At 35.3% G+C, this 120,476-nt stretch overlaps 1 protein-coding gene across 2 annotated transcripts; it reads right to left on the bottom strand.

The window, feature by feature from the left end:
- Window positions 1–11,115: 11,115 nt before the first annotated feature.
- On the bottom strand, window positions 11,116–101,210 carry LOC136039178 (terminal uridylyltransferase 7-like). 2 transcript variants are annotated; one of them, XM_065722699.1, is made up of 14 exons: window positions 101,173–101,210; window positions 81,516–82,352; window positions 71,798–71,917; window positions 64,900–65,080; window positions 58,907–59,247; window positions 54,558–54,687; window positions 48,430–48,597; window positions 41,032–41,711; window positions 32,094–32,241; window positions 29,158–29,345; window positions 26,485–26,703; window positions 23,702–23,932; window positions 21,703–22,020; window positions 11,116–12,036 (listed from the first exon to the last, which is right to left on the bottom strand). In XM_065722699.1, exons 2-14 carry the CDS (start codon window positions 82,338–82,340, stop codon window positions 11,242–11,244), a joined length of 4,344 nt encoding a protein of 1,447 aa, XP_065578771.1. In that variant the 5' UTR covers window positions 82,341–82,352; window positions 101,173–101,210; the 3' UTR covers window positions 11,116–11,241. The 2 variants fall into 2 exon arrangements, with proteins under 2 accessions (XP_065578771.1, XP_065578770.1); XM_065722698.1 differs by lacking the exon at window positions 101,173–101,210 and adding an exon at window positions 101,062–101,169.
- Window positions 101,211–120,476: the final 19,266 nt, after the last annotated feature.

Below are 120,476 nucleotides of genomic sequence, written 5' to 3'. Positions count from 1 at the left end.
TCATCGGAAAATAGATATATAAAAATACAAATGAAAGTAGACCAAGGGGAAATTTCCCGGCGGAGTTTTCCACAGGAAATTTTCCAGGAAAATTTTCAGTGAGGATGAAATTGTCCTGGGGAAGGATTTTACGGCTATGTGTTCTGAAAGACGCAGCTTGGACCCTTGTCTCTGGAATGAGATGGCTATGTATTCTGAAAGACGCAGCTTTGACCCTTGTCCCTGGAATGAGCTAGCTATGTATTCTGAAAGACGAAGCTTGATCCCTTATCCCTGGAATGAGCTGGCTATGTATTCTGAAAGACGCAGCTTGGACCCTTGTCCCTGGAATGAGCTGGCTATGTATTCTGAAAGACGCAGCTTGGACCCTTGTCCCTGGAATGAGCTGGCTATGTATTCTGAAAGACGCAGCTTGAACCCTTGTCCCTGGAATGAGCTGGCTATGTGTTCTGAAAGACGCAGCTTGGACCCTTGTCCCTGGAATGAGATGGCTATGTATTCTGAAAATAATTACAAAACTGTTGTAAGTAGCGTAAGACGGGGAAAACGAGACACAAAATAAGAGAAGATTTATGTAAAGAATTGACCATTATCATCAAAGAAACAATTTCCGTTGTTTAAATGAAGGAATCTACAGAATGCCCTTGCTAGCTAGAACTATTAACAGCAGGCTGATGTAGGACCATAATTATAGATTTACAAATGGTAACTAAAACCACAATTGTTTGTGTTGGTGAAAACTAACACAGCCATATATATCTTTAAAATTAAAAAAAAATCGAGAATTCAAATTTTAATAGAACAGACCCCCTCCCATGTAGTTTTGCAGTTTCTGGTAATAGACGGTGCCAAACTAAAAAAAAAACCTTTTAAAAAAAAATTCTGCAAAAATAAGCTAAAAAATATGACATCCAAAAGCTTAAGAAAGTCTAAATTTCTTTTGAAGGTATAGTTGTCTAGGGGTATCAATATGTTGTTAATGTTTGAATTTTTACGAACGAAAAGCGTTGTAAATTTCGGTTGATTTATTTTACTTCTTTATTTTCATGTTTAACGAGGCAATACTGACGAAAGTATTATTTTGCCCTTAGAACTTCATAGCCTTTAAACAACCAGAAAAATCCTAGGAAACCTCAATTTCTAGGTATGAATAGACCTAAGGTGAGCCGAAGGGACCAAATTCTTATTGTCCTTTCAGTTTGATGCCTTTGATATTTTATATATTGTATAAACGTATTATCGTGATATTTTTACAGGATTTTATGAGCGACACATGAAAACTATAATATAACTCTGCTTCACATTAATTATCTTTATTTAAAAAAGTATTCTAGAACCTCCTTTTTAATAAAAAGCAAAAAACAATATCATTTTAAAGGAACAGAAACAGTCATATAATGAAACAGTCACTTGCTTTCACGAAATTTTACGAAATTTCACAGAATCTTGAATTTCCAATCGTACATATCAAAAAAACTGTGAGACTCTAATACGGGTAACTTACAACGTGTTTGTCTTTCTGCTACATGATTTGTGGTGGTAAAACAGGGGCTGGAGAAGTATCAGGGCCAGTTTTTACCTTTAATCATGCATATTTACAATCACTGTTTAGTGTGGACTTGAATAAGTTGCTACCTAGCTACTACTCTATTATGAATAAGTAAGCGGTGAGGAAAGAAGAAGCATAGTTTGAACTTAACTCGTTTTTGACTGAGTCACGGATCGACCTGTTTCACACCAAGTCAAAACTTAGAGTTAGCTCATTTTTGCTCTGAGACATCCCCAGTTTTAATACCGTGCCACTGAAATTCTGCCACTTGTACTAAGAACGTTTTTATACCAAATCGGTACTTAGCCTATTTTTGGATCGAATGTGGACTTTGCACATTCTCTAACTGAGCAAGGACATAATTATTTTTTCATCAAGTCAATCAACAAATTTGACTTAAATCATTTTGAGAATGAAACTAAAATTCTGTGCTTATTTCTCGGTTACACAATATGCTTATCTTTCTGCTAAAGGATTAGCAGTTCACGAGGAAGGAATGAAATGCACTGGGTCGTCATCTTTCTCTACATATGAAGAATGAGTCATTTCCATGATATAAGACCTTTATCCCTGGAATGGGCTGGCTATGTACTCTGAAAGATGCAGCTTGGACCCTTGTCCCTGGGGTGAGCTGGCTGTGTATTCTGAAAGACGCAGCTTGGACCCTTGTCCAAGGAATGAGCTGGCTATGTATTCTGAAAGACGCAGCTTGGACCCTTGTCTCTGAAATGAGCTAGCTATGTATTCTGAAAGACGCAGCTTGATCCCTTATCCCTGGAATGAGCTGGCTATGTATTCTGAAAGACGCAGCTTGGACCCTTGTCCCTGGAATGAGCTGGCTATGTATTCTGAAAGACGCAGCTTGGACCCTTGTCCAAGGAATGAGCTGGCTATGTATTCTGAAAGACGCAGCTTGGACCCTTGTCCCTGGAATGAGCTGGCTATGTATTCTGAAAGACGCAGCTTGGACCCTTGTCCCTGGAATGAGCTGGCTATGTATTCTGAAAGACGCAGCTTGGACCTTTGTCCCTGGAATGAGCTGGCTATGTATTCTGAAAGACGCAGCTTGGACCCTTGTCCCTGGAATAAGCTGGCTATGTATTCTGAAAGACGCAGCTTGGACCCTTGTCCAAGGAATGAGCTGGCTATGTATTCTGAAAGACGCAGCTTGGACCCTTGTCCCTGGAATGAGTTGGCTATATATTCTGAAAGACGCAGCTTGGACCCTTGTCCCTGGAATGAGCTTGGAACCTTTAATCATTATAAGCAAGATTGCTGTCAAAAGAATTTGTTTTTGCGCCGTTGGGGCTGCAAAAATTCCAGGGGTGGAAAAGCACATCTCGAGAATGTGGAGAAAGGTTAGTTGACCTTTTGTCACTTTTGATAATTAAGAGAGCAATAGAACTTTCAATTTTCAATCGAATAAGCCCCCACCCAGATTTCTATCAATATGCAGCTTATACAAAGTGGCTAGGAACAAAAAAAATACTTGAGAGACATCCCTCTTTACTAAGTCAATGCCACTGCCTAAATTGTGAAAATACCATAATGAGGCCACAAAACAGTTCATATAGCCCATTGATAATACAGTAAAAACTCATCAAACATTCGTGTGAACTTGAAAGTAATGAGCTTAAGCAAAGTGGCAGGTTTCTGGGACTAACTATCCAGGAGAAGTTGCACAAGGGGAGGGGTGGGGAATTTTCCAGAACCCGTATTGCAAAATTATTTTTATTTGCCTAATTTTCTTTTTGGCAACTCAATTTTACATGTGGAGATGATCCGGGAGAAATTTTCTGCGGGGTACAAATTGTCTGAGGGATTCTTACTTGGGTGGGGGGATTTTCCACAGTATAAATTCTCCATGGGAGAATGTTCTGCAGGAAAAATTTCCATCGAAGGGCAGGAGGTCAGAGATAAATTTTCCACAGAGAGTGGATTTCCCTCATGATTTGAAGAAAATATCGGAAATTAGATATATAAAAATACAAATGAAAGTAGACCAAGTGGAAATTTCCAGGCGGAGTTTTCCACAGGAAATTTTCCCGGAAAATTTTCAGTGAGGATGGAATTGTCCTGGGGAAGGATTTTACGAGAGAGGAATAATCTATTGAAGATTTTGAATGGGCAGGAAAGGCAGATTTCCAGGCATTATTTAGAAAAGCGTCAGAAATTAAATAAAAAACGAGTTTCTTTTCTATTGAAAACAAGGAGCAACATTAAAACTTAAAATAACAGAAGTCATTCCATATATGAAGGGCTGCCTCTCCTCAATACCTCACTCTTTACGCTAAACTTTTACCTTATTTTAAAATTGCTAAGAAAAACTTCAACATCAAGAGCAAGGGATCGAGAAAGGGACTGTCCCCTCATACATGAAATAATTTTTTCCATTTTAAAATTTAGTGTAAATCCTCACTTTCAGTTCAAAAGACCTGTTTGTTTTATTCAATATTCTATCAGAACCAGATATCTAGTCGATAAAAACCATGGTTTAATACTCATTCTAGAGGAATAACCAGGGTAGAGAAAAAAAAATCATATGTCCAGTGGTGCCCATCCACGAAAAAGCTAGGGGTGGGGGATTTTTTTTCAATTTTAAAAATAAAGACACACAAAAAAATTATTTTTCTAAGGATAGAGGGGGGGAGGATCGATTTTGTTGAAACAAAAAGGTAAAAAAACATATTTTTTTAAATCCAAATGGACAAATGCACCCTCATCCCTCTCCCCTCATTACTGCCTCTGTATTAGCAAATAATTCAACCCCGTATTTTTCTTCGTCACAAAATTTTTTACTTTGCCTTGTAAAAGTCATTTGAAGTCAATAAAGAGCGAGAAAAACCAAATAGAATTCATCCAAGTGCTAAAAGATGAAGATAATCCAGACTAAGATATACAAAGAAATGTTTGACGACATGCTTCAATGGGCTTCGTAAAAAAAATTGATCGACCATGGTTAGGAAGGCATCACTATTGTCGAGAAGTCCTTCCATTGTCAAATTGTTAAAAAGACAAAGTCTAATTTTTTCGTTCCAATTCATGAAATCTTTTGAAGAGCAATATGCAAAGATTGGGTCTTGTGGTAAAGTTTTCGCTCAATTTTTAACCTTTGATGACGACAGTAAAGCTCCTAATTTCCCATCACATTGATTGAGCGAAATATCCCTCCCACAAACTTACAATTTCTGGAGAGCCTTAACGTGACGATATCGTGAAGCCCAAGTGCTATCCAAGCATAACTAGCCATATAGTTCGCATTCCTCAAATGAGATTGTGACTTAATGGACATACACTCATAAAAACATATAATTCGCCTCCCAAACATTGTGAAAGTCCACAAAAGCGTTCTATAAACACCGGTACGTTGTTTAGCGATCGCTGGTGCAAATACTCTGTCAAGAATAAAGCTCACCTAACCTGACTGAAAAGCCTAAACGGATCGAAGTTCTGGCTCAGTCCTATGACATATCATAAAGTGTTTCAATATTTCAGATGATTTGCAAATCCATAAAGAGCCCAATTCATGATGCTGTTAAGCGAAGTTATGCTTCTGTTAAGCGAATTATGCAAAATTATGAATTACAAAATTATGCGAAATTACGCGAAATTATGCATAATCTCAAGCAAAGTCTACGAAATTATGTATAACTGGCAAAGGACTAGAGACAAATCATGTACTTGGTATATTTTGAAGGACGTTTTATGTCGCACAAACAAATATCTATTTTTCTAATAAAGTAAAAAAGAACGATTATATATATATCTCTCTCCCGTCATAAAAGACTCCTTAAGAAAAATCTCAATTTCCTTATTCAAATATATTTAAAGTCATCAAATAGTTCGTGGTAACCAACTGTAGTAAAGAGCGACCCGATTACATGAGAGGATCTTTCCATGGAGGATTTATCATGGGGGAAGAGAATTTCAATGAAGGGGCGCGGGATTTCTCAGCACTATTTAAAAAAACAACGAGAAAAAAAGAAGTTTTTTCAACTGAAAGCAAGGAGCAACATTAAATCATAAAACGAAAAGCAATTATTACGTATATGAGGAGGTTTGTCCCTCCCTCAATACCTTGCTCTTTACGCTAATATATTTTTAGCAATTTAAAAAGAGCTATTCGTTCTAATTTTGTTCTATTTGTTCTAATAACAGGGGTCAGTCACAAAGAATCGGAAGAAAATTCGAACTTTAGTGTAAACAGCGAGGTATTGACGAGGGGGCAAACCCCCTCATACACATAATAAAAATACTTGAACATAAAAGCTTGTTACATAAGTTAATTTGTAAGTTACGTATATTTATTACTAATTAAAACGTTTGTAAATATAATTAAAAGTTCTAGTGGCCTTTATAAGTAACAAAAAAAACGAGGGCAACTAGACCCCCTCCCCCACCCCCTTTTCTCAAAATCATCCGATCAAAACTTTGAGAAAGCCATTTACCCAAAAAAAAAGTATAATTAATATACAAATTTGGTTTTTAATTATTCATGTACGGTGAGCCAAAATCGAAAACTGCGTTAATTCAAATACGTTCAGAAATTAAATTAAAAAAACAAGTTTATTCAAGTGAAAGTAAAAAGCAATATTAAAATTAAAAACAAACAGAAATTGTTACGTATATGAGGGGGTTCGTCCCCTCCGTAATACCTTGCTCTTTAAGATAAAATATTTTTAGTTATTTCAAAAGAGCTATTTATTCTAATTAAACTGCATATGTGATTCAGAGGTGATTCTTAGGGAATTGGAACAAAATTATAACTTAAGTGTAAACAGCGAGGTTTTGACGAGGGAGCGAACCCCCTCATATACATAACAAAAATATACGAATATAGAAGTTCGTTATGTAAGTTAATTTGTAAGTTACGTATATTTATTACTAATAAAACGCTCGTAAATAAAATAAAAAGTTCTAGTGGCCTTTTTAATTCACAAAAAATGGAGGGCAACTGGGCGTCACCTCCGCCCCTTTTTTCTCAAAATCATCCAACAAAACATTGAGAAAGATATTTACCCAAAAAAGTATAATTAATATGCAAATTTCGTTTTAATTATTCATGCATGGTGAGCCAAAATCAAAACCTTGATTAATGCAAAAACGTTCAGAAATTAAATAAAAAAAAAAAAAACAAGTTTGTTTAACTGAAAGTAAGGTGCGACATTATAACTTAAAACGAACAGAAATTATTCCGTATATGAACGGGGCTGTTCCCTCCTCAACACCCTGCTTTTTAATTCACAAAAAATGGAGGCCAACTGGGCGTCACCTCCGCCCCTTTTTTCTCAAAATCTTCCAACAAAACATTGAGAAAGATATTTACCCAAAAAAGTATAATTAATATGCAAATTTCGTTTTAATTATTCATGCATGGTGAGCCAAAATCAAAACCTTGATTAATGCAAAAACGTTCAGAAATTAAATAAAAAAACAAGTTTGTTTAACTGAAAGTAAGGTGCGACATTATAACTTAAAACGAACAGAAATTATTCCGTATATGAAAGGGGCTGTTCCCTCCTCAACACCCTGCTCTTTACGCTAAAGTTTTTTTTTAATTAGAGTTGTGAGAGATAATCAAACTTTAGCGTAAAGAGCGGGGCGTTGAGGAGGGGACAGCCCTTATCATATACGGAATAATTTCTGTTCGTTTTAAGTTTTAATGTCGCTCCTTACTTCCAGTTAAAAAAAGACTTGTTTTTTATTTAATTAATAAATAAATAGAAAGTGGCAATACTTAATAGCGTATCTTTGTTGAACAATTGGAAAATACCGTGTAATTACTTGACAATAGTCTGAAACCAGCCGTTCGCTAAATATATACAATAAACCCAGTAGTCTGTTAAAATACAAAAGACAATTCGGTTCTATTAATATCCAAAAGACATGATTTATAAGATTTTCTTTTGGCTCTTTCAAATTGTTAGGTTTTTAGGGTAGCAACACATTATCGTCAGTGTTGCCGTGTTCAGCCATGAAAATAAATAAGACAAACTAGATAGAATTTAACAAATCTTCTTCTTCGTAAAAATTCAAACATTAAAAATCTGCTGATTCTCAAAGACAACTAGTTTCAAGGGAAACCTACACCTTATTGTGCTGTTTGGTGTTATAAGTTTTCAGCTTATTTTGGATGATTTTTCACCCCTGTCTCATTCTGTTTTGTAGCACCCAATACTACCAAAAACTGCATAAATGCATAAGTAAATCTAATCTAATAAGAAATGAATCCTAATTTTCCCTTAATTTTAGTATCTATATATGTGTCAGTAGTGACCGCTCTTTGGATCAAACCAGACCCAACCCCTTCGAATCCTTGTCCAGTAAGAAACTTGTCCCCATATTATACTGCATTGAAGCTTATTTCAACACCAAGGGTTAGTTCCACCTGATATTGGGTTTAAAGTGTGATTATTGCGTGCCGTCAGAAGCTCACCCTAGCGTTACTCAATTAGATAGAGGAGCCACCCCTTTGTCTGCTAGATTAAATTCTATATTAGAACTTAACTTCGACAAGCAGATCTCAAAAAGATATTTTTTCCGATCAAATCGATGATATATTTTTCTAAAATAAATCTTTTATTTACGAGAAGGGGTGGCCTATTTTTATATTCAAAATATGATTATCTATTTTAACAGATCAACATCTATTCGGTAAGGGGAGCATGGATCAAATGTTAGTTAATTGTCAAAAAGGGTAACTTTTAACACCTGCATTGTATAGTAATTGGTCTAGCTAAACAAATTGAGTCGTTGCAAGAAATAGTTATGCAAAAGTGGCTTATATTTACGCATTAAATGAGCGGCCCAGATATTATTGTTTCCATATAGTGAATTAAAATAGACAAACAAGCTTCTATGTGAATATAATAAGGAATTATTGTCTAAGGCCCCTTCTCCACACATAGGGACTATGCACTCATTTTTGGTTAAGCGCAGCATATAAAATTCCTATTTTCTTTTTTAGAACGTTTCGCTTATCAAACAGTTCGTGGTAACGAACCATAGTAAGGAGCGACCCGGCTCAATAGTAACCGAAACTCTAAAAAACAGAATTTTGATTCCAATAGTTATATGAAAAGAATCACATTTTAGTGCTGATTTTAAATATATAAGTTTCATCAAGTTTAGTTCTACCCATCAAAAGTAACGAGCCTGAGAAAATTTGCCTTATTTTCGAAAATAGGAGGAAACACCCCCTAAAGGCCATAGAATCTTAACGAAAATCACACCATCAGATTCAGCATGTCAGAGAACCTTACTGTTAAAGTTTCAAGCTCCTATCACCAAAAATTGTGGAATTTTTTGCCAGACGCCAGATCACGGATGCGTGTTTATTTGTTTATTTTTTTCCCAAGGGTGATCGCATCGATCCAGTGTTCCTAGAAAGTTGCGAGAGGGCTCATTCTAACGGAAATTAAAAGTTCTAGTGCCCTTTTTAAGTGACCAAAAAACTTGGAGGGCACCTAGGCCCCCTCAAACGCACATTTTTACCCCAAAGTCAACGGATTAAAATTTTGAGATAGCCATTCTGTTTGACTTAGAAAACCTAATAAATGTCTTTGAGGACGACTTAATCCTCCACAGTCCCCGGGGGAGGTGCTGCAAGTTACAAACTTTGACCATTGTATACATATAGTAATGGTCATTACGAAGTGTACAGACGTTTTCAGGGGGACTTTTTCGCGTTGGGGTGGGAGGGGGTTACGTGAGAGGATCCTTCCGTGGAGGAATTAATCATGAGGGAAGAGAATTTCCATGAAGGGAGTACAGGATTTTCTATCACTATTTAAAAAAATGAGAAACTAAATTTTTATTATTTTCTTCTGGAAGTAATGAAAAACATTAATACTTAAAACGAACAAAAAATATTACGGTTATGATGGGGTTCGTGTTTTCCACAATACCTTGCTCTTTACGCTAAGTATTTTTAGTAATTTCAACTGTTTATTCTACGGCCTTTGTTATTCCGGGGTCATTCATTAAGATTTGGGATAAAATTCAAACTTTAGTGCAAAGAGCGAGGTATTGACAAAGGGGGAAACCCCCTCAAATACGTAATAAAAATACACAAATATAGAAATTCGCTACGTAAGTTAATTCGTAAGGTACGTATGTTTATTAATAACCAAAACGTTAGTACAAAAAATAAAAAAATCTTTTGCATTTTCAAGTAGCCAAAAATTGAAGGGCAAATAGGTCCCCTCCCCCACCTTTTTTTTTTATCAAAATCATCCGATCAAAACTATGAGAAAGCTATTTAGCAAAAAAAAATAATATAAAAATTTCGTCTAAATTATTCATGTGCGTTGAGCCAAAATCAAAACGTTCAGAAATTAAAAAAAAAGTTTTTTTTAACTGCAAGTAAGGAGCGACATTAAAACTTAAAAAGAACAGAAATTACTCCATATATGAAAAGATCGTCCCTCCGCAACACCTCGCTCTTTACACTAAAGTTTTTTTTATTGTTTTAAAAAGCACAGTTGTGACAGAGTCAAACTTTAGCGTAAAGAGCGAGGCGTTGCGGAGGGACAACCCCTTTCATATAAGGAATACATTCTGTTCGCTTTATGTCATCTAAGACTTCTACTTATTTTTCCCACCAAGTTTCATCCCGATCCCTCCAATCTAAGCGTTTTGCATGATTTTAGGTTCCCCCCCCCCAATGTCACCCGATCCAGTCGGGATTTAAAATAAGAGCTTTGAGACATGATATGCTTCTAAATATCAAATTTCATTGAGATCCGATCGCCCGTTCATAAGTTAAAAATACTTCATTTTTTCTAATTTTTCAGGATTAACCTCCCCCCCAACTACCCCGAAGAGAGCGGATCCGTTCCGGTTGTGTCAATTATGTATCTAGGATTTGTTCTTATCTTACCCACCAAGTTTCATCCCTATCCTCCACTCTAAGTGTTTTCCAAGATTTTAGGTCTCCCCCTCCCAACTCCCCCCCATTGTCACCAGATCCAGCCGGGGTTTAAAATAATAGCTCTGAGACACGATATCCTTACAAACGTCGAATTTCATTAAGATCTGATCAGCCGTTCGTACGTTAAAAATACTTCATTTTTTTATTTTTTCCGAATTAACTTGGTTGATACCAAGTGCCATAAAAATGGCACTATTCCTTTCAATTTCCAATCAAATGAACGCTTTTTGAAATTCCTTCGATACAAAGATGTGGGCAACTGTGCCAACATCAATATTTACTTAGGTAGCGCTATTGCGCTGCCTGTGATATTGGTGATTTTTGATAATTGGAGACTAAAGATAGGGTGTATGGTGATTTTTGTGATATTGGTGATTTTTGATTAATCGAGACGAAAGGGATAATTATTTTGTATAAAAAGGACGCAGTGAGCCGAGGTCATATCCAGGGATTTGGATCACCCCCCCCCCTCTCGAAATATTTTTCCGACTCGTAAAAACTTAGTAAAAATTGCTAATACCTTTTTGAGTTTTTATTGCAACCACTATCCTCCAAAAAAACTATCTGAAAAATTCAAAATTTAGATAAAAAAAAATAGGAAGCAATGTCTATGAATTTTTAGTCTGAATCGAAATGGATAAAAATTAATTTAATACATCATTATCTTTCGGAACAAAAAAAATCATTTGAATCAAAACAATAAAAACAATCACATTACAACCTTGTTATACAGAAAAAAGAAAATCACTTCCAATTCAAATTAACTTTCACTCGAAGATAGTTCCATCGCATTTTTCTTCCTCCTCCTCCTTCTAGATGGATTACCATTCCTCTGACGGTCATTGGAAACTGAATTGCCTTCACTTAAACTATGTGGCCTCGATTGTGATTTCATCCTTGAGTTTGCTGGCATTTCTGGCTCCCTGTAGTACTTTTTAACAGTTTCAACCGGAAGTTCTGCTGAAGGTTGCGATTTAATTTCCGGGTTTGACGACATGTTTGGCTTCCTATACTGATCTTTGATGGCTTCTCTGTATTTCTGTGAGCGTTCTAGAATTTCAGAATTCTGCTGATTCTCCTCCTGTTTTCTGGCCGCTTCAGCATTTAGAAGAATTCTCTTAGCCACATTTTTTTGGTCACATTTTACGACATTGGCCACATGTGTTTTGTGCAATAATTTCCTTTCCTTAAAATTTTCAGACATGTCTTTTTCTCTTCTGTTCATCTCGCTACTAGTACCTGGACTTGACACATTCCTGGCTGGCGAACTGTGACTGGGTCTTTCGCCAATTTCAGGGTTTCTGGGGGATAAACCATTTCTAACGACCCTGGCTTCACTATTTTGATTCGCACTCACTTTGTCGGCCTCAGAGATCTTCCACAACGATCTGCCTGTCATACTGTATTTTTCTTTTTGTTCCGGTCTTGTTCGTTTCTGGTTTTTCTGAGGACAATCTAGTTTACGGTGATGCAGAGACCCACATATAAAGCAGCTAGGTCGCTCTCTGGGTAGTTGGCATCGCTTCAACATGTAAGAGGCACTCCAGTAGTAATGCTAGAAAAAAATTTCAAGTTAAGATTAATTTATTAATTTATATTAATGTGATATCAACTAATAATTCATAAAATATAAAAAATAAAATACCTAATAGTTTCATAAAATACCATGACTCATTGTCAGTGTGGGGCAAGTTAGCCGGTGGCTAGACGGTAACTGAAGTCGGTAGTAGTACGTCTCTATTTGTGTTTGGAACTCTCAGAGGCACCACCAGAAGATTGTACCGATAACAATTAATCAATTCATTTGTGTTAACAATTAATTAATCTATCACTTCATCGTGGAAGAGACACCCCGGTAGTATTGATAGAACAAAATATTTGTTTTGCGTTGATTTATTCGTTTATACATCAAGTATTTTATGGGAGCCTAACCGCAGACCTTGTTGAAAAAATAACTGAAGAAATGTGGAAATCGGAAGTAATTAAAAACCAGTTAAATTTCGGGTCAATTTGAAAGCGATTTCACACTTATATTATAAAACTGTGAGTGGAGGTTGGGGTATACGAGGATTTATTTCTTCTTTTTTTTTCTAGAGGGTGAAGGGGTCAACATTGCCAGTACACTCTATAATGCTTAAGAATCAAAGAGGGAAGCAGATTTAACAAAGGCTTCTCACAGCAGTTTGTTTGTTAATTTTTTTAGTGTTATTTTATTACCTTACTATATATATATTTTTTTTATTATATTATTTCTTATTTTATCATATACTTAGTATATTATATATGTTTATGTTATTGCAATATTTAGATATCTTACATGCTTCAAGTCTTATATTCTAGAAAAAAAAAATACGTCGCTGGTTTAGACTCCAAAAAATAAGTAGATATATGATTGTACAGTAATTTAAATACGACACAACCAAAGAATTAAAAAAAAATGGAAAAACACATCTTACAAAATACATCGAACCAATTTTTTTTTACGATTTTTACATGTGCAATATGCGCGATGTGCGAAACACGTGTCATATTTACACGTGCGATATATGCGGCGAATATGCGCTATTTTCGCGATATGCGATATTTTTGTGCGATTTTGTGCAAAATGATAAAAGTTGCTCAGGAAAATTCACAAATAGCTGTACGAATCCATCTTCGAATCACCTCCGAATCCGTGTTCAGACACTTGGAGCTCTTGGCAAAAATTTTTGGAGTATCACGTTTTCAGCAATTACATATTATTGTTAAACCTTTGGCCCTATTTATCAGAAAAATGCCCCTTTTTAAATTTAACTCATTTTACCTCCAATGTTTAAACTCTGGACCGATCTGTTACCACACGTCGTCCTGAAAGAATTCCTAATTAATTCAAACAAAATAGTGTAGAAGGCTATGATTCATACATCTCCAAAGGATGGTGTGTAATTTTAATTTCGACCCAGCCATTGAAATGAGGTTCAGAGCAGGGCACACAAAGGCGCGTTCAAAAGTGTCTTCATTAATTGTAAGAGTTTTTGTGGGCAGTTCTTGTGATGAAATTGAAGTGAATACTAAAATTTCTTTATTTTATACCCTTGACATTTTGATTAGCCTAGGTGGGGTTTGAAGCCTAGAAAGAGGCTGAGATTAGAGTAGCTTGGTATGGGAAGAGACTTTCCCGAGGAAAAGAAAGAGCATTGGAAAGTTTAATGCTTATGGCGCCTGGGGCCAAGTAGCGTGGAACTTCATACCACAGGGAAAGTACGCTTGTCAGACGGTTATGGAAACCTTCAAAGACGAGACATGAAGAAATCCAGGGTGCGGGGAGTTACCCCGGCCCATTGAGGTACCACCAGCTTACTATGGCGACAATAGAGTTCCCCCAATGCCGGTGGAGGTGTGGAATGGACCCCCCTCCCCACCTACAACTATAAACAATGATTTTGTGAAATTTCGGTATTAAACAGAAACGAACCACTGATTAACTAAAATTATTGCTAAAATCAAATTTTGAATCAACGTAGGCGAGTCCCTCGCTTTAAAGGACACAGTTGTCATCTGCGAGTAGGATCGCAAGACAATTTTAATCCTATAGGAATCTCGGAAGCTCATTAGTCAAACAGAGGTATGAGCTGTAAGTAAGTAGCGACTCGGCCCAATACTAATCAACACTCTATAAGCTGATTTTAATTATATAAAATTCATTAAATTGAATACTGCCCATCAAAGGCTACGAAACTAAGATACTTTGCCTGATTTTCCCTTAATACCCTGAAAAGTCCATCGATCTTAACAAAAATTTCAACACCTCATTCATCATTCCAAATACCTCTACTGTAGAGGTTTCGAATTTCTATCTACAAAATTGTGGAATTCTGTATTATTTTAAACAACTGTGTTTGGTAAAAAAAAAAAACACAGTTGTAAATTTTAAGTGAAATGAAGAAATATAGCTACAACAAGCACATGAATATCCAGGGTGTTATAATATATGATATTATATTATATTATACTAGCTGTTGGGGTGGCGCTTCGCGCCACCCCAACACCTAGTTGGTGGGGCGCTTCGCGCCCCCCCCCAAGCCCCCCCGCGCGCGTAAGTCGTTACGCGCCATATTAGTTATGCGCCATTGTAGTTGTGTCCCTGTGTCCCACCTGTGAATATAGATAGATTTATATATGTGTTTCAAACTACGTAAAAATTGCGAATAAACAACATTCTTGGCTTTCCCATTGTCTGTGCATATACAAAGCCGTATGTACTAATAATGACGTCATATGCAAACGCTCTTTTTACAAACAAACAAACATGCATCCACACAACTCGTTTTTATATAGATAGATAGATAGATAGATACAATACAAATTAACTGCGTAAAACTTGCGAATATACAACATTCTTCGCTGTCCAATTGTCGCTGCATATAAATACATTGTCAGGTTTACCGACCCTCGAACATGCAACGTACAATTGTCCATGGGAAAAACAATCAGTATTAAGATCTATACCACATTTTTCTAATGATTGACCTTGAGCTTTGTTAATGGTGATTGCAAATACTAATCGAATTGGGAATTGCAATCTTTTAAATTGAAAAAGCAGATCCGTTGGAATCATGGGAATGCGAGGAATAAGAACAGCCTCACCCTCATAAGGCCCTGTCAAGATTGTGGCCTCTATTAGGTTTTCCATTGTTTTTTTTACGGCAAGTCGCGTGCCATTGCAAAGCTTTGGTGGGTTGATATTTCTTAAAAGTATTATTGGTACGCCTATTTTCAGTTGTAGCACGTGTGGTGGAAACCCTGAAGGATCTATGGAATTTAAAAATTCAGATGGATAATTAACCGCTTCATTTGGTTCCAAAACTGTGTCAACTGACTTGTAAAGGACTGCCTGGTCTCAAATCTTGGTCAAAACAATATTGTTGATTTCGTGGACGTCTATATTTTTGGGTGCGAGAATCGCTCTTTCACTTAGCCATTTATTATTTTTATAATTTCTTAGAATATTCGGAAATACTTTTTCAATCAATTCATTTTTGGACGTCACTAAATTACAGAAATCAGCAGGTAGTTGTATACGTCCTGAAATTAAGTCTACCGTTTGACCAGAGTCATCGTTTTGCAATCGGACACGCATATTTGTAGTTAATTTTAATATTTTTACGTGTGCCCATAAATTAGAATTTTTTAGGCAAGCATTCATTTCGTCTGCAGGAGTTAAACTACGTAAAAATTGCGAATATACAACATTCTTGGCTTTCCCATTGTCTCTGCATATACAAAGCCGTATGTACTAATAATGACATCATATGCAAACACTCTTTTTACAAACAAACAAACATGCATACACACAACTCGTTTTTATATAGATAGATAGATAGATAGATACAATACAAATTAACTGCGTAAAACTTGCGAATATACAACATTCTTCGCTGTCCAATTGTCGCTGCATATAAATAGATTGTCAGGTTTACCGACCCTCGAACATGCAACGTACAATTGTCCATGGGAAAAACAATCAGTATTAAGATCTATACCACATTTTTCTAATGATTGACCTTGAGCTTTGTTAATGGTGATTGCAAATGCTAATCAAATTGGGAATTGCAATCTTTTAAATTGAAAAGGCAGATCCGTTGGAATCATGGGAATGCGAGGAATAAGAGCAGCCTCACCCTCAAAAGGCCCTGTCAAGATTGTGGCCTCTATTAGGTTTTCCATTGTTTTTTTTTACGGCAAGTCGAGTGCCATTGCAAAGCTTTGGTGGGTTTATATTTCTTAAAAGTATTATTGGTACGCCTATTTTTAGTTGTAGCACGTGTGGTGGAAACCCTGAAAGATCTATGGAATTTAAAAATTCAGATGGATAATTAACCGCTTCATTTGGTTCCAAAACTGTGTCGACTGACTAGTAAAGGACTGCCTGGTCTCGAATCTTGGTCAAAACAATATTGTTGATTTCATGGACGTCTATATTTTTGGGTGCGAGAATCGCTCTTTCACTTAGCCATTTATTATTTTTATAATTTTTTAGAATATTCGGAAATACTTTTCCAATCAATTCATTTTTGGACGTCACTAAATTACAGAAATTAGCAGGTAGTTGTATACGTCCTGAAATTGAGTCTACTGGGAGCTTTCCGTTTCCAATTGTCAGCAATTGATCTGAAAATGTTTGACCAGAGTCATCGTTTTGCAATCGGACACGCATATTTGTAGTTAATTTTAATATTTTTACGTGTCCCCATAAATTAGAATTTTTCAGGCAAGCATTCATTCGTCTTCAATGGCTCTGGTGGTGCAGCCAATAGAGGAAGTTTAACTTTTCCTGAGGCGCAACACATTCCCATTGTTTCACCATTGAATTTCAAGGCCTTGCAATAGGGACAAATTTTAGACATTGTCCCGATTTGAACACATCTACTCAAGCTATAATCATCGACTGGGTTGTACCTGAATGCCAGGCGATAACTTTCAGGTTGCTCTGATTCCTCGGCACGCTTTCTTTTCTTACTTTCTCTATCAGCAGCAAGCCTGATTTCTTGCTGTTCTTGTGATTCCTCGGCACGCTTTCTTTTCTTACTTTCTCTATCAGCAGCAAGCCTGATTTCTTGCTGTTCTTGTAATTCCTCGGCACGCCTTCTTTTTTCACTTTCTCTTTTAGCAGCAAGTCTGCTTCCGCGTTGCTCTGGTAGTTCCTCGGCACGCTTTCTGTTCTTTTTTTCTCTATCAGCCTCAAGCCTGTTTCCTTGCTGTTCTTTTGATTCCTCGGCACGCTTTCTGTTCTTTCTTTCTCTATCAGCCTCAAGCCTGTTTCCTTGCTGTTCTTTTGATTCCTCGGCACGCTTTCTGTTCTTTCTTTCTCTATCAGCCTCAAGCCTGTTTCCTTGCTGTTCTTTTGATTCCTCGGCACGCTTTCTTTTCTGACTTTCTCTATCAGCAGCAAGTTTTTTGGCATAGACTCTTTGAGCATCTTCATCGGCTTTTGCCATGGTAAGTTCATCAGTCATTGTAAACTTAAACATTAATAGATTTCTACGTGAACATATGTCTTAAATATCTTGAATGACGTCACCGTCAAAGCAAAAATGACGACAACTAATTTCATGACGTCAGTCAACACAGAAACATGACGTCACCTGATCCACAGACAGACAACTTATTTTTATATATATAGATTACTAGCTGTTGGGGTGGCGCTTCGCGCCACCCTAACACCTAGTTGGTGGGGCGCTTCGCGCCCCCCCAAGCCCCCCCGCGCGCGTAAGTCGTTACGCGCCATATTAGTTATGCGCCATTGTAGTTGTGTCCCTGTGTCCCACCTGTGAATATAGATAGATTTATATATGTGTTTCAAACTACGTAAAAATTGCGAATAAACAACATTCTTGGCTTTCCCATTGTCTGTGCATATACAAAGCCGTATGTACTAATAATGACGTCATATGCAAACGCTCTTTTTACAAACAAACAAACATGCATCCACACAACTCGTTTTTATATAGATAGATAGATAGATAGATACAATACAAATTAACTGCGTAAAACTTGCGAATATACAACATTCTTCGCTGTCCAATTGTCGCTGCATATAAATACATTGTCAGGTTTACCGACCCTCGAACATGCAACGTACAATTGTCCATGGGAAAAACAATCAGTATTAAGATCTATACCACATTTTTCTAATGATTGACCTTGAGCTTTGTTAATGGTGATTGCAAATACTAATCGAATTGGGAATTGCAATCTTTTAAATTGAAAAAGCAGATCCGTTGGAATCATGGGAATGCGAGGAATAAGAACAGCCTCACCCTCATAAGGCCCTGTCAAGATTGTGGCCTCTATTAGGTTTTCCATTGTTTTTTTTTACGGCAAGTCGCGTGCCATTGCAAACCTTTGGTGGGTTGATATTTCTTAAAAGTATTATTGGTACGCCTATTTTTAGTTGTAGCACGTGTGGTGGAAACCCTGAAGGATCTATGGAATTTAAAAATTCAGATGGATAATTAACCGCTTCATTTGGTTCCAAAACTGTGTCGACTGACTTGTAAAGGACTGCCTGGTCTCGAATCTTGGTCAAAACAATATTGTTGATTTCGTGGACGTCTATATTTTTGGGTGCGAGAATCGCTCTTTCACTTAGCCATTTATTATTTTTATAATTTTTTAGAATATTCGGAAATACTTTTTCAATCAATTCATTTTTGGACGTCACTAAATTACAGAAATCAGCAGGTAGTTGTATACGTCCTGAAATTGAGTCTACTGTTTGACCAGAGTCATCGTTTTGCAATCGGACACGCATATTTGTAGTTAATTTTAATATTTTTACGTGTGCCCATAAATTAGAATTTTTTAGGCAAGCATTCATTTCGTCTGCAGGAGTTAAACTACGTAAAAATTGCGAATATACAACATTCTTGGCTTTCCCATTGTCTCTGCATATACAAAGCCGTATGTACTAATAATGACATCATATGCAAACGCTCTTTTTACAAACAAACAAACATGCATACACACAACTCGTTTTTATATAGATAGATAGATAGATAGATACAATACAAATTAACTGCGTAAAACTTGCGAATATACAACATTCTTCGCTGTCCAATTGTCGCTGCATATAAATAGATTGTCAGGTTTACCGACCCTCGAACATGCAACGTACAATTGTCCATGGGAAAAACAATCAGTATTAAGATCTATACCACATTTTTCTAATGATTGACCTTGAGCTTTGTTAATGGTGATTGCAAATGCTAATCGAATTGGGAATTGCAATCTTTTAAATTGAAAAGGCAGATCCGTTGGAATCATGGGAATGCGAGGAATAAGAACAGCCTCACCCTCAAAAGGCTCTGTCAAGATTGTGGCCTCTATTAGGTTTTCCTTTGTTTTTTTGAGGAATAAGAACAGCCTCACCCTCAAAAGGCCCTGTCAAGATTGTGGCCTCTATTAGGTTTTCCATTGTTTTTTTACGGCAAGTCGAGTGCCATTGCAAAGCTTTGGTGGGTTTATATTTCTTAAAAGTATTATTGGTACGCCTATTTTTAGTTGTAGCACGTGTGGTGGAAACCCTGAAAGATCTATGGAATTTAAAAATTCAGATGGATAATTAACCGCTTCATTTGGTTCCAAAACTGTGTCGACTGACTTGTAAAGGACTGCCTGGTCTCGAATCTTGGTCAAAACAATATTGTTGATTTCGTGGACGTCTTTATTTTTGGGTGCGAGAATCGCTCTTTCACTTAGCCATTTATTATTTTTATAATTTTTTAGAATATTCGGAAATACTTTTTCAATCAATTCATTTTTGGACGTCACTAAATTACAGAAATCAGCAGGTAGTTGTATACGTCCTGAAATTGAGTCTACTGGGAGCTTTCCGTTTCCAATTGTCAGCAATTGATCTGAAAATGTTTGACCAGAGTCATCGTTTTGCAATCGGACACGCATATTTGTAGTTAATTTTAATATTTTTACGTGTGCCCATAAATTAGAATTTTTCAGGCAAGCATTCATTCGTCTTCAATGGCTCTGTGGTGCAGCCAATAGAGGAAGTTTAACTTTTCCTGAGGCGCAACACATTCCCATTGTTTCACCATTGAATTTCAAGGCCTTGCAATAGGGACAAATTTTAAACATTGTCCCGATTTGAACACATCTACTCAAGCTATAATCATCGACTGGGTTGTACCTGAATGCCAGGCGATAACTTTCAGGTTGCTCTGATTCCTCGGCACGCTTTCTTTTCTTACTTTCTCTATCAGCAGCAAGCCTGATTTCTTGCTGTTCTTGTGATTCCTCGGCACGCTTTCTTTTCTTACTTTCTCTATCAGCAGCAAGCCTGATTTCTTGCTGTTCTTGTAATTCCTCGGCACGCCTTCTTTTTTCACTTTCTCTTTTAGCAACAAGTATGCTTCCGCGTTGCTCTGGTAGTTCCTCGGCATGCTTTCTGTTCTTTTTTTCTCTATCAGCCTCAAGCCTGTTTCCTTGCTGTTCTTTTGATTCCTCAGCACGCTTTCTGTTCTTTCTTTCTCTATCAGCCTCAAGCCTGTTTCCTTGCTGTTCTTTTGATTCCTCGGCACGCTTTCTGTTCTTTCTTTCTCTATCAGCCTCAAGCCTGTTTCCTTGCTGTTCTTTTGATTCCTCGGCACGCTTTCTTTTCTGACTTTCTCTATCAGCAGCAAGTTTTTTGGCATAGACTCTTTGAGCATCTTCATCGGCTTTTGCCATGGTAAGTTCATCAGTCATTGTAAACTTAAACATTAATAGATTTCTACGTGAACATATGTCTTAAATATCTTGAATGACGTCACCGTCAAAGCAAAAATGACGACAACTAATTTCATGACGTCAGTCAACACAGAAACATGACGTCACCTGATCCACAGACAGACACACAGACAGACAACTTATTTTTATATATATATATAGATAGATAGATATATTATATTATAGATATATATATTATATTATATTATATGATCCAGGAAGCTAACTTCTATCTACAGTGTTAACTGATCTTCCAGATAAGACTTATTTGATGGAAGGAAATTGAAGGATTTGAAATCCTAGGAGAGCTTCGTTTTTAGAAAACAAAATGTCAGTTACGATTTCTACCTGCTTAAGTGAAATTAAAATGAAATACAGTTGTGAATGAATAGTAAGAGAAATGAAGAAATCTAGCAAGAACAAGCATTTCTCTAGAATGTTAATTGATCCTCCAGATAAGACTTATTTGATGGAAGGAAATTGAAGGATTTGAAATCCTAGGAGAGCTTCGTTTTTAGAAAACAAAATGTCAGTTACGATTTCTACCTGCTTAAGTGAAATTAAAATAAAATACAGTTGTGAATGAATAGTAAGAGAAACGAAGAAGCAAGAACAAGCATTTCTCCAGGATGTTAATTGATCCTCCAGATAAGACTTATTTGATGGAAGGAAATTGAAGGATTTGAAATCCTAGGAGAGCTTCGTTTTTAGAAAACAAAATGTCAGTTACGATTTCTACCTGCTTAAGTGAAATTAAAATGAAATACAGTTGTGAATGAATAGTAAGAGAAACGAAGAAGCAAGAACAAGCATTTCTCCAGGATGTTAATTGATCCTCCAGCAACAAGTGATCTGATAGAAGTAAGTTATAGGATACAAAGTCCTAGGATAGAGCTTCGTTTTTAGGGAAAAAAAAATCAGTTACGCCCTTTAAGCGTAAGAGCAACAATTTGCTTACCATCCATGATGAACAATTTGCTGGTATAAGTTTCGGTGGCATTCCAAAGTGTTCTCTTGCTTCAATGAAAACCGTTTTGATAAAAGTGGCCATCTTCACTGTCAAGCCACCACTCAAATTATGAGCCAAATTAAAAGGGTCTTCGATACACATCTCTTTGCCTGTCCAGCCTTTATCCATTTTCGCTAGCGGTTCTAGCGACCGAATTGATACGACGAAATTCGACCAATCGAACTTTTCTGCGTAAAAGCTTAAAAAATTAATCCAATGGACTGCTAATGGATCTCTGTTCATTCCCAAGTGACGCCAAACGTTTTGCTAAAAAAATATAACAGTAAAAAGTAAGTTATTTGAAAGCACCAAGGATAACGAAATAGAAACATTTTTGCTCTTTGACTAATGTCAGGTTTATTCTAACCACAAAACAGCAACTTTCTAAAAAAAAATTGATTACTTCGAAATTATTAATTTTTTGGGGAAATACCACATCTTTGTCAACGCTGCCACGTTGAACCATAAAAATAAGCAAACAAAACGAATTAGTTAAATCTGACAACCATTTCCGGTCTCTAAAATTTATACACTAACAATACGATGATTCTCAAATGAGAATCATCGTATTAAAGCTGCACCTTCTTGAGTTGATTGGTACCATATACCTTATTTTTGCCCGTTTTTTACCCAAGTTTCTTTCCTTTTTATTTGGCACCGTTACTACCAAAAACATAAAGCTGCATATAGAGACCTATCCACGTAGTGCACATAGTCCTTTTCCCCGGAAACTTGATCAGGAATTTTTTTTTCTTAAGCACAAGAAACATTCGAACTGGGTCAACTTTTAGTTATGATAAACTTTGTTCATTTTCATCACTGACAATTATGCATTGTATAAGTTCGAATATAGCTCGAATAGCAAATAGAGAAAAAGCAAATACAAGTAGCACAATGACATTAGTCCGTCATAGCAGGTATCCAAGACCAGTTGTAAAAAAAAGAAATGAAATAAAAATATTAAAAAAGATGATACGACAAAAAAGTAAAAAATATAGCAAAACAAAAATGGGGGAAAAAATAAATAGCAGTGGCTTCATTAACATTGGTTCATAAAACCATGCATTCAAGACCAGGTTTAAAAGAGGAAATAAAACATAAAAAGCAAAATTAAGAAGCGTCAAAACGTCAATAAATAAAATAAAAATAAAGAAAAGGTAAATAGTATTGGGCTTCATTTACGTTGATTCATTAAACCCAGCATTCAATACAAAAAGTTAAAAAGATGGTGATAAAAGATATATTAAAAAAATTGGAAAAAAGTAAATAGAAGTGGTTTCATTGACGTTGGATCGTAAAACCAGGCATTCCAGACCAGGTATAAAAGAGAAAATATATATATAAAAAAAATACGAAGCGACAAAAAGCTAAAAAAAAATATGAAAAAAGTAAATAGCAGTAATTTCATTGACGTTAAGACACCACAACCAGAAATATTGAAAATGAATTCAACAATGAATTCATTGACGTACAACCAGAAATAAAAGAGAAACTGAATTTAAAAAAAAAGTTAAACAGAAAAAGTGATAAAGGTGAAAAAATAGAGAAAAAAGTAAATGCAAGTGGCTTCTTTGACACTGATTCATTAAACCAGGTATTCAAGACATGGTGTAGTAAAAGAAATAAAAAATAACTTGAGAAAAAGTAAATACTAGTGGCTTCATTGGTGTCGGTTCATAAAACCAGGAATTGAACCAGGTATTATTAAAGCATAATTAAATACCAAGTATAATTAAACCAGGTATTCAAGACTTGGTATAATAAAAGAAATAAAAAATAAATTGAGAAAAAAGTAAATACTAGTGGCTTCATTGGTATCGGTTAATAAAACCAGGTATTGAACCAGGTATTATTAAAGTATAATTAAATACCAGGTATCATTAAACCAGGCATTCAAGACCTGGTATAATAAAAGAAATAAAAAATAAATTGAGAAAAAAGTAAATACTAGTGGCTTCATTGGTGTCGGTTCATAAAACCAGGTATTCCATCCTTCGGTAATTCTTTGTGGTTGCGCTGTACCCTCATACATCTCTTGAAGGTTTGGTATTAAAGGAGGCGTACATCTCTGAGCATAGTAAAGTACCATCTGAATGAACGCATATGAAGATAAGGAACCCTTCGAAGCATCTCCGATATCACATACCTTTGCCAATGCTTTACTAAGGTAGCCAAGGTACTAAAAAAAATCATATTAAAAATGGTCAGCTACATACCTTTGTCAATAGTAATAGTAAGATAGGCAAGGTACTGAAAAAGACATTTATAAAAAGGATCAGCTATATAACTTGGCCAATGATATATTAGAGTCATCGAGGCACTAAATACAATCATATATCAGAAATTGTCTGCCCGTTCGATCATCTTCTCCCTCCCCTCTATTTATATTTATCTATTTATTTATTCATCCAAAAGCTTGTAAGCTATAACATACAAAATGACAATCAAAAAATGGCTTAAAAATGTGTACTTAGAACAGATATATCTACTTAAAAAATAAAAAGCCATATGTTGACTATATGTACTTATAAAAGAAATAAAAAAAACACTGTAAGAAATATAAATTACAAAGAGAGTAAATAGTTTCAATAAATAGATAGAAAACGTCTTCTACAAGGATCTGCTAAAAATCCGCTGACATTACTCCAGAAAACCCAAAACAGGGCTTTAAGAACTGTAGCCCCTAATTAGACACATTACAATCTCTGAGATGAGAGATTTTGAGGAAACGTCTAAGACTGTTATTAATTTAAATCCACTATCCTACTTCTAAAGAGCTATATCAAGCAATATAGAAAAGGATAAAATAGTTTGAGACAATTCGAATATGAATGGCGATTTATTTTTTAGAACGAATTGATGGCAGTACTGAAAAGAATTAAAATAATAACGCCCCAGGTGCAGACAGCGTCGTAAATGAGTTATTTAAATGCGGTGGTTGTGAGGCAAGGGGTAAGTCACCAAATAAAACCCCCTAGTTAGGGTGCTGATTAATTTTAAATTAACTCCTCTATAAGAAAGATGATAAGAGTGAGTATGGTAATTATAGAGGGCATTAGCTGTTTCTGTAGGAAGCACTTAGTATGATGATACTGTTTAGGCTTGGAGGTGTTGTAGATAAAGTTTAAGAGAAGAACAGGAAGAGTTTTAGGAAGAGTTGAGAACACGTCGAACAAGTTATCGGTCTTAAATCAATAACTGAGAAGTGTCTGAGTCATCAGGCGCCTTTAGTCCTCGATTTTATAGATTATGAGCAAGCGTATGACCAGCTGATTGAAGAGCTTTAGCAAAGGTTCTATCCTTGTGTGGTCTACCAGATTAAATACATTGGAGTGATTAGTGCCAAATAAGAGAATAGTATTGCTGCAGTTAAGGTAGGAAATAAGGTTAGAAGTTGTTTTCAAATTAAATCAGGAGTTAAGCAGGGTTGCGTTCTATCCTCAGTTATATGGGTCATTTTGATGGAATAAACAAAAAAGTAAAGGATGCGGCACTAGACCCTTAAGGTCCAAACCAGCGGTTCTGATCTCCGTCTCAAGGCCCTTCAGCCAGGAAGTACAATGGGGGGATGAGGACCAGCCATCCTGTGCTTTTGCACATTCTGTTCATTTTAATGGGCTAAGTCCAAAAGAGCAAAGGAAAGGCAATGGGAAAACACGGAATCAATTGGGAAAGCAAAATTTTCTAAGACTTAGATTATGCTGATGAGTTGAGCGTCCTAGATGAAAATGCCGGGAAAAATGGATAAACTTCTAGATGTTTAGCTAGTTCAGGAATAGATTTGAAAATTAATGTTAATTAATTTATGTTTTTATTGAGAGTTTTAATAATAAGAGCAAAAATACCCAAAAAAATGAGAAGAAAAATGCATATATATCTGAAATATAAAAGATTTAAACACATGAACTTCACGATCTAAATTAGCATAACTTCACAACTACTGCTACAACCAACGAAACTTAACATAGCACCAAGCCGCCTGAGACCATTAGAGCTGCAAAGGCTTCTCCTCCATCTCAATCAATTCAAAGCCTTACTCTTTACACACTCCCAGGAAGTTACCATTTGCCTTAAATCTTTCCTTAGTATATCCTCCATCCCTAACAGAAGACGACCTACTTTCCTTTTAGCCCTAGAGGGTTGGGTGAAAAAAGTAATGTCATCCTCATCCACAGAACGCTCCCTTTCTCTCATTATAGCCCAAGAAAGCGGGATTAAACCAGACTTTTCGTAGAGAATATTGTTTGAAATACAGTCAGTCAGTCGGGTAACCGAAACAATCCGTAGGTAATTTCCCTGGAAAAAACCTAGCAAATCTTCCTCCGTTTTTTGGAGCGCTCATGTTTCAGAACCATATTTGACCACTGTCATCATTGTAGCTTCCTATCTTACCTGTTCTTCCAAACTTGTCAACCACGAAAAAACACCCTTGGCCTAGTTGGTCTATCCAAAAACATTCTTGGCCTACTTGGTCTATCCAAAAAAACAATCTTGGCCTTCTTAGTCTATCCAAAAACACCCTATCCTATTCTTGACTTACTTGGTCTATCAAAAAAAAAAAAAATCTTGGCCTACATGGTCTATCCAAAAACACCCTATCCTACTTTTAACGTCTTCACTCCATCCACCGTTTTTACTAATAATAATACGAAGGTGCTGCAGTGATGAGCAAAAATCATAAGAAATAAAAAGAAAATGCTTAAAAATCGATAGTAAAACAAACGTAAATACCTGAACCCTCTGATCTATGTAAGCGTAAGTGTACAACAAGCGGGTATTATGAACTGCAAGCACATTATACACCGAAATATCCATTTCTAGATCCCCGGGCACATAATATCCTTTGACAATCGGGACTTTAGCAGTAACAATGGGATGTATGCTACTGAAATTCGGATTTCGCATCAAATGACCAGCAAGTTGGTAGACAATTTTTACAGCATCTATTCCCTACAATAGAAGCAGATTACCAAATGCAAATAGCGGGTAAAAGTTACATATATAGGTCATTAGACAATTTTTATTGCATCTCTACCCTATAATAGAAACAGATTAGGAAATGCAGATAGCTGGTATATGTCGGGTATACAAGTTGGTACAAAATTTTATACCATTTACTCCATAAAATAGAAGCAGATTTTCAAACATGGATATAGCGAGTATATTGATGTATAAGTTGGAAGACTATTTTTACAGCAAGTATTCCCTGCAGCAGAGGGCCATTGCCAAATACATATAACTGTAGACAATTTTCAAAGCATCTACTCCCTATAATAGAAGGCATCTATTCCTTACAATAGAAGCAAGATTATCAATTACAGATAGTGGATATATGGGTACAGAAGTTAGTAGACAATTTCCAGTGTCTATTCCCTACAATAAAAGCAGATTACCAAATATAAAGAGCGGGTACGTGTTAGGTATATAGGTCAGTAGAGAATTTTTACAGCATCTATTCCTTACAATGGAAGTAGATTAGCAAATGTGAATAGAGGGTATATGATGGGTATACAAGTTGGTAGAAAATTTTATGGCATATATTCCTTACAATAGAAGCAGATTATCAATTACAGATAGCGGATATATTGGTATAAAAGTTAATAGACAATTTTATGGCATCTATTCCTTACAATAGAAGCAGATTATCAATTACAGATAGCGGATATATTGGTATAAAAGTTAATAGACAATTTTATGGCATCTATTCCTTACAATAGAAGCAGATTATCAATTACAGATAGCGGATATATTGGTATAAAAGTTACTAGAAAATTTCCACAGTGTCTATTCCCTACAATAAAAGCAGATTACCAAATATAAAGAGCGGGTACGTGTTAGGTATTTAGGTCAGTAGAGAATCTTCACAGAATCTATTCCTTACAATGGAAGTAGATTAGCAAATGTGAATAGAGGGTATATGATGGGTATACAAGTTGGTAGAAAATTTTATGGTATCTATTCCTTACAATAGAAGCAGATTATCAATTACAGATAGCGGGTACATGTTAGGTATATAGGTTAGTAGATAATTTTTACAGCATCTATTACCTATAATAGAAGCGATTAGCAAATGTGGATAGCAGGTATACTTAGTTATTGCCTTCGAAATCAAGGAGTCAACAAAAGACAAATTAAATTACAAAAATTCGACAATTAAAACAAATCGAAGATTTTTCATTAGGCTTAAAACAAAACCAAATAAATTACATAAAAAAATGGCTCAGACAATGTTTACATTATGGAGAAAGGAAAATATCATACATATCGAGATAATATTTTCAGACTTACGATAAAAATTACCTATTTTAATACTACAATAATTCAAACAACTCTATAATCTTATCGTGTCGAAACTAATGCATTGATGCTAAAATAAATTAAAAAACGAAATAAAAATTTGCAATATTTAAAATAGCTAACACGAATTGAAGAAAAATCACAGGATTTTCAAAATTCGAAAAAGAAGAGAATGATAGAGAACATGTTGAAGAGCAACTCCAGTAAAAGAGAACCTTAAATAGCGCGAAAATAGGTACCTTATATCCGTATTATTGAAAAAAAAATACCTTTCAGAATTTTCCTGAGTATATAAAATTAGCAGTGAGTTTGAATCTCGAGCTGAAGCAAAATACAGAAGCATGGGAAAAGCCCACTCGTAGGTTATTTTTTTTTTAGTTTTGTGGGTGAAACGGATAGTTTCTAAAAGAGTGATTTTTAAAATTTCACATTCTGAATAAAAGAAATTTTTTCTTTATCTATGGATAAATTCAATCATGATAAAGTCAAAGGTAAATAGTGTCTGGACTAGCCAAGATACGTCGGTAAAATTATAACAGTTCATATAACTGGCTTTCCTATAAAGTGAATATACCACTCGATGCCTTTTTTTATGTTCTTTACGAATATAACAATCGCTTCTACCTTCAATTGAGATTTAAGCATATTTTGAACTCTTAAAAATGACGAATTTTCAAAAAATTACGACAATACCACTTGATGTCTTTTTTTAGGTTCTTTACGAATATAATAATCACTTCTACCACAAATTCAAATTTAAGCACCTTTTGAGCTCTTGAGAATGACGAATTTTAATTAAAGTATAACTTATCGCTCGTCTTCCGCAAAATAATGCTACGTTTTCTGAGCGCCATATTTTCCATCATTTTTAAAAAAAACAATGCTACATTTTCTTACAATAAGTGCTTAAATTCGAATTTAATGTAGAAGCGATTGTTATATTCGTAAAGAGCATAAAAAAAGGTATCAAGTGATATATTCACTTTACTCGTAAGCCAGTTATATGAACTGCTATAATTTTGCCGATAGGTCGACTTATATTAGGCGTATATTGGGGTTTGTCATCAGCCTCCTGCAGTTTGCCCCAACATAAAACAGATAGCGTACCTCTCCAGCGGGATTGTCCCTTAGCATGAAACAGAGATCAAGATCTGAGTTTGCAAATCCAAAGCCATTGTTGCATGAACCAAAAGGTTGTATAATGGCCTTCGGGAATCGAGCCTGAATATAAATCTCTATTGCTTTAATTGCTTCTCTTCTTTTCATTACGTCCTCTTTAGTGGGCATCAACATTTCTAGAAAAACAGAGATTTTTATATTTCAAAATATAAAAATATATTAAATCAAGTAGTTTGATTTTGAATAAATCAATTTTTGAATTCAAATCAAGTAGTTGTGATCATCAAGCCATAGCTAATTGTAGAAAAAGCCAAGACAGATAGCCCGATTGAATGAGAGGCAAATCTGGCATACGCACTTATTAGGATTGTATAAAAACGATGTCAGTTCATTTGTTGATAGTAAGTCTATCTATCATACGCCCATGCGTCATTCCTAGGGCAGAACTAAGGTAGATAGTCATAGAACTAAGGGATGAAAAAAATTGCATTGATTTTGGGTTGATGCGTAACGGACAATGTCCACTTGACTTGTATGCAAAATCTGGGACTGAATTTGTTTGGACTCACAGGCCGAACAAGTGAAACCTAAGTCTAATAGGCTTGGCCGATTGTAGTCTAAAGGTGGAATACCGTGTCTCACGATTGACACGTGACCAACAAGTCCTCTGGACTCACAGGCTAACGGTAAAACCTATAGTTTTACATAAATTTACAGTTAACATATATTAAAACGGCTAAAATCTTTTATTATGTCGTAAAAAAAAATATATATATGTGATTTTTCTTAAAAAGAGAATAATAAAAGTCTAAATATTTCATTTTCCCATCCACAAGCCTCTATCGATGAAAAAACTAGCTTAAGCGAAATATAACAGAAAGCAGAAATACATAGGAGAATAGAAGGAAGAAAACAAAGACGAAAAATTTAAGAGACACTAATAATAATTAAAATTATTTTTTAATTACGAAACATAACAGAAAGCAGAAATACATAGGAGAAAAGAAGGAAGAAAACAAAGACGAAAAATATAAAAGACACTATATAAAAACCAAAAAGGAAAAACGAAAGGAAAAATCGCATTTGGACAAAATACGATGTGGTGCAGCATCAAAGCACTAATAATAAGCATTGAATAAGCAGGAAATATTTGTACACTATTCTGATGTGGAATTAATTTAACAAAATCCACCGTGTTTAAGCGCCAAATAACAAATAACAATGCAACGAGATAAAATATATGTACATGTATACTATTTTACGTCCTGATTGTCTTCTGATAACACATGTTAAATATAGTTTTTATTTATTTGTCTTACAACTACAATACATGTTTATAAAAAGGGTATAATCAAATTTATGACTATAAACCACAAGTAGTAACATGGAAAACAAAAGACAATAAAAACATAATTTCAATAATCAGTGTAACAAAATACGAAAAAAAAGAGTTGTCAATAGCAAAAATAAAAACAATACCTTTGCAAATCTGGCGTTTTTTGTCTTTTTTTTTAAATCCTTTACGTTTTTAATATATTTTCGTCACCATTGTTACCAGAAAGGCAGTGTGGCCTGAGAGATTGTACGCATAATTACTCACTATAAATCTTAAATTCAAATATGTCTTTCCATATATGAATTGTCATATTGCCGCTGTTACACCAAAAAAGATACAAGACTCCTAGGATATCATGATTGAAGTTCCCGACCAGACGAAGACGTCATGAACTTGCTAATGAAATGGCACCAAAGATGAGCCTCTGTTCTAAATATTTCGTCCTTCTTTTCACCGAGTGAGGCTCAGCCCACTGGTACTATGTTTTAAGTTTACATTACAAAATCACAACATTTTACATATGAATGACGTAATGTAAAAACATTTAACATATGAATGACATCATAACTACTTGGAGTAATTATAATAAATTTTGCCAAAGATGAGCATCTGTTCTAAATATTTCGTCTTTCTTTTCACCGAGTGAAACTCTTCCCCTAGGACTATGTTTTAAGTTTATATTACAAAATCACAAAAGCCGTAACATTTCAAAACAAAAATTAAAATTTCCAACCATAAATCTATTCAAAAGCGAATTTGAAGGAAAAGAGTCAAATGAAAGAACGAGATTCGGTAATAAAGCGTCTTCTTCTTCTTAAGCCTCTTCAAAAACCATTATTAATTGACCGTTACCAATCATTATATCGCTACTAATTGTCAAAACTGTTTCAAATTAAGTGCTTCTGTTATGTCTTATAAATTTAAAATAAGTGCGTTCCGTTAAAAAGAAAAAAAAAAAAAAAAAAAAACTAAGAAAAAAAACGAGGATAATTCCAGCCATTAGAAAAAAAAAATATGCAGATAATTTGGTCGAGAAAACTACTAGACCGTCTATGGTTTATATTTTTTTACTCTTTATCTGCTTCTGCGCCCTGAAGTAGATCGAAGGGACGTCTCAACCGATATTCCTGCAACTTTATCCTATTTTTATGCTGGCTCGAGTTATCCCCACTTTTGCTTTTTCAAAAAAAATTAATTTTATCGTGCATAGCAATTGCAGGCTTAGAAATCATTTAGTACATCGGCTGCCAAAAAAGTCTTCTATTGGCTTCAGATATTCTTTCAAAGGTAAAATAGTTACACTAACATAAAAAAATTACACGCAACGAAGATTTACATCTGATGCTAAATGACGCCCTAAAACTTCCTTATTTCTGATGTTTTGCGAAACAAGACAAGCCGTTTTGGACAGTACAACAACGCCAGAAGACATTCAAATCTACCAAATACCTATAGCTTGAGTCAAACAGAGTTTTTGCAAGCCTTTTTTGCTAATTTATTGAACTCTTTTGGCTATTTGCCAATTACTTTGTTTTTCTCGGGAGAGTGACAACCTTGTTATCGAGGATAAAAGCCGAACTACACTTACGACATTGAGTAAGGAGAACACGCTCCAATATTGATTGGTGTTCAGGCGTTATTTCTGTTAGCGGTAAAACTCGTGGTAAACGAACAACGGGACAGTCGGCAGGACCATGTTTCATGGATTTACAGATGGTGCATATCTTAACAGGATCCTTTAAAAAAGAAAACATAAATTTTGTGGCTGAAAAAATTTTAGGTGTAAGAGGGGTTGACCTCCCCCCCCCCCCGAAAAGTTTGTCCGACTCGTAAAAACGTAATAAAAATACATAAAAAGACACTTTTTATGCGTTTTTTAAAGTTTATTTTATAACTCCTCCCCTCCGAACAAATATCCTGAATACGCCCTATTCTGATGTCCCTAGTACTATGAGGTTTTAAATTTTCGTTCAAATTGCACAACAAATTATTGTTGTCACTCATATTGCTTATTCTTTTGATTCATATCAATATTTTTTTAATGATTGAATCAACATTTTCCTGAAAGCGTTTGGGATATTTAGCTCCAACTCATTTTATCAATGTTGTGAAACTAGGAATTGTTTGGAGATTACGTCCAAGGCTCGGGGTGCTCAACAATTATCGTTGTTTCCACGTTTTGTGGGATCATAAGTTTGGCATCCTCTACCGGACAGTATAAGGCTGGTCTACCGGACAGTATAAGGCTGGTAGAAAGTGTTAACCAGTCCGAGATTAGGTTGAATCTTAGCTTTCTGAGAAGCTAATAATGGTTAAATTAGATTTTTTCGTATTTTCTAGGTTTCAGAGATAAAAACAATCACTAGGAAACAACACGGTTTCCAGTTTAGAAGTTCTAAATATTGTCATCAATAATAAATTTGTCTTTTAGTTTAAATTTTTGTTAAAAGCTATACCTTATTGATTTTCTGATTTTGCAAATATCTTTTACGCCTACCTCCCTGGAAACGTAACAGTGATTAGTAGCCATTATAACATCCCCAACGCGTGCACCGTTGCATAAAAAAGATTCGAGTAGTTCAGTAGTTCAGCCGAAAATGAATTGTGCGAATTGTGAAAATGAAATAAATTGGTTCTTTACGATATTAGTCTCTATTTCCTGTTTTGATATTTTCTTTTAATTGTTTTAACTTTATATATATATATATATATATATATATATATATATATATATATATACATATATATATATATATATATATATATATATATATATATATATATATATATATATATATATATATATATATATATATATATATTTATATATATATATATAAATATATATATATATATATATATATATATATATATATATATATATATATATATATATATATATATATAAATAAGTTGTTTGTCTGTGGGTCTGTCGAGTGACGTCATGTCATCATGAAGTTAGTTGTCGTCATGTTTGTTATGACGATGACGTCATTAAAAGTATTTAAGAAAATCGTTCAAAGACAAATTTTTAATTGTAAGAAGATCGTGGACGGAAAAATGTTTAATTGTAAAATGACTGAAGAACCTACAATGGCAACAGCCGAGGAAGCTGCTCAAAGAGTCTATGCCAAAAAACTTGCGGCTGATAGAGAAAGTAAGAAAAGAAAGCGTGCCGAGGAATCACAAGAACAGCAAGAAAACAGGCTTGCGGTTAAAGAACGCAAAACCGCGCAGTTAGATGAAAATCCACCTGGACAGCGAGAGTCAAAACATATCAAAACTGAAAATGATAGCGATGATGATTGGGTTTGGGATTTTGACTTGGATAAGGTCATCAATGCCTACCAGATTTTAGTTAAAAAAACAAAGGTTCGGCGATATGTATTTCATAGCGACACTGAAAAATAAAGAAGAAAAAGAAAACTGAAAAGAGAAAAAAGGTAAAAAACTAAAAAGAAAAAACACTCAAAGAGAAATTACAGACCAGGACACAAATGATGACCGGGACAGAGGGAATATAAATGACGACCGGGACACTCAAAGAGAAATTACAGACTGGGATACCGGGACACAAATGATGACCGGGACACAGGGAATATAAATGACGACCAGGACAAAGGTATTTAAGAATATCGTTCAAAGACAAATTTTTAATTGTAAGAAGATCGTTAAAAGAGAAATTTCTAATTGTAAAATGACTGAAGGACCTACAATGACAACACCCGAGGAAGCTGCTCAAAACGAATGTATTCAAGCCGAAGTAGCTGAGTTGGTAAAGCGTTATGTTTCAGGTTCTGCGTCCGAGAGGCTCCAGATTTGAACCTTGGCTTTAGCATTAATACAAAAGAAGAAAAAAATAAAAAAGGTAAAAACTACAAAAAAAAACTAAAAAGAAAATACTAAAAAAACTAAAAAAGCTAAAAAATTAAAAAAAAGGTAAAAAACTAAAAGCTAAAAAAGAAAAAAAACTAAAAAAAAGGTAAAAACTACAAAAAAAACTAAAAAGAAAAAAAAACTAAAAACTAATAAAAAACTAAAAACTGAAAAATAAAAAAAAAATAAAAAAGGAAAAAAACTGAAAAATGAAGGAGAAAAAGAAAACTAAAAGCCGGGACACAGGGAATATAAATGACGACCGGGACACTCAAAGAGAAATTACAGACTGGGACACTGGGACACAAATAACGACCGGGAGATAAAAATGACGACTGGGACACTCAAAGATAAATTACAGACCGGGACACCGGGACACAGGGAATATAAATGACGAACGAGACGCTCAAAGAGAAATTACAGACTGGGACACTGGGACACAATTGACGACCGGGATACTGGGAATATGAATGACGACCGGGACACAGGGAATGTTCGATTAGCAATCACCATCAACAAAGCTCAAGGGCAATCATTAGAATAATGAGGTATAGATCTGAATACGGATTGTTTTTCCCATGGACAATTTTATGTTGCATGTTCAAGAGTCGGTAAACCTGACAATCTATTTATATGCACAGACAATGGGACATCGAAGAATTTTGTATATTCGCAAGTTTTACGTAGTTAAAAACATATATATATCTATAACGAAAAGAGAAATCTTTTCTCTTTTATCTATATTCACAGGTGGGACACAGGGACACAACTACAATGGCGCGTAACTAATATGGCGCGTAACGACTTACGTGCGCGGGGGGGGGCTTGGGGGGGTGGCGCGAAGCGCCACCCCAACAGCTAGTATATATATATATATATATATATATATATATATATATATATATATATATATATATATATATATATATATATATATATATATATTTCCCCATTAGTGATATATGTCTTTTAGCGAGAAATAAAATTCATTCATTTATTCTTATCTTTCTTTCAATTAATATTACTTTACTATTTCGTTTATATTACCTTTCTTTATTATTTTGTTTTTATTATTCTACTATTCTTTATTGATTTATTAGGATTTTTTTCCGTTTATTTATTTTAAAAAATAAAATTTATTAATATATTATAATATATTAATATATTTATAATATATTAATTTTTCTGTATCTAATTTCAAATATGATCTTGAAGCAATATCTCACAATATCATTAATTAACATGGTTGACAGACAAATTGTTTTGGTATAAAAATGTTGATAAACAAAAATGTATTTTTCGAATATGTACGAACAACTATAGGTGTCAGAGAAAACGAATTACAAATTAAAAGTCGTAGCTTAAATATTTTGTTGACCAACCTATGACATTGAGTTCAAAATTTAAATTGTGCCGTTTTAAGACACCTAGTGAATTAATATGAATCAAGAAAAAACAATCTTACTTTTTTTTCAAACAGTTCGTGGCAACGAATTATAAGTAAAGAGCGACGGGGCTCAATAGTAACCAAAACGCTAAAGAAAAATTGATATCAACACATGTATCAAAATAATCGGATTATTCATTAAGGATACGATTATTCATTAAGATTCATTAAGTTTAAAGATTCATAGTTCAAAGATTCATTAAGTTTAGTGGTACCCATTAAAAGCTACGAACCCGAAAGAATTTTCCTGATTTTGAATAAAACGAGAAAACCTCTCCTAAAAGTCAAGGAATCTTGATAAATATCACACCATCAGATTCAGCATATCCGAGAACCCTATCGCAAAAGTTTAATACTTTTATAAAATCCACATTTTTGCTGCCAACTGCAAAGATGTGGAATTTTGTATTTTTTGCCAGAACAAATATCACGAATGCGCATTTATTTGTTTTTTCACAGGGGTGATTGTATTTAACCAATAGAACTAGAATATCAAGAGAGGGCTCATTCGAACTGAAATTAAAAGTCCCAGCGTCCTTTTTAAGAGATCAAAAAGATTGTAGGGCAACTAGCCCCCCTCAGAAATAAAATTCATCTCAAATGAAAGTGAGCTAAGAAAAAAATTTCGGCCGGAATCGTCCAGATGAAATATTCTGGGGGAAATTTTCCTGGTGGAGAGGGGGTATTTTACATGGGAAAAAAATTTTCATGGAGTGATTTCCCGTAGGGTGGAGGAATTTTGGGGAGCCGGGTGTCCCGATATTATTAAAAAGAGATCGGAAATAAAATAAAATTAAAGTTTTTTGTTATAACTGAAAGAAAGGAGCATCATCAAAACTTACGAACAAATAGTGTTGCGTGTGTGAGTAGGAACGCCCCCTCCTCAATGCCTCGCTATTTATACTAAAGTTTTCTTTGGAACTTAAAAAAAACTTTTAGAACTATCTAATTAAACGGCCCTTGTGTTTCAGGAGTCCTTCTAAAAGAATGGGGACAAAAAGTTGACTTTTAACGTTAAGAGCGAGGTCGTTTTAAGTTTTGATGTTTCTTCTTGCTTTCAGCTGAAAAAACTTGTTTATTTTTTTATTTATTTAATTCCGACGAAGGAAGGGAAAGATGAGCAATTTCTTGCTCATCGACTGATGGACCAATCAGTCGAAGGGTACAAGTTATGCCCATGGCCCACCAAAATATTCCCATGCCCCACCGGTGGGAACTGTACCCACTTTAGGAATCACGGATCTAAAGCCACCAGAGGCTGCTGACGATTAGATCTAGAACGAGTAGGATAATGGTGCGTGGAAAATGGACCATTATCCATGGACCAAATGGAAAATAGACAAAATAGACCTTGGGCATGGTCTATGAGAAACAAGTCAAGTACATCAATGAAAGGAGACTACTTTGACATAAAATCCCAATAAAATAATTAAAAGAATAAAGCAATTGAATAAAAGAACAAAGATTAAGAATGTTCATTCAGAAAACAAACCTGACAACATCTGAAAATTGAATGATTAGCACGTGGTTAAAAATTGAATTAGTTTTCTTTTTAACCTCTGAAAATTGAATTGAATTTGATTTGAATATTTTGCCAAAAATCTTAATTTACATTCAATCACAATTTTGTAAAGCACATTTGCCAACCATTACAAAAAAAAAAAAAAAAATAAATAAAATAAAATTAGTGAAGATCGTGAATGGTTTTTTTTTACACCAACAAAAATACTGGAAAACGGATATTTCGGGAGAAATACAGTCTCCGTTCTTCAGCAGATTAAGAGAAAGTTAGAAGATCTCCTTTTCTAAACGAAAATGTGAATGAAATGGATTTTATTTGTTGATTATTTTTGTTAGTTTATTGCGTTGTTTCGTTTTTATTCTTCAATTTTGATTTTCGTTTGTTTTTTTCTGTTGATTTTCAGCGTTGTTTGTTATTTATTAGTTCGTTTTAATAAAAGTTGTTACGTTACATTTTTAACAGGACACATGTTTCGTTCAAATGTTACAACATAAAATTTTATGTTAACAACATAACATTGTTAACAACATATTGTCACTTTAACAACTTTATGTTAACAACATATGTTAACAACATTAACATATGTTAACAACATTTTATGTTAACAACATAAAATTTGGAGTCTAATTCGGTTTGAATTTATTTTAAATATTTTGTCAAAAGCTTACACTTATTCAACACTTTAATTTTTTATAAACAGAAATGCTTCAAAAAAAAAATTATAAATAATTGTACTATGAGCAATTATATGAGCAATTAATTATATGAGCAATTAATTATATAGCAATTATTAATACAATTATGTCAGCACTGCATACTATGTCGACTGAACTACTAAAACTGTCTCAAACAGATGATCAAATATTACCGTAGAACAGGCAAGTACCCTTTTTTTTAAGAAGAAGCCTTAAACAGCAACAAACATAGGGAAATACTGTGAAAAATATTGGATATTAATTATTGGATGAATTTGATATTTTATTGGATATAATGGATATATGGTAATATTTTATTAAATATTGGATATCAAATATTACCGTAGAACAGGCAAGTACCCTTTCTTTTAAGAAGAGGCCTAAAACAGCAACAAACATAGGGAAATACTGTGAAAAATATTGGATATTAATTATCGGATGAATTTGATATTTTATTGAATATAATGGATATATGGTAATATTTTATTAAATATTGGATATCAAATATTACCGTAGAACAGGCAAGTACCCTTTTTTTTAAGAAGAAGCAACAAACCTTTTTTAGTACCCTTTTTTTTAAGAAGAAGCTAAAACAGCAACAAACATAGGGAAATACTGTGAAAAATATTGGATATTAATTATTGGATGAATTTGATATTTTAATGGATATAATGGATATATGGTAATATTTTATTAAATATTGGATATCAAATATTACCGTAGAACAGGCAAGTACCCTTTCTTTTAAGAAGAGGCCTAAAACAACAACAAACATAGGGAAACACAGTGAAAAATATTGGATATTATATGGAAACTTCCAAGTTTTTGAGGAGGGTTAGCACAGACCCTAAGTGAGTTAGGGGCTAAAAAGTATATCTTAAACCCAAATTTACATACGTGCAAGTAGGAGTTGAATAAATAAATTTAATCTATGATTCTGATAACAGATAAAAAAGAAATTCAGAAGGTTTTTAAATTAAAAACAAAAATTGAGGTTTTTAATTCTAAATAAAAAAAAATATGTTTATAAATGTTTCCTTTTTGTTTTCTTCCCAGACCCTTGTTTAGCAAGTTTATAGAAAGGCTTGAAAACTAAACAAAAATCCTGCTTAAACTATAAACACTCTTGAATTTGACTTAGGCGTGGAAAAAAACTTCAAAATCGATTCAGAGAATGACTCCAATGCCTCACACAAGGAATCAACACATACTGATTAGTTGTCCTGAAAAGTTTAGTCCATTAACAAAAATCTAACAATACGAAAATCTAAAAAAATTTAAAAATTAAAAAGAATCTAAAATTTTACGCTTTCAAGTCTTGACCTATTTGAGTTAATGAAATAGCAATATGAAATAAGCTAATGAAAGTAACTAAAATCAGATTTTTACTTTATTTTCACGAACCATGGTCAGTCATTTTTACGTAATACTAGTTGGTGGGTGCGCTTCGCACCCCGCCAAGCCCCCCCGCGCGCGTAAGTCGTTACGCACCGTATTAGTTACGCGCCATTGTAGTTGTGTCCCTGTGTCCCACCTGTGAATGTAGATAGTTCTTTTCCATTTTCTCTACCACTCTATATTAATCAAGTATTCAATAATACAACCTGTATTAACATGTTTTTTAGTTTTTTTAAATGATTGCCATTGAGCTGTGTTTTTTTCTTTTTTTTCCTCTTTTATTTTCAGTTTTTTCTTCTTATTTTTTAGTTGCTAATCGAATTGGAAATTGCAATCTTTTAAATTGAAAGGCCGTTGGAATCATGGGAATGCAAGGAATAAGAACAGCCTCACCCTCAGAAGGCCCTGTCAAGATTGCTGGACGTCTTTGTTCTTGGCTGCCAGAATAGCTCGTTCACTTAGCAATTTATGATTTTTATAATTGATTAGAATATTCGGAAATATCTTTTCAACCAAATCATTTTTTGACGTCACTAAATTACAGAATTCAGGAGGCAGTTGTATACGTCCTGAAATTGAGTCAACTGGGAACATTGTTTTGCAATCGGACACGCATATTTAAAGTTAATTCTAATGTATTTACGTGTGCCCATAAATAAGAATTTTTCTTGAAAAACAAGGGGATTCACTTTTTCGCATGGAAAGCAGTTATGTGTCACCTTGTGCTTTCTTGTTTTTTTTTTTCACCACTAGTGGGACGCTGAAACGTCATAGAGAGCTTTTTAAGGGCTCATTTGAATGGCAATTTCGAAAGTTTCAACTCGATCCCTGGGTAGTGAGGCAAAACAGGGTATTTAACTTTAATTTATACCTTACTATAAAACCATGATAAAAACTACCGCTGAAATCATGACTATACATGACACAGGAAAAAGCCTTCGGCCTTTCTTAGGTAAATAACGGTCTATGGTAAATAACAAACTTCAGTTGCAACCGAGGTCATCACATAATATTACTTTTAACGTTATTTATGGTTGTAACCTACGATTATGACGTCACTCGTCATCTTATATGCGAAGATGCAATTTTTTATGAGAAATTTTAAATTTAAATATTGTGTTGTGTTAATTAGAAAAAGGCACTAGATACAGCAATTTCCTTTAAATTCAGCCCTTAAACACATCTGTATTATGTTCTAGTGCCCCACTAGAAGCGGAGAAAAAAATAAAGTACTTTTCCTTATTGTTCAAGCTAGGAGAATGTGTTTCTTGAAGAGGGTTTTCAGCCAGGGTGATTCAAATGGCGTACTGTACGTTTCGATCGGACGTCAATTTGAGACGTTTCAGACTATTTTTCAAAATTCCTTTGTTTTCAAAATGACATTTTACTATTAAGACTAATTTGATAATAGTTAGCATTCCCGAATTAGCTTGAATGGCAATCTTTTCTCATTTGCCAGTTTTTTTTTTGTTTTTTTCTTTTTAACGTTTTTTTTTATTACTATTGGCCTTGGTTTGTCCTTTACTAGGTTGTAGATATCGCTGCAGCCACGATTAAGCAATTATATACTTCTATATTTAATACTTACCCTGTTATCGAAAAGGGCGGAGCGGCTAAAATTATAGAAAAGGTCAGATTTAGTGAGGGCATTGGCTGCTTGTCTAGCTTCAGGTATCGACATTGAAGGAATATCAGTAATATTGATATTTCCAACAGCAATTTTATTATCATCTCCCGAGTCTGAATCAGACACTTCACCTTGGCTCTCTGTTTTTTTACGAATTATTAATTTGTCAAATCTATCCGTATGAAAGTGGATAAGTTTTTCTTCCTTAGTTTCTCGAGAAATATCCGTGTGGCCGACTTCGGTTGCTTCAACTATGACATCTTCGTCTTCTTCAGAAACAATACCTTCTTCGTCATCAAGTCTAACAAGGGTTGACTCATCTTCGTCTTCATCCACGCTAATTGACTGTCTTGTTTCTTCATCAATATGCGTTTGTTCACTAAACAATTCATTATTTTCCCTTTCACCAGTCTCGTGTAATTTTTTATTTCCAGAAACAGTTTCATCTTTTTCTTCAGGAGGAAGACGGGGCTCTTGTTGAGGAGGGATGTCATTCATCCTTAATACTTGAAATAGTGGACCATGCTTCAATTGTGGAACACAAAAGTAACAGATGGCGGTTTTGAAAGCGTTTAGTAGCTCACCGTATCCAATTCTACAGGGTATTTCTCGGCATAGATTCAACTTGGGATCTCCAGGACCTAAAAATGACAAACAAAATTAAAACTTCTTAATTTGTCATTAAAATTAATTATTTTAATGTGTTAATTTAATTAATTTAATTGCTACAAGCCTCAGATTCCAGCTATACATAAGGAAACATGTTAGGAAAAAACCATTCTTACTTCATAATATGCAGAAAAATCCTAGTTAGAACATTTGCAGAGGGAGAACCTTTATCTTCGCTTTCTTTCCTTGTTTTTCCGTAATTCATTGCACAAAATACATTAAAAAAGAAAGAGTCAACACTTAGTTAAAAAGTCAAAAATAAAAAAATAAATAAAAATAAATTATTAACTAGTTTTCCTGGTTATTATACAGCTCAATAAAACTCGGAACAGAACTCTTGCGGTATCTTTCGTGTTTAGCGGATATGGGAGTCAGTTTGAGGACTTTTTAGGATTTTATACGGGACAGTCTATTACAAGCAGGATAGTAGGGTACGGGGATGATGGAACGCAATCGGGAAACGGACAGGGTTTTGGTACCGAAATGAAGGCACAAAGGTTCCTTCTCTCGGCTAACGTGGTGAACTTAAACTTACCTAGTAGATAATGATATGGAACCTTCCCATAAAGTGTACGTTTTTTGACATTTTAAATCATATAGATATGCTCTGAAGAAAGATCAAAATGCCACATGGGCCAAGCAAACTCGAGTATTGGCCGAATAAAATAACAATAAAGTTGGAAAAGATCCTTAGGGGGGACAAGAAAATTTTATCAGAAGTTTTAGAACGGAAACCAAGGGGAACATTGTCTGAGGAACTTTTGAACACTTGGCGTCCCACTTCAAGTCAGCAGTAATTGTCACACCAAGTAGATTAATTCATGTGACAGAGATTTTGGGAGGAATGGGGTTTATGAACTTGGAGAATGATTTTAAAAATTAACTCTCAAAATTGACGATTTATTATTGTGATATCATCAAGTAATGTCATGATGGAGCTTTTTATATTTCGTCGGCAAAACTCAAGTGCAGACAGAGGTGGTGTGTGGTGGTCGTCCACACACTTCCATCGCTCTATGTGGTCAGTCATGAGGCTATTAACCATTATAAGGAATAAAATTGGACCCATTAGAGAACCCTGGGGCAAACCACAAAAGATACGAAGCGGATTGGAATAAACATTTTTATATTTAACCAGTTGAGAACGTTTTGTTAAAAAGGAGGCAACAATTTTAACTAGAAAGGGACTCACTTTAAACTCTGTCAGCAGTTTATTTACAAGGATATTGCGGTCAATTAGGTCAAACGCTTTCTGGAGATAAATTAATAAAAGATTCAAACAAGCATAAGGGTTGTCAAGGTTTTTAAGAATGGTGTCAAGAAGACTAACAAGGTAGTGTGAAGTAGATGTCTCCTTCAGGTTTCCAAATTGTTGTAAGTCAATAGGTTCAAGAACCTCTGCCTTTAATCTATTAGCTATGAAATCCTCGTGCATTTTTGAAAAAAAAACTAGGCTAAGGTGATGGCTGTACTCCAGTAAGATCGTTCATGCCTCCCTACTTTTGGATTGGAGTAACATAGCCCAGCTTTCCGCACGACAGGTAACATCTGGAATTACTAATATCATTAAAAATACAAACAAGGGGTGTTATAGTTTATCAGGGATAAACTATCCCTGATAAATCATATCCCAGCCCTTTTATTAGATCGATTGGGATATCAATGGGGTAAATACTAGTTTTTTCAGTTGCTGTATTTGTTTTATTATTCGCTTCACTGAAATTTCCAGGATTTGATCTTTTGGAATTTCAGGGATTAGCTGTTTTTCAGAGAGAGGGAGGGGGGGGCGTTTGCATAATCCTATCTAGGTGTTTATTAAGAAAATCAAGATTCTTGCACGAGCGACCCCCTATTTCTTTCACTTTCTTAAACCATTGCTGAGATTTGCTCTGTTTTAAGTAATTTAATTTATTCTTACCATAACGAGAAGCAGCAAGACGCATTTCTTTCTTTATTTGTTTACGGAGGGGTAAGGCTTCCTCTTTCTTTCCAATGCAAAAAAGTTTCAGTTTCAAATAGATTAGTCCTTTTATTTTTTCATTAATGTAAGGCTTATCTGAGGAACATGCCTTCTTGGTAACCTCTGGGAAACAATTTTGGTAATTTGTCATTAATTTTGTTTGAAACAAACTAACCTTTGAATTAAGATTCACACACGACAAAACAACATCCCAACTCTCAGACATAATCCAAGATACAAAATCAAAAAGACCTTTACTTGTTATTAGCCGGTACGAAAATTCAGAAACTGAGTTATTTGTTTTAACAGCTAGCAGGGGTTTCAAGTGTAGCAGGAAATTATAGCTACCACCGAGGGAGGGGTAGTTGGAATATTGCAAAAGGTTTTAAGGTTGTTGCAAACAAGCTTCTGGTCTTTGGACAGATAATTCTCAGTTCGTTTGCGACTCTTCCTATAAAGATACCGGTATTTGGAGTCAAGACTTGCTTGCAACCTGTCATGAAAATTACGACGAGAACAAACATTCTGTCCGGGTGAATAATAAAATGAGCTAAGTATTAAATTAGTGTAAGGCCGCAGTAGGCATTTGGGCTTAGTGTATGTCAAAATGATTTCATTGCAATCACCTAGTCCTGGGACATGGATAAAGGTAGGAGATAGGGAATCATTTGCGAAAATCATTACTCCTCCTGCTTTTTGTTCCAGTGGGTGGTCAACCAGGCGTAGCTGTACAAACTCCTGAAAACCAGTCATTTTAAGGAGATCTGGATTTTGTGCCTTGACTTCAGTAACTGCAATTATATCAATATAATAAAAATTATATAAATATAATATAAATTATAATAAAAATAATATAATATAAATTTTGTTGTTGCTTCTTACTCAACTAACTTTACAACATTCAAACTTTCGGTGTTCGTAAGGAGGAAAACAGAGAAATGATAACGTTTTTTATCAAACAACTGATTTCTTCAAAAAAGCTTTATTCTGAGGCAACCTTGGCAGGGTGTAAGTATTAAAATTAATGCTGGGAGTGGGGAGAACATCCCAAAAGTGAAATATTATCATTCAGGGTATTGTGGGAAGGTATGTCATAAGGCTCGAACTTACCACCCTGGACCGAGAGACTACTAAACCGGTTTTGAAGTGGGAGGGGAACAGGTTCACTTTTGAAAATTGGGAGTAAATTGAGAGTCGCGGGTAAAATTTTGCCCTTTTGTAAAATTTTCTTCTTATAAAGAGGGGAAACTCTATCTTTTATCTGGATAATCACGGTTAATCAGTGAAGCATTAAGTGGCCTATGGTTAAACTTAGAGTGGAGCTTTAACAGGGCAATGGGATGGAGCGGATCCTTTTTGGGGCGGACTATTTATTACAGGATAATTTTCGCATGTGGGAACTCTTAAACTTGAAGCACACTGGTAGCGTAGCCGGGGGGATAAGGTGCAAGGGATAGTGGAAAGGTTTCCTGTTTATCCGGGAATAGGTCAAATTGGGAGTGTTCTTTATATGGGGGGATGGGAAGGAAGGTCATGATAGGAGAGGGGAAGTATGGTAAAGGGTGTCTGAGAGGGGAGGGTCGGGTTTGTTTCGGCAAATAACGGGTGGGGTCCAGAACCAGTCGGTAGCTTCTTGGACGCATGGAGAGGAACGGAGTCGAAACGAAGTGGATGTTTGGGAGGAATGTGAGTGAGGGTTGGGGGGAGTGAATGATCCGAATTGAGTAAAGTCATTTAGGGGTTTGGATGACTAGACACACGAAAGTACTTGGAGCGGAGGATTGTTCCAAGGGATGGATTCCGGGGGTATGCTGTTGTGCATCGGGTATGCAGGGGTATAAGGCTGAAAGTCGTATGGAACACTATCTAGGGGAGGAGGGAGTGGTGAATACTTTCAGCACCATCCTAAAAAAGGTTAGGGTTTAAACCTACCATCCACGCCTGATGATTCATGAGCAACACGACTTATCACAAGACGGCTTATCAATACAAGATGAAAGAGAACACAGGTCAACATGATCAAAAACACACTTATCAGTCACACAGATTCCTGAAATAAAAAGACGATAATATATATAGAAACTTGAATTATTTGCAAAACTTGCAGAAACCACTATTAAAATGATTACAGATCACATTTTTCTTTCCACTTATTTTTAAATTTCTTTTCCTGTTTATCCTTCTTTTCGTAATTTTTTCGAAAATAATAACAATAGTATGGTCTGGTAATGACTTCTCAATAGCCTTGCTATTCATTTCATTTGGTTCATTATCACCTGATAATTTATGTAACAAATCAGATGTCACTGAACCATTCACAAACTCAAGAGCGTCATCTGTAGTCATACTACAAGTAGGTATTCGTAAGCTCTCATGGAATATTTTGCAGTTAATGCTGGAATCATTTAACTTTGATAATTTATCCCCTAGTATAGAAATAATTGCTTCGTTGTTTTTAAAGTCATCTTGTAATTTGGTGATTTTAGGGTCAGTTGATTGTTTCATAGAGTTGAAAGTTTTTCAACTAATATTGTTTATGTTATAAATATTGATGGGGTCACCACAATCACGAGCTCTGTCTCTCCATGATGACCCAGTGTATTTTATTTGTTATGCGTATTATATTAATAAATTGAATTGAATTGAATTGAAATTGAATCTTCCATAAGAAGGCGATGGAATCATGGAATTGATATCTTCACTTAGTATTTTAATTTCGAGATCAGTTCATGGAGAATATCGTTACCCTTTTTTTGGTCATTAAGAAATACGCCAACTTGTTTTTTCAAATCTTCTATGGCTGCTTCATGGTCTAAATTCTTCTCTAACTATGAATTGTATTTAACTCGTCAGCAAGCTATTTGACATATGTAACAAAGTCAACACAAGAGGGACTTGGGAAGCTTGAACGTTCGAAACTGATTTTGGGGCTGTTGATTTTGTGAGACTTGGGTGTTAAGCGTAGTTTAGAGCCAGAGGGTAGAGAAAGTGGTATTAAAGGTAGTTCAGGATCATCATTCAGAGAACGAGGGACTGGCAGTTTAAGCATAATCACAAACCACATTGTTTTCTCTCCTCAATAGAAATGCCTGCACCCTTTGGATAAACCACTGTTGACAACTGCACTGCACTGTTCCATAAGCGGCACGTAGTCTGCACTATGGGCAAATGAATTTCACGGCCTTGACATAATAGTGAAACAATAATCTAGATTATAAAAATCAGAGCTGTTGAATGACTGAATTTGGGATTATAATAACTTCCAAAACGGGTTTCAAAAATTAACCCAACATAGGTGTTTACAGGTCAAATGCCATGAAGATACTGAATCCTTAATTATCCTTATTATAATTATCCATAATATCCTTATTATAATTTTCCATATTATCCTTATTAATCCATGATCCATTACGCCTCCTTTATCATTTACCCTTAATATCCCGCACCTCCATTATCTTCAATTTGCTACAAATATGTAGCAGATAGGGGGTAGGGGATTTTTTCCCATGCTCAAGTTCCAGATCTCAGTTGTCCTGACTCTAATTCCATAAAGTTTCAAAAATATGTCACTGATTCCAAATCCCTAAATACCGAATATGCGATGGAGTAAGACTCGAGCTCGGTACCTACCTCGGACCCCGGTACAGTTTTAATATTATTTTGTATTTACGTTTTATTATCAAAATTATTAATAAAATTAGTGTTATTTTTTATTTACGTTTTATCATATTGTATTACGTTTTTGTAGTATGTATTTACGTTTGTATGTACGTTTTAATATTAGTTTGTATTTTTCGGAATGTTTATTCCGAATGAAAATCCATTTATTTTCATCAAATCAGTTAAAAGTCTGTCTCTTCAACGGCCTGATTGTGTCGACTGCTCTGCAAAGGTATGAGACCTGGACCGTGAAGACAAAAAATTAGCATAATCTCCTTACGTTCAAGATGCGGAGTCTATGCCTCATTACAAAGAACAACTACACCAACTACGTGACAATCCAGAGATACGAAGATGGCTGAAATCCCCAGATAAAATTCATGATAAAATCAAGCGGCAGCATATACGGTGGCTTGGTCACGTCAAAAGAATGACCCTTACCGTTTCCAGGGATATCTCACTCAAACTGATGGGCAGCAACCGCAAGGAAGCGGTGGATTGATAACTCTCACCGCAAGCGCATCGCACAAGTGCTAAACAGCACACTTTTTCATATCGAGCTCTGGTTCATGCCCTGTCGTAAGGAGTTATCACATGACGTCTGGTTAGGATGGACGGGACTTAATTAAGAATATATATCTGTAATGATAGATCTTCAGGCGGAGTTCTATCCTCCGACTGGTTAGCAACACTGGGGATTTAGTAGGTTTTTTTTCTTCCCAATTTTGAATTAAACCAAAAACAGCTTTACTATTATGATATATAAAATAATTATCAATAACTATAGAACTCCTCTTTTCCTTATTATTTTTATCTTTACGCATGCAAAAGCTCCCTTCGTCATTCCTCCCACGACCGCCTGAGCGCTAGAACCTCGTTTGATTTGACTTTCAACACAATTGACGTTCCTTATGGCACTTGGTATTAACCAAGTGACATATAGCAATCGCCAATTCAAAAAAAAATCAGGATTTCAGGGGTGGGGGCAAAGAGGCTATTTTTTAGAAGGGTAACACTGGGATCCGTTGCTGTGTTTTAATTTTGGACGGCTGGTATTCAAATATACGTACATTCAACAGCAAGACGTTTAGAACCCCAGGATCGCTCAATACGTTTAGGTAGAATCCTATGGTTGACAGAAACAACACACGACCTGAATGGAAAGCTCTGAATTGCCATCCAAAATGAATGCCAGAGACGTCCAACGTTTAAAAGCTTGTCGCGGGGCTTCCAGTTTACTAAAAATGAAAGAAATATTGAAATATGTAAATTGAGAGAAGTGAGCCACTCATAAACTAAAGCAACAAACAAACAAGTAAACAAACGAGGACTAAAATCAAGAAAGAAAAGTATAACTTGGCAAGTTTTTAATTTGCAGAGCAATTGAACGTTGAGAAAATAATTTTATTCGGGAAGAGTATTTAATTTCCTTTCTATTTTTTTATTTAATTCCCTTTCTATTTTGCGTCTTTTCAGATATTTATCAATTGGCTGTATAAAAATATATTAATTTATGAACTAAAAATCCTACTCTTTCTAAGAATGGCTAAGGTTATTAAATTACAAATTTCAAGGAATGTTGAGGGGAACGTTGAGCTAAATCAAAAGACTCTATGTTCATCTAAGCACTCAAAAGGACGTGTCAGTAATACCTCATGAACTGTTAAGTGTATTACATTGAAACTTTCAGAGAATGTTTAGGAGGATGTGAGACCAAATCAATGCATACAGTTATAAATTATTAAATTTAATGATTTATAACTTATTAGACAGTTATGTCTAAAAAATTAGACATAGCTTTATATTACCACAGATAAAATAGCTAGGTGTTGGGAGTTGGTTTTATTGTTAGGGGTGCGGGGGGGGGGGGCTGGAGAACTTTCACCTTGGTGCCCCTGTTACTACTAATCTAACTCCAGCATTTCGTTACAATTTATTTTCTTATAAATTCTAAGTATTTTTAAATGCTATGTATTTTTTATTGAAATTGAAAGATATGGGACATTAACTTTTTTGGTTACAAATCATACAATGTAAGGTTATTAAAGGCTAGTATTATGGGCTAGTAAGGGCTAATATCCCTTACTCTCAGGACCCCACCCATATGAGATACTGATTTTTTTGTAGTTTGCAACTCAAACAAGGAGTAAAAAATAATTTCAGGGATGGGTAAATTGATCTTCCTTCTAGTTTACATTTCAGACAAAGAAGGGGGAGATGTACAAGCTCAAAATATTACATTAATATCATTTTATCATAATTCTCCCGCTAAAAAAAAAACTTTTAAATGGCTACTACATTGTCAGCTGTAAGATGGATGGAACATGAAATCAAATGAATTAACAAGCATTCTACAGGCGTATGATTACAAGAGAAAGGTATATCCGGTATATATTGTCTAATATAACTGTCAAGTTATATATTTATACAAATTATTGCATTATATTTAAAATTAATTTAAAATTTTCACGAAATATTCGATTAGGATATTAAATTAATTCAAAAGACGATATGTGCTTTCAGGTCGTCAAATAGGCTTATCTGCTTTATCTCAAAAACAGTTGAGAATACTATTTAAAAACTTTCTGAGAACGCTGAGGGGGTGCTGAATTGAATCAAATAGCCCGTGAGCATTCCATTTTCAAAAGGGCGTATCCGCAACATATCAGGACACCTAATGGTATTAAGTTGAAACTTTGACAGAATGTCGAAGGGGGGAGGGGGTGTTGAACTAAATCAAAAAATAGTATGTACATCCAAGTTGATAAAATCGTGTGCGCAATATCACCGGAACGACAAGTTTATAGGTTGAAATTTTCAGGGAATGTTGAGGGAAATGTTAAAATCAACGAATACCCTATTTGACCCAGGTTGTCACAATAAAATATGTGAAATTAATCAAGAGCGACTAATATTTCCATTGGTTCTTTTACCTTCATTATTATAGTGATTTTCTTTTTCTTTCTTGTGATGTTTCGAAAAATTAGAGAACAATGTCCAAAATATTCGTAGACTTCCATTGAACGCACATAACACAACACATTTAGAAGGTTTGTGGTTAGGGGGCAGGGGACAGAAGCGACATTCCTGTATGTAGAAATTGCTGTGTAACTTTCATGGTAAGTTTGCGGCATTAGACTTGAGCCTCTTAGTTATCAAGCTATTAATTAAGTTAACAATCTAAAAGTATTAAACTAAACTCGTTTATAAGAATATAACGACATTTTATAAGAATATAAGAATAAGAATAAGAATAGTTTATAAGAATAAGGGATTAGAGTAAATCTAGAATAATCACCAAGATCACACTAGCCTTCCATAATTTAATATAGAAATGGACTTTATGATATAAGGAAACAGAGCCGTATCCAGGATTTTTCTGGGGGGGGGGTACAAAAGGTTTTTTTCGGGCAGGGGGACTGAAAACAAAACATGTTTGAACTGTTTTCAAATTTCTTGCTTTCATAAAGGAAAAATTATCAAAACCTTAGCGAAGAATTGTCAGTATATGTCAATTTAACTGATAATCCACGGTCATTTGTTGTGTTTTTTCAGAAAAGCGCAAATTGTGTTCTGGTCTTGAGGAAGCATAGGGGTTATCAGCCCTACTCGTGTTAATTTTTGCTCGTTTTGAGTTTGACTTCGCTATTTATTGTAATTTCTGTTTGTTTTGAGTTTCATTTATTTATTGATGTGATTTGTGGTAGTTTTATGCTTGTAAGATTATTTGACTTTATTTTTCCTCATTCTTGGCTTAATGGAGCTCTTTACTTTTCTTTGAGAAACTTGTCTAACTTGTCTACAAAAGATGATGGGTGTGAGTGATCAATCATATGAGCATAAGAGAAATATAAGGAAAGTAAAGAAAGCGTTAAAATGTGAACTAAAGAGATTTGAAATGGTGGCCACGGATAAAAAAAATGCCGAAGACCTGGAAGATGCAGCCAGACGGAATAATAGCAAATATCAATAATAATAAATAATAAAATAAATAAATAAATAATAATAAATAATAAGTAATAATAAATAAATAAATAAAATAATAATAAATAAATAAAATAATAATAAATAATAGCAAAAATTTAGAAGAAACAGTCAATCTGGACTAGTTAAAGATAAAAACTGGACAAAAATTAGTGATAAGTAAAGGGTTAAAGGGAGATGGGCAGAACATTTTGAGAACATTCTAAATCGTGACAAACTTACAAAAAATGGCATAAAAAGAATGTAAAACTTTTTGACACTTATGAAGAGAAGGAAGATTTATTTTACCAGACAGGATTAGAAACAGTACTGAAAGGAGGAAAAATAGTAAGGCCACAAATACTAATAGTGCTGTGAATGAGGTTTTAAAGTATGGTGGTTATGAAAGTAGATATAAATTACTAGAGATTATGAATGATATTTTTGAAAAAAGGAGAGTACCAAGCAGTTTTATGAAACCTATAAAACCCCTTCTAATAAGAGAGATGACTTTTTACTGTACAAAAAAGATGATGGAGTGAGTGTGGTAATAATAGAGGCATCAGCTGATTTCTGTAGGAAGCAGATTACTTATTATGATGATAATTTTTAAACTTAGAGATGACGTAGACAAAGTTTCACGACAAGAACGGTGTGGTTCGAAGGGAAGAGGTTGTGTCAACCAAATTTTCGATATCAGGTTAATAAATGAGATGGGCCTTAGTCATCATACCCGTTTTGTCCTCAGTTTTATAGATAATGGGCAAGCGTTTGATTCAGCTGATAGAAGGGCTTTAGTGGTCCTTGGATGTGATCCTACCCTTGGATGGTACACCAGATAAATACAACAAAGTGATTAGTGCTATATACAAGAATAGCATTTTTGTGGTTAAGGTAGGAAATGAAGTTAGTAACTGGTTTCGTGTTAAATCACGAGTTAAGCAAGGTTGCGTTCTATTCCCATTTATATAATCCATTTTGATTGACTTTGTCATAAAGACAATGAAACAGTAAAGGCTATGGTAGAGTTTGGAATGAAATAGGGAAGCAAAACTCCCAGATTTAGTATACTGATGATTTGAGTAATGACAAGAGAAAAATGAATGATTTTTGTGAGGTTTTGAGATTTCAGGGTGTAAGAGATTTAAAAGTTAATGTTAAGAAGACTAAGTAACTTACACTGTGTATAAGTGGGGAGGTGGTGCTGGGAGACGAGAAGATGTGGTGACCTGGGTAGCATTATTAGTAGATGGTGGATGCAGTGTAGATATTAAAAGTAGAACAGCCAATGTCCATAGTATTTTTTTCACAATTGAAAAATATCTGGAAGAATAGGAAGATAAGTCCGTAACCCAAGATTAGAATATTGGAAGCTACAGTGACGACAATGGTCAAATACGGTCCTGAAACATGGGTGCTTTGAGAGACGGATGAGGATTTGTCGGATAAGGAAATCTGAGGATTTCCAGAGGAATTGCCTTCGGATTGTTTTGGGAACCCAACTGACTGATCGTATTTCCAATAGTAGGCTGTACAAAAGATGTGGTTCTATCCCACTTTCAAGGGCTAAAATGAGAAAAAGGTCGTCTTTTTCGACCTTTTTCGTCTTTTTCAAAGTTTAAAGGATCGTCTTTTTCGGCAAACCATCTAGAATCAGACAAAATGCAGCTCATCCACAAATGAAGTAAGAAGCAGTCGTAGGAAAAGATTTAAAAGAAATCAAGACTCCTTAGGAGAGTGCAATAAGGGAATCCTTGAATATGTTGGAATGGAGGAGTGTTAGCAGCTGGGGTGGCCAGGCGGCTTGGTGCTGCACTGAATTAGTAGTAGTAGTCGCAGTTTGGGGATGGGTTGGGACATTTAACAGGAGAAAGGGTTTGTTCAACAGTGGTAATGAATTACCTGCTATTGGGGATACAAAAATCCCTCATGGAATATCCTCATGCAGGACACTCTCATACATCAGAGTATCCTCATACAGCATATTCTCCTCAGTAATTGGTGGTAATAGGTAACCTTATTTTAAAAGGTTTAGAGGCCTCTAAAGAGGAAGCCTAATTTTTCAATTGCATCATTTCATTTGTTTTTGTATATGCCTTTATGAGGGGATAGTAAAATCAACCTCTCCTCGATACATGGTGGCAATAAGTAATCTTATATCAAAAGCCTTGGAGACCTATAAATAGTAATTTTTTCTTTCAATTCCATTAGTCTTATTTGTTTTTGTATATAGCATTGAGCTTCGGAATACACATAAATATTGTGCATATCACATCAAAAACCAAAGGATATTTGGGACATTTAATATTTTTTTTATGCGAGAATATGTTATTATGCTCTGACATGTCCTCTAGTGGATTTATTGTCATTATAGAGGACTATAGGAGACAGGGACTGATTTTTAAGAATACTGACTGTATGGGTAAATGAAATGGGAGATCAACAGTGGTTGGCAGAAAAAATCTAACAGTAAGTATAGTTGAAACATCAACAAACATAGTTGTATGATAATTCACAAAACTGAAGCCTTATTATTAAGCTACATACTGTGGTTGAAAAATCTAGTTTCTTTTACACATTTCAACCAATAAGGCTGCCCTCATGTCAAAGCTACAAACACAAATGTGGCTCAAAGAAAAATTATGAAACTGAAAGAACTGTAGAAAACAGATTATTGTTGTTAATTGTATATATTTTAAATTTGTGTATGTTAATTTTGACTCGTTAACTGATTTTCGTGTGTCAATTATTGTTGTTAATTGTATATATTATAATTTTGTGTATGTTAATTTTGACTTGTCGACTGATTTTTGTGTGTATATGACAACAAAAACTAATAATTGGCTCTGTCCGTCGCATGTTTTTTAGATAAAGTGAATTTGAATTTGAACTCCAAGTGAAATATGGCACAGGCACCTAAAAGGAGGCGTCAAGTTCATAAGAATACTAATATACTCATGACGAATACTATGAATACTATGACGTCATACTATGACGTTAATACTATAGAATACTATGACGTCAAGTTCATAGATACTAATATAGATATTGATCGTGGGAGGTATGTTGCACCACTTTGGTCCTTCCTATTGAATATCTTTATTAATTTGGTTGAAAAAAAGCTGCAATCTGGATACCTGTCTGCTCAGAATATACAAGGCAAAGAATAGACGGGTATTAGAGGGGTCATTAGCATACTAGTCAGATGTCGCATTTACAGTTTTGGGATACTTACACAAATCGGTTTCAGAGGCCATTTCTGCAATGACAGGTGCTGCAATAAGATATTGAAGAACGCATATGGCAATGATAGTAAAGACATATCCAGGAATTAGACCATCCTCTTTCCTGTCTAGTCCTGTAACCTAAAAAGCAGTAAAACATAAGTTTTTTCTTTTTTTCATTTTACGGTCAGTTCTTACCTTTGTTTGTCTTTTTCATATGATAAAAAACGTGCTAGACATCGAATTGTACTATTTCAAATCCGAATTGCAAATCACATTCGAATTGAAAAAAAAATAAACTATTTCGAATTGCAGTCAACTAAAAGTCAGGAAGCACACTCTATTGTAAAATGTACGTAAAAGATATTTGTTGAATTAACCTACGTAAACATAACATCTATTATTATTTTATTTCTTTGTCTCAAAATAAATGTCATCAATGACCCATCTATAAGGACCCACAAAGAAAATATAAAAACTTTACTGTTTTTCCTGAGAAAAATTTTGCGATATGTCAATACGTAGCACGTCAATAAGGAGGTTGAAAGATAGCATGCTGGTAACAGGTACACTAACTTGTATATTTTTAATTTGAATTTCCTTTAATTTCTTTTTTCATAGCATTTTCTCTGAATATATTGTAAATTATCATTTAATAAGTTTAAAAAAAATAATGTATCAAATATGAGTGAAAACAAAAGTGTACTGGCATTCAAGTAGGTAACTATTACCTACAGTACTGGTAACCATTCCGGTTATCACTACCTACGGTCGTGGTTACAAGGTAATCCATTCAGTAGGTATATTCCATGGTAAAGTGCACTTACTAAGAACCTGAAAACTTAAAATTACTATAGAAATCATTAGGCGACTCAGGAGTATCAAGACCCTCAAGAAATTGGAAAACTTGAATTTCACAATATTCACCTAAATTAACTGCTCTCAAATTTATGGCCTCAGAGATTCAGCTACCTGCCTACAGCTACAAAAATCCAAAAATCTAATTAATATTGAATTATATATTTGATGGATATAGAGTATAAATTAATTTATCACTTATAATTACAGATATTATCGTTACCTTTACTAATTACTACTAACTTTTATTAATTATGTACTGAAGAGTAATTACTTATTATTACCAATTAGTAACATATAATTACTAATATTTATTATACTGTGCAATTTCTACAACTTATTGATAACTGAAGGTAAAATAACGCGCAACAAAAATAGGGTGAAATAGAAGCTCGTGCACAGGAGGTAAATTGCACATTTTCCATTATATGTTAACTTTTCTTCATTTTGTCAAGAAGAAAAAGGGGTGTGTCTTCCACGTGATTGCAGATAGTTTTGTAAATTATTGATTTTGAAAAAATGGCAGGTATTGTGGCAGGAACTTACTTACTTGTACTTGTGACGGGAATCAGGCGTTTCCACCTCGCCCGGCATCGATGATCTTAGAGACCTTCTTGGACCATGTTGATCGATCTTGTGCCAGCTGCTCTGCAAAGGCGAGCCACTGTGTTGACCATCTGTGACCGAATTTTCTGAAACCCCCGATTGGTTCAAGGTCTGACTTGGCCAGGTTCCACAAGTTCTTCCTCTGTCCTCCTTGGCGTTTCTTCCAGTAGCTAATAGGCTCAACTAGAAGTATTTGGCGAGGCAGGTACTCTGGCGGTTTCCGTAATACATGGCCCAACCATTTCAAACGGCGTTCTTTAATAGTGAGCACAACAACTCTGAATATTGCACATTCGACGTATATTCACGTTGGAGGTACGGTCACGTAGCTGTACTCTGAGAATTCTTCGTAGACAAGTATGCTCAAACACCTTAAGTGTATTCTCGTGTTGTAGTTTTGCCGACCATGTTTCGCACCCGTAAAGGAGAATTGTTGCAGGAACTCACTTTTATACGGTGCTATATATCATGTTCTATTCGTATAGAACATCGGCCTTTTTAAAACTATGTTGCATATCTTTTATGGTAAAGTAGCAGGGTCAACCTGAGTCTTTAGACATATAACTCAATGTTTCTAATGATTGGACCCTTGGTTTCTGAACGATAAATTATTTCCTCTTTAAGGGACAGATTAAAAGCTAGTCAAACCATCATGAAGACAAAGACAAATTAAATTGACAGTAATCCCTGGTTTTTGACGACTGTCAACTGGCGGATCCAGGGCAGGGGGCCGGGGGACAGCCCCCCAAGATTTTTTATACAACCCTCATTCCTTGTTTTTTTTCCGGTTTTCGCTTTTTTGAAAATGAATTTGTCAATTTGATTAATTTTTGGTACCCTTGTCACTCCCCCCCCCCGAGATTTTGCTTATTGGTGCCATTGTCACATTGCCCCCCTCCTCCAAGATTTTTCTCAAGATCTGCCCTTGCGATTGGCTAAGGAGTACAGAGGATATCTATTTGATTTATTGCTGATTGGTGAATCTGAATGGTTGAAGAGGTGAAAATAAAAATTTAACCAACAATTCCCGAACGAATTCGCTCTCTTCCTTTTTCTTACGACCATCATTTTTGTATTTTAAAGGACGACTTACTCCTGAAACTAAATTTCCGGTACAGGGTGAGGGGTTTGAAATCATTCTTGGAGTTTTGTGTATCAAAGAAGGAGTTTGCATTGCACAATTTTTCAAGGACATGAGTTTTCTTTATACTATTCTTTGTACTAGTAGGGTACTCCCAAAACGTTTTCTGTAACGTTGTTAACCAACAGTTTATTCTGACTGAATACTGTAGATAATTAATCATGTTTTCAGGACTTAAAAAGCGTTTCTGGCTAAAAATTACGGACAGGAATGGCCAATAAATTTTTAGACTTTTTTGTTAAGATAGAGCAATAGATTTATAAATTGCCAAGCATATAGAAAAAGTTTACATGATTGAAACAGTCTTAGGAAAGTTCTTTCCTTTCAAAGAGAGTCAAAAAGAGTCACTAAAGAGAGATAAAAGAGAGAAACTTCATTATAAAGTCGTTGAGTAGCTATTAAAAAGGAATTGGGGCTTTTAGACGATAATGAGGCTGTGTTCTATAGACTTTAAATTTTGTAATCTTTTTCCAAAAATTACAGAAAAAGATGGTTTGTACGAAAATTTTTCTGATCTATATACTGTCAATCAATAGTATGCTGTCTACCAGCGTTGCCAACGCTTTGAAATAAACTGTACCAATTTTCCAACTAAAATTGTAATGCAAGAGGATAAATTGTACCATCTCAACAGCGGGTTAAAAATCTGCCATAACACGAATGAAACTTTTTGATAGACCAAAACTTGAACAGAAATCCTGGCAAGAAAGGAGCAAGGGAAACAAAAATATATAGGAAAAAAATGTATTGCACCAACAAATTTCTTATTGTGCAGCACTGTGCCAGGAGCTCTAAATAGTAGCAAAAATGATACGTCCGTAACGCGTTGGCAACGCTGCTGTCTGCTGATAATATATATATATATATATATATATATATATATATATATATATATATGTGTGTGTGTGTGTGTGTGTGTTACCATGATGTCCACAGATTGATGAATGTCCAAAATACCTTTTTTCTGCTTGGATTTAGTCAGCGTTGCCAGTCAACTTTTTCAATTTAATGCAATGTTTGATGATGAAAGGTTAGGTTAGAATAGATTAGGTTTAGGAGGGTGAGGTTAGGTTAGCTTAGGTTTTTAGCCCATTTCTGATATTTAGAACCAAATTTAACCTAATTTCATATAACCTAACCTATACTAACATAGTCAAACCTAACTTTTATTTTTACCGTCATAGCTTGCATAAGACTAAAAAAGCTGACTCGCAAAGCTACTTAAATCAAAACAGAGAAAAGGGAATTTCGAACTTTCACCGATGAATGTTGACATTAACAAGATTTCGGACATTCACGGTAACATATATGCCACTGATATTGAAATAACGTTATCAACGATATCTACTGACATGGATATACTGTCGACTCAACTAAACAAAGGATCAACAGTTACAATTTTCGCAGTTATAGGAAGACATATATTTCGACTTCACTATAGGAAGACTTCACTATAAGTTATAGGAAGACATATATTTCGACTATCTTTTTACAAATAATATTTGACTACACGCTTAGAATACAAGAGCTTTACATCTTAGTGAATCTAAAGTAATTTCGTTTAATCCACTCAAAGATTAATTAAAATAAAGTAGAGAGAGAGAGAGAGAGAGAGAGAGAGAGAGAGAGAGAGAGAGAGAGAGAGAGAGAGAGAGAGAGAGAGAGAGAGAGAGAGAGAGAGAGAGAGAAACAGAGAGGGGCGAGAGCATAAAAAAAGAGATTGAATAGCGGTGAAAAATTAAAGACAACACTTACATTTGCCCAATAGCGAAAAGCTACGACAATCTTCCAAGCAAAAGGGAGATTTTCTTGTAGGTGGTGGATGTACTGCTTCAGCACCAGCGCCATCTTTTCATGAGCTTCATCATAAACTGTAATGGTTACTTTTCGAGATAGGTAATTGTCAACTATACGTAACACACCTGTGCTTTCCAATTTGACCGATTCAACAAAAGAGCAGTTAGAGAATAAATGCTTTAGCTCGTTCATTTGACAAAAGATGCTTCGAGTTCTGTCAACTTTAACCATAAAATTAACATCGGAATTCGCCATAGGTAGCCCATAGGCATGGGACCCGACTAAGATCAGGGTTTGTCCTAAGGGGTGAAAATATAACATTAAAAGGGGATACATATAAAAATAATCAGGGCATCGTACAGTAATCCAACTGTAAAACCATTGGAAAAATACAAGGGATATTTTATAAAGAAACTTCGGACGGAATAAAAAAAAAATTATCTATTTTACCATACACGTTATACTCAATCTCGAGCAATTAAAAAATTTAACGATTAAACATCCCTTTTTTATCAAACAAATTGTTCTCAATTCGGATCAGAAAAAAAAGATTAAATATCTCTTTTTTATTCAACATATTGTTATCAATTCCGAGCAAAAAAAAATAAAGATTTAATATCCCCTTTCGATTAAACATATCCCAAACACAAAAAAGAAATTTAGATTAAATACCTCTTTTTAACCAAACATATTATACTCAATCCCGAGTGCAAAAAGAAATAAAGTTAATTTACTGTTATAGCAACCCCACTTAAGAATTACGCTGTATAAAACTCTATAACAAACCTAGAACCGGTTTTCATCTGTCTGTATAGAGAAAAACAAGTAGCGGGTGACAGAATACACTAGACTTATATAATCTGGGCTATATATTTGCAAATTAAGGGGGGTACAGTATTTGGACAGCGTCAAGTTAGAAAACAATTCTCACTTCATAATATGCAGAACAAGTATAGCTAACACATTTTGCATGCAGACCCGCTACATTTTACCCCCACCCCTAATGTGCAAATATACAGCCCCGATTTGTTTCTAAAGTATTATTTTTTCATCATATTTTGGTATTTTCACTTAGATTAACCTAACTTCACTTCTTGAGTGGGATTGCTATAACAGAAAAGTACCGAAATAAAAATTATATTTCCCTTTTTTATTGAAAATCGTACACACATAGTAACCGAGTAACATAAAGAAATCCAATTGTAAAAAATCAATGGAAAATAAAAGACCTTAAAAATACAAGGATTATTAAAAAAAAGAAGTAATGGCTGGATCAAAAAGAAATATACCGAGCACGAAGCGAATAAAGATTAAATATCCTTTTTTATTCAATATACAATGCTATTTCCGATCCAGTGGGGAGAGGACAGGGTCCTAAATTCTTGTCATTATAATTTCTTCAAAATGCATATGGTGAAAAAAATGCGTGCGTGTGTATATAATATAATAATTATAATGATATAAAGCATATAATAATATATGAGCATATAATAATAATCATATGCTTTCTAGGGTTTTTGATGCTTTTCCAGGGAGGGATCTCATCTCCTTGATCCAGAGGAAAGGAGATCCTAAAATTCTTATCACCGCAACATCTATCAGAAATCGTCAAAAAGTAAGAAACTAGAATGTATATCCTTGTTTGTTTTTGGGGTTCCTTACGCGATACAAGTCCTGTGAGCGGGGCGGCATCCCTAGATTCCTGTCATCATGGCATCTACCAGAACAGTTTAGTGTTGGATTTAAATATGATGAGGAGTAAAAATAAACGTTCTATTTGTGTCTTTCAGTTGTCAAGACTAAAGTCGACCTCTTAGATTGAAGGAGTGGTCCTTAATTCTTGCAATCAGCATATCTTTCAGAAGGGCTGTGCAAATAACTCGGTCTATAATAATTTATATTATTATGGTTATATTGCATTATGATCTACAGGACATGCATCCCTGCTTTATTGACGCTCAATTAGATCCTCCCAAAGAAAAATTAACTAAGCTTTAAATTCTCGATCACTGTATCATGGTTGCAAGGATTGCTGCAACCTCATAAAGAGCAAAATTCAACTCACAGTAACCAGAAATTTAAATTTTTTTTTTTTTTTTAAATATTGTCAAGTGAGAAAAAACGGCCAATTGAAGCTGATTCGGGAATTGTAACTATAATTTCGATTTATCTCGATGGTAAAAGTTTAGTGGTAATAATCTCGAAGGTAAATAATCTCGATGGTAAGACTAAAGTCGACCTCTTAGATTGAAGGAGTGGTCCTTAATTCTTGCAATCAGCATATCTTTCAGAAGGGATAGCTGCATATCAATCACAATTAGTGATTAGTAAGAAGTACCTGCGTATTCACGCCTCTTAGGAATTCCAGCGTGATCTAATTTCAGCGTGAGAAAAAAGCGTACCTCAATGTTTATCCGCAACAAATCTACCAGAAGGAGATTTTGAAACCCGACAATACTCGTCGCGGATTTAAGAACTAGCTTTCTAGTTGCGCTTTCGGAAACTTATCTCTGCAGAAGAAAATAGAAAAAGGGCAAATTTTGATTTGTTTAAAAGCTTAACAAAAATAATGAAAAATCAGAGATCTAACCTAGGCTTCAAATATAGATCCATAATTGTTCTGACGAGTTTTATACCAGTCATGGTTATCTCAAGTTAAATTGGATCGAGGAAAATGATTGAGGATTCAAGAAAATTAAAAACCTACAAGAAATATTTGGTTGTGATTTCGTATTTTAGTACTGGCTTTCCCAACCATAGCTTCGAATTTTTCTAGAGGGATTTTTGATACTATCACAAAAAAAAACACTAGAATACATAGGTCTTCATCTACTTGGGGAATCATGATCAAGATTTTTAATCATTGCAAGAAACAAAACTATCCACAAAAGAAGATCCTTGACAAAACTCCAGTAGAAATACACGATGTCCAAATAAAAACTTTCATATTTAACTATTTACAGTCTAACTACCACCATTGAAAGGAGCTAAATATAATTTTCAAAAAAAGGCTTCTATTCAAAGTTACTGACAGCAATATTATGGTCAACTTAATCAAAAGCCTATCGATTTTATGTTTTCTCAGTTATTATATATAACTAATTTGAATTCGAATCTCATTCGATGATTGTTAAAGTCGTTGGGTTAAATTCATTCGACCGAACATATTGAAGGGATGTTTTTTATCAGTCCACTTATTCAGCTTTAAAATCCAAATTTTTAGGTATCCTATCGCTATTTTTTTAATTTTCTTCTTTTTGAGGAGGATATCTTAACACGAATTTTTTTCAAAACTCCGTTTGGTTTCAAAAAGCCGACAATTTCAATAAATACTCATCCAGTTTTGGCACGACCGACGTTCCATCCAGCCCCTACGGCAAGGGCCATAAATATACAATATTTGATCACACAGGTTTTATAGTAGAAAACGGGTTGCTTGTTTAATAATAGGTTTGCGATTGGCTTAAAAATTTTCGGGCATCGTTCTATGTATCAAAAGCAATAAACGCTTTGTTGTGGGAAGGCGGGTGACAATGACCTCTAGTAGGCATGAGTTTTCAAACAGTTCGTGGTAACGAACTCTAGTAAGGAGCGACCTGGCTCACTAAAAATCTAGTACTTTGCATTAGCAGTGTCAACGAACATTTTTTTTTTATCCGTGACTTAGCGTCGAGTTCCCATAAAAAGCATTTGGTGTTTTCTCTGTAGATCAAACAGTTCGTGGTAACGAACTGTAGTAAGGAGCGACCCGGCTCAATAGTAACCGAAACTCTAAACAATGGAATTTCGATACCAATACTTACGTCAAATGGATCACATTTTAATGCTGATTTTAAATATATAAGTTTCACCAACTTTAGTCTTACCCATCAGAAGTTACGAGCCCGAGAAAATGTGCCTTATTTTAGAAAATAGGGGGAAACACCCCTAAAAGTCATAGAATCTTAATGAAAACCACATCATCAGATTCAGCGTATCAGAGAACCCTACTGTAAAAGTTTCAAGCTCCGGTCTACAAAAATGTGGAATTTTGTACTTTTTGCCAGAAGACAGATCACGGATGCGTGTTTATTTGTTGTTTTTACGATCACCATGCGTGTTTATTTGTTGTTGTTTGTTATACGATCACCAGAGGTGATCGTATCGACCCAGTGGTCCTAGAATGTTGCGCAAGGGCTCCTTCTAATAGAACTTAAAATTACCCTTTTTAAGTGACGAATTGAATTAAATTGGAATAGTTGTGGGCATCTAGTCATGGCTAATTGTAAAAAAAGCCAAGACAAATAGTCCAATTGAGTGAGAAGCAAACCTGGCATTAATTCCCCCCTTATTAGGATTGTATAAAAAGGAGGTTAATTCATTTGTTAATAGATATGTCTAATCTATTATCCGCCCATGCATCATTGCTAGGGCAGTAGAACTAAGGTAGATAGTCATAGAGCTAATATAGTGATAGAACCTATAGTTTTCCAAGTGTTTGAATAATTTGGCTTGGGTAAACGGCGGAAGTATGCGGGTGCCTCTTTTATTGGACCAATACACGGTTTGTTATCCTTTAGCAAGTCACACCTGCCAAGAGTTTCGGGCAGGTTGACCAAGAATTTAAAATTGACATAGGACCATTAGATTGCCTGGAATGAGAGGTAAACAAGGGACGCTTACCTATGGTCTTAGGCAGGTTGAACCAAGAATTTAGAATTGAAACATGAGACCGTTAATTTCACCTAGAATGAGAGGCAAACAAGGGTCTAAAGTCAAAATGAGGCCATTCTGCAATGAGTGTCAGGCAAGGCAATTGATTCAATTGATAAACTTGGACATTTGCTAGACTAATAAAAAAGTTATTTTAATGTTAGTTGAACAACAAGTTGACTGAAAATGCAAAGGGGAATAAGAGTCCAAAGCCTACAAGGGCCTCCTATCTGCCTCGAATGTTATGCAAGTGAACTTGCAATTATAAACTAAGACAGTTGGGCTAAAAAAAAATTAAACTGTCTGTGCTTGTGTCTTGGGTTTGACTGTCTATTTACACTATATTATTTTATTACTAAATAAATGTATTTCCCGCAATATTTTTCCTTGAAAGAATTGCCTCATCAAAGGTTATTTCATTTTAGGACCCCTAGCGAATTTTATTCGATATTCTTTCTTTCTTTCTTTCTTTTTTTTATTGGTATTTGATCAATACATTTTTGTAGTGCTTTATTAGTTTCTATGACTACCAAGTTTGGACATAAATCCAGGCTTAGTAGACTTTAATGATAGGGTTAGAAGAGGCGAATAGTTTCTCAATGGTGTACCTGGGGTTCCCCAAGGTATAAGAATCATCAATAAAGAAATGAACCTAATTTCAACAACTGTAACTTAATCATGGTTAAAGTAAAGTCGTTTCTCCGGCGAAGTCGGCCGAGAGAAAACAGATTTTCGTTGACGAGATTGTGCTTTACCTGAAAAAAGGCCACTACAAATGAGCCTGATCTGCTTCTGATCCTTAAAAAGCGCCAAATGAGACCAGAAATACCAGAAAAAGTGAAAAAGCACGGATGAATTCGGCTGAAAAAGCCATAATGGCGACATTGCTTCATTGTAACTATGAAGCTTCAATTTTAATAGGCTACTCTACTATTTTAGCACTCCCTTGCCATAGGTTTCGCGCGTAAACATGCGGATGTGCATATTTTAGACTTCTCGAATATACAGATGCTACAACCTCACAATCCTGGCAGATGCCATACAGGGCCTAGTGGACACACGGAGGGCGGCTGGGCACTCTGATTCATTTTTAACTTAAAATGGACGCTAGTTCTTACCTTCTACGATGGTCCTCGCTAATTTTTCCACGATCACCATCCATTCTATCTCAATGGAACTAAATAAAAAGTAATATATGGTAGGCCCTGCTCTTTACTAGGTCTAACTCGTTGTCAGAATAAAAAGAAGCTGCAACTTACCCGACATTTTTGAGTTAAGAAAAGCTTGGTAAACGTCAAATAATGGCACGCCGGTTTCTTGAGATAGCGAGGGTGTTATTGATTCAGTCACTTCGTTGATTAAATCCTCCAGCCTTAATTTATGAGCCTCACTCAGCCCAAGTCTAGGCAATATCGCCAAAGTAACATTCCGTATGGCTTTCTAAAAAAAAAAAACTCCAAATGAATTCAAATAAGGGTCCGATAAACCAACCTCAAACCCGGTATCCGCTTTTTTTATCGTTTTCCAAAAAAAACGTGATCAGAACAAAAATAGAGTTATATTGAAACTAAGATGTAATATTCCGTATGACTTTCTAGAAAAAAAAACACTCCAAAGTGAATTCAAATAGAAGGGTCAGAAAAACAAACCCCCACCCCGGTGCCCTCTTTTTTAATTCTTTTTTATCGTGTCCCCCCCCAAAAAAAAAAACAGTTTCCAAAGAAAAATAGAGTTATATTGAAACTAAGGTGTAGTATCCCATATAACTTTCGAAAAAAAAGGAAAAAAAAACACTTCGAAATGAATTCAAATAGAAGGGTCAGATAAGCCATTCCCAACTGGTTTCCTCTTTTCTTTAATTCTTTTTTAATCGTTTTCCAAAAAGAGAACGGTTTCCAAAGAGAAATAGAGAGTTATATTGAAATTAAGGTGTAGTATCCCGCATGATTTTCTAGAAAAAAAACATTCCGAAATGAATTCTAATAGAAGAGTCAGAAAAAGCAACCCTCAACCTGGTATCCTCTTTTCTTTAATTCTTTTTTTTTATCATTCTAAAAAAATGGTTTCCAGAGAAAAATAGAGAGTTTATATTGAAATTAAGGTGTAATATCCCGTATGGCTTTCTAGAAAAGAAAAACACTCCGAAATGAATTCAAATAGAAAAGTCAGAAAATGCAACCCCAAACCTGGTATCCTCTTTCTTTAATTCTTTTTTATCGTTTAAAAAAAACGGTTTCCTCGCTCTTTACGCTAAAGCTTTTAATTGTTTTAAAAAGCAGAATTCTGGCAAAGAGTCAAACTTTAGCGTAAAGAGCGAGGGATTGCGGAGGGGACAGCCCATTTCATATACGGAGTAATTTCTGTTCGTTTTAAGTTTTAATGTCGCTCCTTACTTTCAGTTAAAAAAACTAGTTTTTTTATGTAATTTCTGAACGTTTTTGAATTAATGCATGTTTGATTTTGGCTCTCCACACATAAATTATTAAAATAAAATTTGCATATTAATTCCTTTTTTGGCTAAATGGCTTTCTCTCAGTTTTGATCAGACGATTTTGAGAAACAAGGGATGGGGAAGGAGGCCTAGTTGCCATGCAATTTTTCGGTTACATAAAAAGGCAACTATAAATTTTAATTTTTAACGAATTTTTTTATTAATAAAAAATATAAGTAACTTTAGAATTAACTTACGTAACAAACTTTTATATTCTTTATTTTCTATTATATATATGAGGGGGTTTGTACCCTCGTTAATACCTCGTTCTTTACACTAAATCGTAAGTTTTGTCCCAAATCTTTAAGAATGACCCCTGAATTAGAAAGGCCGTAGAATAAATAGTTTAAATTACTAAAAATATTATAGCATAAAGAGCGAGGTACTCCTCCTAAATACCTCGCTCTTTATGCTAAAGTATTTTTAGAACCCCTAATATGCGTAATAATCTCTGTTCGTTTTAAGTTTCAATGCTACACTTTACTTTCAATTGAAAAAACTTTTCCATGTTTATTTTTTCATTGTTTTTTATAGTAATTTAGAAAATCCTGCGCCCTTTTCATTGAATTTCTGTTCCCCCATGACATATCTCTCCAAGGAAAGATCCTCCCAAATAGCCCCGTCCCCTCAACCCCATCCCCAAAACCAAAAAAAAATCCTCTGAAAACGACTGTACACTTCCCAATAACCATTATTATATGTAAACACTGGTCGAAGTTTGTAACTTGCAGCTCCTCCCCCAGGGACTGTGGGGGAGTAAGTCATTCCCAAAGACATAGTTATTATGGTTTTTGACTATGCGGAACAAAATGGCTATCTCAAAATTTTGATCTGTTGACTTTGGAGAAAAAATGAGCGTGGGAGGGGGCGTAGGTGCACTCCAAATTTTTTGGTCACTTAAAAAGGGCACTAGAACTTTTCATTTCCGTTAGAATGAGCCCTCTTGCGACATTCTAGGACCACTTGGTCGATACGATGACCCCTGGAAAAAAAAAACAAAAAAAAAAACAACAAATAAACACGCACCCGTGATTTGTCTTCTGGCAAAAAATACGAAATTCCACATTTTTGTAGATAGGAGCTGATTTTTGTAGATAGGAGATGGTGTGATTTTCGTTAAGATTCTGTGACTTTTAGGGGGTGTTTTCCCCTATTTTCTAAAATAAGGCAAATTTTTTCAGGCTCGTAACTTTTAATGACAAAGACTAAATTTGATAAAACTTATATATTTAAAATCAGCATGAAAATCTTATTCTTTTGATGTATATTTTAGCATCAAAATTTTAGAATTTTCGTTTTTTAGAATTTCGTTTACTATTGAGCCGGGTCGCTCCTTACTACAGTTCGTTACCACGAACTGTTTGAAAAGCTGAAATCGGGGAGCTAGGAAAAAAACACAACAAAACCAAAGTATTGCTCTCGCAACACAATTAAGATGAACAATCATGTCAATGCCAAACGAACAGAACTTACCGCAACCAGGAGTAGGTCTAATGGCCCCTAATGCCCCATAGCGAGCGTCACTTACGCTTTAATGGAAACAAAATTGCATTTTCAACACAATTTTCTTCAATAATATTAGTATATAAAAAATTGGTGACTTCCAGAAATGGATACCATTCTATATTAAACAATCATTCTATTTTCATTAGTTCTTTTGTAATCAGTTTATTACGTTGAGTTTTACTTCTTTTTTGTTGTGGTTAATATTTTAACTAATTTAAACCACACTGTCCAAAATATATATGGAAGTGATGCTCTGGCCATTTAAAGGGCTTGAGAGGAATATTCGCGGGAGGGGGTAGCACCGCTCTTATTTGTTTACCTTGATTAATTTTGGGATCATTTTATGTGTTGTTATTGATGTTATGACAAGTAATAACACACTGCTCGAAACACTAATCGCTTCCTGTAAAGTATGCCTTTCCATTAAAGAATGACAAATATAATATAAAATAATAAATTTTATAAATTATAAAAATAAAAATAAAAAATAAAAAATAAAAATTTGTTGGAACTAATTCACGGGATAGCAGAGAAGAGTTGACAATTTTTTATATTTTATTTTTATTATATTATTATTGTATTTTATTGTATTTTATTATATTTTATTTTTATATTTTATTATATTTGTCATTATTCAACACTCACTTGCGCTCCGTCTCCTTAAAGTCATATACTCCCTTAGACATCAAAGTTTGAGACCTCAAAGTTTACTCATGAGAAATTTTGGGGATCAGACAAGCGATCAATCCTTGAGAGCTCGGTTGAAATGCAATTGATCAGAAACAAAGATCTATTTGGCGCAATTCTAGACCCCCTCCTCCCAAAAGACTGTAAAATTTTCTTGACACGGAGAAATATCCCTGAAAATTTTAGACTAATTGGGCACCCAGTTTCAAACATGAGCTCTTGTCCATTAAACAACATGCATAATTTTAAGCCCTTGCCCAGGTTCTGCTGCGGATCTTGTCCAGGAAATTTGTTGAACCCTTCAAATATTTTGAAAAAAATGGCAAACTCAAAATGTTAATCAAAAGTCTTGGGGGGGAGGGAATGGGTAGCAAACAGGATCTTGGAAGCGGGTGCTTAATCTCCCATGACTTTCAATTCATAAGGACACAATAACTTTTCCTAATCGAATGGCCCCCACCCCCGAATTTTCTATGATCACACCTTCCATACGAAGTGACGTGGCGAAATAAAAATACATGGAAGCCCCTTATCTCTTTAGATCAATGGTAATACTGCGCTGCCTATGATATAATTATCTATGTCAAATAAACAAAAGACATTTTCTATACTTTTAGAAGGTTAAGCTCCACTATATAACTGAAACTTTGCCTCTTAAACTTCACCCAATCTATTGGGTTGAAGGCCTTCAAAGACAAGCACTGTCCTCTGATTTCAAAACAAATACAGTTATACTTATTAAGGAAAACATGGGTTACATTCCAAGTTGTAACCAATAATGACTACAATAACTACAGAAATTACTTAAAATTGACATCCACCAGGAACAGTTGTGAAATAACTGAGGAGTCATTGTGCTTACAAGGGAATAATCTTCAGAAGTTTCAATTGTATAGGCCTTACTTCCAGTCTAATAATATGTTTCAATCTGATAAAAATCCCACTAATAATAATGATGCAGACTTCCTTCACTAAAGATTACCATTAACTATCTTTAGTAGAAGTTACTAAAAAAGTAAATTCAAATGTACTCTTCTGTGGTTTGAGCTGTTACGACACCGTCAGCTGGAACAAGAAAGAGTTTTCAGTAGCTTTTTTTAACCTGGGATACACCCATAATCTTAATGGAGACAAGACAATCTAGTCTCAAGGACTGGGACATAGGGTCAAGCCTGATTATTAGGTTCAAAACCTCTTATAATATATTAAAACGGAAAACTTTCCTTTAAGTTTTTTAATCTGAGTTTTTAACAGCCACCCACACCACCCTTCCAGCAACTCAATAAAGTATGACAATAATAAGATGTGTAATTATATTTCGAAAATATACATTTTTCAAATATAAAACTTAATTAAATTACATCAACTTAAAAAATATAAAATAACTCATCCTTCCCCTCCCGTGGAAGGATCTGGTCATCAGCCAAGAAAGATAAATAGTAGCAAACACGAACACACCTCTATAGCTCTAATGCAAAATGATTAGGGTAAAAATACTTAAAAGATTTGAGCGGTCATTTTTTGTCACCGATTGCACCAATTTATGAGAATGCTTGGGGGGAGCAAATATATTTTTCATAATCTAGGAGGAGGAAATTTTTGTGTCGTTTTTCCGATGAAAATACCAAAAAGGGGTATTTTCCAAAGAAAAGACCAAAAAAAAGGTATTTTCCAAAATCTAGGGAGAACCAAAATCTAGAGGGCGGAAAGGGGCAAATCGTGACTAACAATTTTCGAAACTATCAATACCCGTTGCCAAGAATTTACAAAACACATTATTTGACGTTAAATTTAAAGAGCCAGTGTTAAAACACAGAAACAGATTTGAAATAGCATTCAGGGGCTAAAAACACAGAAAAAAAGAAAGTTTACACACAGGAAAATGTTTTAACTCAAATTTGTTTGTGGTTTTTAATTCATTAAAATTCAATAAAAAAGAAACAACCATATTTTGAATATATAAGTTGATCGCACGAAAGAAATTAATTTAATGTCACTTTTCAGATTAATGCGATTTAAAAATCGATTCTCTCTCCGAAATAACGAATAATGCCATTGGATAAAAAATACGTTAAAAAAAAGCCAATGAAATTGAAGCACATTTTTTCAGACAGAAATATAGGAAAGTGACCCCTCTTTTCTTTTATTTGTTCAAAACAAAGCATAAAAGTAAATTGCTCAAATGTAAGGCATAAAAACAAGGGATTTTTTTAATGAAAAAAGTTTAAATTTAATAAAAAATTAAAAATTTAATAAGAAAAATTTAAGCTTATTTTTTAGAAAATTTTACAGATTCAATAACTTGGGACAATTACAACCTACGTGGTTACTCGACCAAACTGCTTATAATAACTGCTTTAGTATTATGTCATTTTATGTTAATAATTATTTTTATGATTTTTTTTATTTTAAAATTATATTTTATGGAGAATTCTCGTCAATAATTCTCAGAAATTTCCAATCAGTTTCCATTAGTTGGTGGAATGCATCGCAAAAATTTTCTTTGAAACGCCTGAGTTGTTCCTTACAATAAAAACCAAACAGGAAATCTAGTTCATACACACAGCTTAGTTCTGAAAGATGAAATTGAGAAATTTATCTCAAAAAATGTATAACATTTTGTTTCTGGGCTTGTAATAACAAGCCCAGATAGCCAAAACTCACACTAATACTTATCAAAGAGAATAGTAATAATACAGTTTAAAAAATAATAAAAATATAGTAGTATAAATAACAAAATAGTAATAGTAAGTAATAATACATGTAAGAAAACAATGTAATAATAGTAAAAACAGAAAATAGTAGGCTAAGGTACTAGTGCAAATACGTAAACTAGTTACTTATTTTAAACACAAATTTTACAAATACAGAAGAAAGAATAATGAGAACTATTTTCCCAAGACAGTGAACGAACAAAACCTATTTGAATATTTTGGCCCTATATATAAGGGCCGTCTTCAGCAAAGAAAATAATAAACAATAACACACTTACAATAGAAGTTCTCGATTAAAAATCCATTTTTTAAAATAGCCTAGGCATCATTACTTCTTAACGAAAAGTTCAGCCAAGACTGTGTGATAAAAGCGTAAAATTAATATTATAAAAATAAAACGATAGAATAGAATAATGATAAATGTTATTTTTCAAATAAGTAAAAAGAAAAAAAAAATCATAATAAATCAATAATAAATAGTAAAAACCAATAAAAATAAAAAAAATAAAAATAAATGAAAAGTTCAGCCAAGAACTTTTACACCACTTGACTTGTGCCAACCGTGGCAGAACTGTGCCCAGTTGTTTGAGGACTGTACCAAACGTTCTAAAACCGTTAGGCATACGTAGCATTCCAAGATGTATACCAGGTGGCCGAGAGTGGACCACCCCTAGAAGGTACACCTAATACCCAAAACTCTTTCGATATTGCAGGATAGGTCTGTTTTGTCTCTATCAGAACACAGCTTTAATCACTTACCTTTTTATGATCTTTGTGAATACGAGTAGCAACATGAGCGTCTATTGCTTTCCTTGCGTCCCTCCGAAGTTCTATTGGCATTTCACAAAATAGACATTTAACTTTTTTCAGTTGATTTTTCTAAAATGAAAACAGTAAAGATAATTAAAAACTAGCACAAAAGCTTGTAAAAAAAAAAGAAAGAAAACAAACTGTTGGGTTTTCACGTAGAAAAACCAAATGCGTATCAACAAAGGAGAGAAACCAAAGGCGTATCTAACACATTTTACCTTCAAAAAAAAATGCTATGCCCCTAAGTGGGTATTTGAAAGGGGTGTATCCAGAATTTTGTCGGAGAGATGGGGTACAAAAAAGACAGTAGAAAATGCATAAAAAATTGCTTATATGCATTTTTGTTACTTTTTAAGAGTTGAACAAAAATTCCGGGGGGGGGGCTGAAACCCGTGTCTTATAATCTTTTTTATGGGGATTTCTTTTCCTTAAAGTTTAACTAATTTTAGCAATTCAAATAACCTAAGTGTATGGTGTCACAGTTGCCAGACACTAGCTTTCAAAATTGGGTATCCAGATAACTTAATTTTAAGAATCCTCCAGGGATCTTTTTCCCTCGAAGTTTAAATAATTTGAACAATTCAAATAATTGTTTGATGTCATGGTTGCAAGACACCAACTTTGAAAATTGAGTGTCAAGATACTATGAGTTCTCCAGCGAAACTTTTTCCACAATTCAGTCTTGCAGAGATATTTTTTAAATTAATTTAACAGTAAATAAGGTATAAAGCATAAGAAATAATATATAGCAGCCTACAGTTTTTTCTCCTTTTTCTCCAATTAGAAATCGCCTTTTGTAAACAATTGTAGCTTGAGCATAATAAAGTTAATTACGTTGAGCAAGTGTTTGATGTTCAGGTTTTCAAATATTAATGTTTCAAATATCAAATATCAAGTTTCAAATATCAAATATCAAATACCAAAACTCTCTTAGTTTTCTAGGGGATGTTTTTTCACTATTAAGTCTTGCAAGGACGCATTTAGAATCAGTGCAAATTATAGGATTAGTATAATAGCAGAGAACAATTAAAACAATCATTAGTGGCACCTGAACCTCCTTTTTCAAACAGTTCGTGATCGAACTGTAAGCAAGGAGCGACTCTCCTAATAGTAACCAGAACTCTAAAAGACGAAATTCTGATAACAACAGATATGCCAAAAGAATTAGCTTTTTATGTTGATATCAAATATGTAGATTTACTAAGTTTAACGTTAACCATTAAAATCTACGAGCCTTCAAAAAGTAAGAAATTATTTATAATAACACCATCAGAGAAGGCATATCAGAGAGTCCTGCTGAAGAGGTTTCAACCTCCTATCTACAATATATATATATATATATATATATATATATATATATATATATATATATATATATATATATATATATATATATATATATATATATCAGAAGAAAGATCATTTATACGGGTTTGTTCGTTTTTTTATTGTTTTTTTTTTTTTGGAGTGATTGTACCAAATAAACGATCCTAGAAAATCGAAAGATGGATTGTTTAAACGGAAATTATGGTCTCTAGCGGCCTCTTTAAGTAACCAAAAAGATTGGAAGCCCCCTCCGACGTTCTCCCAAAAGACCCGATCAACATTTTTAAACAGCCATTTGATTCAGGATAGTTGAAAAGTCCAATAACTATACCTATGGGGATGAAATTGCCCCCGATAGTCCTTGGGGAAAGGGCTATAAGCTGCACAATTTGCCAATTATTCATATATAGTATTTGTTACAGAGAAATAAACAGAAAATTTTGAAGGAGGGAGACTACACGAGGAGACTTTCTGCGGGAAGGAAGGTTTCCAGGGGAAATTTTCCAGACGAAATCTTACATCGGGGGAGGAAAGTGGATTTCCTGGCCTAATTTGAAAAATAGCTGGAAATTAAATTTAAAAAAAAACAAGTTTTTTTTCAAACCCTTACTTTTGTCAAAATTCTCTAAGAAAGACTGCTGATTCACAAGTACGTTTGAACTTGAATGAAAAGTATTTTATAAAGAACGTTAAGAACGAACTTTATCGTAAAGAGCAAGGGATGAGGAAGGGACAGCCCCACTCATATACTGAATAATTTCCGCCTGTTTTAAGTTTCGATGTTGCTCCTTACTTTCACTTGAAAAACTTGTCTTTTTTACATTTAATTTTCGATAAGAAATGACCTTTCCTAGATATTTGTAACAAAGCTTAGTAGTCTAGACAACTGTTTAACTCCATGGCTGTAGGCCATAAACTTACAATATTGGGCATCCAAATACATACACAATTCCTCTAGGGGAACTTTTCCGCTATTCAACATTGCATAGATTTTGGAACAGTCTCAATATTCGGGACATTTTTCGTGTTTGCCCCTAACTAAGAGCAAAAATTTGTCAGCATCTTTATCACTAACTGGGATTTTTAATGTCCCTTTTAATTCTTTTTCTGACTTGTATTTGTTTAAGTTTAGTTTTATCAGTTTTTACCTTTTTAACTTTTCAATCGACTTATTTCAGTTTAATTTTTGTCTCACAAATGATTATTCATTATGGTTTTTCTTTTTCGGCGTTGCTTTTTGCATTTTCACCAGTCTTAATGCAACCATATGATTTGTCGACTTCGAAGTCTGAATTCGGCCCTTTGCGGGCTTGTTTTTTTTTTTAAATAATTTTTTTTTTAAATAATTTTTTTTTAACATTTTTTTTAAAATAAATATCTTATCTTAAAGAGGACATAATTAAGGCGAAACAAACGTTGAGCGATGAGTTCCAGTTTACGAGCAGGTTCGTCAGAAATGTATCCCCAAGTCTTAAAACTTGGAGATCAATCAGTTTCTAAGGGAAGGCGTTATTTTTACAACCACCCATTCTGTCCCAAGTATGGGTTGGAGTCCTATAGATGGGGCAAGTGGCAACCATATTTGGGACAGACCATAATATGTCTTTTCGATACAAAACTCAGCTTTTGTTCAGATAGTGAAGTAAAACTATAAAAACGGCAAAACGAAGTAGGGATGTCTAAGACCAAGATTAAGACAAACGATGTTGTTGCGTTTAGAGTATAATGAATGCTGATATATCAAGAGAAAACGCGGTGACCTGCCTATTTTGTAGTGTACCCTGTAAACAAAGGTTTTGGCAACAGGGTTATGGTACTAGCAAAATTAAACAGTATGAAACATGAGGACAAGCTTCAACAATGAAGCAATTCTTCTTCTATTACGACGATGGTGGGCTTTCCAGTCGAGACTATTCAGCCCTTTCAAACAGTTCGTGGTAACGAACTGTAGTAAGGAGCGACCCGGCTCAATACTAACCGAAACTCTAAAAAATGGAATTTTGATACCAATAGTTACATCAAAAGGATTGCATTTTATGCTGATTTTAAATATATAAGTTTCATCAAGATCAGTTATACCCATCAAAAGTTATCAGCCTGAGAAAATTTGCCTCATTTCAGGAAATAGGGGGAAACATCCCCTAATTGTCATACAATCTTAACGAAAATCACACCATCAGATTTAGCGTATCAGAGAACCATCTTATAGAAGTTTCAAGCTCTTATCTACAAAAATGTGGAATTTCGCATTGTTTGCCAGAAGACAGATCACGGATGCGTGTTTATTTGTGTTTCTTGTTCCTCTGCTTGAGTTCCTAGGATTGTACTTCTGATCCTCAGATTAAGGGCTCAAAAGCTCCTGTTTAGGGTTTGGATTCCTGCGCGTGGATTCTGCTTATTTGTCTTGCGTTGGATCAATTCTGATCAGATGTCTTGCAGAAGCTCTTTTGATTCTAGGTTCTCAAACATCAGGGGATATATTTCGAGTTCAGTACTCTGTGTGCAGGTATGATCAGCTCAACTCGTAGCTGATGGTGAGACTTTGTGATGTTGAAGCGCAATCCTTTTGAAAGTGTCGCACTTGTACTTCTGGTTCCTCTGCTTGAGTTCCTCAGAATAAGGGCTCAAAAGCTCCTGTTTAGGGTTTGGATTCCTGCGCGTGGATTCTACTTATTTGTCTTGCGTTGGATCAATTCTGATCAGATGTATTGCAGAAGCTCTTTTGATTCTAAGTTCTCAAACATCAGGGGATATATTTCGAGTTCAGTACTCTGTGTGCAGGTATGATCAGCTCAACCCGTAGCTGGTGGTGAGACTTTGTGATGTTGAAGCGCAATCCTTTTGAAAGTGTCGCACTTGTACTTCTGGTTCCTCTGCTTGAGTTCCTCAGATTGTACTTCTGTTCCTCAGATTAAGGGCTCAGAAGCTCCTGTTTAGGGTTTGGATTCCTGCGCGTGGATTCTGCTTATTTGTCTTGCGTTGGATCAATTCTGATCAGATGTCTTGCAGAAGCTCTTTTGATTCTAGGTTCTCAAACATCAGGGGATATATTTCGAGTTCAGTACTCTGTGTGCAGGTATGATCAGCTCAACTCGTAGCTGATGGTGAGACTTTGTGATGTTGAAGCGCAATCCTTTTGAAAGTGTCGCACTTGTACTTCTGGTTCCTCTGCTTGAGTTCCTCAGAATAAGGGCTCAAAAGCTCCTGTTTAGGGTTTGGATTCCTGCGCGTGGATTCTACTTATTTGTCTTGCGTTGGATCAATTCTGATCAGATGTATTGCAGAAGCTCTTTTGATTCTAAGTTCTCAAACATCAGGGGATATATTTCGAGTTCAGTACTCTGTGTGCAGGTATGATCAGCTCAACCCGTAGCTGGTGGTGAGACTTTGTGATGTTGAAGCGCAATCCTTTTGAAAGTGTCGCACTTGTACTTCTGGTTCCTCTGCTTGAGTTCCTCAGATTGTACTTCTGTTCCTCAGATTAAGGGCTCAGAAGCTCCTGTTTAGGGTTTGGATTCCTGCGCGTGGATTCTGCTTATTTGTCTTGCGTTGGATCAATTCTGATCAGATGTCTTGCAGAAGCTATTTTGATTCTAGGTTCTCAAACATCATGGGATATATTTCGAGTTCAGTACTCTGTGTGCAGGTATGATCAGCTCAACTCGTAGCTGATGGTGAGACTTTGTGATGTTGAAGCGCAATCCTTTTGAAGTGTCGCACTTGTACTTCTGGTTCCTCTGCTTGAGTTCCTCAGATTGTACTTCTATTCCTCAGATTAAGGGCTCAAAAGCTTCTGTTTAGGGTTTTAAGACCATGGAAAATCGGTTGCCTAAAAATCGATTAGAAGTTTCATTCTCTGGCATTTTGACTTACTTTGGTCAAAGATTGATTTTTGCCGGCACAAAATGGCTAAAAACCGTACTTTGCTATGCTTGATCGTTTTCGTTTTTTAAAAGGGCACTAAAAAGGGCAATTTCTCTTCAAATCAGCCCTTTCTTAAAGTTCTACGATCACTGGTTCGATACGATCACATATGGCGAAAAAAAAATGTGAAATATGTCAGTGCTTCCAATGCACAAGAGTAACTTTCCCTGTACGTCTTGTTCCTTTTGAAATGATTTCAACAGTGTGGCATTTTTCTTTTCTCACTTATTTTTCAAGAACCAAAACAAAGTCGCCGGCTTTTAAAGTAGGAAAAAAGTATTCCTTCAACTAAGTTCCTTCCTTAGAATCTTTTTCAATGGCTTCCGAAACACCTTCCAAGTCCAAAACTACTTCTAAACTGCTGCCCCTTTTAACACAGATTATTTTTTATGGTTTTTGACTTCTTAACGAGAGCCTGTGAAAGTCTCATTCACTTTCTTAGCTTTTCGAACAATATCCTGCTCCTCAGTCTTTTTTTTGTGGACTCCTTTTGATCGACCTCTTTATCTGGCCTTTCTCGAATGAGATTTTGAATATGGCCTTTCTCGGACAAGCTCTTAGATATGGCCCTATCATCACAAACGATATGGCCTTATCATGAACAAACTGTCTAGATTGAAGTGAAGGTGACTTATGCATGTTGAGAGGCTGCACCTACCTCTTCTTCTGGATCTAAGGATTTGAATGTCTTCATCTCTCGGCTCAGATGCAGGCTCATCCAACGGTTGGTCAGTTATAGCTGATGGCCAAAAGTCTCCTCACTAAATGGACATATATACCTGTTGCTTTAAAACCTGCAGTGATGTTCAATGGGATAAATGGAAGGGAATAAGCAACGCCAAGGAACTGGGGGGGGGGGGCTTCATACAAAGAAACCGGATTATTCACCATCAAACAATCTCCAAATATAGCAATCACTGACATTTAATTGCATTCCAGTCCCCCTCCAAATGGGGCTCGATATAGTTCTAGACAATATGCAAAAGTTTGCTGATCTGTTAGGTTTCCCATTAAGCTTTCTGAACATTTCAATACAAAATAAACTTGGCTATTTCATTTCTGTTTATATTTGTCATATATAAGACATGTCCCAAGTACAAATACTTGGGACTGTGCCAATTATGGAACCAAGCATTGTCACTGAAATAATTTGATTTTTATCTAAAATGGTAAAAACAAATCTTCAGACACACCATTTTTATTTCACTACAAACTAACGAATAAGGAAGTGAAAGTAAGTGGTCACTTCAAACCATATATCTCCCTGCACAGTTCACAAATTATTTTTGAGAGTGTACCCGAAAATTTAGGGTCCCCTCCACTCTAAAACAGAATGGCGACTTCGAATTTCAAATTTCTGCAGATGTCATCTAATGCTAAGATGTTGCTGTACAATTTTTTTCTGGGGGGGGGGATTTTTTTTTGTTAGATGGCATGTGTTTCTGTTAGGCCTGTCCCATTTATGGAGCAGTTTCAATTATGGAGACTATTTCTTCTTTCTTTGTAAATACTCGTTTTAAACAATTATAACCATGTTAAGTAAGTCAAAGCAAATGCTTTGTGTCAGTTAGGAAACTAATTTTCAAATTTGGGTATCAAAATACTGTGAAGTCATCCAGGAGATCTTTCTCCACTTGTCAAATTTGCATACATGTATTCGAACTTTATAGCAGAGACAAATGAATCTAAAAAATAGTGGTGTTTGATCTGAACTAGGTCTTAGCTTTCCTTTTGGTTTGAATTTGGTAGTGAGTAATAAGGATGTTAGAAACCTTGTTATTTTTTTTTTTTAAAGAACTGGGAGATTAGAAATTTCGTAGTTGGTGATCATTGGTTGTGTAATTTTTTTTTTTGGTGCTTTCTTTTTTATGTCATGTAGTTTTAGTTTAGCATATAGTGTGAAATACCTTGTTTGGTTTACTCACGAATAAATGCTAACTTACCCTCTTTTTTCTGATAGAAGGTCATATGTTGTAATCATTTTTACCTATATAAATATCACAATTCTTCTCAGGAATCGATTCTGGGAAGGATTCCAAAGTCCATGTAGTAATAAACAAAGTATAATTTCTGGAAAGGGACAAAACAAAAAATTCGCAAAGAAGAAAGAAACGAGAACAATAGCAGCCAGTGAAAAGAGAAGAAATATGAAAATCAGTACTGTGAGATGGTTAGGAGTCTCCTTCCTGTCAAAAGCTACTTCCACCGTCATTATCCCCGAGAAGGGAAAACCTGCTTGCGTTGCCTCATCAGGGTGGACCTCTTACAAGTTTTCTAAGTTGATAGCTTCACTTATCCAAGCAGTATTATTAGTATAGATGGTAGATGCAAAGAAGATGTTAAAAGCAGAATAGCCAACGTCCAGGGCTTTTTTTTCACGTTTAAAAACAATAAAAGAACAGGAAGATAAATGTCTGATAAGTGTAAGAGAAGTATGTGAGCCCAGATTTGAAGCTACAATGATAAAAATGAATAATGAAAATGACAAAACGGGTCTATGGTCAGTAAAGGAAAACAAAGAAAACAAAAAATCCAACGAATATTTCGTCTGTATAAAACAAGGCGTCTTCAGCGTAGAGAAAAAAAAAACAACTAGAATCTGACACACAAAAAATTTAAACAAAAATTATATATAAAACTAAAAACAGACTAACAGAAATGTATAATATACAATTACTCAAATATACAATTGCAAGCTACCTTAATGAAACCGGAAAGGTTTTAGATTCTTGTTTTATTTTGTTTGTTTTTGTCTTTTTTTCTTCTAAGCTGAGGACGTCTTGTTTTATACAGGCGAAAAGTTCGTTGAGTTTTTTTTTTTGTTCTCTTGGTTTTCCTTTACTGGCCATACTTTCAAATTCATTTTTTGTTTTGTCACAGCTGAACCATTTTGGCTTTAGATCTAAGCTACAATGATGACACTGGTCAAGTATGGTTCTGAAACGTGGGGGCTTCAAAAAGAAGACGGGGATGGCTAGATATTTTCCAGAAGGACCTTTTATAGATTCTTTTGGGCAGAGACGTCATTTAGGGGGAGGGCTAGGGGGCAGTTACCCCCCAATAATGTGGAGAACAAAATGATTAAATGTCTAAAGCCCTTTGGCTATCCGATATGGACCTATCTTGCCCCCCTTCCTCAATAAAAATGCTGGAGATTCACCACTGCTTTTGGGTACCCGTTTGACGGACCATATTTCAAAAAGTAGCTGTACAAAAATGTGGTCCTATCCTGCTTTCTATTACTATAATTAGAGAAAGGTTGAGATGGCCAAGATACGTTTTGCTGATGAAAAATTGCAAAAGATCATCCTATTTGCCCAACCATATATGGCACGACAAAAAACAGGTCGTCTGTATTAGAAAAAAGGTTATAACAAAGGATTTAAAGGAAATTGAAACTTCTTAGGCATGTGTAAGGAGGGAAGCATGGGAGAGACTGGGATGGAGGGAAAACAGGCGCAGCTGTGTTTACCTAAGATGGCTTGTTGTTGCAGTGAGTTGTTAGTAGTAGTAGATAGAAAAAGCATACACCAATTGTATATCATGTTTTTTTTTTTTTTTAAAATAATATAAAGAGTAACTCCAAGTCAAACCAATAAAATTTCAGACGAACATAACTCATTATTTTAAACAAGCAGGCAAATTATTTTCATTAATTTTTATTTTGTTGTGCTATGGTAACATCCCCCCCCCCCCGCCCCGAAGCACAAAAAAGAATAAAAGAAATCAAAATTTAAATATTAACCCTACAATATATTTTACATTAAATATTCTATCTGTATACTAGAATAAAGTGAAAATATTTCAGAACCCCTTTTTTTTTCTTTGTTCTTTCGGTCTTAGTTTGCCTTTGGCTGCTGAATTTCATACGTCGGGAAAATTTTCTAGGACAGAATTTTCCAGGTGGTGAGGGTGAATTATCTGTGGTAAAAAATTTCCTAGGGGGAATTGTCTACGGGGGTGAGGTGGATTCTGCAGGGGAGAATTGTCTGAAAGGAATTCCAGGGGGATTATCCAGATACCCTATTTGTTTATTAGGGCCACTTCTTATGCCAGGAGAGTTGGTTCTCTCCTCCTTTCTCTTTTTTCCTTCTATCTTTCCTTTTCAATTTGTTCAATTCATTAATTCTGATTGGTATGGTAGTTTTTGTTGTTGTTATTTCACTTCTTTCTTTTTTTCTATCTTTTTTTTCTTCTTCTTGTCCTTCTGTTTGATTTTAGTACTATTATTTATAGTTATATTTTATTTATAACATATTTATAGTTCACAGTCTCACAGGCCAAAGAGTCTTTTTTTGGGGGGGAGGGGGGTCTAAAGCTTTGTAAATTTTTTTTGTTTCCTTTAAATAAATTGATTGATTGATCATATACAGCAGACAAGACTAAAAAAGATTAAAAAAAAAGAGATTATACTTACACGAAACAAACGCGGGGGGACTACTATTTTTTCCGATTTGAACTCTTTCAGAAGTTCAATCAAGTCACTCTTTGCATCGTTTTTACCAGAGTTTGTCCTCTCTTTATCTATTTTCTCCTTCAAGGGTGTTCCTCTTTCTTCTTTTTTTCTTCTCTCCTTCGAGCCATCTTTTAGTTTATCCAATAGCCGGTTTGTTACTTCTACGTTGTGAGCTTTTTCAGCATTCTTAGTCAATACTAAACTCTTTTCTCCACTGACTTCTGCCAGTGCAATTTTCAAAAGAGGCTCTATGTATCCAGTTTTGACTCCATTAGCTTCTGCATCTTCTGTTTTTAAAACTGATTCAGTGACAACTGGCTCCATCTCTGAAGCCTTGAAAGCTGATTCTTGTCCAAAATGAAAAACTGATTCTAAACCATGTGCTTTTTTAGAAACAGTACTCATGTCAAAATATTGGTATGGATGAGCTTTCAAGGTTGGCTTTTCAACTGGGCTGTGATCAGCCTGATAAAGCTTATGAAGAGCTACACTACAAGTAGCTTCTGGTGCTCTAATTTCTTGATTTTTTAAAACGTCCTTTTCCGTCTGCTCACCATTCATGAAATTTTCTACTAAAGAACTAGCTGTTCCTGGTACTCGTTCCAAGGTGTAGACCTTCCTTGCAACTGATGACATATCAAAGGATTGGTATGGGTGTGGTTTGATATCTTCTTTTGATGTCAAGGTACTTGAAACTTCATATAGTCTATGAAGTACAGTATCGTCTGATTGTATCATCTGATTAGTATCATCTGATGATGTTTCTCCATATCTTTTCCCATCCATTACTAGTGAGACCTGAAAGTTAGACTCAATAAACATGCAAGTACTATCTTATTAACGAAATAAGTTAATAGCACCAATTACTAGTGTTACCAGTTACTAGTGCTACTAGTGTTACCTAGCAGTTACCTAAGATGGGGGGATCAATAAATGTACAAGTACTATCTTATTAACGAAATAAATTAGAAGCAGCAGTTACTAGTGTTACCTAGCAGTTACCATCCATTGCTACTGAGACCTGAAAGTTAGACTCAACAAAAATGCAAGTACTATCTTATTAGCGAAATAAGTTAATAGCAGCATTTACTAGTGCTACCAGTTACTAGTATTACCTAGTAGTTACCATCTATTACTAGTGAGACCTGAAAGTTAGACTCAACAAGCATGCATCTGAAAAATTAGAATAAATGAGGTATTTTTAACTTACGAATGGGTTATCGGATCTCAATGAAATTTGATATTTAGAAGGATATCGTGTCTCAAAGCTCTTATTTTAAATCCTGACTGGATCTGGTGACGTTGGGGGAAGTTTGGGGTGGTGGAACCTAAAATCATGGAAAACGCTTAGATTGGAGGGATCGGGATGAAACTTGGTGGGAAAAATAAGCAGAAGTCTTACATACGTGATTTACATAATTGGAACGGATCCGATCTATTGGGGGGGGGGTGATTCTGAAAAATAAGAAAAAATGACGTATTTTTAACTTACGAAGGAGTGATCGGATCTTCATGAAACTTCATATTTAGAAGGACCTCGTAACTCAGATCTCTTATTTTAAATCTCAACCGTATCAAGCGTAATTGGGGGGGGGGGGGACCGGAAATCTTAGAAAATACTTAAAGCGGTGAGATCAGGATGAAACTGGATGGGAAGAATAAAAACCTGTCTAAGATACGTGACTGACATAACCGGACCGGATCTGCTCTCTTTGGTGGAATTGGAGGGGGGTAATTTTTAAAATTGAGGTATTTGTAACTTACGAAAGGGTGACCAGATCTTAATGAAATTTGATATTTAGAAGGATCTTGTGCTTTAAAGTTCTTATTTAAATTCCGACCAGATACTGTGACGTTGGGGGGAGCTGGAGGGGGAAACCGGAATTCTTGGAAAACGTGAAAATTGGGGTATTTTTATCTTACGAATAGATGATCGGATCTTAATGAAATTTGATTTTTAGAAAGAATTCATGTCAGGGAGCTCTTATTTGAAATCCCGACCAGATCGTTTGACATTGGGGGGAGTTGGAGGGGGAAATCTTGGAAAAACACTTGGAGTGTAGGAACAAATGTCCTTGATACGTGATTGACAGAATCGTACTGGATTCGCTCTCTTTGGAGGAGTTGGGCGGAGGGGTTCAGTGATTTGGCGAGTTTGGTGCTTCTAGACGTGCTAGGACGATGAAAATTGATAGGCGTGTCAGGGAGCTGCACAATTTGACTTGATAAGTCGCTTTCCCAGATTCGACCATCTGGGGGGCTAAAGGGAGAGGAAAAATTAGAAAAAATTAGGTATTTATAACTTACGAGTGGGTGATCGGATCTTAATGAATTTTAATATTTAGAAGGACATCGTGACTCAGAGCTCTTATTTTAAATCCTGACCGGCATTAAGCCTCTTATTTTCCTTTTTAAATCAATCTATTGATTCATAGAATTTTGTTAGAGCTCATACCATATGATCTCTTGGCTCTTAGCTGTTCTCGCCTCGTCACAAGTGCCATATGAGCTCTTAGCTCTTGTTTTTCTGGCAGTATTCTAATATAATCTTGCAATAATTTTTTTTTTTGTAAACAGTTCAACCTATAGCGAAGTTGAATGTAGATACATATTTTATTTATAGACACTTATTCTTTTACCCTAATGAAAATTATTATATTATCAAAATGCTTGAAAAAATTAGAAGGGTCTGGTCCCTTCAGACCCAGAAAAAAAAATCTTCAGACCCTCTTGATAATGAAAAAATCTATGTCTAATCCTAATCATCATCTACCATGAACTAATTCCACATTGAAACTAATTGATTCTCTACTCAAAAATTTTATTACTGACCGAAATTATGCATGTAAAAGGTTGATCAGTAGAATTAAAAAAGAAGTCCCTAAACTTCCTAATTTTTTTCCAGCAAAATGTATTGGCCAATCTATCTATTCAGCAGCACTGGACCTCGTTTTGCAGTTCTTCTATATGACTTGTGCGCTATTATTCTATTAGCATTTGCTACAAGCAGCAAATGCTAATATTCTATTAGCTATTAGCTAATTCTGGCTAATAGCTAGAATTAGCTATTATTACCTAATAAATTACTATAATTATTATATTTTTATATAATTATTATTATTATATTATATTGTTTTATATTATTTTGTCATTTTATATTATTTTGTCATTTTGTATCATTTTGTCATTTTATATTATTTTGTCAGGTTGTCATTTTAGTTGTTACTAATTTTAGTTGTCAGGTAGTCATTTTAGTTGCCATTAATTTTAGTTGACAGGTTGTCATTTTAATTATCATTATTTTAGTTGTCAGGTTGTCATTGCCTCTCCGTTTTGTGTTTCCTCTCCCACATTCTTCAAAATATCTTTTTGTGTTTTTGTTCCAAAAAGTCGAAGAAAAAACTGATACAATAATATATTATAATATTATTAATTAATAAATATTATATTATATATTATTATATATTATTATTATATTATTATTATTGTATTTTATATTATTATATTATTACTAGCTATTGGGGTGGCGCGAAGCGCCACCCCAACACCTAGTTGGTGGGAGCGCTTCGCGCCCCCCAAGCCACCCCGCGCGAGTAAGTCGTTACGCGCCATATTAGTTACGCGCCATTGTAGTTGCGTCCCTGTGTCCCACCTGTGAATATAGATACATATATATATATATATATATATATATATATATATATATATATATATATATATATATGTGTGTGTGTGTGTGTGTGTGTGTGTTTTTTTTTTAACTACGTAAAACTTGCGAATATACAACATTCTTCGCTGCCCCATTGTCTGTACATATAAATAGATTGTCAGGTTTACCGACTCTTGAATATGCAACATATAATTGTCCATGGGAAAAACAATCCGTATTCAGATCTATACCTCATTATTCTAATGATTGCCCTTGAGCTTTGTTGATGGTGATTGCTAATCAAACATTCCCTGTGTCCCCAACGTCATTTATATATCCCCCTGTGCCCCCCGGCGTCCCCGTTGTAGTTGTGTCCCTGTGTCCCAGTCGTCATTTATAGTCGACAAACATGACGTCAGTCGACACACAAACATGACGTCAGTCGACACACACGTCCCAGTCGTCATTTGTGTCCCGTTGTCCCAGTCTGTAATTTCTCTTTGAGTGTCCCGGTCGTCATTTATATTCCCTTTTTTTATTTTTTTGTTTTCTTTTTCTCCTTTATTTTTCCGTTTTTTTCCTTTTTTTAGTTTTTTTTTCTTTTTCAGTGTTTAGTTTTTTTATTAGTTTTTAGTTTTTTTTTCTTTTTAGTCTTTTTGCTGTTTTTACCCTTTTTTAGTTTTTTTAGTTTTTTTTTTCTTTTTTAATTTTGTTTTTACATTTTTTTTATTTTTTTTTAGTTTTTTAGCTTTTTTAGTTTTTTTAGCAATTTTTACCTGTTTTTTAGTTTTTTTTAGTTTTTTTTCTTTTTTAGTTTTTTTTTCTTCTTTTGTATTAATGCTAAAGCCAAGGTTCGAACCTGGAACCTCTCGGACCTAGAACCTGGAACATAACGCTTTACCAACTCAGCTACTTCGGCTTGAATACATTTACCTTTTTTAGTTTTTTTTTTTATTTTTTTTTTGTTTTCTTTTTCTCCTTTATTTGTCAGTTTTTTCCTTTTTTTAGTTTTTTTTTCTTTATCAGTTTTTAGTTTTTTTTTAGTTTTTTTATTAGTTTTTAGTTTTTTTTTCTTTTTAGTTTTTTTGTAGTTTTTACCCTTTTTTAGTTTTTTTTAATTTTTTTTTACTTTTTTAGTTTTTAGTTTTTTACCCTTCTTTTAGTTTTTTTAGTTTTTTAGCTTATTTAATTTTTTTTAGTATTTTCTTTTTAGTTTTTTTTTGTAGTTTTTATCTTTTTTAGTTTTTTCCTTCTTTGGTATTAATGCTAAAGCCAAGGTTCGAACCTGGAACCTCTCGGACCTAGAACCTGGAACATAACGCTTTACCAACTGAGCTACTGTATTTTTATTTGTATCGGATTAACGACGCTTCTTGACTACTAAGGTCCCTGCGTCGGCCCTGTAGTGCATTCCTGCAGCATGGTTCGATCTCTGGGTCCCGTATTACCACGCTAAGGTCAAACCCACTGCGCCAACACAGGTAGTTATATAACTGAGCTACTTCGGCTTGAATACATTCGTTTTTGAATTGGTATGTGATGAAATAATTCAAACTTCATATGCGGACAGTGACGTCACTCGACAGACACACAGACAACTTATTTTTATATATATAGATAGATACGTCAGTTGACAAACATGACGTCAGTCGACACACAAACATGACGTCATTAGACAGACACATAGACAAACAACTTATTTTTATATATATAGACTATTATATAATTATTATAAATAATTATTATTAGCTAATAAAATTGTTAATGGGATAGCAGCTATCCATCAACTAGAATGTATGATTAAAGACGGACTGTTAATAAAATTTCCAGTGACTGGTAACTTTTTTAAAGCATATGGCTAATATATGGCAGTGTTGTATTGTATGGCAGTGTTGTAATTGTAAGCTGTTTCACGAGTATTTCTTGTTTCATTTTACCAGTAATAATGATTATTAACGCCTCGTGTTTGCTCTCAGGACTACTAATAATATTCTTGTGCAATTTGGTGCTACATACAGAAATCACTACGAAAAAAAAATAGAAAAACAACTAAAACCAAACTTCAATATTGCTTGAAGATATACAAAGACTGAGACGGAAATAAACGATGATAGATGTAATTTTGGATTAGAATACGGTAATAATAAACAAGACCAGGATGACCAAACTTTTCAAACAGTTCGTGGTAACGAACTGTAGTAAGGAGCGACCCGGCTCAATAGTAAACGAAACTCTAAAAAATGTAACTTCAATGCTAAAAGATATATCAAAAGAATCGGATTTTTTATGCTGATTTTAAATACATAAGTTTCATCAAATTTAGGCTTTGTCATCAAAAGTTATGAGCCTGAGAAAATTTGCCTTATTTTGGAAAGTCCAAAATTTCAAGGTCCAATCAACAAAAATGTGGTATTTCGTATTTTTTTGCCAGAAGACAGATCACGGGCGCGTGTTTGTTTGTTTGTTTTTTGTTTTTCCCAGGGGTCATCGTATCGACCAAGTGTTCTTAGAGTGATGCAAGATGGCACATTCTAACGGAAATGAAAAGTTCTAGTGCCCTTTTTAAGTGACCAAAAAAAATGGAGGGCACCTAGGCCCCCTCCCACGCTTTTTTCCCCAAAGTCAACGGATCAAAATTTTGAGATAGCCATTTTGTTCCGCATAGTCGAAAACCATAATAACTATGTCTTTGGGGATGACTTACTCCCCCACAGTCCCTGGGGAGGGGCTGCAATTACAAACTTTGACCTATGTTTACATACAGGAATGGTTATTGGGAAGTGTACCGACGTTTTCGGGGGGATTTTTTTGGTTTGGGTGTGGGGTTGAGGGGAGGGGGCTATGTGGAAGTATCTTTCCTTGGAGGAATATTTCATAGGGGAAGAGAAATTCAATGAAAAGGGCGCAGGATTTTCTAGCATTACTTTTAAAAAATAACAATGAAAATATAAACATGAAAAAGTTTTTTTTTCAATTGAAAGTAAGGAGTAGCATTAAAACTTAAAACGAACAGATATTATTACGCATATGAGGGGTTCTGAAAATACTTTAGCATAATGAGCCAGGTATTTAGGAGGAGATAAATACTTCGCTCTTTATGCTAAAGTATTTTTAGTAATTTCAACTATTAATTCTATGGCCTTTCTGATTCAGGGGCCATTCTTAAAGAATTGGGACAAAACTTAAGATTTAGTGTGAAGAGCGGGGTATTAACGAGGGGACAAAACCCCTCATATATATAATCAAAAATATAAGAATATAAAAGTTTGTTACTTAAGTTAATTCTTAAGTTACGTATATTTTTTACTAATAAAAACGTTCGTTAAAAATTAAAAGTTCTAGTTGCCTTTTAAAGTAACCGAAAAATTGGAGGGCAACTAGGCCTCCTTCCCCACCCCTTATTTCTCAAAATCGTCTGATCAAAACTAAGAGAAAGACATTTAGCCAAAAAAAGAATTATTATGCAAATTTCATTTTAATAATTTATGTACGGAGAGCTAAAATCAAACATGCATTAATTCAAAAACGTTCAGAAATTAAATAAAACAAAACTAGTTTTTTTAACTGAAAGTAAGGAGCGACATTAAAACTTAAAACGAACAGAAATTACTCTGTATATGAAATAGTTTCCCCCCTCCGCAATCCCTAGCTCTTTACGCTAAAGTTTGACTCTTTGCCACAATTCTACTTTTTAAAACAATTAAAAACTTTAGCGTAAAGACAAGCTTCTACGACAAAAAAAATGGCCATCATAAAATTTCTATCAGATATATTTCAGGAAAATACGAGGTTTGGGGGAGGGGTATCCACCTTTCGATCACTCTTAATCTTGAAAAAAAGACACAAGAATTTCTGAATACCAATCCAATGAGCCCCCTCTGAAGTTTCTATGACCACCAAACATTATATGTCCCCAGGCATAAATTACAACCCTTGCCTTAAGGGTTTTAGCGGGGGTTGTCATCTTCAAAGATCGAATTTCTTCACCTTTTAATTACGTTGGCCAATATGGATATCTCAAAATTTTTATTTGATGTGTTTGGGGAAATGGTGGGCGTGCGAGGGCGGTTAGTTACCCTCCAATTATTTTCGACCATTAAAAAGGGCACTTGCCCTTTCAGTTTCCAATTGAATGAGCCAGTTTCGAAGTTTCTACGACAGCAAATGGCCATCTCAAAATTTTTATCAGATGCATTCTGGAAAAGTACAAGGTATGGGGGGGGGTATCCAACGTACCATCACTCTGACACTCTAAGAGGGCACTAAAAATTCTGACTCTCAAAAAGGGCACTAAAACTAACTAGCAATCCAATGAGCCCCCTCCGAAGTTCATATGATCACCCTTTATATATCAACCTTATATGCCCTCAGGGTATAACTTACAACCCTTGCCCTGACGCTTGTAGGAGGGGTGTCGCATACATAATTTCCGGACCTTCCTACTACGTTTAACAAAATGGCTATCTCAGGGCTTTGGTGGGATGTGTTTGGGGAGGTGGTGGGAGTGGGAGGGGGGTTGGTTGCCCTCCAATCACTTGTTTCTGTTAGAGGGGGCACTGACCCTTTCAATTTCCAATTGTATTAGCCCTTTTCGAAGTTTTTTTACGACAACTCCTTCGATACGAAGTGCCCTGAATTTTATAAATTTGGAATAATAGGCAGCACAATTGCGTTGTTTAAGTTAAGAGCGAAATGGACATATTGTATTATCTATTTCTTTCTTTCTTTTCACCGGGGCACTTCGTATAGAAGGAGATGTCGGAGAAGCTCAATGTCTTGGAAGTTGGGGGTTCTGGTTACCTTTCTGGGAGCCAAAAGTTGTTGGAGGGCGGCTATCCCCCCTCCTACGCCTATTAGTTCCCCGGACACGTCAAATCAAATTCTGACTTAGCTATTTTATTCAGTATAGTTAAACTGAAGAAGATCAAATGGTCAAAATTATGATTGGAAAATAATCCATTGCTTTGCTGAACCCTCAGTCCCATCCCCAAAGGAAAAAACGAATCGATTATTATAAATTTTCTATTGATATTTTGTGAACTCTTAGAAAAATAAAATAGTTTCATACCTTGTGGCAGCGTGGTGGATAAGCGCTGTTCTTAGGATCAAAGGGTCAGCGGTTCAATCCCTCGTGTCGCAAGGAAACTTTCTCATGACAAACCAATGAATAATTTTTTTTTTCTTCCGTTTATGTCATTTTCTATATCTAGTTCTATCCTGGCTCAACACAATTTTTGCAATGTAAATTAATAAATCAAAATATTGATCTGCCACAATTTATATTAAATTTTTCCTTTTGTGACTACATTTGGCCGAAAGCGCAAGACTTGGCTTTACCCAAAAGGCACAAGACAAGTAGCTTGTTTTTAACAAAAGGGTAAAAAAAGGCATTTTCATATATTAATTTAAGAAAAATATATGAAGAAGATTTTTTTTTAAGACAAGTTAGGTGCCATACTAGACTTAACTACTATAGAGGTGAATTCATGTAGTGGTCCAGATTCGGAATGACCAGGAATTGCTGTTGGAGGGTGGGGGAGGCCAGAAGTGAACGGAGATTGGATGAACGGTCATGGCCAACGGAGGGGTCGACAGGTACTAATATGAGTGAATCTTGGAACGATTAAGATTTGGATGTTCAGATCAGGCTTAGGACGAGCGAAGGTCACCGCAAGAAAGAGTTTGGCTTCTGTTCTGTCTCCTCTCCCTAGCTGCAAGAGTCTAAACCCAACTGCGTCACTGGCGTTTTATTAAAAGTATATGTCCTGAACAGTCCTAGGAAAAAACTAATAAATTCAACTGAATATTGGATATATAATCATATTGATTGCTGTTAGCTCAGCAACTCAGCACAAAAGGAAATATTTGTAATATAATTAATTTTCAATGAAGCTCAAATGACGTTGTTGCCTTTATGCTTTTACAGTTGGGGAGGGGAGCGTAGTCAAACTCTTGTTTGTGTTGATTTTGTTCGTTTTGTGTTTGGTTTGGATATTCAATCTGGGTTTTTCTTGTTTTAGGATTTGTTCTTTAATTGTATTGGTTCCTTTTGCATTTTGCTTTTTGTGATTGTTTGTTTTATTTTTTTTCAGTTTGGGTTTCATTTATTCTTAGGTAATGATTCCTGGTCGCTCTGAGTTGGAGCTGTTTCAGCAAGTTTTATTTGATTAAGCAGAATCAAAAGCTAGTTCTTTTGACGTATCTATTGTTATCAAAATTCCTTCTTGTAGAGTCCCAATTATAATTGGGCTGAGTGGCTCCTTACTTACAGTTCTTTACCACAGACTATATGGTAAAGATAGATAACATGAAACAAGCCATCAAAATACATAACTTTATATTACATAATTATAACTATATTTTATAATTATAACTATATTTTTATAATTATAACTATATTTAATTATATATTATAATTATAACTTTACAATAAACACAAATTGTTAAAAAAAAAAGAAAAAATATTGTGTTTTGCTCTTAAACAAGACTATGCAAGACTTTTTGTAGACATGCTTGAATTATTTAAAGGATTCTTTATAAAGGAAGCAAATGTAAATTTACACATGTTGATCGTGCTTAGTGCCGTGAAAAAAAAATATTAGATACCGTATTCTATGGTGTAGAACATAGGAAAGAAGCTATAGAAGATTCCCTCTATTTTATTGTATCTAATAATGGAGCAAAGTATAAACAAATTTAAGCCTATTAACTATCTCAAATAATTTCTTAGACCATACTGCATTTCACTTATTAGAATTTAATAGATGAAAGTAATGAGAGAGAGTGGCTATAATATTTTAGGGGAGGCAGGGAACAAAAAATAAAACAAAAAACTAACTTCAAATATATATATATATATATATATATATATATATATATATATATATATATATATATATATATATATATATATATATATATAAACTAGTTGGTGGGGGCGCTTCGCGCCCCCCAAGCCCCCCCCCCCCCGCGCGTAAGTCGTTACGCGCCATATTAGTTACGCGGCATTGTAGTTGTGTCCCTGTGTCCCACCTGTGAAAATATATATATATATATATATATATATATATATATATATATATATATATATATATATATATATATATATATATATATATATATATATATATATATATATATGTTTTCAGCTTACGTAAAACTTACGAATATACAACATTCTTTGCTGTCCCATTGTCTGTGCATATAAATAGATTGTCGGGATTACCGGCTCTTGAACATGCAACACATAATTGCCCATGGGAAAAACAAACCGTATTCAGATCTATACCTCATTATTCTAATGATTGCCCTTGAGCTTTGTTGATGGTGATTGCTAATCGAACATTCCTTGTGTCCCCGTCGTCATTTATATATCCCCTGTGCCCCCCGGCGTCCCCGTTGTAGTTGTGTCCCTGTGTCCCGGTCGTCATTTATATTCCCTGTGTCCCGGTCGTCATTTGCGTCCCGGTGTTTTTTTCTTTTTAGTTTTTTACCTTTTTTATTTTTTTCCTTTTTTAAAGTTTTTTTCTTTTTAGTTTTTTTCTTTTTTTAGCTTTTTTCGCGCCATATTAGTTACGCGCCATTGTAGTTGTGTCCCTGTGTCCCACCTGTGAATATAGATATATATATATATATATATGTTTGTAAAACTTGCGAATATACAACATTCTTCACTGTCCCATTGTCTGTGTATATAAATAGATTGTCAGGTTTACCGACTCTTGAACATGCAACATGAAATTGTCCATGGGAAAAACAATCCGTATTCAGATCTATACCTCATTATTATAATGATTGCCCTTGAGCTTTGTTGATGATGATTGCTAATTGAACATTCCCTGTGTCCCCATCGTCATTTATATATCCCCCCTGTGCCCCCCAGCGTCCCCGTTGTAGTTGTGTCCCTGTGTCCCGGTCGCCATTTATATTCCCTGTGTCCCGGTCGTTATTTGTGTCCTGGTGTCCCAGTCTGTAATTTCTCTTTGAGTGTCCCGGTCGTCATTTGTGTCCCGGTGTCCCGGTCTGTAATTTCGTCAGTCAACAAACATGACGTCAGTCGACAAACAACTTCAAGACGACATACAACTCAATCCTTATAATGACGTCAATCGACAAACATGACGTCAGTCGACACACAAACATGACGTCAGTCAAAAGACAAACAACTTATTTTTATATATATACATAGATATAGATATATAGATATACTGTCTGTCTATTATCTGTTACCTGTTACAATATGACGTCAATATATACATCAGAAAGTTTTCATTGTAATACATGACGTCATATTCAATATGACATCCTATTCAATATAAATATTTGCAGCTCAGCGAAAAGGTACCACTTATATTGTGGCTCAAAGAGAAAGTATCACTAATGTAAAAGAGAAATTATCCTATAATGTCACCAAAAAGGGAACACCAGGAGGAAACACCAGAGCAATGCAAAACCAGGCTTGCGGCTCAAAGAGAAATGGCCAGATCAGGAATGTCCAATTTATGTCAGCAAAGGCGTGTCGAGGAACCACCAGAGCAATGCGAAACCAGGCTTGCAGCTGACAGAGATAGTAAAAAACGAAGGCGTCTCAAGGAATCACCAGAGCAACGCAAAACCAGGCCAGCGGCTGACAGAGATAGTAAGAAAGAAGGTGCGTCGAGGAATTACCAGAGTAACGCGAAACCAGGCTTGTGACTGACAGAGAAAGTAAAAAAAGAAGACGTATCGATGTATTACAAAAGCAACGCATGTATAATTGCCTAGCATTCAAGTACTACTCTTCCGATTATTATAGCTTGAGTTGAGATGTTCAAATAGGGACTATGTCTGAAATTTGTCCCTATTGCAAGGCATTGAAATTTAATGGTGAAACAATGGGAATGTGTTGCGCCTCAGGAAAAGTTAAGCTTCCTCAACTGGCTGCACCATCAGAGCCATTGAATACTTTGCTTACAAAAATTGTTATTTCCGCTGACAAAACGCCTACTGCTGAACATGTGCGTAGATATAATGCTCCAACTATCATCGAAGTGGCAATCATTATGGTCGGTGATCAGTTCTTACCTTGAGATATTACTCTTTATAGGCGAAACAATCAGTTGACAAGAATTGCTTATTCTGTTTTGAAATTGCCTCTGAATATGTAATCTACAGAAACTCCCACATGCAACATTTCCAAATCATCTGGGATGGGTAAAATATGGCAGCAATGCAAACTTATTGTTTCGAGACCAGGCAGTCATTTACAAGTCAGTCAAGACAGTTCTGGAATCAAATGGAGCTGATTTAATAATCAAATATCTTTGATAAAACTGCAGTAGAATAGAAGGAACAATGAGAATCCATATAAAGAAGCCTGCCGCATGCCATGCTGGGGCCCGGCGGCAAAGCTGCTGGGCCCAAGCTAGTTAAAATATATAGTAAGAAAGATACTAAAAACTGGATTTATATCATTTGTTTTTTTTCCAATGCTTTGTTTGGGTGTTATAACCATTTTCTCTCTATATTTCATTTGTTAACCATCCTATTCAATAAGCAACATGGAACAAAATTTTCCCCAGAATCGTCTGAATTTTCCGAAAAAACAAATCTGTGATATAAACAAAGTTTTATTTTATCTGTTACAAACTATTGAAACTTGTCCCAAAGCATAAAAGAGTGATAAGGGTAGCGCCCCCCTTTAAAAACCAACAGGACAAATACGCTGAAAAATACGTTGATATTTGGCACCCTTCGACATATTTTTGGCATAACTACCCTTTCGTTTTTTTACAAAATATATTCAATTCCCAAAAACGTTTTAATTGTAATTTTATGTAAATATTTGAATATTATGGAAAATATAAACATAATCAATAATATAAATGTAAAGAAAATAATAAATTAAAATATAAGACTTTAAATGTAATGAAAAATATTATGGAAAACATTTAAATTTATAATTTTATGGTTAATATTTTTTACAGAAAAACTTCTTGAAAGGAAAATGAACAGAGAGTAACTAATCCGTTGACCTGTGGTGGTAAGTAATAAAAAAATAGTACTTTACTGAAAACATAAAATCAGATACTCTTTTAGGAGCAGAAAATTTCAGAATTTGCCTGCATGTTTTGTCAAATAATAAAAGATATTTAGATGATATTTTGGTTTTAATTTGTAAGGAATTTATTGATATTTCTAATATATATCCATCGGAGCTTACTCTTGAGCCTAGTCATGGCACTGGTCTAGAATATCATTCCTTAGATTTGAATATTAATATTTCCGATAATAATAAATTAGGTTTTAAAATGTATAATAAAAAGGATGATTTTGATTTTGAAGTGATTAATTTCCCATTCCCTGAAACTAATATACACTCAAATATCACATATTCAGCATTTTAATTTTGATTTTGAAGTGATTAATTTCCCGTTCCCTGAAAGTAATATACACTCAAATATCACATATTCAGCATTTTAGAGCTACTTAGATATGCAAGGATTATTAGTAATTATATTGATTTTATAAATAGATGTAAAATTTTAAGCCAAAAATTGATTTTAAGAGGTTTTTCTGCAAATAAATTAACTTGGCAATTTAAAAAAATTAGTTTTCATTATAACAAACTTTTAAATAAATACCAAAAGAATCATCTTGAAATACTTATCGAAATCTTTGGTGGATTTTGATTTTCTTTGTTATTGAGTTTGGTGTGTCCCTAATTTTTGACAGTGGATTTCCAGAGGATTTTGCATATATTGTATTTTAAAATGGTCTTATTTTGTATTAAATAAAAAAAAAACAAGTTTTTATGGCACTTGGTATTAACCAAATGACATATAGCAATTGCAAATTCTGTCAGTCTGTCTGTCTGTCAGTCCTCGTTTTAGTACTTTAGGCACTTCCAGGTAAGCTAAGACAATGAAATTTGGCAGACTTATCAGGGACCGGACCAGATTAAATTAGAAATAGTCGTTTTCCCGATTTAACCATCTGGGGGGGGGCAGTGGGGGGCCAGTCAATTTGGAAAAAATGAAGTATTTTTAACTTACAAATGGTTGATCAGATTTTAATGAAATTTGATGTTTGGAAGGATATCGTGTCTCAGAGATGTTTTTTTTTAATCCTGACTGGATCTGGTGACATTGGGGGGGGGGGGATAGTAGGGGGAAACCTAAAATCTTGGAAAACACTTAGAGTGGAGGGATTGGGATGAAACTTGGTGGGAAAATAAGCACAAGTCCTAGATAAATGATTGACATAACCGGAAGGGATACGCTCTCTTTGGGGTAGTTGGGGGGGGGGTTAATTCTGAAAAATGAAAAAATTAGGTATTTTTAACTTACAAATGGGTGATCGGATCTCATTGAAATTTGACATTTAGAAGGATATCGTGTCTCAAAGCTCTTATTTTAAATCCCGACCAGATCTGGTGACATTGGGGGGAGTTTGGGGGAGTGCCTAAAATCATGGAAAACGCTTAGATTGGAGGGATTGGGATGAAACTTGGTGGGAAAAATAAGCAGAAGTCTTAGATACATGATTGACATAATTTGAACGGATCCGCTCTATTGGAGGGGGGGAGGGGTTAATTCTGAAAGGACAAAGTTACACAGGACAAAGGAAAAAGGACAAACTTAAAAAGGAGTGATCAGATCTTCATGAAACTTCATATTTAGAAAGACCTCATACCTCCGATCACTTATTTTAAATCTCAACCGGATCCAGCTTCATTGGGGGGGGGGGCAGTTGGGGGGGGGTGGACTGGAAATCTTAGAAAATACTTAAAGCGGAGAGATCAGGATGAAACTGGATGGGAAGAATAAAAACCTGTCTAAGATACATAACTGACATAACCGGACCAGATCTGCTCTCTTTGGTGGAGTTGGGGGGGGGGGGAGTAATTTGCAAAAATGAGGCATTTGTAACTTACAAAAGGGTGACTGGATCATAATGAAATTTGATATTCAGAAGGATATTGTGCTTTAAAGCTCTAATTTTGAATTCCGACCAGATCCTGTGACATTGGGGGGAGTTGGAGGGGGAAACCGGAATTCTTGGAAAACGTGAAAATTGGGGTATTTTTATGTTACGAATATATGATTGGATCTTAATGAAACTTGATATATATAGAAGGATCTTATGTCTTAGATGCTCCATTTTCAACACGAATTGGATCCGGGGACATAGGCGGTTGGAGGAGGGAAACAGAAATCTTGGAAAATGTTAAGAGGGGAGAGATTGGGATGTAACTTGATGGAAAGAATAAGGAAAAGCTCTAGATACGTGATTGACATAATTGGAACGGATCCGTTCTCTTTGGAGGAGCTGGGGGGGGGGTGTTAATTTGGAAAAATTAGAAAAATTGAGGTATTTTTTACTTAAGAACAGGTGACTGGATCTTAATGAAATGTGATATTTAGAAGGAATTCATGTCTCAGAGCTCTTATTTCAAACCTCGACCACATCTGTTGAGATTAAGGGGAGTTGGATGGGGAAATCTTGGAAAATGCTTGGAGTGGAGGAATCGGGATGAAGCTTGGTGGATAGAATAAACAAATGTCCTTGATACGTGATTGACATAACCATACTGGATTTGCTGTCTTTGGGGGAGTTGGGGGGAGGGGTTCAGTGATTTGGCAAGTTTGGTGCTTTTGGGCGTGCTAGGATGATGAAAATTGGTAGATGTGTCAGGGAGCTGCAAAAATTGGCTTGATAGTCGTTTTCCCAGATTTGACCATCTGGGGGGCTAAAGGGAGAGGAAAAATTAGAAAAAATGAGGTATTTATAGCTTACAAGGGGGTGATCAGATCTTGATGAATTCTGATATTTAGAAGGACATCATGATTCAGAGCTCTTATTTTAAATCCTGACTGCCATTAAGCCTCTGATTTTCCTTTTAAGTCAATCTATTGATTCTTAGAATTTTGTTAGAGCTCATACCATATGGGCTCTTGGGTCTTAGCTCTACTTGCCTTGTCACAAGTGCCATATGAGCTCTTAGCTCTTGTTTTTCAATGAAAGTAAGGAGCAACATTAAAACTTAAAACAAACAGAAATTACTCTGTATATGAAAGAGGCTGTTCCCTCCTCAACGCCTCGCTCTCTATGCTAAAGTTTAACTCTTTCTCTTAACTCTACTTTTTAAAACAGTAAAAAACTTTAGCATAAACAGCAGGGCGTTGAGGAGGAAAAGCCCCTTTCATATAAGGAGTAATTTCTGTTTGTTTTAAGTTTTAATGTTGCTCCTTACTTTCATTTTAAAAAAAAACTTGTTTTCTTTATTTAATTTCTAGACCTTTTTGAATTAATGCATGTTTTGATCTTGGCTCTCTGCACATAAATAATTAAAACAAAATTTGTATATTAATTTTTTTTTGCTAAATGGCTTTCTCATTGTTTTATTCGGAAGATTTTGAGAAAAAAGGAGCAAGGGAGGAGGCCCTCCAATTTTTTCATTACTTAAAAAAGCAACTAGAACTTTTTTATTTTTTACAAACGTTTTCAATAGTACAAAATATACCTAACTTAAAAATTAACTTACATAACAAACATTTATATTTGTATGTTTTTATTGCATATTTTTTATGAGGAGGGGGTTCACCCCTTTTTGATACCTCAATCTTTACATTACAGCTTAAATTTTGTCCCAATTCCTTAAAAAATGACCCCTGAATAACAAAGGCTGTAGAATAAATAGTTGAAATTCCTAAAAATACTTTAGTGTAAAGAGCAAGGTATTATGAGGAGGTAAACCCCTCACATGCACAATAATTTCTGTTTGTTTTAAGTTTTAATGCTGCTCCTTACTTCCAGTAGAAAATACTTTTCATATTTATTTTTTCAAATAATGCTAGAAAATCCTGTGCCCCTTCATTGAAAGTCTCTTCTGCCATGAGAAGTTCCTCCATGGAAAGATCCTCCCACGTAACCCCCCCTCCTCAACTCTCCCCCTAAAGCAAAAAAAAACCCTGAAAACGTCTGTACACTTCCCAGTAACCATTACTATATGTAAATACAAGTCAAAGTTTGTAACTTGCAGCCCCTCCCATAGGGACTGCAGGGGAGTAAGTCATCCCCAAAGACATAGTTATTAGGTTTTTGACTATAGTGAATAAAACAGCTATCTCTGAATTTTGATCTGGTGACTTTGTGGAAAAATCAGCATGGGAGGGGGCCTAGATGCCCTCCAATTTTTTGGGTCCTTTAAAGAGGGCACTAGAACTTTTAATTTCCATTAGAATGAGCCCTCTTGCAACATTCTAGGATCAATGAATCAATACAATCACCCTTGGGGAAAAAAAATAAAAAAAACAAATAAACACGCATCCATGATTTGTCTTTTGGCAAAAAATGCAAAATTCCACATTTTTGTAGATAGGAGCTTGAAACTTCTACAATTCTCTGATATGCTAAACTCTACAATTCTCTGATATGCTGAATCTGATAGTGTGATTTTTGTTACAATTGTATGACTTTTAGAGGGTGTTTCCCCCTATTTTCTAAAATGAGGCAAATTTTCTCAGGCTCTTAACTTTTGATGGGTAAGACTAATTGTGATAGAACTTATAAATTCAAAATCAGCATTAAAATGCAATTCTTTTGATGTAACTATTGGTATCAAATTCCATTTTTTAGAGTTTTGGTTATTATTGAGCCGGGTTACTCCTTACTACATTTTGTTACCACAAACTGTTTGAAACCTTTTCTGATGCAATTTAATGAATTTTGCCATGTGGGCAAATAATGGTTAAACTGACAGAAATCACTAAAATACAATTTACCAACACCTTTAATAGGCCTAATTGAAAATGCATTAGCTAAGTCTAATCTATCCCTCTTGAATTGCAAAGATGGTAGGCTGAAACATCTTAGTCTATGCTTATAAGGAAAGCACTTCAAATATGGAATAAATTTTGATTCCCTTTTTTGAACTTTTTCAATCAGCAGTGAATCAGATTTTCTTGTTGGATACCACACAGACATGCAGTATTCGACTATTCATTGTCTTATACAGCTATTGTTGTTCTATCTTCAACACTGTAAAGTTTTAAACTTGCTATTTTATCAATCAACTGTTCCTGGAAATTGTCTCTCAAATTCTCATCTTGGAGTTAGACTAGCTTAGTCACCCTTCCTAAATTTCATCTTTCAAATAGCCCTAGATACTATTAGATGATGATCTTATTCAGAAAATGTAGTAGAACACACACTGAGTGCTATATTCATCTTTTATCTGGTGAATTAAATGAGGAAGGAAAAATATACTGAGGCAAGCATGCAAAATACACAGGTAATGTTTAGTTTCATTCCAAGGGCTCTAAAGTGTGTTACTTTATACAGAAAGATTTCAACAATTGTATATTGTTTCTTTGTCATTTTTAGAGAAGCACATCCATTTTTTAGGTTTCTAAAATTCCCCTCCAACAAGACTAAAAATGTGTAAAGTGGGGCTTGCTTACATGTATCATTACCTATAGAGCAAAGCAGGTTAGTCCATGAGCCCTGCAGGCAGCAGGGTGAGGTCTGTATTTTATATTTATTCAACAAAGAGTGATTAAAAAAAAAAACTCAAACAAGGTTTATTAGATAAACATAGAATACAGACCTTGCCCCACTTCCTGCAGGGCTCATGAAATATAATGCTTTGCTCTATTGGTAATGTTACCTGTAAGCAAGCCCACTTTAAGCATTTTTAGTTTGTCCCATGGAGGAGGAGGGTCAAGCAGAAATGAATGCATTTCTAGAATTGGCATTTCTAAGCGCTATAAAATGAAAACTATGATGCTTCACAGCATACTTTCCAGTTTAGAGCACTTGGAACAAAACTAAGCATTTAACAAGACACCTAACATAGCAGCATAAACACAGGGCTACCTAGGCTGATATTTTTCAGTCTTAAAAATTTGTCCGTTTGCGTCTTTTTTAGGGAAATAGAGGATTGTTATTTAATAACCTCCTAACAGTTAATTTACATTTTATTCTTGCCTGAGAATTTTGATTCGTCCGCTGCTTCCATATAAGCAAATTGCGCAAAACTCGGACGGCGTTGCAGGGAACTCTAGAGCCAACAGTGTTGCTCTGTTATTGGATAGACACTCGCCGACAGTTGTAATTTCTTTCGCTGAAAACTGAGCAAGAATCTTGTACACAGATAAAATGTCTGTAATTCAGACGTCCAGCTTAAATAATTTTTTGATAATAAGCAGCTTGGTGCTTTCGCTTATCTATCCTCTGTTTCTCAGGCTTTTACCAAGCCGTAACGTCATCATATATAGAAAGCAACCCCCAGATGCCCAATCCTTTTTTAACATTTGAAGTTACAGTGCTTAAATATCTGTATCATATACCTTTCTTCTGTAGTTCTATAGTGAAGCTGACAAAATAAAACCAATCCAAGGCATTAGCAACTCCCAAGATGCGTTACAGAATAACTATATTACGTACAACTACTAGTTCTACCACTAACAACTCACCGTAGCACCCAACCACCTGAAGTCAACACCGCTAATTGCACTCCTCCTCCGTCCCAATTTATTAAAAGTCTCCCCCTTTACATCCTTCCAGGAATTTCAGATTTTTTTTAAATATTTCTTTATGGCATCCTCCCAACCCAGCCGCCGAAGACCTACTGTATACTTAGCCCGAAATGCTTGGCCGGAAAGAATATCTTTTGCAATCTGTCATCTTTCATCCATGGAATGTACCCTAGTCATTTCAATCTTTTTCTTATTATAGCTCTAGAAAGCAAGATTGAACCAAACTTTTCGTAGAGTCATCGCTGTTATCATATAGCTTAAAGTATTCTTGCCAATATTTTTGCTAATAATCACCTTAGTGCTTTTGCTGGTCTAACCTGTTTCTTGGGCTTTTATTGCGCAGTAACGTCATCATATATAGTAAAAAGGCCTGCAGGTGCCCAGTCCTTTTTTAACATTTGAAGATAGAGTGCTTAAATATCTGTATCGCATATTTTTCTTCTGTGGTTCTGTAGTGAAGCTGACAAGAAAAAACAATCCAGCGCAGTAGCAACTCCCAAAATGCGGTAAAAAAAAACTATTTTTACATACAACTACTGCTTCTATTACTAACAACCAGTGCTGTCACTTACTTGAAGTACTTTTACTTGAAGTACTACTTAAGTAAAATTTTCCATTACTTGTACTTACTTGATACTTAAGTAAGATTACGAAATACTTATTACTTAAGATACTTTTAATGTACTTGTTTTTCAAATACTTTACCTTTGAAACGAAAATTTTGTGTGTGTGTGCTTTGGCAATGTACAAGAAATCATCACCTTTAGATTTAGAGTAAACTCAGATATAGCTCCATGCCCTATATTTGGATATGAAATAAGGTATTTGTTTTTAACGAAAAAATTATAGTATGACTAATGCTTGATATAATTTTGTTTAATAGTTATATAATAAAAAAATTGAAATCATTTCACATTTCACTGGTCGACAGTGAGCTAAAATCTCTTGTTTTGTGCTAAATGTTGCATGCTGTAGTCCATTTGGGTTTATATTTCTGAAATTAGTGTTTAAGGTTTGTCATCTCGTCAACTGAACCAGATTTCTACCATTTCATCATCTTCAAGACCATATTATTGGTAAAACTAATGAAGTTATGAATCTTTGCCCATCTAAATGTTGTCTGCAATAAACAAGTCTAGGGAATTCTAGCTGGATCCAATGCAGTGGTATTTTGTCAAATTCATTCCAGCAAATTCAGGTGTATTCAGACGAATCTGACTTCAGATTTGTTACTCCATTCATGAGTTATAGGCCCTGCTAAATTAAAGGAAAACGCAACTTTCTTAAAACTTGAAACCCTTTCCCCTCGCCCTATTTGAGATAGGGTTTGTCATACCAGAACTTGATATGAGCCCTGATCTTAGGCATCTTTGGTCTAGTTTCCATTTGGATCCGTTACTCCATTTGCAAGTTATACTAAATTAAACAGAAAACTTAATTTTTTTCAGGAATTAAAACCCATCCTCCTTGTTATATTTGACCTTGGGTCTTTATCTTAAAACTTGATATGTGTCATGGTCTTAGGCCTCTTTGGTTCAATTTTCATTCAGATCCATCACTCCATTCACAAGTTACTCTGAATTAAACGAAAAACTGTTTTTAGCAAGTAAAGCCCTCTCCCTCCTGTTCTATTTGAGCTAGGTCCTCATCTTTCAACTTGATGTGTCTCGTGATCCTTGGCACCAAATCCGGCCATCCAAATCCGACCAGCGGTTCTCACCCTATACTTGATTACACAGACGGACTGACAGACAGACAGACAGACGGGGATTTTGCAACATCTTAGGTAGCCATTTTGGCTCAGTGGATCCAAAAAAAGGAAAAGAATAGCATATCATCATCCAGGTATCATCACCTATTTGGATAGTGGAAAATATCCATCAAGATAGGTTTTTGAGATCTGTCTGTCTGTCCTCTCGTCTGCGCAATCGAGTATAGCGGGAGAACCGTCAGTCAGATTTGTGTTAAAATAGAACTATTTGGGTTAAAATTGAGCTTAATTAGGGCGAGGGGGCTTTAAGTGTTAAAAAGAATTTGAGTTTTTCATTTAATTCAGTGTAACTTGCAAATGGAGAGATTAATTTCGGTGAAAATTGAATAAAGATGCCTAAGAGTATGATATGCATTGAGTTCTGGGATGGAGACCCAAGCTTAATTAGGGCGAGGGGAGGGGGCTTTAAGTGCTAAAAAAGTTGAGTTTTTTGTTTGACACAGTTTAACTTGCGAATGAAGTAATGGATCTCAATGAAAGTCAAGCCAAAAATGCCAAAACCATAGGACACATAATGTTTGGAGAGGAAGACCCTAGCTTAATTAGGGAGAGGGGGCTTTAAGTGCTAAAACAAAGTTGAGTTTTTCATTTAATTCAGTGTAACTTGTGAGTGGAGTGATAGATATCAATGGAGATTGAACCAAAGATGCCTGAGACCATGACAGGCATCAAGTTTTGAGATAAAAACCCGAGCTCAAATAGAACGAGAGGGAGTGGGTTAAGTGCTGAAAAAAGCCAAGCTTTTTGTTTAATTTAGTGTAACTTGCGAATGGAGCAACGGATCCAAATGAAAGCTAGACCAAACATGACTAGGATCAGGGCACATATCGAGCTCTCATATCACAAAATCTATCTCAAATAGGGCGAGGGGGCTTCAAGTTTTAAGGAAGTCGAGTTTTCCTTCAATTTAGAAGGGTCTATAACTACTTCCACCCATGGCTTGCCCAAATTCTAGAAATAACCCTTTTACAAAATAAGCCATACTGAAGCCAACCTTCAACCAAATATTTCATCCCTAGAGAAAAATTATTTTGTATGGCAGTTGGTATTTACAAAGTGATATATAGTGATGGCAAATTCTGTCGGTCTGTCGGTCCCGGTTTTGCTAGTTTAGGCACTTCCGGATAAGCTAGGACAATGAAGTTTGGCAGGCGTATCAGGGATCAGGGACCAACCCAGATTAAATTTGAAAATATTTATTTCCCGATTTGACCATCTGGGGAGAGAGGGGAGTGAGGGACAGTTAATTCGTGTAAATTAGAAAAAATGAGGTATTTTTAACTTAAGAACGGGTAATTGGATCTTAATTGAATTTGACATTTAGAAGGATATAATGTCTCAGGGCTCTTATTTTAGATTCTGACCCGATCAGGTAACATTGGGGGGAGTTGGAGGGGGAAACCTAAAATCTTGGAAAATGCTTAGATTGGGGGGATCGGGATGAAACTTAGTGGGAAAAATAAGCACAAGTCCTAGATACGTGATCGACATAACCAGAACGAATTCACTCTTTTGGGGAGTTGGGGGGAAGGTCAATTCTGAAAAATTAGAGAAAATGAGATATTTTGAACTTACAAAGGAGTGATTGGATCTTAAATTTCATTGGATGAAATTTCACATTTGGAAGGAACTCGTAACTTAGATCTCATGTTTTAAATCCTGACCGGATCCAGTGTTACTGGTGGGATTTGGGGGGGGGGGAAATCTTGGAAAACGCTTAGAGTGGAGACATTACGATGAAACTTGGTAGGAAGAATTAGCACAAGTCCTAGATACGTGATTAACATAACCGAAATGGGTGCGCTCTTTTTGGGGGAGTTGGAGGGGGGTGTTAATTCGGAAAAATTACAAAAATTGAGGTATTTTTAACTTAAGAGTGGTTTGCCGTTCATGAGGTATTTTTGAATTTGATATTTAGAAGGAACTCATGTCTCAGAGCTCTTATTTTAAAACTCGACCAGTTCTGGTGATATTGGGGGAGAGTTGGAGGGGGCACCGGAAATCTGGGAAAACACTTAGAGTGGAGAGATCGGGATGAAACCTGGTGGGTAGAATAAGCAAATTTCGTAGATACGTGATTGATGAAGTGGGACTGGATTCACTGTCTTTGGGGGAGCTAGGGGGGTTCAGTGTTTGGCGAGTTCGGTGCTTCTGGATGTTCTAGGACGATGAAAATTTTTAGGCGTGTCAGGGACCTGCACAAATTGACTTGATAAAGCTGTTTACACCGATTCAACCTTCTGGGGAGGAGGGGGGTTGAAGGGAGAGGAAAAATTAGAAAAAATGAGGTATTTTTAACTTGAGGGTGATCGGATCTAAATGAATTTTGGTATTTCAAAGGACCTTGTGTCTCAGAGCTCTCATTTTAAATCCCGACCGGCATTAAGCCTCTGATTTTTCTTTTAAATTATTCTATTGATTCTTGTAATTTTTCAAGAGCTCATGCCATATGAGCTCTTGGTTCTGCCAACCTCGTCACAAGTACCATACGGGCTCTTAGCTCTTGTTTTATTCCTTTTTTCTCAGGAGATTTCCGACTTAGTTTCATGGTTTTTGCCACCTTATGGTGTGAAAACTGCTGCTAGAAATAGATAGGTTGCAACTTCTGCCGTATTCTCTTATAGTATTTTTAAATGTGTGCTTGCATCGTGCCTGTGTCTCCTTAAAAGTTCTGTTTCTTACGGTAATATTGGTTTGTCTTCTGTTGCATATGCAGACGACGTTCTTTCTGTTGCCCGGACTCACCGTGGATTGCTTTCCAATTTTACTATATTAACCAATGAACTATCTAAGATTGGACTGTCAGTTAGTGCGTATAAATGCGAGTTCATTTGTTTTAATAGCCCTTATGCGGCCGCTCCATTCGTTGCTGGGACTGCAGTTCTGCCGTGTTCTTCTTTACTTAGTTGGGTTGGTGTTTGTTTCGGTCCAATACTTTCCACTTCCTTTTCATCCCTAGTGAATCAGGCTTTGAAAAACCTACGCGTCGCTTACGGAAAAATATCCCCAAACAAAAGTCGCTACAACTCCAACGGTTTGTGCATGATTTATAACGCCTATTGCGCCCCTGTGCTTTTGTTTTTATCAGGCATGTCGCATCTGTTTCGTAAGAAAGATCGTCATACTCTACGTGCGGCTTATTTCGGATATTTCAAATTCCTTCTCGGGCTTCCTAGGTGGCACCGAAATAAAAAAAAATAATTGCTTGATTTGGTTTTATAGACATGCCTTCTCGGACTCGGTCTTCCAGTGATGATTTATGTAGAAAGACTATCAACTTTATTCACGTTTACAACCCTCTGCAGCCTTTTTTCCATATTGATACTGGTTAATTAGTCCATCTTGTCTTTTGTTAGTTTGAAATTTTTTATCGATGTTTAATGTTTTTTTATTTATAATACTCCGTACTTTGTGTTTTTATTATGCTTTTACGGGTAATAAAGTTCATTCATTCATTCATTCTGCAGTTTGACCAGCTGTATGGAATGCGTCGGAATCAGCAGGCTTGTTGCAGGCCCGTGATTTTATAATATATGTTTGTAGGGAGTTTTAAGACCATCCGAATCGACTACACAGCATGCGGCTTGCTTGAGTGAAAACCAGTCAAAGGATATAGATGCCATACATTTTTATAGCGCGTCTGAAGTTTAACTTGAAAAATTGAGGCAGTTTTCTTGTAAAGGTACTGAGGGCGAGACATTTCATTAAAGTGTGAATCAAAACTTTATTTTCATACTCTTCTTTTCTTTCAGCACGCTGAGAGCCAGCGACCTTCAGCTAGCTGCCAAAAGTGTGGATTTTTGCTGCTCCTTTTTATTGAGCTTTGATTTTTCTTATTAAAAAAGTCTGATACTGACTCACTTGACTCCTCATTTTTTAATGTGATTTTTTTTTTTGCTAAGGTTTTTACCTATTGAATCATAGAATGAACTACTTTATTATCTTTTATCTGTTTTAAAGACAATCAAAAGTTTATTTTTCTATTTTTAACATTTTTTCCACCATTCCGACAAGTTTCAGAATAAACCTGTATTTTTTGAAACGTGCCAAATTTGACTAAACACTAATCGCCAGAAGTTCAACTCTATGTGCACTGTGTTACTCCTCTCATTTGATCTGTCTGATCCAATCAGGAGTTTTTTGACTGCACTTAATTGTTTTGATAGTTTTTTCCTTTCAAGCCCTTGTGTTGAAAATTGGTTTAGACTATTTTTGGACTTCGTTGGGTGTTGACCAGCCAAACAAGGGAAAAAAATATTTTCAATATTTTTTCCATCATTCCCACATGTTTCAGAATAACCCTGTATTTTTTCAAGTGTGCCAGATTTGACTGAACACTAATCGCCAGAAGTTCAACTCTAAGTGCACTGTGTTAATCCTGTCATGTGATCTGTCTGATCCAATCAGGAGTTTTTTGACTGTACTTAATTGTTTTTATAGTCTTTTCCTTTCAAGCCGTTGTGTGGAAAATTGGTTAAGATTATTTTTTTGGACTTCATTGGGTGTGTACCAGCCGAACAAGGGAAACGGTTAAAACCGATAAAACAGAAATTTTGGTTCTTGATTAAGATTTCCAAGAGAAGAATGACAGGGGACATTTTATAGGCAAGGGGCTAAGAAACCTTCAGAATGGCTTTAACAAAAAGGTAGCATGGGCTTGACATCAGATATATATATATATATATATATATATATATATATATATATATATATATATATATATATATATATATATATATATATATATATATATATATATATAGAATATAAATACACAGAATAAATACTTGAAGTAGTACTTGAAGTACTACTTAAGTACAATTCTGGCAAGTACTTGACACTTGATACTTAAGTGAGAATTTGGAAAGTACTTATTACATGATATTTAAGTAAAAAAAACAATGAGTACTTACTACTTTTAAGTAAAAATTTGGAGTACTTGTTGCAGCACTGCTAACAACTCACCGTAGCATCCAACCACCTGAAGTCAAAAAAGTAAAGTGCACTCCTCCTCCATCGCAATCTATTAATAACCTCCCCCTTTACATTCTACCAGGAGGCTCCCATTTTCTTTAAATGTTTCTTTATGGCATCCTCCCACCCCAGCCACCGAAGACCTGCTTTACACTTAGCCCTAGACGGTTGGCCAAAAAGGACAGTCATTGGCAATCTTACATTCGCGTAACGTGCCCTAGTGTTTTCAATCTTCCTCTTATTATAGTTCTAAAAAGCAGGATTGAACCAAACTTTTCGTACAGTCATCACTGTCTTGACTGTAGCTTCCAATATTCTTACCTTGGTTCGTAGAATTATCGTCCTCTTCGTCCAAACTTTTTTCTAAATATGAATAAAACACCCTGACTGTTGACTGTTCAATTTCAAACATGCCCACCTGATGAATCTTTTCGTAACCCACCGTCACCATTCAATCTTCACTTATTCCTAGACTTAGTGACTTAGTCTTCTTAACATTTATTTTCAAGCCTATTATAACATCCTGAACTTGCAAAACCTCTAAGAGTTTATTAAGTTTGTTCACACTTTCATCTAGGATGCTTAAATCATCAGCTTAATTCAAATCCAGGAATGGGTTTTCTTCCCATTTGATTCCGTGGTTTCCCATTGCCTTTCTTGTGCTTCTTAAGAAAAATTTATCAAAATGATCCATATATATGGGATAGAACACAATCCTGCATGACTCCTAATTTATTATAAAACCAGCTTCTAAACCCTTATTTCCTATTTTAACCGCAGCAGTGTTATTCTCGTACATAGCATTAAACACTTTAATGTATTTGTCTGGTATACCATACGAGGATAAAACCTTTTCTAAAGTTCTTCTGTCAACGGAATCAAACGCTTGCTCATAATCTATAAAACTGAGGACCAGAGGTTTATGATAACTTTGACACTTTTTATTTATTAACCTAAGAGAGAAAATTTGGTCGACACATCCTCTACCTTTTCTAAGACCGCACTGTTCTTCTCTTAAAATCTTAAAACTTTGTCCACAGCATCTCTCAGTCTTACAAATCTATATACATAAAAATGTAGTGTCTGTCCGGCCGTCTGTTACACTATCTTTACCGTTACACCGTTACACGTTATTACCGTTATAAAAGAAAAAAAACTAAAAAAAGGTAAAAAACTTTTAAAAAAACTAAAAAGAAAAAAAAAAAAAAAAAAAAAAAAAAATTGAAAAAGCCAAAAAAGAAAAAAGTATAAAGAAGAAAAAAACTAAAAAAGAAAAATTAACTAAAAAAAAAGAAGAAAAGAAAAAACTAAGAAATAAAGAAAAAAAGAAAACTAAAAAAAAGGAAAAAAATGAAAAAAATTAAAAAGGTAAATAACTAAAAAAACTAAAAAGAAAAAAGGATAAAAACTAAAAAACTAAAAAAATAAAAAACTAAAAAAAGAGGAAAAAACTAATAAAGAATACAAATTAAAAAAAAGAAGAAACCAAAAAAAAAAGAAAAGCTAAAATAACAGAAAAACTGAGAAAACATCAAAAATCTAAAAAAAGAAAAAACAAAAAAGCAATCATTTAATAAAACTAAAAAAAGGTTTCGGTTCTTTTTCATTTTCTCTACCACTCTGTCTTAATCAAGTATTCAATAATGCATTTTTAAAAAAAATAAGTATTCAAAAAAATTGAGGCTCTTTCAATTTTATTAAATTGTTTAAAATGTAAAAGCTGGTAATTGCACAAATATTTCAATATATTTTGACAATGGATTAAAGTAATTCGAAAACCTTAAAACAGAAACCCAAAAGTTTGAGGTTTATTAGAAATTTTTGAGCTTTAGAGTGCTAGGTACACAAAGAAAATTTGTCCAAGTTTCAATTAGTGTCAAATGTTACCAAATGTCAAATGTCAAATGTTACCAAAAATTGAACACCAGGACGAAACACTGGAGCAACGCAAAACCAGGCTTGCGGTTCAAAGAGAAAGGGCCAGATTAGGAATGTGCAATTTACGTCAACAAAGGCATGTCCAGGAACCACGAGAGCAACGCGAAACCAGACTTGCAGTTGACAGAGAAAGTAAACAAAGAAGGCGTGTCGAGGAACTACCAGTTCAACGCGAAACCAGGCTTGCAGCTGATAGAGAAGGTAAAAAAAGAAAGCGTGTCGCTGTATTACAAAAGCAATGCGTGTATAATTGCCTGGCATTCAGGTACAGCCCAGTCGATGATTATAGCTTGAGTAGATGTAGTTTGTGTGTTTGTCCGCATATGACATCATTATAAGTATATAAGGCTTTGTATATGACGTCATTATTAGTATATAAGGGGGCGATTCAAAGAGAAATTTCAGTATAAATCCTACAATGGCAGAAGAAACAGCCGAGGAAGCGGCTCAAAGAGTTAGTTCAAAGAGAAATTTTAGTATAAATCCTACAATGGCAGAAGAAACAGCCGAGGAAGTGGCTCAACGAGTTAATGCCAAAAGGCTTGCGGCTAAAGGAGAAAGTAAGAAAATAAAGTGTGCCGAGGAATCACAAGAACAACGTGAAAACAGGTTCGCGGTTCAAAGAGATAATACAAAAAGAAAGCGTGCCGAGGAATCACAAGAACAACGTGAAAACAGGCTTGAGGCTCAAAGAGAATTTATCGAAAAAATCGTGTCGAGGAATCACAAGAACAACGTAAAAACAGGCTTGCGGCTCAAAGAGATAATGCCGAAAGAAATCGTGCTGAGGAATCAAAAGAACAACGTGAAAACAGGGTTGCGGCTCAAAGAGATAATGCCAAAAGAAAGCGTGCCGAGGAATCACAAGAGCAACGTCAAAATTATCGCCTGGCATTCAGGTACAGCCCAGTCGATGATTATAGCTTGAGTAGATGTGTTCAAATCGGGACTATGTCTAAAATTTTTCCCTATTGCAAGGCCTTGAAATTTAATGGAGAAACAATGGGAATGTGTTGCGCCTCAGGAAAAGTTAAACTTCCTCAACTGGCTGCACCACAGGCTCTTTCAATTTTATTAAATTGTTTCAAATGTAAAAAACTGGTAATTGCACAAATATTTCAATATATTCTGACAATGGATTAAAGTAATTCGAAAACCTTAAAACATAAACCCAAAAGTTTCAGGTTTATTAGAAATTGTTGAGCTTTAGAGTGCTAGGTACACAAAGAAAATTTGTCCAAGTTTCAATTAGTGTCAAATGTTACCAAATGTCAAATGTCAAATGTTACCAAGAAATGAACACCAGGACGAAACACTGAAGCAACGAAAAACCAGGCTTGCTGTTCAAAAAGAAAGGGCCAGATTAGGAATGAGCAATTTACGTCAACGAAGGCGTGTCGAGGAACCACGAGAGCAACGTGAAACCAGGCTTGCAGCTGATAGAGAAGGTAAAAAAGAAAGCATGTCGCTGTATTACAAAAGCAATGCGTGTATAATCGCCTGGCATTCAGGTACATCCCAGTCGAAGCTTATAGCTTGAGTAGATGTAGTTTGTGTGTTTGTCCGCATATGACATCATAATAAGTATATAAGGCTTTGTATATGACGTCATTATAAGTATATAAGGGGGCGATTCAAAGAGAAATTTCAGTATAAATCCTACAATGGCAGAAGAAACAGCCGAGGAAGCGGCTCAAAGAGTTAATGCCAAAAGGCTTGCGGCTAAAAGAGCACAAAAACAACGTGTAAACAGGCTTGCGTCTCAAAGAGAAATTACCAAAAAATCGTGCCAAGGCATCACAAGAACAACGTGAAAACAGGCTCACGGTTCAAAGAGATAATACCAAAAGAAAGCGTGCCGAGGAATCACAAGAACAACGTGAAAAGAGGCTTGAGGCTCAAAGAGAAATTACCAAACAAAATCATGCCGAGGAATCACAAGAACAACGTGAAAACAGGCTTGCGGCTCAAAGAGATAATGCCAAAGGAAAACGTGCCGAGGAATCACAAGAGCAACGTCAAAATTATCGCCTGGCGTTCAGGTACAGCCCAGTCGATGATTATAGCTTGAGTAGATGTGTTCAAATCGGGACTATGTCTAAAATTTGTCCCTATTGCAAGGCCTTGAAATTTAATGGAGAAACAATGGGAATGTGTTGCGCCTCAGGAAAAGTTAAACTTCCTCAACCGGCTGCACCACCAGAGTCATTGAAGACTTTATGACGTTACAGACTGGGACACCAGGACACAAATGACGACCAGGACACAAGGAATATTAATGACGACCGGGACACTCAAAGAGAAATTACAGACCGGGACACCGGGACACAAATGACGACCGACACACAGGGAATATAAATAACGACCGGGCACTCAAAGAGAAATTACAGACCGAGACACCAGAACACAAATGGCGACCGGGACATAGGGACACAACTACAACGGGGACGCCGGAAGGGTACAGGGGGATATATAAATGACGATGGGGACGCAGGGAATATTCGATTAGCAATGACCATCAACAAAGCTCAAGGGCAATCATTAGAAAAATGCAGTATAGAGCTGAATACGGATTGTTTTCCCATGGACAATTATATGTTACATGTTCAAGAGTCGGTAAAACTGACAATTTATTTATATGCACAGACAATGGGACAGCGAAGAATGTTGTATATTCGAAAGTTTTACGTAGTTAAAAACACACACACACACACACACACATATATATATATATATATCTATATATATATAAAAATAAGTTGTCTGTGGATGTGTCTGTCAGGTGACGTCATGTTTGTGTGTTGACTGACGTCATGAAGTTAGTTGTCGTCATTTTTGTTATAACGGTGACGTCATTAAAGATATATAAGACATGCGTTCACGTAGAAATCTATTAATGTTTAACTTTAAAATGACTGATGAACTTACAATGGCAACAGCCGAGGAAGATGCTCAAAGAGTCTATGCCAAAAAACTTGCTGCTGATAGAGAAAGTCAGAAAAGAAAGTGTGCCGAGGAATCAAAAGAACAGCAAGGAAACAGGCTTGAGGCTGATAGAGAAAGAAAGAACAGAAAGCGTGCCGAGGAACTACCAGAGCAACGCGAAAGCAGACTTGCTGCTAAAAGAGAAAGTGAAAAAAGAAGGCGTGCCGAGGAACTACCAGAGCAACATGAAACCAGACTTGCTGCTAAAAGAGAAAGTGAAAAAAGATGGCGTGCCGAGGAATCACAAGAACAGAAGGAAATCAGGCTTGCTGCTGATAGAGAAAGTAAGAAAAGATAGCGTGCCGAGGAATCAGAGCAAGCTGAAAGTTATCGCCTGGCATTCAGGTACGGCCCAGTCGATGATTATAGCTTGAGTAGATGTGTTCAAATTGGGACTATGTCTAAAATTTGTCCCTATTGCAAGGCCTTGAAATTCAATAGTGAAACAATGGGAATGTGTTGCGCCTCAGGAAAAGTTAAACTTCCTCTATTGGCTGCACCACCAGAGCCATTGAAGACTTTCCTTACTGGAACTACGTCAGAATCTAAGCATTTTTTGAAACAAATAAGAAAATATAACTCATGTTTCCAAATGACGTCGTTTGGAGCCCAAATCGAAAATCCAGATCAATTTATGTCTACTTTCAAAGTAAAAGGGCAAATTTATCATAGAGCAGGGTCCCTTCTACCATTCTCAGGCGAGAATCATAAATTTTTACAATTGTACTTCATCAGTGATAGAAATTCTGAATTGAATGCACGTTGCAAAATTTCTCCCAACGTTGAAAGGACAATCGTTTCCCAATTGCAACATCTTTTCCACGAAAATAATAATTTAGTGCGTCTGTTCAAAACAGCCATCGATTTGATGCCTACTGATACGCATAAAATTGTTATTTCCGCTGACAAAACGCCTTCTGGCCAACATGTGCGTAGATACAATGCTCCAACTATCGACGAAGTGGCAATCGTTATGGTCGGTGATCAGTTTTTACCTCGAGATATTATTCTTCATAAGCGGAGCGCTCAGTTGTTAAGAATTGCTGAAAATCATCGATGCTACGATGCCCTACAATATCCTATCATTTTTTGGGATGGAGCCGACGGCTATCAACTTAATATTAAATTGATGAATCCAGCCACTAACAAAGAAATGAATAAGAAATGCAGTGCAATGCATTATTATTCCTATAGACTAATGATTCGGCAGGATGAAGAAAATTATATTTTGAAATGCCGTGAATTGTTTCACCAATTCGACGTTGATATGTATGCTAAAATTGAATCAGAACGTTTGGTATATATCCGCCTGAATCAGACTAAGCTCCACTCTGAATAATACATTCATTTGCGAGATACAGTTATAAATGACGGTAATACCACAAACGTTGAAAGATTAACAATTTTACCTTCGTCATATGCTGGCAGTCCCCATCATATGCATGAATATGCTCAAGATGCTATTGCGTATGTTCGTCTCTATGGTCGTCCAGATTTATTTATTACATTTACATGTAATCAATCTTGGGACGAGATACTGCAGCTTTTACTTCAAGGACAATCGGCGGTTCATAGACATGACATTACGGCCCGTGTCTTCCGGCAAAAGTTGAAATCACTGATAAACTACATAGAAAAATTTGAAGTGTTTGGGTCAGTGCGATGCTGGATGTACTCAGTGGAATGGCAAAAACGAGGTTTGCCACACGCACATATACTAATCTGGCTACATAAGAAAATTATTTCGAACGAAATTGATGATGTGATTTCCGCTGAAATACCTGATGAAAATGTCGATAAGGGGTTACATGATATTATTGTAAAAAATATGATACATGGACCTTGCGGTGCACTGAACGAAAATTCACCATGCATGGCCAAAGGAAGGTGCACAAAGCAATATCCTCGACTTTTAGTATCCAACACAATTACTGGCAATGATGGTTACCCAAAATATAGAAGAAGATCTACTGAAGATGGCGGTCAAACAGCAATAATAAAGAAGCGTAACGGTACCGCCATCGAAGTAGATAACCAGTGGGTTGTTCCATATTCCCCATTATTATCAAAAACATTTAATGCACACATAAACGTTGAATACTGTAACTCCGTAAAGGCAATCAAATACATATGTAAATACGTCAACAAAGGCAGTGACATGGCAGTTTTTGGCTTGCAGCCCGAAATCAAAGATATCGACGAAATCGTACAATATCAGGCTGGAAGATACATAAGCAGTAATGAAGCTGTTTGGCGAATTCTTTCATTTCCGATACATGAACGTAGTCCAGCTGTTGTTCACTTAGCGGTACATTTACAGAATGGTCAACGTGTTTATTTCTCGGAAACCAACGTGCTTTGTATCCACCGGATACAAAGTTAACTGGTTTCTTTTCGCTTTGCAAAAATGATTCTTTTGCAAAAAAACTGCTGTATACTGAAGTGCCTTCGTATTACACGTGGAATACTAAAAATAAAGTATTTGAACGTCGAAAACAGGGTAAGTCAGTCAACAGCCAACCTACCATCTTCAAAGATACCACGATAGGAAGACTCTACACCGTTCACCCCAATCAACATGAATGCTTCTTTCTACGCCTGCTTTTGGTGAATGTACCCGATCCGCAATCCTTTGAGTATTTGAGAACTGTAAACGGTACTATACATGACACTTACCGTAGTGCATGCCAAGCTCTGAATTTATTGGAGAATGACCAACACTGGGATAACTGCATCAATGACGCATGCGAAACGTCAACCCCAAGTCAAATTCGTGCATTGTTTGGCATCATTTTAACAACTTGCTCTCCATCATTTCCTACAGAGTTATGGGAAAAATATAAGTCAAAAATTTCCGAATATATACTCCATCGAAAACAGTTAGAGACATCAGATATGACTTTTGATTTTACATCAGAAATTTATAACTACACTTTAGTTATTATAGAAGATTTGTGCGTACGTATAGCAAACAAACCTCTTCAGGATTTGGGGATGCCTTCACCTAACCGTATCGCTGCTGTTTCGACATGTGTAGAATTGGATCGTGAACAAAGTTACAGTACGATTGATCTATTGTCGTATGTACAAAATAACATTTCCAAGTTAACGTCGGAACAAAAAGACATTTATGATACGATAATGCATTGTGTCGATAACAACGTTGGAGAAATTTTCTTTTTGGATGCGTCAGGAGGTACTGGTAAAACGTTTGTGATAAAACTGATTCTGGCATCAATTCGATCAAAAAAGGATATAGCGTTGGCAATTGCGTCGTCCGGAATAGCTGCAACATTGCTGCCTGGTGGAAGAACTGTTCATTCCGCTTTGAAATTGCCTCTGAATTCGCATTCTACAGAAACTCCCACGTGCAATATTTCCAAATCATCTGGGATGGGTAAAGTATTGCAGCAATGCAAGCTTATTATTTGGGATGAGTGCACAATGGCACACAAAAAATCGCTCGAGACTCTGGATCAATGCTTGAAAGATTTGCGAGGGAAGTCGAAACCCTTTGGCAGCACATTAATATTGCTTGCGGGAGATTTCAGGCAAACATTACCTATAATACCTAGATCAACTCCTGCAGACGAAATGAATGCTTGCCTGAAAAATTCTAATTTATGGGCACACGGGAAAACATTAAAATTAACTACAAATATGCGTGTCCGATTGCAAAATGATGACTCTGGTCAAACATTTTCAGATCAATTGCTGGCAATTGGAAACGGAAAGCTCCCAGTAGACTCAATTTCAGGACGTATACAACTACCTGCTGATTTCTGTAATTTAGTGACGTCCAAAGATGAATTTTTTGAAAAAGTATTTCCGAATATTCTAAAAAATTATAAAAATAGTAAATGGCTAAGTGAAAAAGCGATTCTCGCACCCAAAAATATAGACGTCCACGAAATCAACAATATTGTTTTGACCAAGATTCGAGACCAGGCAGTCCTTTACAAGTCAGTCGACAGTGCTACAACTAAAAATAGGCGTACCAATAATACTTTTAAGAAATATCAACCCACCAAAGCTTTGCAATGGCACGCGACTTGCCGTAAAAAAAAAAACAATGGAAAACCTAATAGAGGCCACAATCTTGACAGGGCCTTTTGAGGGTGAGGCTGTTCTTATTCCTCGCATTCCCATGATTCCAACGGATCTGCCTATTCAATTTAAAAGATTGCAATTCCCAATTCGATTAGCATTTGCAATCACCATTAACAAATCTCAAGGGCAATCACTAGAAAAATGTGGTATAGATCTTAATACTGATTGTTTTTCCCATGGACAATTGTACGTTGCATGTTCGAGGGTCGGTAAACCTGACAATCTATTTATATGCAGCGACAATTGGACAGCGAAGAATGTTGTATATTCGCAAGTTTTACGCAGTTAATTTGTATTGTATCTATCTATCTATATAAAAACGAGTTGTGTGTATGCATGTTTGTTTGTTTGTAAAAAGAGCGTTTGCATATGACGTCATTATTAGTACATACAGCTTTGTATATGCACAGACAATGGGAAAGCCAAGAATGTTGTATATTCGCAATTTTTACGTAGTTTGAAACACATATATAAATCTATCTATATTCACAGGCGGGACACAGGGACACAACTACAATGGCGCGTAATTAATATGGCGCGTAACGACTTACGCGCGCGGGGGGGCTTGGGGGGGTGCGAAGCGCCCCACCATATATATCTATATATATAAAAATAAGTTGTCTGTCTGTGGATCTGTGGATCAGGTGACGTCATGTTTCTGTGTCGGCTGACGTCATGAAATTAGTTGTCGTCATTTTTGCTATGACGGTGACGTCATTAAAGATATTTAAGACATATATGTTCACGTAGAAATCTATTAATGTTTAAGTTTAAAATGACTGATGAACTTACAATGGCAAAAGCCGATGAAGATGCTCAAAGAGTCTATGCCAAAAAACTTGCTGCTGATAGAGAAAGTCAGAAAAGAAAGCGTGCTGAGGAATCAAAAGAACAGCAAGGAAACAGGCTTGAGGCTAAAGAACGCAAAACCGCGCAGTTAGATGAAGATCCACCTGGACAGCGAGAGTCAAAACATATCAAAACTGAAAATGATAGCGATGATGATTGGGTTTGGGATTTTGACTCGGATAAGGTCATCAATGCCTACCAGATTTTAGTTAAAAAAACAAAGGTTCGGCGATATGTATTTCATAGTGAAGCTGAAAAATAAAGAAGAAAAAGAAAACTGAAAAAAGAAAAAATGTAAAAAACTAAAAAATACTAAAAAGAAAAAACACTCAAAGAGAAATTACAGACCGGGACACAAATGACGACCGGGACAGAGGGAATATAAATAACGACCGGGACACTCAAAGAGAAATTACAGACTGGGATACCATGACACAAATGACGGCCGGGACACAGGGAATATAAATGACGACCAGGACACAGGTATTTAAGAATATCGTTCAAAGACAAATTTTTAATTGTAAGAAGACCGTTGAAAGAGAAATTTCTAATTGTAAAATGACTGAAGAACCTACAATGGCAACGGTACCACCATCGAAGTAGATAACCAGTGGGTTGTTCCATATTCCCCATTAGTGCGAAACGTCAACCCCAAGTCAAATTCGTGCATTGTTTGGCATCATTTTAACAACTTGCTCTCCATCACCTCCTACAGAGTTATGGGAAAAATATAAGTCAAAAATGTCCGAAGATATACTCCATCGAAAACAGTTAGAGACGTCAGATATGACTTTTGATTTTACATCAGAAATTTATAACTACACTTTAGTTATTATAGAAGATTTGTGCGTACGTATGGCAAACAAACCTCTTCAGGATTTGGGAATGCCTTCACCTAACCGTATCGCTGCTGTTTCGACATGTGTAGAATTGGATCGTGAAAAAAGTTACAGTACGAATGATCTATTGTCGTATGTACAAAATAACATTTCCAAGTTAACGTCGGAACAAAAAGACATTTATGATACGATAGACTCAATTTCAGGACGTATACAATTACCTGCTGATTTCTGTAATTTAGTGACGTCCAAAAATTAATTGATTGAAAAAGTATTTCCGAATATTCTAAGAAATTATAAAAATAATAAATGGCTAAGTGAAAGAGCGATTCTATATACTAGCTGTTGGGGTGGCGCTTCGCGCCACCCCAACACCTAGTTGGTGGGGGCGCTTCGCGCCAACCCCCAACCCCCCGCGCGCGTAAGTCGTTACGCGCCATATTAGTTACGCGCCATTGTAGTTGTGTCCCTATTTCCCACCTGTGAATATAGATAGATATATATATATATATATATATATATATGTTTTTAACTACGTAAAACTTGCGAATATACAACATTCTTTGCTGTCCCATTGTCTGTGCATATAAATAGATTGTCAGGTTTACCGACTCTTGAACATGCAACATATAATGGTCCATGGGAAAACAATCCGTATTCAGATCTATACCTCATGATTCTAATGATTGCCCTTGAGCTTTGTTGATGGTGATTGCTAATCGACGATTCCCTGTGTCGCCGTCGTCATTTATATATCCCCGTGTGCCCCCCGGTGTCCCGGTCGTCATTTATATTCCATGTGTTCCGGTCGTCATTTATGTCCCGGTGTCCCAGTCTGTGAATTCTCTTTGAGGGTCCCGGGCGTCATTGATATTCCTTGTGTCCCGGTGTCCCGGTCGTCATTCGTGTCCCGGTGTCCCAGTCTGTATATACATTCGTTTTTGAATTGGTCTTTTTTTTAGGTTTTAGTTTTCTGCCTTTTTTTTAGTTTTTTTTAGTTATACCTCATGATTCTAATGATTGCCCTTGAGCTTTGTTGATGGTGATTGCTAATCGAACATTCTCTGTGTCCCCATCGTCATTTATATATCCCCCTGTGCCCCCCGGCGTCCCCGTTGTAGTTGTGTCCCTGTGTCCCGGTCGTCATTTATATTCCCTGTGTCCCGGTCTTCATTTGTATTCCGGTGTCCCAGTCTGTATATACATTCGTTTTTGAAATGGTAAATGATGAAATAAATTTTTGTATTTTTCCCCTTTTTTTCTTTTTAGTTTTTTTTTGGTTTTTAC

The sequence above is a fragment of the Artemia franciscana genome, chromosome 19 (assembly GCF_032884065.1).
Source record: "Artemia franciscana chromosome 19, ASM3288406v1, whole genome shotgun sequence".
Taxonomy (NCBI): domain Eukaryota; kingdom Metazoa; phylum Arthropoda; class Branchiopoda; order Anostraca; family Artemiidae; genus Artemia; species Artemia franciscana.
This window is presented reverse-complemented; position numbering and strand designations above follow the sequence as displayed.

Bases quoted from the DNA above. Each gene is read 5' to 3' on its own strand.
- LOC136039178 (XM_065722699.1), bottom strand. From the start codon at position 82,340: ATGGATGGGAAAAGATATGGAGAAACATCATCAGATGATACTAATCAG. The intron at 54,688-58,906 runs GTAAGTGTTGTC...ACTGCTTTTTAG, and splicing joins CTTTTCGCTATTGGGCAAAT to GTTACAGGACTAGACAGGAA. The intron at 12,037-21,702 runs GTAAGCAAATTG...ATTTTTTTCTAG, and splicing joins CAAATTGTTCATCATGGATG to CATTACTACTGGAGTGCCTC.